Below are 131,019 nucleotides of genomic sequence, written 5' to 3' on the forward strand. Positions count from 1 at the left end.
TTCATTTATTGAGCATCTAATGAGTGTTTACCGTCTGCAAGGCCTATACAGAATGACAGTGGGGACTTGGAAATGTCCGATTAGCAGCTAAAATTGTGTCAGATGCCAGAACAAATGTTTGTTCTGGTCCGAGCCTGCATGCGGGGTCTCCTGCCACCAGCCGAGGAGTCGTGCATTACATTTCTCTGCCCCCGTCCAAAGCCAGTGACCTGTACGATGTGGGGTTTCCTAGGTAGCACCTTAGACTGTTGGCTGGATCCTCTTGTTTTCAAGAAATGCAACTTTAAATAGAAAAGACCAGGATTGAGGATTCCAGCATTTGCTTGATGTAAACAAATGTTGTAAAATATTAAAGAACTAGTGTATCTGGTTAAGGGTTAGGAGGGAGTTCTCTCAAGAATCATTCTTGCAACTTTTCCTTCTGTTGGAAAGTGTTTCAAAGACAAAAGTTGAAAGACTACAGAGGATTTCATCCTGTTGCTTGAGAACTAGGTGCTGCTTTTTTTTTTCCTTTCCTGTTTAGATTTGATGTTTTTCCTTGGCAGAGGGAGTACAAGTGTTAGAGTTAACATTTCAAGTCACAGTATAGCTCAGATTAAAAACCCTTGGATATAATTTTTCTGCCTTCTTAGGCCGATCAGTTTTCAAGAAAAACTTAAAAATTTTAAGTGGATGTGTGGCTTTTTCCTGTGGCTTTTGTAACAAAGTGCCACACACTGGTGGCAAACACAGCAGAAACACAACAGAAACATGTTCCCCCAGCAGGGGTCGTGGGGCTGTGCTCCCTCCGGGGGCTCTGGGAGAGGGTCCTGCCCTCCTCTTCAGCTCTTGTGGCCCAGGCACCTCTGGGCTGTAGCCACCCCACCTCTGCCTCCATCCCCCTCTGTATGTCTGTGTTCAGATTTCCCCTTTTTGTGACACACCCATCCCACTGGGTTATGACCTCATCTTAAGCTGGTTAAATCTACCAGGATCCTGTTTCCAAATAAGGTTGCATTCACAGGTACTGTCTTCTGGGGACACGATTCACCCCACAAAAGCAAGTAACTCTGTATCCATCTTCCACCTTTGCTGTGAGCTGTGACTGATGCAGAACATCAGAGCCCACCTCTCAGCCACACATGTGGTGTCATTTCTGAATTGTGGTCCTGGGATGTCATGGCGCTGGTCAGATGCCCTTTGTCCATGGCCTCACTGTCATGTCCTTCAGTGAGGTGAAGGTGGGACCTTCAGGCCCACCCAGGATCAAGAAGGTGCTGTCCGCTGCTACTTCTACCAGGAGCTAAGCTGGGACATTTAAACAGTATCTCTTGATTGACAGAGGGACCACGAGTGCTGTCATAGTAGGAGCCCCTGGAGGCTTCCAGGAGGAGGCAGCTTGTCAGCAGCTGGGGGGATTGCATCCATGGCAGGATATGCCTTTTTTTTTTTTTTTTTTTTTAGGATATGCCTTTTGATCCACCTGTTAAAAAGAGCACGTTTGTATTGTCCAGTGACTCATCACAGCCTAAGGGGGCTGGTCATGGAACAACAGACTGGTTCCAAATAGGAAAAGGAATATGGCAAGGCTGTATATTGTCACCCTGCTCATTTAACTTACATGCAGAGTACATCATGAGAAACGCTGGGCTGGAAGAAGCACAAGCTGGAATCAAGATTGCCGGGAGAAATATCAATAACCTCAGATATGCAGATAACACCACCCTTATGGCAGAAAGTGAAGAGGAACTAAAAAGCCTCTTGATGAAAGTGAAAGAGCAGAGTGAAAAAGTTGGCTTAAAGCTCAACATTCAGAAAACGAAGATCATGGCATCTGGTCCCATCACTTCGTGGGAAATAGATGGGGAAACAGTGGAAACAGTGTCAGACTTTATTTTTTTGGGCTCCAGGGTCACTGCAGATGGTGATTGCAGCCATGAAATTAAAAGATGCTTACTCCTTGGAAGAAAAGTTATGACCAACCTAGATAGCATATTCAAAAGCAGAGACATTACTTTGCCGACTAAGGTCCGTCTAGTCAAGGCTATGATTTTTCCTGTGGTCATGTATGGATGTGAGAGTTGGACTGCGAAGAAAGCTGAGCGCCGAAGAATTGATGCTTTTGAAGTGTGGTGTTGGAGAAGACTCTTGAGAGTCCCTTGGACTGCAAGGAGATCCAGCCAGTGCATCCTAAAGGAGATCAGCCCTGGGTGTTCTTTGGAAGGACTGATGCTAAAGCTGAAACTCCAATACTTTGGCCACCTCATGCGAAGAGTTGACTCATTGGAAAAGACTCTGATTCTGGAAGGGATTGTGGGCAGGAGGAAAAGGGGATGACAGAGGATGAGATGGCTGGATGGCATCATCGACTTGATGGACATAAGTTTGAGCGAACTCCAGGAGTTAGTGATGGACAGGGAGGCCTGGCGTGCTGCAATTCATAGGGTTGCAAAGGGTCGGATACGACTGAGCGACTGAACTGAACTGAACTGAAGGGAGCTGGTAGCTGTCCATTACAGTCGTGTGTGGTTTAGAGAGGAAAGGGCCACAGTGAGGGTCGAGTGTAGCAGGAGGTGCCTGGGGGCACGGGTAAAGCCGTAACCTCTTCCCCTTTCTCTCCCCAACCCCGCAAAGCAAATTTGTGGATCGGCTTCCCGCCAGCAGAAGCAACAGAGCTCTTGGGTGGATGCCTGGCTGGGGCCGTGATTCTGCTTCGGCTTTGTAGGAGGTCTCCCTGCCTGGTCTCTTCTTTTCTCTCCCTGCCCCTGCAATTGTTTCTGGGGCCCCAGGCACCCTACCAGTCAGGACATCTGGGACCCCTGGGGGGCTGCTCTCCCTTGGGAGCCTATGTCTCCCCTTGATATACTAGCCCCTGGCTTCCCCATCTTGGTGGCTGGTGCCCCAACCACCCTGAGGTCCGGGCCGGCACCACCCTGGGCTCCTAGTGGTTCTCTCACTGGCCCCGCCCCGTCTGTGTCCCACAAGCTCTCCCGTCAGAAGCCGAGGTGCTGTGTCTTCCCTGGGCTGCCTGTGTGCTGACCGTAGCTCAATGCCCTCGACCGTCCTGAAACACAGGCCTCTTAAGTCCCAAGGTGCTGGGCTGACTTCTGTGGTTCTTCTGTCCACGTGATGCCAGTTGGGCTGCAGTCCTCCAGGCTGGGCTGGTATGTCAGCGCGGGTGGCTCCTTGCCTTGGAACCTCGAGAGTCAGCCTCAGCCAGGTCTCTGGGGTGGCCATACCCAGGCCCCACTCACTCAGTCTTGCTGCTTGTGCCCCTACCTCAGACCCTCCCTGAGAGCCCTCATAGCACTTCTGTGCTGCTCTGGCTCTGGCCTGGGGGGGCGGGCCCGGTCTTCAGCTTGAGCCCAGTGCCCAGCACACCTCCAGGCTCCTGTTCACCCTCAGGGGCTGATATGGAATCGCACTGGGACTAAGTCTGGGCCACAGCTAAGACCTTGGAATTCTGTGGGTCATTCCACCTTGAGAGCCAGAGCAGGCAGGTGGGGACAGGGTGCTTCTGGCCCTGTGTGGTCAGGGTGTGTGCATCCTGAGAGGAAGTGACGTCTAGACAGGTAGGAGAGTCCAGGGAGGGGCGCAGAGGAGGCTCTTGGTCCCATTGAGGTGAGGGAACTGAAAGAGGCCGTGACAGGGAAGAGGGTGGTGGTGGGGTGGGGCTGGGCATGGGCCGGGGGCGGGGACCCACCCTGGCCCACAAGGGTTTGCATTCTGAGATCACCCTGGTCAACAGCACCCAAGGTTCAGGCTGTGAGTCACTGGAGAAACTTCAGGCAGAGCTGACCCCGCCGGGCACCTAAAGATGATTTCTGTTACTGAATGTGGCATATTTATTCCTAGTCAGGAGCTTAGTTTTAAATTTTAAAAGGCAACAAGGAACCCTGAGAAAACAATGAGTATAAAGTGTGGGTTAGTTTCCTGTTCTTAGTGTCTTGGATCTTGGGTATTTCAGAACCTTGGGATGTGGGACATGGTGTCCACACAGGGAGGGCCTGGGGCTGGCTGGGTTCTGCCCATGGGGAGAGGCCTTGGTGGGAAGAAGCCGAGCACTTCCCATATGAACTGTATCACCCACTGGTGTTGGTGGGTTCTTTGGTAGATAAGAGACATGTGTGTCCCGGGCTCCTAGCAGAACCCTGGGCTGAGTGTCTTAAATGCCAGAGATTTATCCCATCGAAGCCCTGGAGGGCAGAGGTCAGAGAACAAGGGCCACACCTCCTCTGAAGGTGCTGGGCGGGATGGAGGACCTGTCCCAGGCGTCCCTCCAGCTTCTGGTGCTTCCTTAGCCATGGCCTCATCTCTTCTGTCACACAGCTGTCTCCCCATGAAGGTCTGTGTCCCAAGGTCCCCTTCCCTAAGGACACCAGTCACGTTGGAGCAGGGCTCACCCTAGCGACCTTGTCTTAACCAGTTCCATCTACAGGGACCCCATTTCCAAATAAGGTCACGTGCAACAGGTGAGTCTGGGACATAGTTCAACCCACGGCAAATGGTGATGGGTACGCACTGGTTTGTAGTCAAGCAAGGATATTTCCATAAAAGTAGTTTTGTAGTCGACATTGTCATAATTCACGTACAACAAGCTACTCATTGGAAGAGGGTAAATGGGTGGGTTTGCACACAACGGTGTCTCTGTCTCTCGCTGTTCCCAGGCCAGGCAGCCCCTGTCCCTGCCCGTGTAGGTCTCTTTGCAGATTCCAGTTTCATGGAAGGGATTCCTGCACCGTCTCCTTTGTCCGGTTGCTTTCACGCAGTGTAATTATCTAGAGACTCACCTGTGTCCACCTGGAAGGGCTCGGCCGGCCAGGCAAGGGCAGAGATGGGGCTTCGTGGGGGCTCCAGGCAGCAGCCTGGCTTCTGCAGACCAGGAGTGGGTGTTCTGGTTCTAGCGCTAAAGGTACGTTGCTTCCACCTTAAAACAATATTCACCTGTTAGGTCATGTTTCCAGGAAAATTTCAAGAAAGTGTAAATGGAGCACAGTGGAAACACAGAGTGAGAAGAGCTGAAGTCGGGTTGGTGAGAAGGTTCCATGGGTGTTTGAGGTGCTCACCTCTTAGCGTTGGGCTTTTCTGTACTGGAACTAGGTGACCGACCCTGGGGAGGGATCAGTCGGCCAGGGCTCCCAATCCTTGCCCACACCTGGAGTTTCTTTGAGTGCAGCTGGATACAAAGTCCAAATGCATTCACTATTCTGTGTCCTTCTTATTAGAACCAATTGTCTTCAAGGTGGAGCTCTTTAGGGACCAGAAAAAAAGCATATGAATACCTGCTTCTGCTCCCAGAATTACTAATCTGAACCTACAGGGCAGCAAATGAAATAAACTCAGAGCAGTCTGCATGTTTCATGTTTCTTGTGATTTTCGAGACTTGGCAATTTATTTGGCTTTTACCAGCGGAGTATCCGTGGTCTCATGGGCAAGCTGGATGAATAAGAGATGGGCCTCCTGCTGGTAGTTTTTGAAGATGGTTCTTGGTTGCAGCCTCCTTACCTTCAGATGCTGTGGGGAGAAGATTCGTGAGGTGCCCTGGGGTTGGAGTGCTGCGGGCTCTGTACCCTGGAAGTGACAGATGGGAGTGCCCCTGACATCACATCTGCCCCTGATGCTCAGAGAGGAGGTTGGCACAGCAGGTCCGTGCTCATGTCTGAGTGCAACTTGTTTAGGGGAGACCTCAACCCCCCCGCCTTGACCCTAGGTCACTATACTGAAGAGTCGAGACTTGGGTCTCTTGGGTCATGGGAGCCGGCTCGGGACTGTGAGACTTGGGGCAGGGCAGGTCTGTGGCACCCAATATAAGCTTGGTGGCTCCACATGGCTAGACTCATGTTCCCTGCCAGGCAGCTTGGAGACCACCTCCACCTTTCCCAGAGGCGTCAGTATTAGAAATGGCTCTGGCAGCATCAGGCAAGATTCTCACCAGGCAGGATGAGGCCTCGGCTGCCCCTTCCGTCACTCGCCGTGCCATCACCTGCATGGTCCCTGTGTCCTGGGTTATGTCTGTTGAGGGTGGCTCCGAAATCTGCATGGTGCAGATCGGCACACTTTTGGAGTCTAGTCTGGAACTTGGATTCAACTTGTATTTGCACCAAGGTGCTCATAAGTGATTCTGTCTGAGGCTGAAGTGTCTTGAGATTAGCGAGCTATAAATAAAACAGGGAGTAGGGACCCCAGGAGGCATGAAACCTGTGTAGAGATGGAGTGGCTTCCAGGTGGCACATGGGTCACTTTAACAAAGTTGCAGGTGCTGGTGTGGCAGCAGATAACCCGTCTGCCCCCTTGTTCTCACCAGCTTGAGCTTCTCTTGACAGAGCGGCATCTGGGACCCTTCAGGGCCACAGGCTCTTCTTTAAGGGTCCCTTCCTCACAGGACTGCCCCTGTGGACCTTGAAATGCATGACAGTGCCCTGTGGTCCATGCAGCAGCACAGGTAATTCAGAATGACAGTCAGGTTATCTGTCCACAGGTGTGTGTGCTATGGGGCTTCCTAGCGGCACTAGTGGTAAAGAACATGCCTGCCAATGCAGGGGACATAAGAGACACAGTTTCAGTCCTGGCTCAGGAAGATCCCCTGGAGGAGGGCATGGCAACCCTCTCCAGTATTCTTGCCTGGAGAATCTGGACAGAGGAGCCTGGTGGGCTACAGTCCATAGCGGAGCAAAGAGTCGGACAGGGCTGAAGCAGCTTAGCATGTGTGTCCTATGAACAAGTGTGAATCCACTGGTGTGTGCTTCCTGAGCAGGTGTGTGTCCCATGGCCAGGTGCGTCTCCACTAGGCAGTACCCTTCTTTGGGGCAGGGCAGATGCTCTGCTGTCCTAGCCCTCAAAGAAAAACCTCTGTGAGCATGCTTTAGTGTGAGGCCTGCGTCTTTCTGGCCAGACTGCTGTGTGATGTGCCTACTAGGATGCTTCTGTTTTTAGGGTCATGCCCATTGGGCAGCAGCTCTTCTGCTGCGGTCAGGTGGGCAGGACCCCATGACCGTCTCACTGATGTTCAGACATGAGCAACTTTGTAATGCAAATTCAGTCATTCCCCTAAAGTTTCAGTAGGCTTGGATAAGTTATGGGTATGCTTAATGTTTCCATAGCAGACTAATCTGTTGTCTGTTTGTTTTCATCTGTACCATGAGGCCCTCGGGATTTTAATTCCCTGACCAGGGATTGAACCCATGCTCCCTGAAGTGGGAGGGTGGAGTCCTAACCACTGGCCCCTCCAGGGAAGACCCTGACTAATCTATTTTTGATTATCATTCCTTTAGATTCCTCTTCTTTTTAGCATACAGATAGTTTTTTTCCCTAATGAAAATTGTATTTTCTTACAACAGATTCTCTGTGAAATGCATATCTGATTTTTAAGCTGCTCTGATTGAATAATAATTTATTTTAGAACTTCCCGTATGAGTTGAAATTATTTTAGAAATGCAAACCCTGTGAGGTAGTTGCTTCTGTAAACGGCTCTGGCGTTTCCCCCTTTTTGGTTTTCTTCCTGATTCTTAAGAGGATCTGCTTCACTGGTGAATAAAGAGGTTTATTGTTCATACAGGAAGTCAGGTAATGAAACCTGCATCTTCCTAATTTGAATACAGGGTCCTTAGGTGCCTGAGTACCTTCTTCCAACCCCCCCTCCATCCCTTGTACATGCCCAGGAGCTCCTCGTGGACTCAGGCATGAAGCCGATGTTTTGCACTCGGACAGTTGATTTCCTGACTTGACACGTGTTCCAGTTCCTCCCTCAGTGTCTGGTTAACCTGAGTGTGATGCCAGCTGTGGGGTAAAGCCAACCTGGATGGCCTGTTCGTTGTCCTCCCCTCCTTGCATGCCCTGGAAGAAGAGCAGACTGGGGGATGACTGCCCTCGGGGGCCCCCATGCACCCGGGGTCGAACACCCCAGTATCAGCTGTGAGTTTGGGGGCTCCCCCATGGCCAGTTCTGACCACTCCCCCTCCTCCTCAGGGTCCATCCTTGGGGTCAAGTCCCACTGGTCTCACAATCGAAGTAGCCTGTTTACTTCTGCTCTTAGGGTAGGGTGGGGGCTGGCAGGGACAGTGCCCAGGGGACGGTCGAGAGATATGAGGGAGCGAAAGACTTGGACTCTCCCTGGCCTCGTTCTCCTGGCATGAGGACTGCAGCCATCTGCAGGTGAGCCCAGGTGACATTGGGAAATGTGTTGGAAGTCCAGGGAAAGCTGTTCCACCACGAGGTGTCCCGCACCCTCCCTCCCTTGCCTGCCCTCTGTCTGCTCCCCGTGGGAAAGGTGGACGATGTCCCCACCTCTGACCAGCTGCGAAAGGGTGAGTTTAAAAGGAAGATCTGTCTTCCTCGGGGGGTTTCACATGGTGATGATGGCCCCAGGATTCGTGTATTGAGGTCCTTGCCCCCAGCACCTCAGAACCTGACCTGGTTGGGCTGGGACTTGTACTGAAGCGGGAGGGGCTTCGTCCAATATGACCATGTCCTTGTGGGGGATGTCAGGACCAACATGCGCAGTGACGCTATACAGATTGGGGCATGGCACTGCACGGGCCAAGGACACCGAGGGCTGCTGGTCAGCAGCAAAGGCCAGGACACATCCCTGCACGGTTTTCAGAGGGAGCCCCGCCCACGTGGCCTCCTGACAGGGCAGCACTGAAGTGCCTTTATCTCGGCCACACAGTCCGGTGGCCCCAGAAACTTTGGGGGCAGCAGAGAGCTGGGAAACAGAACCAAGGGGAGCAGCACGGTGGAGCCCAACTTGAGAAACGATTCGGGTGCTCGGGATAACAAAGGGGGTTCTTGTCACCTTGGGTCCCTCCTCCACTGGACACCTTCCTGGGGAGCTGAGGTAGTCAGGGGCCTCCTCCCTCTGCAGCTGGGTTGGACTGGACTGTGGGCACCCAGCCTCGGCCCTTCCTGCCCCGCGGGCTGGACTGTGTAGGACGTTGCTGTCGTTTTGCCGTTAAAGACGCTTCTTCAAGGGTGGGGGTGAAGGCGCACCTGATGCTCTTCACCTAGACTTTCTGTTTTGGTAAAAAAAAGTCTCTTCAACTGCGGATGGGCCTTCACTTCCTTTCTGGAATATTTGCTTGGTTGGAGGGTCAGCTGCAGCATGTACAGCGCTGTGTGCAGGAGGACGGAGCTGGCTCAGGTGCCGTCCTCAGGTGCTCTGTGCCCAGCCGCCTCCCTCTGCGCATTCTTCAGCCCTTGGTGCATGTGTGACTGTGCGGGTAACCCTTCCGTTCTCACCCCACAGAGTCCATAGAGGAGGCCACCCCAGGATCCCAGATGAACAACCGGAAGGAAGATATGGAAATCGCGTCCCACTACCGACACCTGCTGCGCGAGCTGAATGAGCAGAGGCAGCACGGAGTGCTGTGTGACGTGTGTGTGGTGGTGGAGGGCAAGGTTTTCAAAGCCCACAAGAACGTCCTGCTCGGCAGCAGCCGCTACTTCAAGACGCTCTACTGCCAGGTGCAGAAGACTTCTGAGCAGGCCACGGTCACGCACCTGGACATCGTCACCGCCCAGGGCTTCAAGGCCATCATCGACTTCATGTACTCCGCCCACCTGGCCCTCACCAGCAGGAACGTCATTGAGGTGATGTCCGCGGCTAGCTTCCTGCAGATGACGGACATCGTGCAGGCCTGCCATGACTTCATCAAGGCAGCACTGGACATCAGCATCAAGCCAGATGCCTCGGATGAGCTCGAGGCATTTGAGGTGGGTGCCCCACCCGGTGGTGGTGCGGACGCCCTCATCTCCGCTGTGATGGCTGGGAGGAGCATCTCCCCTTGGCTGGCCCGGCGCACGAGCCCCGCCAATTCCTCCGGGGACTCAGCCATTGCCAGCTGTCACGAGGGCGGGAGCAGCTATGGGAAGGAGGATCAGGAGCCCAAGGCCGAGGGCCCTGACGACCTTGCCTCACAGCCACTGTGGCCTGGCGATGTGGGCTGCGGGTCCCTGCACGTCAAGGAGGAGCCGCTCTCACCGGCCCACTTCGGGGGCAGCGAGCCGCCTTCTGCCATGGATGGCACCATTCAGAACTCCTTCTCAGAGCAGACTTCCGGGGATGGCTGGCAGCCCACGGGCCGGAGGAAGAATCGGAAAAACAAAGACACAGTCCGACACATCACACAGCAGGTAGAGGAGGACAGCCGGGCCGGCTCCCCACTGCCATCTTTCCTCCCGTCGTCCGGGTGGCCATTCAGCAGCCGTGACTCAAGTAAGCCTTTCCTTTGTTACAGGCGGGGCTCAGGCACCCTGGGGCCATGGCAGCACAAAGACATGGCTTGTCGGTGACCCTGAGGCCACTCGTTTTGTCCACAAAGCGTCACCTTTCCAGGCTCACACAAGCAGCTTCCCTGATTATTGCAATAAATAGGTGTGAGAGCAAGAATGCAGCCGTGGTGACCTCCTGGTGTCCCCATCAGTGCTGTGCCTGGGCCACCTACACACAGAGGGAACTGGGGTGGGGCTTCTCTGAAGCAGGAGGTCTGGAGCTGGAGAAGTGGGGTGACGCCTAGGAGCCCAGTGTGGGGTATGGGGCCACTTCCCTCACACGGGGAGCCTCATAAGTAGTGGCTGGGATACCTTAATTTTTAAAGATGGAAATATTACAGCATTAAAGAGATGAAAAATTCCTCGAAGTGAAGTGGCCTAGGTGGAAGGAAAGGCCAGGCCAGGCTTGTGGGCTGTAACCCACGTGCAAGAGTTTTATGCTGGAGGATGTGACAGCTTGAGGCCACCAGCTCCCATCCCAACGAGGGGTATTTCCTCTTTGCTAACAAGTGTGGGCTTGGTGGTCCTCACTCAGAGCAGTGTGTGTGTGGGGGGGTCGGTACCACACTGGGGGTGGGGCTCTCCTGAACCCCAGTCCATCAGTGGTGAGGGCTCATAGCTTAGCTCCCTCACACTGTCCTCACCCTCTGGAGGGCGGTTTTATCTGTCTTCCAGGCTAGGTGTCTCCCACCTGCTTCCCAGGTGGTACTAGTGGTAAAGACCCTTCCTGCCAACGCAGGAGGCTTAAGAGACGTGGGTTCAATTCCTGGGTCATGAAGATCCACTGGAGGAGGGCATGGCAACCCAGTCCAGTATTCTTGCCTGGAGAATCCCATGGACAAAGGAGCCTGGCAGGGTAGAGTCCATGGGGTCACAAAGAATCAGACACGATTGAAGTGACTTAGCATGGCCAGGCTAGTAAACAAATTAAATGTTTACTAGATGCCCGATGCTCTTCCTGGTGTGGAGCTCATGATAACTATGGCTGCATCGAGCTTTCCCGAATGGTGCATTTGGCTGTGAGGGCTGTGTTCAGGGTGCGGAGAGGCCCTGGTAGGGCAGGGCAGGATGGAGGCTTCTCAACTGGGGAGGCCTCTCCAGGAAGGGACCTCATGACTGGACAGAGGTGGACTGAAGGCAGCAAAATGTGAACATAAGCCCTGAAAGATGTCACCGATGCTAGACCTATGCTGGGTGGGGTGGGCGTCCTGGGGGAAACAGCTGCTGCCACCCCAGCAGAAGGGCAACCCTTGGAGCTCCTGATACACTGGCTTTGTTATTGTGGTAAAACACATGTATCATAGATGTTACCCGTTTAACACTTTTGAGTGTATTGGCATTAAATACTAGTATCGTCTCCAGAACTTTCTCATCGCCCCTGGACACAGTGGCCTGTCTCCCTGGTTCTCATTCTCTTACAGCCCTGAGTGCTGGGCCAGGCATCTGCAGGTTCAGTCCGTTGCCACCTTGGAGGGATGGCTCCGTGAGAGGTGGGGTCCTGGGGTCTGTCGGATGCCAGCACTCCCCACCCCCTGGTTGTGTCTATGGTGGGCAGCCCTCCAGAACCACTGGAGTTTAACTGAACTAAATCAGAAGAAGGTTAAGTTTCTGAGCTGCTGGAAAGGCCACCTATCTCCCTGCTGGTGGTTGTGTCGGCTCCCTCAGTAACGAGTAATGTCCCTTAGCCTTGAGAAGAGTGTCCATGGGGACTGACTTAAGGAACCTTGTTGGGGTCAGAGCTGAAGAACTTTCCCCTCCTGTCCTACACTGGTGGGCAGCAGGGATGGAGGCCTCTAGATCGAAGAGTCCCTCAACAAGTTAAGAATGAGGGCACTCTATGAGCCTGTGGGTTTGATGTTTTAAAAGCAGTTGTCGAGCAGAAGGTGTTTTTGGAATCCAACAAGTGATTTCGGCTCATGTACTGTTGCTGCTGTCTGAAATCCCTCGGGTTACCAAGGCAACTGCCAGATTTCCCCCGAGTTGCTAAGACGAGGACCTGAGGTGTGGGCTGCGTGGGACGGTTCTGCCCATCACGGTGGCCATTTATTCCTCCACCCGCCCTGGGCTGGGGCTTGGAAGTATAAATCACGATCCCCGATGGAGGAGGGTTTGCTTTCATTAAAGATTTATTACATCTTAGAAGAGAGTATTTTTGTTTATTCTCACCCCGTTTATAGGAGAACAGGCCTTTTCCAAGGAACGTGTCAGGAGGTTCCTGCTGATCACTCAAGGCCCTTGGTGAAGATGCTTGGATGCCCAGCCCTGCAGCAGGGCCACCGCCTTGTCCTCTGTGTGTCCCCCTCGGCTTTGGGGACCCTGAGGCCTGTTAGCGTTTAAGAGTGATTTTCCTCAGCAGGCTTTGTAACCCAGCAGCTTCCAAGAAAACATCCATTGAAATGTGCCTCCGGGTCACAGCCTGTCTGTGTGATGGCTCGTGGGGAACAACATTTAAACGTGCCAGTACCATGTGTACAGGCCAGGCTCCTGCCTCATCCCTTTGTCCGCTATCCCCAGGCTGTAAGCCTTCAGCATGGTGGGTTTATAGCTGCTAGTTCAAAGGCTGTGCCAGGAGAGCCTGGCCAGCCCATCCCAACATCCCACACTGGTTCCCAAGAGGATCTGCAGATGCAAAGTTCTGAGCTGAAGTAAAGTGTGTGGGTCTTGTGAGGGACTCCTTCATGTCTGGACCTCGGTAAGGGTGGACCTGGCATCCCAGGATTGTGACGGGATCGTCGGAACTGCAGAGCAGGTTCAGGGGTACAGGTGGCCTCCTAAGGTTGTTGTGGCTGCTCTGAGCCCAGGGCTGCTGTCCAGCTCAGGGTGGGAGCAGACACTTGGGACCAGGGCCTGGCCTGCCCTGACCAGGTCAGAGGGGTCGCTTCTTAGCCCCTTAGAACTCCAAGCCAGTGGCTTCTCCCTTGGCTGGGCCCCCAGACGTTTTCCCTGCAGGAATGAGCAAAATTGCTTGGAATCCGTCTGCTCGACCTCAGAGCCGTGGATGGGGGCTGCCAGTGCCTGGACACCTCAGGAGTGGGCTTCGTCAGGTCATTCGGTTGGGAACGTGGGGGAAGACGTGCTGCTGAGAAGGGAGGTGGAGGACCCAGTGCTGACCCAACAGAGCGGGGGCACTGTGGAGGGGGCCTAAGGGGGGCAGGGCTCGGCCCTGAGACCCCTGGCCTGTGTCCCACTAGCTGGCTCACCCTGGCCCAAGGCCACACTTCTGAGTTACTACCTGGACTTAAGCCTTCATCACCATGGGCATGGTTTTACTGAGAGGCCAGCAGAGCTTTGTTTCTGCCAAAACGGCAGTTCCTGCACTTTGTAGAAGATTCAGTTCACGAAGATGGAGGCCCTGAGGCTTCTCATCTTTCCAAATGTGGAAGTGGAGGCTGGTCACCCTGGGGCCGCTGCCCTCGTGAAGAGCTGAGCTGCAGGGTCTGGATCTGGGTGGTCAGGACATGGCAGGGCCCCTGGGGGTGACAGGTGAGCAAGGCCAGTGGTCCCTCTCGGGACCCACAAGGTTCCACTCGGGACGGATGTGCGGGGGCTGGGCTGGGGACTACGGCCAGCGCTGGCTGGGAGCTTCCCAGGGCGCGTTTCCGCTCTCCCTTCTCTGAGGTCACCTCACCCTCGGGCAGCACCACTGCTGACCTGACCGGAAGGCCACCTGCCTTTTCTGCCACCTCGGTGAGTCCTGTTTTGATTTGAACTTGAGGCGTTTTGTCCTCTTAACCACGTGTGTGTTTTCTTCTGGTATTTGGACACTGTGATGGGGATGCCCCTAGGTGCCAACAAGGGTGGGGACTGAGCCCACTGCCTTCGCCCCGCCCCTGCCCGGAGACAAAGGGTTGTGTTGAAATACCCAGTGGTATATATGTGCATTTATATATATGCACTTAAAAGCACAGCTTGGAAGCTTACATTTAAATGAAGATTTTAAAAGGAGTTGTGTTATTTTTTTAACTGTTCATTTGAAAACTTTTCTTCTACTGCTTTTTTCAAATTTTTTTAAAAACAGAAGCAGAACATAGACATCAGAAAGGCCATATCACAGCTGTTCAGCTGGCAGAGGCCTGACTGCCCTCCAGACACCCCCACCCCCAGACACCCCCATACCCACCCCCAGAGACCCCCACACCTCTGCAGACAGTCCATACCACCCCCAGACACTCCTATACCACCCTGCAGACACCCCCCCACAGCCCTAGACACGCTCACACCCAGCCCGCAGACACCTCCACACTCACACCCAGACACTTCCACACCCCCTTAGACACCCTTACACCACCCCCCAGCTGCCAGTTTCCAAAGGCTCCTCGACCCTTGGCTCGGGGCCCCACATCCCTCAGATCTCCGCTCTGGTGCGGTGTCCCCTTCGCTAGCTCTGGCCCTCCCGCCTCCCCCTTCCTCTGAGATGGACACTTGTGTGGACAGGGAGGTTCAGGATGATCTCCCACCTCAAGGACCTGAAAAGTCCCTTTTGCCATATGAGGTGGCACATTCATGGTCTCGGAGGTGAGGCCCCGGTCACCACCCCTTTCCTACTGTTTCAGTGATGGTGTACATTCAGTGAGCTGTGCAGCTTCTAACTGTAAGGTTTGAGTAATTTATTGTCTCTATCCTGGCCATTTCACTGGGGAGACATTCACACTCAGAGAAAAGTTGAAAAAACGGACTGTGAGCCCACCTGCCACCTGAGATTCTCTGCCTGCTAATGTTTTGCTGTGTTTACATGTTTATCTGCCTGATCATCCAATCTCACCTCATTTGCGCATTTCAGAGGGAGCGCTCTCGGCCAGCTTCTCACCAGAGCCCGCATTTCTGAGGCTGGGACCCACACTTTTCATGTGCCTTTTGATGACAAAACATCCCCTCAGCCTCTGGACCCTTCCACTCATCTCATGTCAGCCTGGGAGCTCCAAGTGAGCATGTCACACAGTGACATGTTCACCGACCTGGTCCTGCTCAGTCACTGCCAGAGGACCCTGGGAGGCTTCCCTCCGCAGCCTAGGGAACCTCTGGTCTGTCCAGGTGGTTGCCAAGCTGCTCTCAGAGTTTGCTCCAGCCTCCATCAGAGTCCTCAGATCATTCTTTCACTGCCAAGCGGTGTTCTGTTCTCAGCTGTAACACAATTGCCAATGGACATGTAGTTGTTTGTGTGGTTTCCGGCTATAATGGTCAAGCTGCCTCGAACGTCCTAGGACGAGTCTTGGTGTGATTTGCCTTGATGCCTCCCGGACTGGGCTGTCAGGTGGTGTGTGTGCAAGGAACCAGGTGGTGGTATGAGGCACACTTGTGCCAGTGTCACGCAGACAGTGGTTTGGGTTCTTGTTTAAATCTTAGCCATTCTGGAGGGTGTGGGGGCGACTCCTCATGGTTTCATCTTCTCAGGGTGAGAAGTCTTCTCAGGGTTTACTAGCCTCTCCATCTGCCTTTGAGTGGTATCTGCTCAGGGCTGTGCCTGGTGGCAGGTCTGAGCGCTGGGCCATCCAGCACCCTGCACTCCAGGGATCCTGCTGGCTGCAGTCCCACCCCAAAGGTGAGCATCCGAGTTGACATCAGCCCCCCTCCTGGGGAAGCATTTTGGCTGAGCGGACTGTCCTCCAGGTGTCTGTTTGCTTGTCAGGCATGTGTTCTGAAAACATTCTCTCTCAGTCTCCAACTCCTGTTTCCCAGTAACAGTGTCTTTTGAAAAGCGTACATATTTGAAGAGAGGCTTCCCAGGTGGCGCTGGTGGTAAAGAACCTGCCTGCAAGGCAGGAGAACATAAGACTTGGGTTCGACCCCTGGGTCAGGAAGATCCCCTGGAGAAGGGAATGGCTACCCACTCTAGTATTCTTGCCTGGAGAATCCTGTGGACGGAGGAGCCTAGAAGGCCACAAGGTTTCAAGGTAGAACGTAACTTAGCAACTGAGCACACACACACATGTTTTAAATTTTGATGAAGTCTGGTGTGTGAATTTTTTTGGTCATTTTTTTGTGGTTCATGCTATTTGGGTCTAATCCAAGGAACCTCTGCCTCAGGTTGCAAAGATTTCTCCTGTGGTTTTCCCGGAGGATTGAGTGTGACCACTGGCCTGGGGCATGTTGGGTTAGCCTTCATGGTCACCTTCTCCATGTGGTGTCCAGCTGTTCTGATATCATCTGCCCATGGAACTACCTTGATGACTATATAGGGTTTTTCTTTTAATTAAAGAGAGTTTCTTTTATGAAGTGAAAACTTTTGGATAGTGATAGAAAATGAAGTAACTTGATTTTAACATGGATAAAAAGCATGATACTTAAGAAATAATACACCTTAGACACATAAAGTAAGAATGTAAATTTTGGACAAGGTGCATAATTAGTTTTTTGTACTTGATTTTTGCATTGTTTGTGAGATCTAGTGAGTGTTAGGACTGAGGTCTGGTTTGAGCTGTAAGTCGGGGGTGGAGTCTCCCAGGGCCTGGTCTCCACTCCGCGGTTTTCACTTGTCCTGAAGTTTCTGCCGCGTTGCTGTGTGCAGAGCCGCGGATGCAGGCGTCTGTTCCCTGGACAAGAGGTGGCAGGTTGGGCTGGGTGGGGCTGGGCATCTGCAGAAGGGCTGTGACAGGCAGCTGGGGAGCAGCTCTGAGAATCATGAAGCATACTGCTGCTGCTGCTAAGTCACGTCAGTCATGTCTGACTCTGTGCGACCCCATAGATGGCAGCCCACCAGGCTCCTTCGTCCCTGGGATTCTCCAGGCAAGAACACTGGAGTGGGTTGCCATTTCCTTCTCCAGTGCACGAAAGTGAAAAGTGAAAGTGAAGTCGCTCAGTCGGGTCCGACTCTTCGCGACCCCATGGACTGCAGCCTACCAGGCTCTGCTGCACACCGGCTGTGAAGCCTGGCCCCAGTGGCAGAGCGGCCCTGCCCCCACCCCAGGCCCTGGACACGTGCCCTCTGCTTCATCATTTTTTTTTTTTGAGAGGTACCTTTATTGCTATTATGTCCATACAGTTTCAGCACTGTCTTTCAAAAGATGTTTCTTATTTTCTAATTTAATGGAGTGATTCAAAAACCAAAAAGTATAAAAATGTATATCATGAGTATCTTCCTTGACATTCATCTGCCTGGATGCCAACCTATCAGATCAGAAATCACTGTTAGTTATTCTTGGGTTTTTCAAGAATTTGTGAATGAAGAAGAAACGAATATATTATTTTTTCCTGTTTATATTGGAAGTAGCATATTGTACACACATTGTACTTATTTTATTATTGCTAGATTTGTAGCATCAATGCACACAGACCTTCCTTATCTTTTTTTAAACAGGATACAGTATTCCATTATGTGGGAAGTTAAACCACACACCAATGAGAGGTAGTTGGTAGTGACAACACTTTACACATATGTATGTATATGTTTATATGTGTCTGTGTGTATAGATATATACGTAGAGGTCCTTTGCAGTTCATATTGCATCATCTAGTTTAATTGTCTAGCAATTCTGCTTCTTTTAATTATGATCTCTTTTCTGTTTCAGCTAAAAGTTGAGGGAAAATTTTCAACTCTTACAGTGTATCACTTATAGGAAGAAGGAACAACCCTGCCCCTGTCTTCTGCTCTTGAATCCATCTTTACTTTTAACACTTGGCCTTTTACAGTTAAATGTTGATATTTTCTGTCCTGGTTGCCTTGTTTATCAGAGAGAGCTTGGCTGGAGAAGAAGCCCTGAGTGGCTTGGCCCGAGGGTTGGCATGGGGACGTTTCCTGCCGTCACAGCTGTGTGAAAAGGCTGGACACACGCTGTCCCTCATCTGGGTGGCTGGTCTCCCTGTCCAGCTCTGGGCAGTGCTGCTGTGGGCTGCTGTGTCCGAGAACGGTGCTGCAGTGTCACCAGGCGGCCTGGACGGGCTCCACCGCCCACGACTAACAGCCAAGCCCAGACGGCCATTACGCACCTGGCTCCTGGCTTGTCAGTTTTTTAACGTCACCATTTAAGGCTTTTTTTTCTGAGTCACCAAGTCTAAGTTTGCCACAAAAGGCTCTTCAGAGGAGAAATGTGAGGTGAGGAGTTTCCAGGGTCATCACTTGGTGGATGAGCTCCAGCAGCTGAAGGAAGGACCCCCAGGGTCCTCAGGTCCTCCCTCAGTTGTCCCTGCCCGGAGGGCACTTGGGGACAATTCTGTCATGCATGGTGCCTGGTGGCTTGGGCTGGAGGCCTTCCCTGAAGCTCGGGTCCAAGCCTGGCACCCTAGCTCTCCCGGCTCCAGCTGGGATCCTCTCAGAGCAGCATGCAACGTGTTCTGAGTCTACCGGTGAATATCAAGTTACCACAGAAGCCGTGTTCCTCACAGGCCCCCAGCCTCCACCGCAGGGCACTGGGGATGATTTTAGCTTTTTGATAACAGTAAGAGCCTGCTTCAAGGGTTTAAGTGACATCAGACTCTTTATCTACGAAAGGATTTGTTGCAATGTAAACAATGCTTTCAACTTCCTGTTCTGTTTGTAGAATTTCATTTTGACCTCATCTTAAATCCCTTTTTTTTGAATTCCAGCTATGGTCTAGAAGGGCCTGGAAGGGGCTCTCCTCTCCCTCCTGGTGTCTGGCTCAGCCCTGCAGGCATAAGTGCGTTTCTTGGGCCTGAGCCTCCACCTCCGTCCCCCTGTCCCCTTGCCAGGCTCCTGGCCCATCTGCCCAGCAGAAGGCTCAGGACCTGGACCCAGGGTAGGCTTCACATGCTGCCTTCTCAGCACTTTGCTCTGCTTTCTCAATTGAACAATACATCCTAGGCTGTGGTGTCTGTGAGCCTCGACCATCGAGGTAATGTTGGTCAGTCAGGGACACTTAGTCCTCCCTGGTCTCCTTCATGACTCCTGTCTTCAAAATAGACAGACCCATTCCTTCCATGTTTCACTGAATGGTTCTTGCATGCATGCTAAGTTGCTCAGTCTTGTCCAATTCTTTATGACCCCATGGACTATAGCCCACAAGGCTCCTCTCTCCATGGGATTCTCCAGGCAAGAATACTGGAGTGGGTTGCCATGCCCTCCACCAGGGGATCTTCCCAAACCAGGGATCAAACCCATGTCTCTTAAGTCTAACCTGCATTGACAGGAGAGTTCTTTACCGCTAGCGCCACCTGGTCCTTATATTAGGAGATGTCCAAGGTAGGTGCCTGGCAGAAAGACTGGAGGACTTGGGAGGTAGGCATTTCTGCTAAACCTGTCACACTGCTGGGGGCTGTGGGCTCTTCAGTGTTCCTGCGAGGACTCTAGGTGAGGTCATCGAGCTGCCACAGGTGAGCTGACTACGTTCCTGGGCCGGTGGTGCCTTTTCTGAGTCTTTAGCATTCATGAGAGAAATCCTCCATTGACGACTTTAATCTCCTTCGCTGTGGCCCTACACCCTGTGGACCCTCACCGCTCACCATCAAGCATCCTAGGGTGGTCACCCTGGGGGTGTGTCTGGCTAGAGCTCGCCAGCCTCGCCCACCCTCCTGCCCCCCAACCACTGCACTGCAGCTGGAAGCCAGTTCACTGTTTGATTGCAGGTCTCACTTGCCAGACATCCTTCCCTGAAATCCAGACTTCAGCTTTTCACATGTGGCAGGAATCTCTCAGCTTATCTTGATTTCTTTTACAAGCTTTTGAACTTAAATTGTTAATATAATTTCAATAAATTTTGTTTTTGAAATCTGGTGTTTTTTTAGTTTTCAGCTTGTTGTGGGCTGAATGTTTCTGTCCCCAGAATCCATATCTTGAATCCTTATGTTTGGAGGTGGGACCAGCAAGCAAGTCCTTGGGGTAATCAGAGGCCCTCCACACACCGGCCGGGGCAAGAAGAGTGGGGAGGTGGCTGTCTGTAAGCTGGAAGCGGGCTCCCACCACCCTGTCAGTCCTGGATCCTGGCCCTTCCAGCCCCAGGAACAAGAACCACCTAAGTCTCTTCCAGGAGCCAGGCTAAGAGAGGCAAAGCCTTCATTTCAATTTATTTAATCTCTACAGTTAGTGGCTACCAGTGCAAAGTCAGTGCTGATATAAAATTGAAGAACTGGCAAAAAAATATAAAAAAGATTTATAGTTTGAAAAAAACAAAATATCCTTCAGAAATCTTTGTTGGCAGTAGCTGGAAGGGTCCCTGGACGGTGGCTCCAAGCATCTGGATCCCCAGGCTAGACCCGTCCAGGTGGAGGTCCCCCCTGGTGCAGCCTGGTGCCTGCTGCCCCCACTTCCCAAGTGCGTGAGGCCATGTCCATATCAGGGGCATGATGCTCAAGTTGGTCCAAGTCTCTGATTTCCACTCGGCCCCTGCTTCCCGGGTCTGAGGAGGGACCTGTCATTTCAGGGACCAGCTTGCGTGTCTGTCCCACGGCTTCACATTTGAGATGACCCAGTCTTCCTCCAGCGCCACCCCCCAGGACAGTTCACGGGTGGGAAAAGCTGGCCCATCCCTCCTCCCCTACTTACCTCTGTCTCAGGAAGGAGCTTGCTTTCCTGTTTCTGATTTCTCGAGTAGCCACTTGTTCCTGGGGAGCCCTGGCCAGGCAGCAGCTCTCCCTGGGGTCCCTCTGGCACTGGCCTGTCTTCGGGCACCTCCAGTCACCCCAAGATCCCCCCATCTCTGCCATCCCCTGGCAGCTCCCAGTCTCCATTCTCCATGGGTTTGCCTCTCTGAGTATTTCACGTGAGCAGAATCAGAGGACAGTGTTTGTTTCACTTTCACTGAATGTAACCTGTTGAGATTCATCCACTTTGTAACCTGTGCCAGAGCGTCATTCCTGTTTATGCTCAATCACGTTCCACTGCATGGATGGACCACGCCTGTTTGTCCTTCACCTTTAGGCAGGCACTCGGGCTGCTCTGCCTCTGACCCTGACGCGTGCTGTCGCTCTGAGCATGGATGTCCTTCTACCAATGGGAATGCTGGCCATGAGGCCACTCCTTTTTGAGGACCTGAGCTTCTGCACTGAGGCTACATCACTTTATATTCTTACAGCAGCCTGGCGGGCTCCAGGACCCCCCGAAGGCACTGGTAGGAGTGAGGGGCCTCCAGGTGCCGAGCTGTGTTTCCCTGATGACAAATGACATTGAGCACCCCCATTGGCCATTTATGCATTTTCTTTGGACAAGTATCTGTTCAAATATCTTTGAAACTGGGATGTCTGCCTTCTTACTGAGCTCTGAGGTTCCTGTGCAGTCTGGGTGGAATCTCATGTCAGGGCACAATTTGCAGGGATTTGCACCTGATCTGTCCTCATGCTTTGCTGGCGGTGTCCTTGGAGGCCTCCGAAGGTTTGGTGTTGACAAAGTCCAGTTTAATCTGTTTCAGTGCTCACCTTGGTGTCACCACTGAGACTGTGGCCCAGTCTGAGGCTGGAGCTTTCCTCAGGGTTGTGTCCTTTGGGCTCTTTGATCCATTTTGACGGTCGCCCCTTCTCTGAAAGATGAAATTACACAAATACTCAGAGCACACCCCTTATCCTGGGTGGGCTCCCTCCTTCCCCACCGGCCGTGTTCTGGGTTGAACCCCATCCGAAGTCTTGGCTGTGACATCACCGCTGTCCTGAGACCTCATAGCAGGACGGGATCAGGCTTGATGACAAACAGGTGGCGGCCGGGAAGCTCCTGGCTCCAGCTTCTCCTACGTTTGCCTGCTGGCTGTTCGGAAGGTCCTCGAATCGCCTGCAAGGTCTCTAACGTGTGTTTTCCTCCCCAGACGCGGACTTGACCATCGCTGAAGCGAGCAGCTCGGACAGCCGAGGGGAGAGGCCAGAGTTCCTCCCGCATGTGGATGAGGGGCTCCTGGGAGGAGAGGGCAGCTACCTAGGCGCGCCCCTCACCCCCGAGAAGGACGACGCGTTGCATCAGGCTACCGCTGTGGCCAACCTGCGGGCGGCGCTCATGAGTAAGAACAGCCTGCTGGCCCTGAAGGCGGACGTGCTCGGGGAAGACAGCTCCCTGCTGCTGGAGTACCTGCCCAAGGGCGCCCATTCCCTGTCCCGTAAGTGCCGCGGCGCCCAGAGTCGGCGGGAGTGACAAGCCTCAGTCCATGATGCGGTGCTGAGGGTGCTGTGCGAACGTGCGTGTCGCGATGGGTCGTGGGGCCAGTGATGGGGGGCTGTCGGGGGCACTGGGAGGGAAGCAGCCGTGTGCTTATACGAATGTTTCATACTTGAAGTCGAGGCGTGCGTGCGTGCTTGCTAAGTTGCTTCAGTCGTGTCCGACTCTTTGTGACCCCGTGGACCGTAGCCCGCCAGGCTCCTCTGTCCATGGGATTCTCCAGGCAAGGATACCGGAGTGAGTTGCCATGCCAGGGATTGAACCCGCATCTCTTATGTCTCCTGAGTTGGCAAGCGGGTTCTTTACCACTTGCGCCGCCTGGGAAGCCCTGAAATCAGGCATCTAACCCTAAACCCTGATCAGCTGACAAGTGCACCGCTGTGCCTGGCCTCGGACGGGGCCAGGGCGGCCTCCGGACTGCCGAACTCGGGCTCCCTCTGCTGGCCATGCCCCGCCGGCGCCGCCTCGTTCTGCCTGGGGCGTGGCCCCATGCAGATCTGCCCCCGCCTCAGATGTGGAAAGGATTTGGGTGTTGTGCTTACACCTTAAATGTCTCCTGCTGAATTCCAGTTGCTCGGAAGCAAATGACGGAGTGACCCAAGAAGCCCATAAGGTACAGCGGTGCTGGCTGAGCCCCCGAGGGGGAGGCCAACCTGGGCAGGAGCTGCTCCCGCTAGGCTCAGGTGCTCTAAACATCCCCTGTCCTGGGTGCACAGGGGACTGTGACTATGTCTCCAGCCACCCTGGCAGGTTGGTGTCCGTGAGAAAGAGCCAGGTGTGGCCCTGTTTCCCTTTTCGGGGCAGGACGACACACCCCAGAAAGGGCAGTGCTGAGTGCAGAGGGTGTGAGGAAAGGGCTGGTCCAGGGTCCTACAGTCCAAGTATATGTGGCTGGCGGGGCCATGCATGGTCCCTGAGTACCACTGAAGGAAGCAAAGGAAAAGCTGCAGTTGGTTTTGGGCATCTGTGAAGAGTGTCTTTAATTTTCACTCTAATTTTAAAAACAATATCTTCACAACTTTGCTTTCACGGGCACTAAAATATCGTGAGTGTCTGTGATGGAAATTGCTTGTGGCTAATTAAGACCGACGTGGAGGGCAGCGTGCCCGTTCTCATTGCTTCTCCTGCCAGAGTCCGAGGAAGGTTGCCGCTGGGGCTGTCGAAGAACCTGGCTGTGAAGTCAGACCCAGGGCTGAATCCCCCAAGGCTGATGAACACACTTTTGAAAACATGTTTAGGTCTCACTTCTTTGCATCTGAGAAATGGGAATAGTGTTGTTTATACAGCTGTTGTGAATATAAAACATGGACACATAAACCAAGTCAATCTGACAAACGCTCCCCAATATCAGTCCGTTTCCCCACTCAGATCAGACCCTGAATGTGTTGGCAAAAACCAGTAGCTGAGGAAGTGGTCCCAGGGTGTCTGCAGCATCTGGGGTTTAGAGTTGGCAAGTCCACAGGAGCTGAAGGGACAGCTGGCAGCTTTGTGGGTGTCGTGGCAGGAGCAGCTTGGGGTAGGGTGTGGGGAGGTGGGGCATCCCCTGCAGGGCAGAACGGTTGTTCTGGCTTTTTGGGGGTTCTCCTAGTTGGTGCGTGAGCCTTGCGTGTCAGAGGCCCCAGGAGGTGGGGGGAGCCCCTCTGTGCTGAACCATGTAGTCACAGGAAGGATGGGCCTATCCCCTGTCCAGATGGGAAGTCCCTCCAGGGTGCCACCCAGCACGGGCCTGAGCCCCCGGAGACCACCACCCTGGGCAGCATGGGATGGCGTGTGCACTGTGGACCTAAAAACACACTGGAAGGGAAGCATGGCTTCACGTTGGGCACCACTGATAGCAATGTAGAGACACACAGAGGCCACCACGCTTCTTCCAGGGAGGCCCAGAAGGAAGGTAGGGCCCTGTGTCACGGTGCTGGGAGTCCCTCATTCCTGGTCTGGTATGAGGGAGCCGTAGGGTCTCTTTTCCGCCTCTAACCCGTAGGCTCCTCGAGGTACTTGTTAACGAGATTTTTCTGGGCCTAAGCCTTCTGTGATGTTGGGAGATTTGTTGGGCTGACATCCCAGCAGCCGTAGCTCATGGCTGGAGCAGCCGGGGGAGGGCACGTCTTCATCATGGTGTCTGATGAGGGTGGCTCCATGGTGTGCGGTGTGCTGAGTGGGACTCCTGGGCCAGTCTCCAGAGGGAAGCCCTGTGGTCAGTGTGGCCTGCTGGGCACGCAGTGTTGCAGAAGGAAGGGGTGGTATCGGTACACGTTTAAATAAGAGAACCATCAGATCTGCAGGTGGTGCCTAGCAGTGACTGAAGGTCCTTTCTGGACAGTTCTGGAGCCTCCAAGAAAACCGAGTTCAGTTGTTCTCCCAGATCTGATCACATCTAGCTTGGCAGTTAAGCTCCACAGATGGTTTCGTTGGTGATTCTCCACTGGTTAACTAGTTTCTCCATGAGAGGACTTGTGTACTTTTCGTTTTGCTTCAGTTTAAATTGATTTTTTTTTCCCTTTTATTACATTTGCAGTAGGAGGCTGACATCCCATTGGTTAAAAGTCTCTGTTCACTGAATAGGAACCATGGCAAGCACCTCTGTGGTGCCAAACGTGCTGTTTCCCAAGCCGTTTGTGGGTGTGTGTTGATCTGGGAGGGACTTTGAAAAATGCCATGAGAACACAAGTAACCTTTATTTCTCTGGAACGAACTGGAGATGAAGCAGCTGCTCTGGTCACTGGAGGCCGAGGCCTGAGGGCGATGCGTCCCCAACCTCCTAGAAACCCCGACGTCCTGTGCATGTCGCTGTCGTGGCTCCTGGGAATGCACGAGGATCTATCTCCTTACAGCAGTGGCGGTGCTGTCCTGTCTCTATGGAAGGATGTGCTCCTACAGGAGAGAAAGCAGACCTGGGTTGGCAGCAGGTGGGGTCTGCCCTGGATGGGGCCGCCAGCCACAGGCGCCCCGCCCACATTTCTCCGTGCACTGCCCCCAGTGTCTGTCAGGGAAGCAGCTGGGTTTTGTTCTGACTGTGGTTTAAAGAATATTTCCTTCTGGTGTTTACATGAATTAAGGACCTTCACTTGAGTCTGGCTTAATATGGGACCTTAAACACTCTCCTATGTATGAAAGGACATTTGACTTAGGTATTACCACCCTTACAGGTAAATAGCTAGGTTGACACATCTAGAAGGACTTTCTAGACGAGCCTCCCTCCAGGCATGGTTGGGCATGTGCTGTATCCTTGCTGTGGGTTCTGACTTTCTGGATAGAATACCCCGTCGTAGCCAGACCACCCCCCAGGCAAGGCACCTGCGGAGAGCCAGATGCTTGGGAGTGGTGAGCAGATAGAAACCTCGTCCAGCGAGACCCAGGCCTCATGACATGGCAGCGTGCGGCTCACCGCAAGATGGCCAAGGACAACGCTCCCCGAACTCTCCACGGCCCACCAGCTGGTGTCTGTTCACATGGGTGAGACTCGTTTCCTGTGTCCCCAGGACCTGGCACCAGCCCAAGTCACCTCCCTCCGGCCCCTTCGCCCTCCTGCACTCAGAGCCCCGGATGCCCGCTCTGGTGACCGGCCAGACGGAGCCCAGGGAGCCGGCCACCTCCCCAGCCCAGGTAAGACGCGAGGGCTGCCGGCCAGATGCCTGTCCACTGGGCACATCCCCATGGGCCCAGTGCCCAGAACCCACATGCTCAGCATGTCCTGGGTGAGCCTGTGTGGTCGTGGCTGCTTTCCATCCACCCTCTGCCCCACAGTCCCCTCGGCCCCGTGTCGCTCAGGGTAATGCAGATGTCATCTTTGCAGTAATAGTTGCAACATCCGTGACATTATATCAGCTTTGATATTTAAATTACAATGCTTCTAAGGGGTGATTCTCCCCAGTGTACAGACTCCTACAGCAGTGGGTTAAAAGCCCTGAGCGGTGCTGGTTGGTCTCAAGCGGGTTTTGCTGTGGTGCTGGCTGCTGTGTGTTTGTTACCATGCATCTGAGACCCACTTCCTATGTCTCAGGTAGTTATTTAAAGATAGGTCTGTTAGGTTCCATTATTTCCCTGAAGAAACAATCTTCAAGGAGGGAGAGTTTGAGCACATGTTTTGTAATTTGAAATAAATCAAATGCTATTTCCGTGTGTTTGAAACCAGGATGTTTCAGTGGGAGGAGCTGGTGTGTGCTGATGTGGATTTTTCGCATGTCCGCTCAGGCTTCCTTTCTGGAAGTGTGACGGTCATCCTGTGGTGGCTGGTTGGGGACCCAGTGAGCAGGTACCTGCCTCTGTGCCACTGTCTCCCCAAGTCGGCCACGTCCTCATGGCCCATAACTCATCTGTCTCTCCTAGGTCAACACCCCCGGACCTAGAGGCCTGGGCTGAGGGACTGGCCCCTCTGGAGGTGACTCCAGCTGGGGCCTGAGGTTTCCACGGGCTCTACCAGCCTGGCCAGGGTGACAGGGGTGTCCTTTTGGCTCGTTGTATGGCCAGGAACACTTTCACGACCTGGGTGGACTTGCCTAGGACTCCACCCTGAAGTCAGATAAGGAGCCCCAAGAGATGGACACCTATGGACGATGGGTTTTGAGGCTGCCAGACTGGAACGGGCATTTGGTACATGGGGGTGGACCTGGGTATGGGCCTCTCTGATGCAGGCAGCCTGGCATTGGGTCCAGGTAGCCAGCGGTGATGGCAGAGCCACACATAGACACACATTCACACACACACACACAAACACACACAATCCTGGGGAGTCATCAGGGCAGGTGGGACTTGAAGGCTGCAGTCCTTGAGGGACAGAAAAATCTGTAGAAAAGAATCCAGTGAATCTGCTGGAACTGAAAATACAAAGTGTAAGGTTGAGTATGCACTGAGTAGTGTAGAGCAGTCAGGGTACCACCTGAGACAGGGCACAGGGACTGAAAGACAGTGATGGAGAGGATCCAGCTGAAACTTGGGGAGAAAGCCTGGGGAAAAGCAAAGACACACTGAGGAACAGTGAGAATGCCCAATGCATGTGCACTGGGGTCCAGAGGAGAGAAACTAGAGTGGAGCAGTGTCAGGAGAGACAACAAGAGAATGTTCTCAAACTGATGGAAGACATCCTTCCACAGATTCAGGAAGCTCAGTGAACCAAAGCAGAATGGCACCAAAATAAAACAACCACCAAACACCCAAACTGGGCACACTGCTGTCAAACTATTGAAAACCAAAGACAAAAATAGAAACCTTGGAAGCAACCCCGAGAAAAGAGACATTAAAAGGAACAATATCAAGATGGATGTCTGACTTTGCAACAGAAACAGTGCCACTAGTCTCTAGGGCGCTGCAGAAACTCCGAGACCAGAATCCTATAGCCAGCAGATGTACCCCTCACAGACCAGGGCCACATGAAGACAACGTCTGCCAGAGAAATAGAAAGGAGGGGCTGCACTGTCACCCAACAGGAAAGACTGGAAAACAGCCTCGGTAGAAAGACTGTGAGCATCTAAAGCAAAGTTCATGGCTCTTTATGGGGTTTTTGACTCAAGTAGCAGAGTAACACGTGGCACAAACAGCTCAAAGGGTGGGAGGGTGGGCAACTGTGGGCACTGAATAAGTCTCGCCTTCTCTAAGAAGTCACAACAAACAATGACAAAAATCATCGTGTACGGCTCAAAGACTTATGGAGAGAAAAGTGGAATGGTACTTGATTAATTTCAAAAAAGGCAAGCAGGGAAGGCTAAAGGAACAAAAAGCATAAAAGGACAAATAGAACATACGTAGCAAGATGCAGAGAGCACCCAGATATACCAATAGTCCTGTTATTACCAACATATTGAACACTACAGGAAAAAGAAAGGATTATCAGCCTGCTTTTCAAAGAAAATCTGTTGTTTGTAGAAAACATGTGTTATAGATAAGAACGCAGAAAGGTTTAAAGCAGAGAATTTAAAGAAGGCTGAGCACCGAAGAATTGATGCTTTCAAATTGTGATGCTGGATGAGACTCCTGAGGGTCCCTTGGACTGCAAGGAGATCAAACCTGTCAATCCTAAAGGAAATTAGTCTGAATATTCATTGGAAGAACTGATACTGAAGCTGAAGCTCCAATACGTAGGCCATCTGATGTGAAGAGCTGATTCATTGGAAAAGACCCTGATGCTGGAAAAGACTGAGGGCAGGAGGAGAAGAGGGAGACAGGATGAGATGGTTGAATGGCATCACCAACTCAATGGACATAAGTTTGAGCAAACTCCAGGAGATAGAGAGGACAGAGGAGCCTGGCTTGCTGCAGTCCCTGGCATCGCAAAGAGTTGAACACAACTGAGTGACTAAACGACAACAAAAAGATAAAAAAGAGAAACCAAGGAAACACCAGCCTAAAAAGGCTCATCGGTATCAGACAAAGTGAAATGCGGAAGGGTGTTGCTCCAGAGGCTGCTACCCAGGACAAGAGAGTCAGTTCAGAGGGAAATGCGAATACTGGATGCATAGGTTGGGGTTTTAGATATATGGAGTGAAAGCTGACAGCATTGAAAGAAGGAAGAAAGAAGTCCACAGTTAGAATTAGGGATTTTTAAGATTTCCTCGGTAATTGATAGATCAGCAGACAGAATATCAGCAAGGATGGAGAAGATTTGAACACAATTTTCAAATATTAACCTGGAATAAACCCACTGAGTCACAAGATGCTGCTCTTTTCCTGTATGTTGGACTCAGCTTGCTATTTTGTTCAGGAGTTTTGTATTTTTGTTCAGAGAAGTATTGGCTTGTAACAACATGGTCAACCAAGTCATACATCACACCAAACAAGTGCATAAACTTTCCAAGTGCACAGGAAACATTTACAAATAGACCAAGCAGGAATGTAACGGAGATCTAAGCAAATGTTAAACAGTGAACTCATACAGAGTGTGTGCTTTAATCTCAGTGAAGTTAAATTTTAAAAATCAGCAACAGAAAGATATTAGAAAAAGTCACAATGGAAATTACAAAATATTTTGAACTGAATGATAATGAAAATATGACACATTGAAACTTGTAGGTTATGTCTAAAGTCCTATTTAAGGGAAATTTATAGCTCTTGCACTTATTATAAAAGAAAGTAAGTTTAATTTGAGAAGTCAAGAAGGGAGAAAAGAATAGCAAATTAAACCCACAGAAAGCAGGGGGAGTGAAACAGAGAGCAGATGTCAATGAAATAAAAAGCAGATGGACAACAGAAAAATGAACAAAGCCAAACACCGATACATTGAAAGATTAGTAAAACAAACTCCTATCACAGTGATCAGTAAGAAGAGAGGAGAGGAAAGCTGATTGTCAATAATAGGTATAAAAAAATCATTACTAAGATACTATAGATGTTAGAATGATAATAAGGGAACATCATGAACAATTTTGTGCTAATACATTTGACCAGTTGGAGGAAATGGGCAAATTTTCTGAAAAACAAAAACAAAAAAAACACAGTATATCAAACGGAGCATTTTAGGATACCCCAGGGCTGTCGGTGGGTGGAGGGAGCAGGCTTAGACTGGCTGCTCTGAACCGAGTCGGCAATGCTGGGACACAGGGCCAGCCCTGGAGGGGCTGGAGGGGAACATGGAGGGGACCATGACCCAGAGGTGAGAGCTGGTAGAAGAGAACGGGGTGGCTCTGGGGTGGTCGGTATGAAAGCTGTGCTCATGGGCAGGTTATTTACCTTCTCTTGAAATCCCTCTCTCACGAGGAGGGCAGCCCCGGCCAAGTCACAGAGCCCCAGATGCTGCAGAATACAGAAACTGGGGGAGGGATTAACACAGACAGTGGAGATCAGAAGAGGAGAGAGCAGATGCCCAGCCTGGCAGCAGCCAAGAGGGCTAGGCAAGGAGGCTGTGGACGAGGGTCTGAGCAGACTGTGATGGTGAAGCTGAGGTGGGTGGAGTTCTCAATATGTGGTGCTGGGCACTTCCCTCGTTGTCCAGTGGTTAAGACTCTGCACTTCCAATGCAGGGGGCGTGAGTTCGATATCTGAAATGGTTCTGGAATGTTCCCTGGTCAGTGAGTTAACCGCAAGTCTGATTCTCTGCAGAGCTGGGTGGAAACCTGGCTTCCTCTAACACTGCTTCACTGAGAGGTACTCTTGTAGATACATTTCTGCAAAACTGTAGCCCCGTGTTATTGAACTTCATACTTTAGATAATCTGGTGCCAAGTTCTGACCTCGCTTACCCATTTTCAAGCTTGCCATTCGTCTTGTCCACTTAATTCCAGGCAAAAGGGCTCTGTTTTCAGGGTGGATTGGTAGAAAGAGTGTCTGTTTCTATTTGATGCTATCTGTGTTTTTTCATTTATTTCAATTACTTTTTCACTGTTTGCATTTTTAAGACTTTATTGGTATTTAAGAGAATCGAACTCCATGATGTATAAAGGTGTTCTAAGATATATAGACTGTAAACCACAAGTTATGGAAGTGTTAGCGTCTTTCCCGTACAAAGTTATTTTAATTACAGCAGTCAATGAAAATTTTTCTCAGCACTGTTCATGAAAGTAGTGGGTTGCATGGTGCCCCCAACAAAGACACATGCATGTCCTAATTCCTGGGATCTGTGAATGTGACCCTATTTGGGAAAAGGTCTTCAAGACCTAATTAAGGATCTTAAGATAAGCTCTCCGTGGAATATCCAGTTGGTCCTAAATCCAGTGACCAGTGTCCTTATAAGAGACAGATGAGACAGATACAGAGGAGCTGCTACAAGAAGATGGAGGCAGAGATGGGAGGGAGGTGCTGCAAGCCCAGGGAACTCCTGGAGCCCCAGAAGCTGGAAGAGGTAGGAAGGACCCCTCCCTGAAGCCTTGGGAAGGAGTGCAGCCCAGCGACACATTGACCTCAGGCGTCTGTCCTCCAAGATAGAGACAACAGGTGTCTGATGCTTTAAGATGCCCAAATTGTTGACATTTATATTATCAGGAAACTAATAGGTTCAGAGAAGGCAATGGCAACCCACTCCGGTACTCTTGCCTGGAAAATCCCATGGATGGAGGAGCCTTGTGGGCTGCAGTCCATGGGGTTGCTAAGAGTCGGACATGACTGAAGCGTATTAGTGGCAATAGGTTAAGAAAACACAAAATGCATCATTGTGGGTAGGTCAGTGTGCCTGGGGATGGGGGTCACACTTGCGTTTGTGCAACTAAATTGTTTTTCTAGGGGAAAAATACAGCACTTGTGTACGGAGATAAGTATTTTTTCTAATATGTAGGTCTGGATTGTTAAATGCAAGCCAGAATAAATAACTGAAGTTTTAATTTTTATGTTTATAGAAGCAGAATAGAAAGTCTAAAATAACTCAGAAAGGTTATTTGAAATAAACCAACCTAAAAGCTGTCTCCTCACACTCCTTTTCCATCTCAGAGCAGGTAGCACACTTGCTGTGTTCCGTGCGTTGTGAAAACTGGGTTGGTGCTGGGGGAATAGCCCGGAGGCCCGTGTGGGTGGCTGTGTTGCTACTGCCTCATCGAGGGGCAGATTAGGCTGGGCCTGGTGCTCAGATAGGAAAAGAGACATGGAGTGGGGGGTTTTCCTCCTTGGGAGCTGCCAGGTGTGGCCTGTCCAGATGTGCCAAGCTGGGTGCCCTCCTCTCTGTCCTGTCTTGGACCCTCACCTGGACCCACCTGTCCAATGGCCCTCCGTGAGGGGCTGGAGCCTTGCTCAAGAAGGGCTGCTTCCTCAAGGGTCCAAGAGCTGCCGAATGCTCTGGTTGTGCCTGCGTCTGAGACCCAGGCCTACAGCTTTGCAGGGAGCAGTACTGCTAACAGTGGTAACCACGGTCTGTGTCCCACTTACAGAGAGTAGCCTTGGCCCTGTGAGCCAGTATAGACCATGGCCTTGGCCCCTGGTGCATGCAGGGCCTGACAGCCGGCGCGGCCGCTTCTTAGGATTTCTCTCCAGGGGCAAAGGTTCTCTAGTAGGCATCTTATTGAGGCACTGTTTGCAAGGGTAAAAAAAATAGAAACAACTTCCATGTTTGTTGAATAAATAGTGATGTAGCTACACACTTAAGAACCTACAGTTAAGAATCATACTGTGAAAATGTAGTTCACAGATATTATTGTGGCCTCCTGTGTGAAGGGACAGTGAATGGTGACTGTTCACGCCTCTCACTGCCTGGTCTCACCCACTTCCCTCCCGGTGCCGTCCCACCCACCCTGGCTCCCAGCCAGACGCATGTCGGAAGTTTCTAGATGTGAGAAAATGGCTTACTTCTTAGCATGGGCTTGGATGCTGAGAGAGGCCTGGTGGCCATGCCGAGGTTTGGTGGGGATGTGGAGCCCCTCTACGTGTACAGACATGGGCAGGCGGCAGGCCCAGGGGTGGCATGGATTCTGAGCTGTGATGACGTCCACACAGCCCATCTTGGGGCTGTGATGGCCTCCCCTGGTGAAGCTGTCGGCCTGTGCGTGGACAGGGGTCATCCTGGGCAGTGTGTCTCTGGTGTCTGACTCCATGGGGTGCGGGAGATGACAGAGGGAGAGTGCGGGTCCATGAGGTCAGCCAGACTCCCGGCAGGCCCTGTGGACAGTCTCACCGACCATGTTCTGGGAAATAAAGGGATCTGGCCGCTTGATTATTTAGATGCCCTTTAAGATGTCTCAGGAGAAAACCTATGGCTTGATTTTTGTTATTGTTCAGTTGCTCAGTCGTGTCCGACTCTTTGCAACCCCATGGACTGCAGCACACCAGGCTTCCCTGTCCTTCACCATCTCCCAGAGCTTGTTCACACTCACGCCCATTGAATCGGCAATGCCATCCAACCATCTCATTCTCTGTCGTCCTCTTCTCCTCCTGCCTTCAACCTTTCCCTGCTACTGCTGCTAAGTCGCTTTAGTCGTGTCCGACTCTGTGCTACCCCATAGATGGCAGCCTACCAGGCTCCCCTGTCTCTGGGATTCTCCAGGCAAGAACACTGGAGTGGGTTGCCATTTCCTTCTCCAATGCATGAAAGTGAAAAGTGAAAGTGAAGGTGCTCAGTCGTGTCGACGCTGTGCGACCCCATAGACGGCAGCCCACCAGGCTCCCCCATGCATGGGATTTTCCAGGCAAGAGTACTGGAGTGGGGTGCCATTGCCTTCTCCAACCTTTCCCAGCATCAGGGTCTTTTCCAGTGAGTTGGCTCTTCACATCAGGTGGCCAAAGTATTGGAGCTTCAGCTTCAGCATCAGTCCTTCTAATGAATATTCAGGATTGATTTCCTTCAGGATTGACTGGTTTGGTCTCCTTGCTGTCCAAGGAACTCTCAAGAGTCTTCTCCAACACTACAGTTTGAAAGCATCAGTTCTTCTGTGCTCGGCCTTCTTTATGGTCCATCTCTCACATCCATACATGACTACTTGAAAAACCATAGCTTTGACTATACAGACCTTTGTCAGCAAAGTAACAGTTTGTTTAGGAAGCAAAATAAAATGTCCTGCTCCCTGTTGCCTGGTGTGTTTCAGGGCCAGAGGTGCAAAGTGAATACCCACTTCCCTATGCTCATGGAGACATAGGCATGTCCAGGGCCTCTGGACTTGGTGTTGCCATACTGCACTATCCCCTGGGCGTCATTTCTGTGGCGATTCACCTGGGGCTGGGGCCTGAGAAGCAGAATGGATGGGTGGCTTGGGGAAGCCCTCATGGAGATGGCAGCAAGGGCTCTGATCCATGTGATATGCTAGGTGGCCTGGGGTTGGGGAAACTGGGCTGGACAGAGCCGTCCGGTCACATGTCCAGCAGCCTGGCCGGCTCTCTTGGGCGAGAGAGGCCAGCTTCAGTCACGGTAGTTTCCCCAGCTTCTCCTCGCCCTGCTAGCTGTGTCATGCTGTGGCCACTGGTTTCTTGTCTGCTTCCCTCTGGTGCCTCCAGGGGCAGCCATGACCATGACTGGGCCGTGCTGGCTGCAGGTATTTGGCAGGGTCTGACAAGGGGTCCTGCTGCTGCTGGTATTCATTCCACCTGCCTGCCTTTGGCCTGATGGTCAGGACCCTCGGTCTGTCCCTGGGTGCTGGTGCTGGGGTGCAGTGGGCGAGTGTTGTGGGTGGCCTGAGGGCCAGGGGGCTGATTCCAGACACCTGATACTGATGTCCATCCTGGGCTCCCCTCCTGGGAGGAAGTGCCACCAAGCACTTGGGAGGGCCTCCCAGCAAGCCTGGTGAGCTTGCGTGACCAACCCAGGAGCCATGGGTCTGGGTACAGGGTGCCCCTTGGCTCAGGGAGGTGACTGTGGTGTCTGCGACTGCCCAGCACAGGGGGTGTCACTCAGGATGAGCTGCCCTAGTGCCCGGTGGGCCTCACACAGCGGGACTATCCCCCATGAGCTGCCCAGAATGTGGCCCCAGCCTGGGGCCCACAGTGTCACTCCCTGAAGCGTGGGGAGGGGCAGTGGGGCCAGCTGCTTGCTGTGTGTCGGGGGCTGGAGGCCTCTCACTAGGCTGCGTCCACCAGGCAGCACCCATATACCCTGTTGTGGCCATGTGGAGGTGTGGACCGTGTGGAAATGAGCCTGTTGATGCCGCGCGTGTGGACTCGTGTGTTTCAGGGCTGATGTAGGAGGTACTGGCTGATCTGAGAAGCACACTTTCTCAGAGCATGGGCACAGCCCCCTCTGGCCCGGGCCCAGGCCTGGCGGGCGGGCTGGGCGGGGCTTGGGGGCTGACCGGCAGCCGTCTGTCTTGTCTGTCTTGCAGTGAACGAGTTCACGGTCATCAGGAAGAAGTTCCGCTGCCCCTACTGCAGCTTCTCGGCCATGCACCAGTGCATCCTCAAGCGGCACATGCGCTCACACACTGGCGAGCGGCCCTACCCCTGCGAGATCTGCGGGAAGAAGTTCACTAGGCGGGAGCACATGAAGCGGCACACGCTGGTGAGCGGCGCTGGGGGCGGGGCCACGCCAGGGAGGCATGGGGTCATCACGGGGTCAGTGTGGGGTCAGCAGTGGTCGGTCCAGGGCACGCTTTGTCCAGGCAGGATGGGGATGTGGGGTGTCAGGGTGCCAAGGGAAGCCCTGAAGTGGGTCCACTCTGCGGTGGGAAAGACCAGGACAGCAGGGACCCCCACATCCCTCCTGACCGGCTCTGCCCCCAGCCCCAGATGCAGAAGGCAGATGGGCACATCGCCCCGGCCCCACCCCTCAGGTTTCCCCTGAGACCGCCTGTGCTCTAGCCCGGCTTCTGCAGGCGCCTCCTTCCCTGCCAGGACCCTGCCCCGCCCGGGGCTCCTGCCACGCAGCCACTTCCTCCGTGCCCCTCCCACTCCCGCCCAGCAGTCGCCAGGCGACCCCGCGGCCCCTGGAAGGTCTAGCGGTCTGGCTCGTAGCTCAGGAGCAGGTGCTGTGTGGATGTATTTGCTTGGCCAGGAAGTGATAGAGAAGGTCATGCTTGAAACCGCGAGGCAGAGTCACCAAAAAGCAGGCGAGGAACCCTTTGGGTGTGTGAGAAAACAGGGAGGTCAGGCGGCTGGGGGCAGGGGGGAGGAGAGAACGTTGGGTGGTGTGAGTGAAGGCACCTCAGGGCTGCATGGGCTGGCCAGCAGAGCAAGCCCCCAGGAGGCATAAAGGGGCCACATCTCTGCGGTGAGGGGCCCTGGTGCATCCTGGCACAGGGCTGATCATCCAGGGAGGCCAAGGTGAGATCTCAGGCATGACGAAGTAAGCCAAGTGAGGGAGTGAGTCCAAGCCCACCGCCATAGCACCCGCATCCTTCCTTGCCCATCCATGCATCCATTCAGACAAGTGCCTGGCCATCTGGTGCTGGTGGACAGGCTCCCACAACTCCCCAGGAGCTGCCCCCACTGCCCAACCCTGTTGTGACCAGACTGAAGTCTTAGCTCTCTGGTTGGGAGAGGGTTGCATAAGTCCTGGATTTAAAATGTAGCAAATGATAAGAAGCAGGAAGAGCCCCTGGACCTAATGATCTGAGGCTCTGTGCTGAAATCAGATTCTGTGAGGAGGCCCAGTTCCTCCTGACATCCATCTCAGGCTGCGTCCGGCCTCTCGCCTGCCCAGGCTAGCTGGCAGCAGTCCTCGGTCCTCGCAGTGAGGTTTAGTGTAAGGGCACAGCAGGGCAGATCTTCAAGGTGGTCTGGGGGACCCCTGAGCTGAGAAGTCCAGGGCACTCGGCCAGGCACATGAACTGGTCCCTCCATAGGCCTGTCCGTCGGAGAATTCAGAAAGGCTTCACTGTTACCCTCGGAGCCCCCAGCCCTGCCTGCCCTGTGGGTCAGCACTCAGCCCAGCTCTGGGCTGTCCTGACGGCTTCCCAGAAGTCAGGTGGTCGAGTCACCCCTGGTCACTGCTGTACCGAGACTCCCATCAACCATACCCCCATGCCCTAGCCACTGGGGGCCACCAGAGTCCCATCTGTCCCCTTGTGGGGCAAAAGCTGGGGTGTGGCGGAGGTGACTCCTTTGCCATTTTTGTTGGAAGGTGTGGGGAGCAGCACGACCTCCAGTGAGATCTGAGCCTGGGGCCAGTCCTGCTGGGGGACATGACCAGCCTGGTGCCCAGCACACCTCTGAATGGGAACAAGTTTTGGTGACACCTGCAACTCTGTATGTCCTGGCTTTGTGCCTCAACCCCTGGCCAAGGTTAGGGGTGTGAGCAGCCTAGAGGATTGAGCCTCCACCCCCCACCCAGACCTCACCCTCTGGACCCCCCAGTCATCCCGTCTCCCCCTGCACTGACTGCCAGCCCCCCCCAACTGACCACCATCCCCCCTCACTGACCTCTGTCCTCCCACACTGATTGTCATCCCCCGGCACTGACTGGCCCCCACACTGACAGCCATGCCCCCGCAGGTGCACAGCAAGGACAAGAAGTACGTGTGCAAGCTGTGCAGCCGTGTGTTCATGTCGGCCGCCAGCGTGGGCATCAAGCATGGCTCGCGGCGCCATGGCGTGTGTGCCGACTGCGCAGGTGGCGGCAGGGCCGGCTCCCTGGATGGTGGCGGTGCAGAGGGCTCCCCCGAGCTGTTCGCGGGTGACGGGCCATACCTGGAGGACCCCGAGGACCCACGCGGTGAGGGCGAGGAGGAGCTGGGCGAGGACGAGGATGACGTGGGCCTAGCCCCCGAGGATGCGCTGCTGGGGGACAAGGAGGACGACGACTCGCCACGGGGGCCCCACAGCCCCACCGGGGGCGTGGACAAGGACTTTGCCTGGATTTCCTAGGCCAGGCGAGCAATGGGCTGCGGCCGCCCTCACCTGTGTGTGCCCCAGGTCCCTTCCCCTGCTGCCCCCAACCCCTTGTGGACAGCAACCTGGGGCTCTGAGGCGGCCACCGCCCCAGCTAGCAGGGCTGGGGACACACACAGGGTGGAGGCGCAGAGTGGGTTGGAGCCTTGAGAGAGCCCGCAGCATCTCCCCCAGCTGGGGCACGTGGCAGGCCTCAGGGGAGCCCAGGAGGCCGGCGGCCAGGAAGGGGCAGCGCTGGCCAGGGCCTCCTCTGTGGCCCTGAGGCCCGGGTCTGGGGGCTGTTAGGAGAGTTCCATCGAGCCCGGCCATCCAGGGCTGAGTACCCACCCCCCGCCCCGCCCCTTGTCAGCAACAGAGGGACTGCTGGCGGCTTGAGGGCTGTACCTGCAATGGCAGCCTGTGGGATCCAGGTTGGGCGTCCACAAAGGCCTGCGGCCCTCCCACCTCTGGGCTTTGGTGCTCAACACACAGCAGCTGCCGACCTCGGCCAGGGCGCCCAGGTGCTATCTCCCCACGGAGGCAGCCAGGTGGGCAGGCCCAGGTGCTCCCACTGCGGGCGCCTCCTCTTTCTCCGTGTGCACTTCTCTGAGGGCCGGGCTGGCCTGCCCCTCAGCCCCGCCGTCCTGCTGCGCCTAGGCCACTCCTGCTGACCCTCCCAGGCGGCTTGCCTTCCTTGCTGCTAATGCCGGAGGGTGTCCCTGACGCCCATGCTGCTCACGCCGCCCGCGGGGGCCACCCCACTCCCTAGGTGCTCTGGGCCCCAGTTCCGTGAGTCGCTAAGGGAACTGAGGCCAGCACGTGAAATGGTTTTGTTCGGCATTATCTTCAGAGTTGTCTTTCCTTTGGCTTCTTCCCGAGCCTCACTGTCTTGTAAATGAACTCATCCACCCTTCTCTCTCTTTTCTGAGGGCCCGGGGTCCCACCTCATGCCGTGAGGACGCTGCCTGCTGCCCGTCCTCATCAAGCTGCCGGTCCAGCGCCAGCCTGTCTTCCTTAAGGCTCATGACACATGCATTCTGTCCCCTCCACCTGCCTCTCTTGGGAGCCCCCGTGGGACGCCGAGTCAGGGCCCTGAGGTGCTGAGCTGGGGCTGGAGGAGAGCTGGACTGGGTTTTCTCTCTTCCCTTAGCCTGCATCGAATGGCTTCCCTGTGTTCCTGCCGGGTTCCCGCTCCTCTTTCTAGATGGAGAAAGGCAAATTCCACCAACCCCTCCCAGGTGGCTGCTGTAGGGGTGGCGGGGGCAGTCAGGGCTGGCTGCAGGCACCTGGATGGTGCTGTCTTTGAATCCCTGCCCAGGGGAGAAGTCACAGCTTCATGTTTTGCTTTGTTTTAAACACCATCAGCCATGTTTTTCTCAGAAGAGGACTGTGCACCCATCCTCAGCTGTCGGCATCCTTGAGGGAAGGGCTGGCCGGCGGGGGCAGGAGCCCAGGGTGAGGGGGCTCCAGGGCCCACGCCCCCTTCTGCCTTTCATAGTGGGGCCTGTCTGAGCCACTCAGCGGGGTTCCCCATTGTGTACCTTTCCCCCACTTTCTAACCCCTTTTATAAACAAGACTTACTTTCTTATCAGATGCATTTGGAAACCAGACCTTTGCTACCAAGCATCTCTGGGTTTTGTACAGGGCCACCTCTGCGCCACTCTCAGGGCCTGCCCACTCCCGCTCTGAACCACCCTGGCTGACCCCTCCAGGGCCCTCGGTGCCACAGGGGCGTCTTCTCCCTCAAAACGATACTTCACTGGGAAATTCACCTCCCGCCCCTAAGCCCCCGTGTTAATTCTCGTATGAGCTGGATTTCAGAGATGGAGGCAAACATGAAGGGAAAGACATGTAATGATTTTTTTTTTTTAATCGTGGTCTTTTTTTCTTTTTCCAAAGCAATGTTTAAACTAATAAATATTTTTTTATGAAGTGGAAAGCGTGTAGATCACATCTCACATTTTTGTACCTTCCCATGTATGCGTCTGTGTTCGGCGTCTGCATCACCAACGTGGAAGGTGGGCCATCAGGCGGCTCGTTCTTTGGGGTAGGGGAGGGGAGGGGAACCAAGATTTTGTATCAAGCTCTGGATCCTGACGGGGTTGTATGTTTGGACTCTGGGTTTGGGAATAGTCACAACACTGCCAGGACTGGATAGGGACCTCGATTGAAAGGACACAGCTACTGCTTCCAACTTTGCACATCTTCCTTTTTAGAAAAGAGAACTCTTGAGAAAATGCAAAAACTGGAACTTTTTGCAATATTATATGAAAGATAATCTTATTTTCGCTCATTCTGTGACATGTGCAACTCTTAAGAAAGCCATACTTAATGGTGTTTTTATTTTTAGATCCTATATTGTGTTTTGTACCCAGCCCTTTTTAGAACTTGTAGTGAGGGCGCTGTGTGTGTGCTTTTCTTAAATATTTATTTTTTCAACATGCTTTCAACCTGTCAACAAAAACAAAACAGACAAAAAAGGGCAGTGTTTGAAGATTGTTGATTTTTTTTCTGGGGATAATCTATATTATATCAACTTTATATTAACGACTATAAACCTGTGTTTGTATTGGAAATGTGTTTCACATTTGTGGGGGGTCTTTTGTAATCTGTCGGTGGAACATCAGGGCTGTTGCCTGTTTCCCTGGAGCCATCGATGCCAACAGCACCTCCTCCCTAGTGGTCTTGAGATTCCTTACCTGCTGGGTGTGCTCTGGGACCCCTGTGGGTCTCATCTCTGTGATGGGATTAGTTAGATATTCTTGCAAAGCGATCACTTTCAATAAATTTGGGAAATTGCTGCTTGAGCCATCGCCTCGTGTGTGTTAGACAGCATCCCCTCCTTCGGCCTTGCCCTGGGTAGAGGTAGCCAGAGGACGCCCCCCCGCCCCCACAGCCCTTTGTGGCCTGGCTACTGGCCTCCTCTCTGCCCATCTGCTACCCCTGCCTGTGGCAGGGTCCCAGTGCCATGTCCCTTCCCTCCCAGGAGACAGACACAGCTTTTGGAAAAGTCCCGAGTCTTTAATTTTACTCCTCGCCTGGCTCAGCCCAGGCGTGAGACACCTGAGCAAACACGGCAGACGCGCGCCTGGGCCCTCAGTCAGGTGAAGTGCGGGCGGGGCGCCCCTCCCTGACACCCCTCAAAGTGCATCGAGGACGCCCTGTGTGGCCCTATCACACTCCTGACGAGGCCATGGCCGACTGGGGGCCGAGGGGACAGCGGTGAGGTTTGGCTTTAGTGCAAAAGGCCAAAGGCTGGTTTCTTCAGAGGCACTTCTGAGTGGTGGGGACCTCCTCCCCTCTTAAAAAGACCCTGCAGCTCGGAGAGGCCCTGGGCAGGTTCAGTCCAGGAAACGCTGGCAGGCCTTCTTCCAGCGGCAGGCCGTGCACCACAGGTCCCGGTGGTCCATGCCGTACACTTTTCGGCACTTCTTGGCATCACCCCGGGGCTTCCTGGGGGAACACACAGATACATGGGGTGCTATCGGGGCTGGGCCCCTCCCTGCCTGGCGCCCACCCTGGCCCCTCTACACACACGTACCTTGGGTTGGCACTGGGTTTGGCTGGCAGGGCTGGCACACAGGCCCTGACAGGGGTGGTCTGTGGCTCCAGGCGGACGGGTGCCAGGCAGCCCTGAGAGGAGGCACTGCTATGGCCTCGTGCTCCTTGGGAGCCGCCCGTGACCTCACCCACCTGGTGGGCATGGTCACTGGGGCACACCTGGGAGGGGGATGTGGTGCTCAGCACCGGGGGTAGGGGCAGGGCAGGCAGGCGCAGAAGGCTGGGCAGGGCTAGGGGCTCCGGTGGCTCCAAGCGGGGAAAGGCGGGTGGCAGCAAGGCCGTGGGGGACCCTGGGGTCAGGCCGGACAGCCCATCGGTCAGCGAGTCCATGCCACTATCCAGCTCTGTGTAGTAGAAGTCCTCCTCGCCATCACTCTGCTCCAGTTCAGCCTGCCTCCTGCAGGGTCGGGGGAGCAACGGGGTATGGAGGTGGGGTTAAAGCAGAAGCCTGCCTGGCACCCCTGCCCCTCCCCCCTTCCAGCCCCCGCCGCACCCCAGGTGCACCAGGCGGATGTGTCTCTGCATCCCCGACGCGGAGCTCAGCACCTTCCCGCAGCGCTTCCACAGGCACTGGAACAGCCCCTGCAGCGAGCTCTGGGCAACAGGGGGCGGTCAGGCTGGGTGCCCCCCACGTCTACCCCACCCCGAGGGCCACACCGGCTCACCTTCCTCTTCCTCAGCGTGGACTCCCCGAAGAGGAAGTGGGCTGCCTCAGGGGGCAGTGGCGGCGACGGTGTAGACGGAGAGGACTGATCACTGGCAGGGTCCCAGCTCCCGCCACTGCCCGGTGGCTGCACCGGGGCCTCCCTCCAGGGCTCTAGGCACGGTTCTGTGGACACACATGGGCTCCCGTGTGAGGATTTTGGGGCCTGGGCTATGCTGCAGGTGCTGCTGCCTATAAGTCCCTGAATGCAGAGCCTATGCCTGTTCACCTGTCCCCAGGTGAGCTTGAGGACAAAGAACCTCTTGAGGCAGCAGTGGCAGGGAGAAGGTAGCCAATACCGCCTGGTGACAGGGCTTTCCAGCACAGAGAAGGAAACGTGGAAGAGTCTGGGGTGGGGAGATGCCTGGCCTGCCGGGTGGAGGCAGACAGGTCCCAGGGCTGCAGGGAGGGGCAATGGGTGTCTTGATGTCCATTTCAGGACTCAGGAGATGCACTTGGAAGATGGTATTCCAGCTGGAGTCTGCCTGCCCCACCAGGCTTGACAGCTCGTAGGATCCTGAGCCCCACAACCATCCCCAGCCCAAGACAGGTCTCTCAGCTCACCTGTGCTGAAGGTCACACCTGGGGCCCCCAGCAGGAGGGGGCTGGTGGACAGGCTTGTGAGGGCTGTGGCAGCCATGACCTCGTCCAGTCGGGCTTTTCCTGGGGGGGTTCTGGAGGAGATGGGGGTAGGGGGCGAGTGGGGCCCAAGAAGTACTCCAGGCCTGCCCCCTGGCCCAACACACGTGCAGGCCTGGGCACGTGTGTGCACCCGGCTCCCTCACTCCAGGAGCCGGCTGGGCAAGATGCCCAGCCCCACCCCCAGCTAGAGTTGCTAAGTTCCAAATCCCCAGGAACCACCAGGAACAGGCTTGGGCTGGGGTCTTCCTCCCAAAGCCTGACTTCTCTGCAGCCTGGCCTTTGTTCTACTGTGGCTTCTTCAGACCCTGGTGCTGGACAGGGGTCTGAGGCCCCAGACCGGTGCCGCCAGGCCTGGTGAGGCCTGGCCAGGCCCAGCCCTCCTCCCAATCACACATTAACCAGGGTTGTGCAACAGCAGCTGTGGGCCTAGAGCCAGGCCTGGGAGGGCGGGAGCAGCCAGCAGCCAGCAGCAGCCAGCAGCCAGCAGCAGCCAAGGGAGACTGGGCTGTAAGAACAAGCGGGTCCTGGGGCCCCAGGGGGCCAGGCCAAAGCAGGCCCTTGCCTCCACAGCCAGACCAGGCGATCAGGCATCGGGGAGGGCTTCTCTGCGGACAGGGATGGGGAGATGGTCATTTGGGCCCAGGATTCCTGGACAGTCAATTCCACGCTGTTCTCACTGTCTCTTCTGCACAGACAGGGACATGCACCCCTCCACAGTCTGCGTTTTGAATCCCAGGGGTTTGGGGAGGGGGTGAAGAAAGCATGCTAATACATTGGTCATTTCTAATCAACTCCTCCAGGGCAGGGGAGCCAGGAGGTGGTGACAGAAACCCAGTTCAGGATGCTGACCTGCCCTCCATTGAGGCCCCCCTGCGGGGGTAAGGTCGAGAAGGCTCCTACCTGCGCCCATCCACTACCCCTGCACACAGGCGCACGTGTGCACACGGCCCTACTGGCCTGGCAATCGGGCCCTGTCTCACCTATGCGCTGGCACTGGGATGTGAGCTGACAGCGTCGGGGGCCCGGCCGCCCCCGCCCCTGGGGCTCCGAGGTCCGCGGCTCGCGGCTCCGGCTCCTGGGGCAGCGCGAACTCAACAGCAGGGCCCTGCGGACGCGGCCGGCTCAGAGCGGGGAGCGGCCAGGTCCCCACCCCCACCCCCACCGCCACCGCCACCGCCACCGCCACCGCCACCGCCACCGCCACCCAAATCCACTGGTGCCCGCCCCCAAACCGGCTGCGGCCGGTGTGGCCCCGCCCCGGCCCCGCCTCCGGCCGTCGCGGCGGGAAGCACTCCGGGCGCCAGCCCAGCCCCGCGGACCCACGGACACGCGCGGCGACGCGCCGCCCCCGCCCGCCCCACCCCGGGGCCCGAAGTTCGTGCAGCCCGACGCCATCTTCGCAGCGGGAACTTTGTCGGCGCCCCACGCCCGGTACCTGCGGCGGCGCGGGTACCGACACGGGCGCGGTCGCGGGGTCGCGGCCGGCGGTGCGGAGTGGGGGACGCCCGCAGCCCGAGCCAGACGCCGGAGGGCGCTCGGCCTCCATGGCCGGCCGGCCGGACACCGAGGCTGCAGCGGCTAGGGCGGACGCTCGGGACGCGGCCCCGGGCCGGGCCGGGCCGGGCTGGCCGGGGCGCCGACCCCCGCCCTGGATCGGCCGCCGCCCGCGCCGCGCCGCCCGGAGGCTGCCGACGGGCCCCGCCCCCTCCCCGCGGCCCAAGGTCCCGCCCCCACCCCGAGCCCATTGGCCCGCCCTGCAGTCACGCCCAGTCCCAGGCCGGCTGCTCCCGCGCTGGCCGCCTCCCGCGCCGGTCTAGGAGGGGTCCGGGCTAGCACCGCCCGCCCGCCGGGCTCCCGCCCCCGCGTCCGTGCGCCCGGGTCCCAGGGCTGGCCGGCTTCCTCGAGGGGAGCCTCTGCTCGTCTCTTTGGCGGGCCTCCCTGGAGCAGGTTATTCTTTAACGTACGACTGCCCACCTCCCCCTTCCCTTATGTAACTCCAGGGACCGTGGCGGAGCCTTCCCTGGCGATCAGCGGCCACCGTGCGGCCCAGCTCACTTCTCCGAGGAACTCTTCAGCCTGAGGACCGCCCCCCAGGGCTTGGTCCCCTTCCCACTAGCCCGACCAGAAGCAGCCCCAGCTGACCTGGCCCAAGTACCTGGCACGCCCAGCGGAACCAACCCCCACCCCCAAGGCTCTCAGGGTGAGGAAGAGCAGGCTGAGGTATAGGGATCTGGGGCTTTATTGAGACCCTGCCCTGCAGAGGACATGGCAGCCAGGATCCGGGGGACCCCACATGCTGGCAGCGCTGCTGTCTGGAATTTGTGTTGTCAGTTGCGTGTGGGGGAAAGGAGGGTTCGCAGCCCACTCTGGAGGAAGGATCATCTGTAATTGGGTGTTCAGGGTAGGGAGGCGATGAAGACCCCTCCCCAGGCTTAGACAGGAAGCAAAGTGTCTCTGTGCTCTGCACACGTCCTTTCCTGATAGGAGCTGGAGCTCGGATGTTCCAGAGGTGCTCCCATCTCCTGGATGCTCTCATACACGTTTTCCAGGAGGCTCTTGTCCATAGCCAGGCCCCCAAGAGGGAGGACCTCGTAGGCTGGGTCACTCCCCAGAGCCAAAATTGCTCCCCCACCTTTGGGGTCTGGCTGGTCTGTGGCAGGTCCTGGGTCCCTCCTTTTAGGTTTGTTGACCCTGGAATACAGGATGTCCACCTGGAGAAAGGAAGCCAGCCCAGGGAGGAGTCAGTGCCATCCACTCAGTGAAGGATCTGCCCAGTCCCACCCACCCTATCTGACATCCTTTGGGTTACCTGAGTGGGTGGGGTTGCCTCGACCTTCCCCTGCCCCAGGCCTTGGGGGCCCTTATCTGTTCCCCTGAACTTCTGGACACAAGCATACTCAGCTACCACAGGTCTGGCCTCAGGCCCAGGCCTGGCATAGCTGCTGGTCAGCCGTGCCCCTGCCCACACCCCAGAGCTAACTGCCAGCCTGGCCCTGGGGATTGTTGCCAGCCCCACGTTGGAATAGGTGGCCTCTGGGCCAGTGGAGGGCACAGCCAGGGGCAGCTCCTGGTGTGAGAAGGGTGCCGGGGGCCTGGTCATGCCTCTGGATGCCTCCAGCCACTGTGGACGTAGGAGATCCATGCTGGCAGGCCGTGGGGCTGTGGGTGGAGAGAGAGCGGAGGTTACTGGGGGTCTGGGGATGCCTGCCCACCTCCAGGCCCCAGCCCTCCCACCAGCTCACCTCTGCTACAGGGCCGGCTGCGGTGCAGTTCATGCAGCCTGGTGTCTGACTTGCTGAGGGAGCAGTGGTGGGGTCGTCTTAGCAGTGACTGGGGGCAAGGAAGGCTGGTCAGCCTCCAGATAGCCCCACCCTGGCCCCAGGAACAGTCTGGACCCAGGGACACTCTGGCACTCACCACTTCTGCTGGCATTGCACTGCCCTGCAGCCTGGACAGCTGCCTCCGTGCCTGCTTCCTGGGTGCCAGAGGATCATCAGCCCAGGGAGGCAGAGACATGGGTCAGAGATGTCAGCCTCCAGTCCAAGGCCCATCAGGAAGTATGTGTACAGAGCCATGCTGGGCCTGCCTGAGTCCCGCCCCCTCTGGCTGGAGAGCTGAGCCAGGCCCCACCCAGGCCAGGCAGGGATGGACATACCTGTTGCAGGCTGTGCACAACACCCACAGCCAGAGGAGCAGCGTGAGGCACCCTAGGACCCAGAGAGCAGGAGGGACTGAGGACCCCTGTAGCCTCATCCTGTGAAGATGTGGACGAGCCTGCAAGCTGAAGACTGGTGCTGGAGGCTGAGGGACTGGGAACCCACCTGATAGCCCCACTTCTGTGTCTCATGCTGCCAGGAGGTCCCTTTCCCGCTGTGCGCTGACTCAGCACACAGGAAACCCCCGTCCCGGTAGCTCCTCCCTCCTACGGAGGCCGAGGGGGCATGCCTTGGCGCCCACCTTCCCATCTCTGCCTGGGGCGTGCTGGTGTGAGGTGTGCTCTGCCTGGCCCCCACAAGGACCTGAGCTGGCAAGGATGACCCAACTGATGGCTAAGCATGGGGCCTGACCAAGGCCCTGCTGTGGTCAAAGGCTGAACCTGAGACCCAAGTCACACCCCAGGAAGGCAAGCCAGAGGCCACAGACTCACCTACAGCCACGTCCTGCCCAGGAATGGCTCCTATCCAGATGGTGCCTCCTGGCCGTCAACTACCTGGCCCCCCAGGGGCTGGGAAGCTGGGGGGTCAAGCAGGCTGGAGGGGCTACTCTGAACATGGACTCCCCTTCTCCCCAGGGCTCGCCACCCCTCCCCTCCCACTGCCGCTGCCATTGGATGTCCACTTCCTGGAGTCTTGGCAGAGCTGCTCGGGGGCAGACCAGAGCAAGTGTCCAGTCGCACAGAGCTACGGGGTGGGGAGTCTCTGGAGGTGAGGGCCAGTCCGCCCAGGCCCAGCAAGTGGGCTTTCCTCAAGAGAGGGCCCAATTCCCAATGCCCTGACCTAGTAGGGCCCAGTCCTCCCAGACTCCAGCGGTCAGCTGTCCTAGGAAGGCACTAAGGAGCTTGGGGCCCTGGCAGGCCAGAAGCAAGTGGGCACTCACTGAGGCCAGGACGTGGTGTGGGTCCTCCGTTCTGGAGGCCAGAGTAGCACTCACCGAGACCGGGGTGTAGTGCAGCTCCACCGTCTGTGGTGGCAGGCAGCTTGGGCACCTTGAAGCACAGTGCCTTTGTCGCCTGCAGCCCAGCTCCCCACTTCACTTCCTGTGTGCCTCATCTCATCTCCCCGCCACAGCAGCCGCCCCCACCTGCTGTGGCCCCGCCTGGGGTCTAGATGGTACTTGGTGGGACGAGTTGGCACTGCCTCCACCCATGAAGTGGCAGGTGCGCGGGTGAGGAGACATGCACAACACCCCCAGCTCGCTGGGTCCTCCTGCCCCCTTAACAGTGCTACCCCAGGCCCAGCATGGCCAAGGTCTCCTCCCACCACTGCAGCACCAGCTCCACTCATTTGTGGGTGTCAGGCACTGTGGGGGGGGGGCATCTGAGGCTGTGACCCACATCTGGGAGAGCAGCAAGGAGGTTCCTGGCTCTGGGTTTGGGCAGGGGCAGCAGGCTCACTCAGGACCCCTCCAGCCCAGCCCTGTGACCTGGCGCAAAGACCCCTACTCCCCAAGGACCCCACAGCCAGTCAAGCCTCCAATGAAATCAGACACTGTGACAAAGTCACTTTAATGTCTTTGCTCACGAGACGCCCCAGGACACTGGCAGGTGGACTCAGTGGGCAGGGAAGCATCAGGAAGGGGCCCCTGCAGCCTGTTTCTGCTCAGCAGTGTCCACGTGCCAGAGGCCAGCAAGAAGGCCCTTTGTGGAGTGTAGCCACAGAGCAGGCTGGCCCTTCTGGTGGCATCCCCGCTATCTGCCCGAGGGCAGCAGGAGCCGAGGCCCCTCAGTTCCATCCACAACACGTGCAGGGCTCTAGAACTCAGTCATCTTCTTGTGAGTGTCGGCCTTCCTCTGTTCCCGCTGCAAGCCTGCCTCCTGGGCCCGGAGCTGCCCCAGCTGCCGCTGGGCTCCTGCCAGCTTCTCCTGCAGCTGGGCCGTTGTCACACTGTGCCTGGAGAGGGGCCCACGTTCAGCACTGCCGTCCGCCTCCAGCCCCTCCTCAGACCCGGCCCGCCGCCCCCAAACTCTCTCAGGGGAAGCTGGGCAGGGGTGAGGTGCCTGGGGCAGGGCCACACATACCGGCCAGCGTTGCGGGCAAGGGCCTCCTGGATGCCCTGGATGGCTCGCTGGGTCTGCTCAATCTTCTCCTCGGTCTGGAGGAGCCGCAGGCTCAGGGCCCGTTTGGTACTCCTGCTGGCATGGTATACCTCCTTGCCACTCCTCCCGGGGGGCGCCGCCCCCACCTCTGGGGCCCCTGGAGCCCCGCCTTTCAGCTTCTCATTCAGGAAGTCGAACACACTGCGAGGAGGTGGGCGGCCCCCAGGTCCACTCCCTCTGCTCCGGCACTTTGGGGGCTTGCTGACACCAGCCTGGCCAGCCCGGGTTCTCTTCTGCAGGATTTCTGCACACTGGTCTAGTGACTTCCCACGTGGCAGCACCACAGCATGGACGGGCTCCACCCGGCCGTCTGCACGACGGCCCAGACCTAGGGCAACACCAGGCTGGCATTGCCACTGGACCCCTGGGCCATGATGTGGAGTCCCTCCTGTCCCCAGGCAGCACAAGTGCACTCACCCTTGCCAAACTCATAGCCCATCTTGGCGAGGAGTCTGGAGCCAATGCCCCGCGTGTGCACCTCCCAGCCGGCAAAAGCAGAGCTGCAGGTCCCGGGGTTGGCAGCACCAGGTTCCACCACTGCAGGTATCAGAGGGCAGTGGCTTAACCCAGCTAGATGCAGAGGAGCCTGGGCTCCAGCCAAGGCTAACCCAAGAGCTCAGCTCTGCACAGCTCTGCACAACCAGCCCCCAGCATCCGCAGAACCCTGCCCAGGGCATGCGGCACAAGCAGAAGGCAGAGCCTAGCCGTTTCCATGACCTGGTCACAGGATGGCCCCCTTCCACGCTCCCTGTTCCCTTGTGGAGAGCAGTCCTCCCCTCCATCAGTATGGACAATGCGGCTAACAGACCCCATGTGGGCACCCCCACCCCTGGGGGGAGCCCAGACACTGACAGCCGATCCTTCATCCAGCCAACAGGTCCCCGTGCCCTGCAGGAAGCTGTCCCTTCCTGTGCATCCCATCCCCTCCCGCGGCTTGCGTGGGACTATGGTTTCTGCGTCTGTGGGTCTCTGGACGTGCCCCAGGTCCATCACACACCCTCGTCTCCCCGGGAGTGTGTCCTTGTACTGACCACAGTGTGGGCCCTGCCAGCCGGGAGCCTCTTGGGGGTGGCAGCAGCCATACCTCGAGCATAGCTGGGGTCGTCTGCATCGCTGCCGTCTGAGTCAGAAGACCCTGCAGGATCTGTGCGCAGCGGGGGCAGGATGCTGTCCCCTTCTACCACAGCCTCTTTCAACAGCAGAGAGTCAAACTTGACTGTGTAGTAGCCGCTGTCTACATCTGGAGGGGCACAGAGGCAGCAGGGCAGCACACGGAAGTAGCCGCTCTGGAAGGTGGGAGCAGGGTGGGGCCAAAACCAAGGGGGCCTTGCTCTTCTCATGTGTGGGGTGGGACCCCAACACCCACCCAGAGGAGGAGTCACGCAGGACTAACACATGTGACACATGAAGAGGGCTTCCTGGGAAGGGCCTGTCAGGGAGGCCCCGGGGCAGCCTCACCAGTGATCCGTGCTGGGTACCACAGACCATCCTGCCGCTTGGCCAGACACGCAGAGCCAGCCTGCAGGGAGCTCAGGTCCGGGTCCTGGAAGGGGCGCAGCTCGTCCACTGAGACTACCTGCCCGTGCGAGAACCTGCAGAGAGGGCCGCATAACTCAGGTATGGCCACCAGGGTCCCACAAGCCCAGATAATCCAGTCTACCTGCCTGGACACCGTCCAATGGAGAGATGAATGGAGAGAGGGACACACAGGTCCACACAGACATCCACAGACACGCATATAATACACAATTATGCGCATCTACACTGAACACATGTATACACACGCAACATCCACACACACACGTACACATCCACACATATACACTCAACATGTATACACACACATCACACCCCCACACACATGTACACACACCTACACACATATACACTGAACACATGTATTCACATGCAATATACTCATGCACATATGTACACACACCCAGATGTATACACTGAACATGTGTATAAATATGTATGCACACCCATACCTATACATGCATATATATACACAGGCACACATATAAGTGCACTCATGCACACATGTATGTATACACATGCATGGACACAGAGGCACATACATTCACACATGCACCATACACAGGCATACACAGACTACACACAAGCACACAAATACATGTATGCACATGTGTGTACACATGCACACATATGGACACACACACTGTGCTTGTGCTCTCTCAGATGGACGTGGGTGCCCCAAGGACTAGAGGCTTCTGGTTACTCTCCAGCCTCCTGGGCTAGAGTCACGCACACACAGGCACACATGTGGCTGGGAGACACACTTGTGATAACAGTTCCCTGGCACCTCTCCGCTGGACACAACAGGTCATCAAGACAGGGGGTCTGCTTGCGTCACTCTCAGGACTGAGGCCTCCCCAGCCAACTAGGGGGACCTGGTTGTAATGGTGCTGCCTTGTCTGTCACTGAAACAGTGACACCAAAACGAAAACCAGGAGAGAGGAGGTGGGACAGGAAGTGTGGGAACAGAGGGCTGCAACTTTGAACTTGGCCAAATAAAGACATGAAGCCACCAGGCACACATCTCTTGCAGTGCCTCCATTTCAGGGAGGAAGCGTTCTAACCCACAAAAGCAAGCAAAAATAGGCCCTGGCTCCGACACACAACCAGCCTCGCGTGAAGAGACCGTGGGGAGACTGTGGGGAGAAAGGAGAGGCGAGAAGGCATTTCAGTCACCTTCCTGGGTGGAGTTCTGGGAGGTTCCTTCTCACCCCTGCCCGTCCATGGGCACCCAGGGTACTGCCACTGACCAGTGGCACCAGCAGATGCAAGACCAGTCCATGTGTCTTTTGGCAGGCACGGTGGTTGAAAAGTCCTGTTCAACCGAGGAAAGAGACCCAGACCCAAGGGGAATTTGGCCAAACTCCTCCTCAACACACCCAGACACCGCCAATAAACCTCCCTGCAAGAATCTTCAGTACTCTTAGAAGCCTTAAATTTGGTTGTCCTCCTTAAGCCAGCAAGTGTGTCTATGAAATGACCCTAGAAAAGTATGGTGGACTTTGCATATGGTGAACATATGCAAAGATTGAGCCAGAAGGGTATGAACCAAACATGTAAGACTCAGAAATAACTGAAGTTCCCAATCGTGGGAGTAGTTAACGGCATGTGCATGAAATCAACGTCAACTAAGAGCACAGGCAGCCTGACCAATGGAATGAAGGGGACCCAGGAAAAGCCTCTCACAGGACAAAATCCACGCAGGACAGGTGTTACTAAAGAGGCAGGAAAAGACAGACTACAATTTTCATAAGGAAAAAATTTAAAATGTTTCCCAAACTCAAACCCCCCGCAACACCCCTACTTAATCATCTACCTCACAACATTTATGAACAGTGCTTATGATTTATGAGTAGTTATAATTATTTGTGAATAATTATAATTATTTATGAATAACACCATCTAGAATAATAAGTAAACACATGAACGAGAAAACAAGCATTTAGAATAAGTACACATCATAACTGTGGTTTATCCCAGAAATGCAAGGGTGGTTCAACAGGTGAAAGCCATTCAATGAAAGGGGACATCAACAGAACACAAGCATATCAACTGATACAGAAAAGACACCTGGAAAAAACCCAACGACCTCGCTTGTTAAAAACACTCAACCTGATAAACAGCATCTACGGAAAATCCACAGTTCAGATCACACTCAAGGAGGGGAGGAGGGGTACTTTCCCCTAAGATCAGGAACCAGACAGGAAGTGCTCCTGCCACTTGCATTCAGTACAGTACTGGAAGTTCTAGGCGGGGCAGTTAAACAAGAAAAAGAAATAAAAGCCAGCCGAATTGGAAGAGAATAGGCGAAAGTATCTCTGTTTGTCAATGACGTAACTGTATATACGTGCTGTGCTCAGTCGTGTCTGATTCTTTGTGCCCCCAAGCACTGCAGACTGCCACGCTCCTCTGTCTATGGCATTTCCCAGGCAAGAATACTGGAGTGGGTTACCGTTTCCTCCTCAAGGGGATCTTCCCAATGCAGAGATCGAACTCGCATCTCCTGTGGCTCCTGCATTGGCAAGTAGATTCTATACCACTGAGCCACCTGGGAAGCCCCAGGAAATTGGATATCCACATGCAAACGAATGAAGTTGGATACTTACATCATACCATTAGAGCAGGTAATTTACAAGGGAAAAAAGAACTTTTTAACAATATTTTATGTCAAAATTGAGTAAGTTATATCAAATATTCAAGGAAAGCAACATGAACCAAGAATCATATACATGTTCATCAAAACTGCTGAATTGTGCCTTCATGAAAGACACAACCAGAGCCTAACAGACATGCTGCTGCTAAGTCGCTTCAGTCGTGTCCGACTCTGTGTGACCCCACAGACGGCAGCCCACCAGGCTCCCCCATCCCTGGGATTCTCCAGGCAAGAACACTAGAGCGGATTGCCAATTCCTTCTCCAATGCATGAAAGTGAAAAGTGAAAGTGAAGTCGCTCAGTCGTGTCCAACTCTTAGCGACTCCATGGACTGCAGCCCACCAGGCTCCTCTATCCATGGGATTTTACAGGGAAGAGCACTGGAGTGGGGTGCCATTGCCTTCTCTGAACAGACATGCTAGGTCTCTACAAATGTTATTCCTGTGAGCCCTTCCTAAAGAACCTACCAGAAAATGAGTCTCAGACAACCAACACGACTAAGAAGACCCTGACAGACGGGCAGATGGAAGCAGGAGACGCTAAGTTCCTTCCAGAACTAGCGCTGAGAGTGAAGGGAGACAATGGGCTGCGACAGCCATGAGAGCCAGCTGTGCAGGTCTAGTGCAGTCAGATGGCAGGGAGAGTGGGAGGTGCGCGTCAGAACACTAAACAGTCTTCAGTCGTCATGACTAAAGAATGAATGCTGTTCTGAGAGCGTCCTGTGTATGCAGAATGGGATAAAACAAGTTAATTACGGGATGTTGGTCCTTGAAGACCAGAATCCTGAGGGAGAGAAGGATATACAGATGCAATCCAGAAAAGATTAAGAAATCAGTATGAACTCACTAGGCACTCGTCCTTGAACATACAGATGCACTAACACAGACATCAGTGTGTGTCCACCTGCACTTCTAGCTCTGTCTGCTGAAGAGACCCAGCATTGAGCCCCCTGCAGTGAAGTGCACCCCAGGGCCTCCCTATGAGCCTTGAAATGGCATCTGCCACTAAAAGAAACCAGGGTTTCTCAGAGACTTGGCTGCTTTCAGGTCTGTGGCAGGAAGAGCACAGGTGAGGGTGGGGAATCCTGATTTCCGGGACCATGTCAAGAGGGCGAGGAGCCAACATGAAAAGGCTCCACCTGGCAAGGGTGGGACAGCTTGAGTTTCAGTAAAAATCAGCATTTCAGTGGGCTGAAATTCATCAAATGCATTTAAGTCCATCAGTCTACAAGGATATTAAATATTTTTTAAAATGAATTTATCACCTCAGGATCAAAGAGAACCAATTTGTTATCTTGGAAACCAAGCAAACGAAAGAGAAACCTCAGGCATTATCCTGCCTTTTCTATACAATCTGTCCTACTACCTAGCCGGCTCCTACAGGAGGAGAGGTGACTCTGAAACACCCTAGCTGGTAGATGAGCTGGTGGAGCTGAAAGCTCCTTGTTGCAGCACGCACCACACCACCAGATCCAGGCACTGAGCACCACGTGCTGCGAGAGGCAGCAGAGCACTGAGCTGTGCCCAGGCGGGGCCCCGAGAGTGAGCAGGTCCCAGGATCCAGCTGCCAGCCTTCTGGTCACTGCAAGAACGTGCTGGGCTGCACCAGGGCGGTGGGTGATGGTCAGCGTTAGAGGGTCTGCCCCTTCAACAGTGAAACTGGGAGGCCAGGAAAGGCAGGGGTGGGGGTACACAGTCAGATTCAGACAGCAGCCTTTAGACGTGAGCAAGATTAAACTGCAACATTTATACCTTAGCCATATCTGAGTGATATGCCACAAGGAACACAAGGAGGCGATTATCATAAAGGTCGGGGTGGTGATTCTTTTTGGAAGAGGGAGAAGGCTGTGTTTGGGCTGAGGCACAGAGGACCCCAGAGTAACCGGCAGCTTTGTAGTTTTCAGCTGAGTACTCGAGTGTTACAGTGATCCCTTGTGCTGTCTTTACTTTCTGGATTTGACCTTTTTCACAAGATAAAAATTTTAAGTCCACTGTGTCCTTATTCCATGTTAGGTACTGTTTTTTTATGCATATTAATGCATTCCAGCCTCTCAACAACTGCAAAAGACACGCTCCTCTCCTTTTTATGGAAAAGGATACTGAAACACAGAGCGATAAAGTTAGAACAACATATGAAAAAATGTGCAATCTTCCTAATAATTGAGGAAATACAAGTTCAATCAAGACCACCTCTTCACTTCAGTGGGTACGAATCCCCAAGTTAGAGAACGTGACCAAGAGTGACTAGGGTGACCACGACAGAGCAGACCAGGGGCTTAGAAGCAGACAGCGCGCAAGGAAAGAAAATGCTCATGCCATCCACACTGGGGACATTCCCAACAGAGACAAAAGATGTGTACTAGGATTTTCAGTGTGTTCTTTTTAGTAAATAAAAACTGGGAAACACCAGGAGACAAAATAAAATATGGCATATGAATGAGGAAAAATAATAGCAGTTAAAATGCACAAAACAGTCCTATAAATATCAATGTAAACTTCTCTCCCAGACACGCTCAGTGAGAAGCGCAAGTTGCAAAGCAAAGCAGGCTGTACAACATAGTTTAATTAGAAAATAAAGCACAAGAATATTCTGTTCACAGACACACGTGCCTGTAAAGGATTCACACGCTAGAGAGATGCTCATCATAGTTGTGGCAAGCCTCCCGGGAGGGGAGGATAGAAAGGCAGGTCCCAGGGTGCTTCAACACTACTTTATCTTTACAACAAAATTTTAAATAAGTAAATTTTAAACTAAAAATCCAAAGTAAAAGCAACAAAGTAACTGTTACACCTGGGTGGTGGTGGGGTGGGTGGGCTGCATGGGTCAGGCCTGAAGCCCACAGCAGGCAGCAGCATTTCAGAGCCGGACTGCCCCTCGGGGGTCCAGCAACCACAGCAGCTGTAGGGCCTCCTGGCAGGCTTGCTGCCAGGTGAGTGAATACACGTGAAACCCCTGGAACAGTGCTGCCCAGAGGAAGCAGCACATGAACACGTCAGTTCTCATCCCCACACGGGACGTGGCACAGGGACGGGGAGGAACCCTCCAGAGGGACCACGGCAGGAAGGATGGAGGGCTCCCTGCTCTGCTCCTTAACTCTCTGCTGGGGGACAAGGCAGCACCCACCCTGTGGAAGCTCAAGGAGGCTTATGACTGATTCATGCACTTTCCTGTATGTACACTACACTTTTCACAAAACTCATGAGGAAAAAGGAAAAAAAGGGGAACTGCAGCAAGTAAGACTGGGCCCAGCAAAAATCTGTAAAGAAATAAGATAACCAAACAACTGAAGATATTGAATAGTTACCCTGGACTACCGATTAAAGAAGAAAATCATCTACTAGAAATCTCAGGAAATATTCCTTGGAAAGGAAAAAGAAGCAAAATTAAACATAATGTACATAAGGAAAACACAACATCATTACATTCGTGATTAAATACGAACAAGGTCTTGCTGTTAAGTTGGTGAGGTGTGAGAGTGACACGGAGGTAATTTCTAACTTAACATCCTTGTCACTTAGGTTAAGCCGGCATCCTGAAGTACTTACAGGCAAAATGCCCAGTAAGTCCTACAACCTGCTTCAAAATACTCCAGGGGCAGGAACAGAGAATACAAGAGTAGCAAAACATTGACCTACCATGACAGTGTGAGCAGTCTCTATGCTACTCTCCCTAGTTACCTGGGTGTTTGACCACTTCTCTAATAAAATATCTAAAATATAAGTAAATTTTCTAAGTTTCACTTTGAAGCATAGGACAGGTCACGGTGAGGCGGCAGCGGTGGGGGGGGCTCCATTCTTTTCAACATAAACCCTTCTGTACTCCTGACATACCTGGGGAAAAGTCAAGAAAACCCCTAATGAAGGATACTGCTAGAAGAACCCCCTGGCCCTATAAAGTTCTCTTCTTCTCAGCATTTTGCTCGGCCAAGAAAAACAAAACTGCAAAGGTTCTGTCCGCAAGTCCCCGCGCCCCCACCCCCACCCCCCCACTGCTAGGGGCCTAGAGAACTCAAGCCTTACCTGCAGTTTTCCTGGAAGCGGCACTTCCCCTCCAGGAAGAACGGGCAGGGCTTCAGGGACTTGTGAGTGGGGTAGAGATAGAGCACGCGCACGCCCGGGGAGCCGTCGTCCGCCTCCTCGGTGCCCACTACCATGGCGTTGTGATACTCCAGGGTGCCCCAGGCACTGTAGTAGGGGGCGTTCACCTTTCTCCCACTCAGTGCTGCCCCGCCCTCCTCGTCCTCCCCGTCGTCCTCCTCCTGCCCAGGCTCCGTGGGTCCTGGCCCAGTCTCTCTCGAAGGAACAGTCTCCAGTTCTGCCCCGGGGGCTACTGGCACCTCCGCCGTCTCCACGATGGCATTTTGGAAAGCCAAAGGCTCAGCATCCTCCTGGACTGGGCGCTCTCCATCCAGCGCCGCCAGCAGCTTGCTCTTCCTGACCGACACCAGGCTGGCCTCAGTGAGCTCGATCAGCTCCTTCAGGTCCCCCTGCAGCTGGCGCAGGTCGGCCAGCTCCGAGGGATCCAGGCCAGCGCCCAGGGCCAGCTCCACCTGCTGCAGCTGCGCGTCGTAGGTCCGGAGGGCGGTCTGCAGGCTCTCCTCGTCCATCCTGGCTGGAGGGGCCGATTTCCCGCGCTTGCGGGGCTGGGTCCCTGGGTCCTCAGAGGGGAGGCGTGGGAGCCAGAGCTGCGGAGAAGAGAAGCCAGATGAGTCTGGGACAGACGGCCCCCGCAACGCCGGCACTGAGCGTTGGCCGACTGCAACCCTCGGTGGTCAGCCTGCGGAACCGTGAACAGCAGTCTCTTCGTTTGGACGTGGAGATATTTCAAGCTCCGAGAGGAGGAGCCAAAGCTGGCCCTTGGCCACTAGCCCCACGGCCTCGATTCCCTTCCCGGGAGCTGCCTTCAAGCTCTTCCGGGGTCTATGCGTCCAAGTCTTGTGTCCCCCGCCGGGCCCACCTCTGCGGCCTCGCGCCGCCCGTCTCCGCTCGGCAGGCAACCTCGGGCCAAGGCCCCGTTGCCCAGACCCCCTCGCCCCGGCCAGGCCCTCCTCCGCGCGGTTTCCCGGCCGCCGCCACAGACGGCCAGCCGGCCTCACCGGCCAAAGCCGTCCGGCGCCCGACTTCCGCCCTTGCAGCCCACAGGCGCTTCCTCCCAAGCGCCGGCGGCGGCGGAAGTGTCTGGCGCGGGGGCTGCCGGGAAGGCTCCGCCCCCTTCTCGGCCGACCAGCGCCCGTCCCGTCAGGCGCCGCGCGGGTTTAGCGCCGGGTCGGTGGGTCAGGCGCGAGGCGGTTCCCCTGCTCTGCGGCTTGGCGGTCCGGCCGGACGGTCGCAGGTACATCGAGGCGGGTGGGCGGAGCTGGGCCCAGGCTCGGCGACCGGTCCGCAGTCTGTCCGCGCCGCCCGCCCGCCTCACGACTGCTCTGGGAAGTCACCAGCCCTCAGACGCCCCGCCTCTGAGAGGCTTTCGCGGCGGGCCGCGAGCGAAGCGGGCGTTGGTTAAGGAGACCCGAGGGGAGCAAAGCCTGAAGGGAGCCCGGGCGGGGGAGCAGCGAGAAGCGGGGCGGGGCAGGCTGCCCTCTGCCTGCGAACAGAGCGCCCTGGCCGGGCCGGAGAGGGCGTGTGGGCACCTGGAGCGCCGGGGCGATTCTGTAGCAGTTGCGGAGGCGAAGGCGGGCGGAGGGGAAGGGAGGGGAGGCAGAGCCAGGAGGGCCCTGGGCTCCAGCTGTGAGCGGCCGTGCGGGCAGCGGGACCCTCTGTTCACGGTGCGGGCCGTCTCGTCCGTGACCGATCTCGGGTACCCAGGGCAGGATGTACACGCTGCTGTCGGGTCTATACAAGTACATGTTCCAGAAGGACGAGTACTGCGTCCTGATCCTGGGTCTGGACAACGCCGGGAAGACGGTGAGTGTGGCTCCGTGTCGGCGCCATCCCCCACCACCACAGTCCTTTCGGTGTTTTTTTTAGCTGCGTGTTCTCCACCCCGGCAGGCTCTGAACCCTGCTTAAGGTTATAAGATAGTTACCACCAGCCGCTTTAAAAGGCAAACGTTGTTCTCTTTTGCCTTGTTGTAAAGGAATAAGCCCCAGGAGGGGTGTTTGAAAACTATTGCAATTCTATCTCACGCCTCTTTCTCTCTGCCCTTAGACCTTCTTGGAGCAGTCAAAGACCCGATTCAACAAGAACTACAAGGGGATGAGTCTGTCCAAAATCACTACCACCGTGGGCCTAAACAGTAAGGGTCCTTTGGGCGTGTGGGTTGGGGGCAGAACGCTGAGGATGCTGCAGTGTGCAAAGGCCACAGGTGAGGCCTCTGTTCCGGCTACCGTTGGTTCCAGCATCGTGCAGCGCAGGTTCAGCCTGCTTCTCCCAGGAGAGCTGGGAGCTGGTGGGTCAGGGATCAAAACTGCAGCCTCACCTGTCTCTTCTCTGCAGTCGGCACTGTGGACGTGGGAAAGGCCCGCCTGATGTTCTGGGACTTGGGGGGGCAGGAGGAGCTGCAGTCTCTGTGGGACAAGGTAAGATGGGTGGGTGCCACGTTGGCTCCCTGGCACCACCTCTATCTGGGTGGTACCTTAGTCTCGTCCTTCCTTTTCTCAGAGGTGAAGTCGCTCAGTCGTGTCCGACTCTTGCGACCCCATGGACTGTAGCCTACCAGGCTCCTCCCTCCATGGGATTCTCCAGGCAAGAGTACTGGAGTGGGTTGCCATTGCCTTCTCCAGGGGATCTTCCCAACCCAGGGATCGAACCCGGGTCTCCCGCATTCCAGGTGGATGCTTTAACCCCTAAGCCACCAGGGAAGCCTAGGATTCTTCTTTCCTTACTCTTGGCAGCTTCTGTGACCCGTTTGGTTCCTGAGGCTCACTCCCATCCCAGTTCCTCAGTCACACCCCCAAGAGCAGGGACACACTGGTTCCTTTAGGTTTAGAGATTTTGTTGCTAATCAGCACAAGATGAGACAAAGGATGCCTGAGGAGCAGGGAAGACACAATGCTTCTTTGGCTCTCAGTTTCAGCCCCGGGGCCCGAGTCTCCCCCATGGGGTCCCTCCTACTGAGGGGAGGATGTCCTCTAAGGCTCACAGTAGCTGTCTCTTCTTTTGACCTTTTGAAGCATTTCTGAGACCTCAGAATCATAATTAGTCTTTCACTCAGCCTCTGCCAGGCACAGGGTCCAGCAGAGAGCAGGGTGGAATGAGCCTCTTCCCCTCCCCCACCCAGTGGATGCCGGAGGCACAGACAGGCTCACCCAGCTCTAGGGGCACAGATCACCCCAGTACTTGCTGATGTCTAATGCCCTAGTTTTGGTTTCTGGCTTGACCCCAGCAGGAGGTCCTTGGTCATTTTCCCCTCCTCCCCAAAGTGTCCTCCCTGTCCTGATCTCCAGCCAAGAAGACCCTGTCCATTCCATGGCCAGAAGGTCATTGACAGGCTCTCTGACCATTTAAGTTGGACCAAGCCAGGGGCTGTTTGTTCAAACCTCAGATCCACACGGGGATCTGACATTCTTTACAGGCCAGGGTCTCAGAATAGCAGGGGCAGTGTGTGTCAGAGTTTAGCAGCTGGCAAGTGTTGTGGGGGATGAAGATCTGGTCAGGGGCAGGGTCAGCTTGGGCGCTGCCCCATGTCAGGCCAAGCTGGCTGGGATCCCATCCCCTTGGCAGGTTACCATGGCGGGCAGCTATGACATGCTCGGGTAGCTCTGGTGGGTCAGAGTGGGTCCTGCAGGAGCTGACAAGGGGCCCTGTGCTGGACGCACTGCCCACCATGGCAGCCAGGACATAGCCAGTGAAGGTGCTCTGCTGCCCTTGCGCCTCTGGCTGGGGTCTGGCTCCTCCTGAGGGCAAGCCAGCTTGGTGGTTGGTGGTCGCCCCCAGCTTCCACTTCTGGTCATGCCATGGCCTTGCCACTGCCTCCTCACGAGGACTGAGCCTGCCATCTCGGCAGGATGGGCCCTGGGTTTCTCACATGCTCCCCGACTCTTGAGACGGAGTGGGTGCCCTACCTCCTGCTGATGGCATCAGATGCCCCTGCCAGGCCAGGGCTTTGCTGGCCTCTGGTGACTGGGTTGCACAGGGGTGCCATGTCACCAGGAGGGGTGTAAAGTGGGCCTCCTGCCCTCCCCTTGTTCTGAGACTATGTCCCGGGGCCTCTCCTTGCCCCCTTGTAGTCTGACAGCACCTGGTGGACCTTCACTCCCACCTTTACGGCCTTACCTCCACCCAGCATCTCTGCTCGCGCCGTGAGCTGGTACCTATATGTCTGTGCAGGTGCCAGCTGCAGACCATGTCTGTGGACCCAGTGGACCCTCTGGCACCCTGCCACAGGGAGGACTTGTGGCCTCTGTCTCTCCAGGCCACACCTGAGAGCCTCCAGAGTGTGGGCATTGGTGACAACTGTGCTCAGGATCTGGGTCTCGTGGGCACCATAGGTTCACAGCTACCGCTGCTTCCTGGTCATCCCCCGCCGGTGGACCCAGCCCTCATCTGCCAGGGCCCAGTCACACACCAGTTGAAGTTCTCTGCCACCACAGGGGTCCGGGGCCCAAGTAGTGATTCCCTTACTGACTTGCTGCAAACCCCGCAGTGGCCATGTCTGCCTAGGAGGCCTGCACTGTTGGGCTGCAGCTCCTGGGTCCCGTATCACCCAAGCAGGCCAGCCAGAGAGGTCTCAGGTTTGGGGTTCATGGTTGGTCTGTGGACCAGGAGGCCACCCATGTTGAGGGATGTGCGGGTGTTCCCAGTTCCTGAGTTCTTGCTGGGCAGGAGCTGGGGTGGAGACAAGGGGTAAGGATGTAGTCACCTGCTCCTGCGACATGGGTGTTTCTGTCCTTTTAACATCAGGACAGAAGGTGGATTCACCAGGCCTTGCTTCATGTGTCTGTTTCCCCAGGGATGCTGCTCTTCACTCCCCATAACTCTCCCTGTACCCTGGGCTCTGGTGCTTGTGTGTGTGTAGGGGGGCTCTCTTGTGTGGATGCTGCTGCAAGAACCCAGGGCTGGCTGGCCTGCTGGTGCCAGCCTGCTGTGAAGTCACTTCAGTCGTGTCCTACTCTGTGCGACCCCAGAGACAGGGCTCCCCCGTTCCTGGGATTCTCCAGGCAAGAACACTGGAGTGGGTTGCCATTTCCTTCTCCAATGCATGAAAGTGAAAAGTGAAAGTGAAGTTGCTCAGTTGTGTCTGACTCCTAGCGACCCCATGGACTGCAGCCTACCAGGCTCCTCCGCCCATGGGATTTTCCAGGCAAGAGTACTGGAGTGGGTTGCCATTGCCTTCCTACAGAGCTCCAAACTCCCTGGGATGGCTCTGTCATTGGCCGTGTTGTCCCATGTGGGGGTCAGAGCTGCCTTGAACGTGTAGGCCTTCCCTGGCTCCCTATTGGTATACCTACTGCCTTGCTGTCTGCACTGGGTCCCCCTACCCAGGTGTACAGAGACCCGGAGCCCCATCCTTTGTCCTCTGGCCACTCTCCTCAGGCCAGGGGGTGTGGGTGGGTCTCAGCAATGGATCCTGAAGTGGGGTTCAGAGCACAGCACCTGGGAAGTGGCTGAGGAAGGTGGCCACCCTGTCCCAGCAGGTCTGGGGTGTATCTGCACTCTGCCCCACCTCCAGGAAGCACCCTAGCAGGGTCTCCCAGCTAGGGGCTGCCCTGAGGTGGCTGAGTGCCCGAGGCTCAGCACCTGGTTTTCCTCCTGCCCAGTACTATGCAGAGTGTCATGGCGTCATCTATGTCATCGACTCCACAGATGAGGAGCGGCTGTCTGAGTCCAAACAGGCGTTTGGTGGGTACAGCCATCTAGGCTGGGGATGCGGGGAGTAGAGTGGGAGGGTTCTGTCTGCAGAGTCCCCATTCCAGAGCTGGGCTGGGGGTTGGTTGGGCCACGCCGGGACAGGAGGGCGCCAGCCAAGTGCATCCATGTGGGGTCGGCAGGGATGTGGGGACCTGTGTGGAGGCGGATGAAGGGCGCTCACTGCCGCCTCTCTGCCCGCCCCAGAGAAGATGGTCACAAGCGAGGCGCTGGACGGTGTCCCCATCCTGGTGCTGGCCAATAAGCAGGATGTTGAGGTGAGCCCCTAGGCCAAATGGGCTCCTGCTCCCACCAGATGGGGACCTCTCCCAGGGGAGGGCCACTGCCTTCTTCAGTTACCCTGAGTGTGGCTGCCCCAGGCGAACAGAGCACCCCCACCCCCTGGTTACTTCCTGCTGTGCTGGCACCTCTGCACCAGAGGTAGCAGTCCCCCATTCCTCTGCAGCCAGGGGCCTCCTGCTGGGCAGACCCAGGTGAAGGTCTGGAAAGAGGGCAGAAGCACCTCAGGGTGGGAGTCAGTGCTGACACCAACCTGTCTGCTGCCCTTGAGCACAGTAGCTGTGCTGGCCCCACTCCATGAACCACTGGTGAGAGGTGGCATCATGGCAGCCATTCGCATGGAGGGGGCCCTGAACAGACAGGTGGCATGTTCCTGTAGCATCTGGGTTGTGCTGCCAGGGTGTGTCTTCGTGAGGCTGCTAACCAGGCAGGTACCCTCCTGGACAGTAGCCAGGAGGCACCTCCTGGAAGGTGCCATGAAGCTTCCCACTTGCCCTCTACCCCCACTGCTCTGGGGGTAGAGGGTGGGCAGGGTGGCAGGCCTACCCCTTATGGCCTCACCTCCCCCAGACTTGCCTCTCCATCCCTGACATCAAGACTGCGTTCAGCGACTGTGCCTCCAAGATCGGCAGGCGGGACTGCCTGACCCAGGCCTGCTCGGCCCTCACAGGGTGAGTGGGGTTCACCCTGGGCACCGGGGGTCACAGCCAGCCCTGCCTCATGCCCATTGTCTCCACAGCAAGGGGGTGCGTGAGGGCATCGAGTGGATGGTGAAGTGCGTCGTGCGGAATGTGCACCGGCCGCCACGGCAACGGGACATCACGTAGGCACACCTGCCTGTGTGCCCACCTCTTGTCCTGAAGAGTTCCTGCCCGCTCCACACCACCAATCCTGGGGGCTGGGTCGGCTTTGCCTTTTGGTTGTCCCATTTGCTTTGTTTCTTCTCTAAGACAAATTTTTCTGTGTCCGGAAAAGCGGAGGCTTCTGCTAGGGGTGCTGGGGCCTTAGGGATGCCAGCTGACCGCCAGCAGAACTTATGGCCATAGCAGGCCTAGACCTGCCCGAGTCCCAGTCTGGGGCCCCCGCGGGCCACCTCTCCTTTCGGAGCTGCTGCCCCAGCAGGCCTGCCGGTTTGGCCCTGCATGGGGCCTTGATGGGGAGCTGCTTGGAAATAGGTGTTTCAGAGCTGTGGGGCCCTCCATAGTGCTCAAGGCTGCTCTGTGCGTCATGCCCATGGAGGCAGCTATGACTGTCCTTGGCCTCTGTCCCCTCTGATCTTGGACTCAGGTGGGGGGGGGTTAGTGTCACCTGAAGGAGACCTGGGCTTGTTGCTGTCCCTGTCCTGAGCAGCTTCAGGAGGAGGCAGGGAGACCTGCCTGGGAGGCTGTGAGCCCCACCCACTGACCCAGCCACCTTGTTTTGATCTCCAGGGAAAATGGGAAAGCTAGGTGGTTGTGCTGGGAGTGGGCATCTGTTCCCCCCCACCCCCAGCCTGCCTGCCACCCACCCAGAATAACCTAGAGATGAGCTTGGGGTGTGAGGAAGGCCAGCAGGGTCCCAAGGAGCCCAGGCTAGTAGTGTGCTGGGCCTGTGCTAGCTGGGGGTGAAGGCCGGGGTTGCTCTCAGGTCTGGGCCCTTTCCAGTCCTGTGTCCAGGAGCAGAGGCCCTCCAGGCAAGGCTGGTCCTCAGGACCCTCCCACATGGCCCTTGTGGAAGCCGGTGACACCCCATGAGCCTAGCCATGGGCAAAATAAAGAGTCGGAGTGGCTCCCATCCATCATTCTCCAGAGGCCTGGTGGCTTTGTGTGAGGGTCAGGTTCCCCAGGCAGCTGGGGAGGAGATGCTGGGAAAAGGATGAGTCAGGGCTGGGGGTGGGCACCAGCTGCAGGTGAGGTGACTCATTGAGGGGGTGCTTTGATCCTGCCTCTCCCTGGGGCCCTTCCTGGAGGTCAGGCAGGAGCCTCCAGGGCTGGTGGGGGCTGCCGGGACTGGGAGTCCTAGGTTGATGAGTCAAGGCCTCATCTGAACCTGCCCCAGAACGGAAAAGCATCGTTTCCCAGAAAATGAGTGGGACACACTATCCTACCCAGAGGTCTTGGCTAGTCCCTTGCTGGGAAATCCCCTGCCACTTTGAGGAGGGTGGAGCCTCAAAGAGGGGCAGCTTGAAGGTGACACTTCATGGCACTTCAGGGCACAGACTGGCACTAACCACTCTGACTTGCCTATTCCACAATGGAGCCCTTGAATTCAGTGACTCGCCCTCCCTCCACACCCCTAACCGCTCAGCAAAACTTTGACAGAGGGGTGTAACCCGCTGTCCTCTCCCATGACCTACCACCTGAGAGGGTCAGTCCCAGTAGGAGGGAAGGCAGCGGACAGGGCACTGATGCTAGGCAGCACGCCCAGGTGTGTCCCTCCCTGGGGTGCAGAGCACGCACTGGCAGACTGGACACTCGTTTACCAATCTGCTTTATGAAAAATAACCTTAGCGCCGAAGGGGCCGGTTTCGAGGCCTCCTTTGGTGCAGCACGAGGAGCTCGGACTGGAGTGAATAAATACCAGGAAGGGTGCTCACTGCGCCGGAAGGAAGTGTTCGCGGATGCTGCGCTCCAGCCCAGGCAGTCTGGCCGCGCGCAGTGCCTGCAGCAGCCGTACCCCCAGCGCCCCAGGCCGCGCTTCGCGGAGCTCCATGAGCTGCTGCCACAGCCTCCGCTGCAGCGCCGCGCGGCCCTCCCTCAGCGGCGGCGGCGGTCTCTGCGTCCCGGGATCCACTAGCGCCTGCTGCAGCCGCTGCAGTCTCTTGAGGGAGATGTCCTGGAAAGCCACGAAGTCGACCACGGCGTGCTCACACTCCTCGGTCCCTGCGGGAAGGCGGTGTGAGGGGGTGCCTAGTCAGGTGCCAGCGCCCCGGGAGGACAGGACAGTGGAGGGGGTCTCTGCACGCTCATGAAGGCCAAGGCGAGAGCCGTGCCGGAGGGTCTGGGGTGACCGCGGGAAACGGCGAGCAAGGAGTGCGGCTCGTGGGCTGAAGCTGAGAATGGGATGCGACGCGAAGGAGGCTCGCCACTCTCGCTGCTGTGCCCTCCCGCGAACCGTTAAGCCCTCGAAGCCTGTTTCCCAATGCCGGCGGGAAATGGCATCACCCACCAGTGCTGAAACCCTCAGCCAAATAGTCTCCTGGTCCGCCCCCACCGCGCTTCCGGAAGCCTTTCCCAGGAACCAGCTAATAAGCGCTGAGCACCCCCACCCCACCCCCTGCTCACCCGGCGCCCCTGGCTCCAGCAGGCCGAGCTGGAAGCTCGTGCAGTTGGTGCACAGGGCGTCGTGGAACGGGGAGCCAGGCACATTGACGACCAGGCCCAGGGCCGTGCAGTTGCGGTGTGGCTGGCACCGCTCCGAGCTCGAGCTGCTGGCGGAGAAGGTGCCCGGGGGGCACGGCTGGCACTGCGTGTTCTGGCTGGGGGTACCTAGGGATGAGACAAGGAGGCCGCAGTCAGGAGAGTCGAGTGGTCCCTGTTCGGCGGAGGGTCGCCCCGCCCCTCCCCTCACCCACCGGGAGCGGCCACGCCGGCGCCGGGCGGGCAGGACGCGTGCTCCAGGCAGAAGCTGGCGTGCTCGAAGAAACCGGACCGACAGCGGCAGGCGCGGTTGTGGGTGGCCCCGCACGGCCGCGCCTCCTCCTCGCGCTCCCCGCAGATGACGTTGCAGTAGCGGCAGCGCTCCAGGTAGTTCCAAAATTGTGTGTAGTGGCGCGGCGGGCAGGCACCGCACGTCGTGGGGCTGTCCCGGCCGCAAGGCCGCTGCACAAAGGTGCCCGGGGGGCACTGGTCACACACCAGCCACTCCCCCGTCTCTGCGTCCCTCCACGGGTAGGTGGGCACGCTTGCTGCCGCCCCGCGCGCCGCAAGCGCCAGCAGCAGGGCAGTCACCGGCCACGGCGGAGCTCTCATGGTCTCTATGGAGCTGCAGCGGCCTCCGGCCGCGTCCTATAAGGGTCGGTCTGGCCCCGCCCCGGGGAGCCCCGCCCGCCGAGGAGGAGGGGTCGGCGACCTAGGGACCTAGGCTTTGACTCCTCCCTCCAAATCCAGTGCCAGGGTGGTCCTGTGACGGCCCCCAGCACAAATGGCAAAGGGCAGGGCCTGACGCCGTTACCAGGCCTGGCAACTGCGGGGTGGAAGGGGCAACGGCTTCCCCTTTGGACAAAACATGTGAAAGGGAGACTGTCTAGATACCCCCATCCTCCCTGGCACCCTCACCCCTCCAATCAGCCCAGGACATGCAGACACGTCCAGCAGTACCAGCAGCTTTATTATATTTCTGTCCCTTAGTGAACAGCGGGTCCGCCAAGGGCAGCCCCCAGGAGGGGCAGGGCTCCCTTCCTATGGGGGCTCTGACCAGAGGCTGGCAGCCATTCAAGCTCTGGGCAAGCACCTTCCAGTGGACCCACCCCAGACCCCAAGGTGACCTCAAGGCCTCTCACAGGGACCAGGATCCCACTGCCATCTCAGGGGCATCACACAGACACTGGACTGGCCTCCCTGTCAGGCAGGCTCTTTGGCCCACTCCCAGCCAACAGGCAAGTGTCCAGGCAGTGCCCCAGGAGGGGCAGCCTCAGTGTCCACAGAGTGCCCAGAGGGGCTCCATTGGGGCTTCACTGGGGCTCTGGCCAGAAGACCTGTGCAAGGGTCTGCTTTCTGGTGGCAGCACGGCAGCCAGGGCACTTCCTAGAGACCTGTGGAGATGAAGGGCTGGACACACTGCCAGGAACCCCCTACCACCCACCCTTCAGCCCCACTATGGGGGACAACCCCTGCTGGCTGTGTCCACAGGGTCACCACCGTGTCCACGGGGACTGGCTACCAACCTGGAGGTGCTGTCGCCAGCAGGCCTGGCAGCGGAGGAAGTCACAGGAGGGGCACTTGAAGAAGACCACATCCTCCGCCCTGCAGCCTGCACACGCCACTCCCGCTGCAAGGGGTCTGATGTGAATGCCGTGGGCCTGCTGCATCCCGGCCCCCACTCCCAACAGTCCCTGTAGCTCCTCCCAGGAGACCTACCCCACTCCAACTGCGCCTGCCCGCGGGGAAAACTGAGGGGCGAACCAGGAGCCTCTGTGTCCTCAGCCGTCCTCTGCATAAAGAAGGACGAAATCTTGCTCTGGGTCTTCCTGGGGCCTAGAGACAGGATGAGGCAGGTCTGAGGGTGCCTGGCGCTTCCCTGCTGCCCACCTGCCCACCCTGCGAGGGTTGAGGGGGATTGGATGACAGGGCAGCAGGAGCACCAGACAGGTGGCCCTACCTGGACTGGGAGCCTCACGGACAGGGTCAGAAGGCATGGCAGGGCCCCCCTCCTGGGGTCCTGGAGCCTGGGTGCCTGGGCCACTTAGGTCCACACACATCTGTCGGAAGCGCTGTTTGTGGTGTGGCCGCACGAACATGCCGAACCCTGCAGAGAGCATGGCTCAGGCTGGTTCTGCTGCCAGCCCTGCTGCCTACCCCTTCCCACCCCTACTCTAGGCACTTGCTCTGTAGCAGGGGCAGGTCCTCAGGCTTCTCGGTGGTGAGTGCAGCCACCACAGCCACCACCTTCTCAAAGTCATCATCCTGCTTATACGTGGTCAGTGCTGTCAGAAGCTGGCTGTAACCAGCAGCCCCCAGGGTGCGGCGGGCATCAGCAAGGTAGGCACTCACAGCAGACGGGTGCTGCTTCTCAGCTCCAGGGGCTCTAGATCCCTTGTGCAGTGGGCAGCTGGGGTCTCCTGATGGGACAGTGACGTGTTTCAGTCCAGCAGTTTCCTAGGAACTCACACCAACCTGCCCTGCTCTGGAGATCAGAGCCATAGTGGCCCCTGGCAACTCCTCCCCAGGGTCTTCCTGCTGCTCCTGACTCTAACCTGAGACCTCTTCAGATCAGTACCTGCGGGGAGTGGCCCAGAGGCCAGGTGGGGCCAGCCCTGGTTCAGCTGCTCGCAAGAGTCCAGTTGCCTGGTTGCACCCTGGGACACAGTCAGCTTGGGGTCAGACTCCTTCCTTCCTGAAGAAATGAGAGAGACAAGCAGCCGTCCCATTGGTCCCTGAGGGTTCAGGGGTGCCCCAGGATGGACAAGGTCTTTTCAAGGGGAGACCTGGCCTCAAACTCTTCTCAGGTCACTAGAACAGCCGGGAAGGGTGGGGCTTCTTTCTTGGGGGGAAGGCACAGGGCGGGGTGTGCAGAAGGTGACTCAGGCTGGAATCTTCGATCCCAGGGCCCCGTGACGACTATCCTGGGGGAAATCTTGTCCAGAGGTGGGCACTTCCTTACATGGGGAGAGCAGCTCCCAGGCTCTGGATGTGCAGGGCCCCTCCAGGTAGAGACAGGGAAGGCGGGTCTCCAGGACTCCCCAGACCCAGGCTCCATGAGGCCTGTGCCATGTGTGCTCCAAGGGCCCATGGCCCCTGAAGTGGGGTCACCTGTCTGGACTTCAGGAACAGGGAGGCTGGGCCAAGTGAGGACCCAGCTCAAGAGCCAGGCACCAACTCTCCTCTAGGACCTGAGTCTGAGGGTCCCACCCAGGCAGAGGACAGCTCACCACTGGAGTCCAGGGCCGGTTGTGCCCCCTGCCTCTGAGAATGGCCGTGCTTGTGCGGGGAGCTGCAGCCTTGACCCGTCAATTGGAGGCAGACCTCCTCAAACTGCTGCTTGTGGTGGGGCCGCACGAACTGATAGAAGCCTGTGGGGAGGGGAGGGGTGGGGCTCTGGGCCTGCGGGTCCCCAGAGCTGCAGCCACCACTGGGGGGCCACCTGCATCTCTTCCAGGGAGCAGGTCAACCGCAGACCCTGGTGGCCCCCACCCCATAGCTTCAGCACAACCTCCAGGGCAGGACCCTCAGTGGGCAGCCTGTGCAGGCCAAGGCACCTTGGAGCAGGCTGTGCTTCTTGGGGTCCTCAGCAAAGAGGGGGCTGAGGCGAGCAACCAGGGCCTCAAGGTCATCGGAGCTCTTGTAGTCCCGCAGAGCCTGGGTGAAGGTGTCGAAGCTGGCCTGGCTCAGTGCCTGCTTCACAGCCACCATGAACAGCTTGGCCCTGCCCGTGTCCGTGCTGGCTGCCGGGACCTCCTGCGCACAAATGCCCAGCACCTGTCAGGTGGTGCAGACCCTTCCCATCCACAGGGACAGCGAGCTGCTGTTGGGGCTGCCAGGGAGGATGCCTGGCTGGCCTGGCCCAGCTGGGATCACCAAAGGTAGCCAGGAGGGGCCAGCAAGTAAGGCTGGCTTCAGCCGAGGTGGTCAGGCCTGCCGAGCACAGCGGAGGGACAACACAGGCTCGCCCTCTTGGCTGGCAGCCCCTGCTCCTCTGCCGAGCTCCCAGCACCCACAGCAGGGGCCACTGCAGTGGGCACTCCTGGCTTGGACCATCCACTCACAGCAAGGGACACTTCTCGATGTGCCAGACGTCCAACATTCCTGTGCCCCACTTCCGCCACACACCCCAGTACTGACCCCAGACCCTCAGCCAGGACCATCTAGGCTCCCAGGCTGTCCCCTAGCTCTGCCTGCAGAGTCCCAGGCTCCTGGCACCCAGGCCACCCCCTCAGTGTCAGTCCCCTGGGCACCGCCCGGCTCTTCCCAGAATCAAGGAAAATGGACAGAGGCAGTGGCATCTGGGGCTTTCCGGAGCTTCTGGGACTTAACTCAGCTGTTCTTAACTGCTTTTATCCGAGGCTGGGAACACCACACTCCTCACACGCAGGCACGTCAGCCTGCACGCTCGTGCCCAGCCCAGCCCAGCCCAGCCCAGGGGAGACAGCCCAATTATAGGTGCCACCTCAAACCTGCCAAAGGGCCAGGCCTGGCTCCTGCCCAGCGGGGAAGATGGAACCTTCTGGGAAGAAAGGAGCCCATGGGCCTGTGTGGACTTCACCACACTACCCAAAACAAATGCAAAATGAAAAGCCTGAATCTGACAAGTCTGCAGGACTCCAAAGTGTGGTGGGAGTGTCCTGAGTGGAGGGGTGGGGGGTTGCCCAGGGACCCTGGGAGGAGACATGAAACTGGCAGTGAAGGGCACACAGGCCTCTGAGCTGCTTCAGAGAGCTGAGTGGAGATTGAGATGTTCTCACAGAAGAATTGGGATGGGGTCAGAGCAGGTGGGATAGGAGGTGAGTGCAGTGCACGCCACGGGTCTGTCGCCCCCATGCACCCCTGCACCCAACCTCAGGCCTGCCCAGCTTCCTTCCCTGGGCCCCAGCCATTCCAGAGCCCGCCCCCCAGCAAGGACAGACAAGTCAGGCCAGTGCACCATTTGCACCATTCAGAGCCACACAGCCAGAGGCTCCCTCCAGAACCCCGCGTCTGCCAAAGGGTCACATACCGGACTGCCGACAAGCCTGACTTTCCTCCTCCTGCCACGCTGCTCCTCCGCTGGCCTCTTCTCACGAGGGCCCAACAGGGTGGAGCAGCTACAGGCCTGAGGGCGACACAGCTGTGTCCGACCCAGGTCTCAGGGCCCCAGAGCACTGACATTGCTCTGAGCAGCAGGGCACCCTCAGCCCCCCTGCACAGAACCAGGGGCCAAGTCATCCATGTCCTCTCCAGAGCGCCCAGCCCCTCACCTCCTCCTCTGCAGGGAGGGCCTCGTTGCCAGGCCCCTCAGCCAGCTGCTCATTGTGTTCCAGGGCAGCCAGCAGCCCCGCAGGCCTCCGCTGGGAACAGATGGGCTCCTGCTCGTACTCCACACACAGGCTGCCCTCAGTATCCTTGGTGACTGGCGAGCCTGCAGGATCGCACGTGGGCAGCCAAGTCCACCAATGCCCACCAGGCACTCGGGTCATCAGTCCCAGCATGTCACCCGTCTGCTGGAGGCGGCCCGCCCTCCACCCTGTGGGCCCCACCCGGCTGTGCCACCCCGTTACACACACCCATGTGTCGCTGCCTCAGACTGGGGACATGCACGTCCAGACTTGTGGCCTTCCTGGTGGGGAGGGGGCCTGGTGACACGGACACTGAGACAATGCCTTCTCCTTCGCCCAGACCTGGGGCAGCAGCCCGAGGGGCCGGCTCAGGCATCTAGACAGTCACAGGTGGTCAGGGGTCACACCCGGCCCATCCCCCGGGTGGGCATGAGGGCACATCCAACTGGTGCTGGGGACTCACAGTCTTCTGGGCCACACGGAAGAACTGGGCCACGTCTCGGATGACATGGCCAAAGCTATCATACACCTTGACGTGGGGGCGCACCCAGGAGGGCAGCTGGGCTCTGGTGTCCGCATGGGCAAACCTGCAGGGTGGTGGGGCCTCAGTCTAGGAACCCCACATCCCCACCGCCCACCCCTCTGGCAGACTCGCCAGAGGGAAGAGCTGGTGTCAGGGGTGGGGGCTCTGGCCCCGAAGCTTGGTGGGAGGGGCTGCACCTGTGGTCACAGAGAAAGACGGCCCCATAGTCGTGGCGATGCCGGATCACCCGCCCGATGGCCTGGTTCACAGCCCTGGATGCCTGCTGCCGGTACCAGTCGTGCCCAGAGAGGAACTGATGGGGGGCGGGGAGGGGCTCCGTCATGTCAGCTGGAGCACTACCAGCCCACTCCCAACCCCACCCCTCACATGGTCCCCAGCCCCACCCAGCTCCACCTCTCACCTGGCCCCCAGCCCCGCTCTGGGCCTTCATCTCATCCAGGAACTGCATCTTAAGGAGAACCCTGGGGTCCATGCGGGGTGGGTACGGGAGGCCTGTGACGATCACTCCACGGCCATTCATGTCTGCGAAGTCCAGTCCCTCACTAGCCTGGAGGGCAGCAGGTACTTTTTGCCCCTGTCTGTCTCCATCAAGCCCAGGACCTTCCCTAAGAGTCCCCCTGTGCCTGAACCCTCATGGCCACAGGCCTCCGGCATGAGCAGGGTGAAGAACCCTCCAACCTTGAACCAGGCTGGATCTGGAGTCCCAGGACCCCATGACCATGTCCTCATTCCCAGAACCTCGTATGTCCTTCCTACCCACTCCAGGACCCCAGGGCCCACCCCCTAGGACCAAAAGGACCACAGCTTCCCATATCTGCTGGACCTGGGGCCTGAGGGAAGTGACCAGCCTTTCCTGCCCATGGTGCAGCCCCAGGTCAAGAGCCCTCAGTCCCCTTGGCACAGGGTTAAGGTGGGGAGGAAGGGCAGGAGTGTGGGACCCAGTCCTCTGAGGCCTCACCTTCCCCCGGCACACAGCCAGGAAGATGGCCCCACTGGACTCGGGGGCAGCAACTCTGGCATAGAAAGCCTCCATCACCTGGAAGGGGAGACTGGTCAGCCCAGCCCGGCCCCTGACCCCTCCACCTCCTTGAGCAAGCCCCAGGAATCACCCTCTGAGACAAAGCACCCAAGCCTGGAGGCAGGCCAGCAGGCCCAAGCAGCTCCTTCACGGCACAGCTTCCAGGCCAACCTGGACTGGAACCCAGCACCTGCTCACCGTTCCTAGAAAATACACGGTCTGGGGCTAGAGCAAGAGGGGTGGGGTGGGGTCTGCTGCTGTCATCCCTGAGCCCAAACTTCCTAAAAGGCAAGCAGGACCTCAGCCACGCAGGGCCTGAGGGTGGCCTGAGCCCAGGGCAGCCGGGGGTGGGAGGCCTGGGACCCGGACCTCCGAGAAGCCTCCTTTGCTCCTTGGTTCCACGAACAGGGGCTTCCGGACCTCCAGCTTCCTGGTGAAGTCATGGGCCTACGGGAGGAGACTTCTCAGATAAGGTGTGCACCTGGCCCTCCTACAGACTCTTGGCCGTTTGGGCTTTCCCTCCACACCCGTCCCAGAGAACACTGGAGGGGGGACGCACCCGCCAGAACTCCAGGCTTTTCTCCATGACCGGGTAGGAAGGGAAGAAGACCAGGAGCCCGTGCGGGACCACGCGGGAGATATTGCCTGCAAGTGCCATGGCCTGGGTCAGCGGGACAGGTGTTGAGAGAGCCCCTCCACCCACCACCCCCAGAAGACCAGGCAGGACAAGGAGTTGGGGGGGCACCCATGCACTCACTCAGCACCTTCCCCAGGGAGGACAGGCACTCATCAGAAAACCTGCAGAGAACCAGGGGGCTGCTGCCATGAGGGGCCGGTACTCACTGCCCCCTTGCCCAGCTGGTCCACCAGGTCCCCTACCGTCTGTCGAAGGCAGAGCTCAGCTGGGCTCCATCGGGGCCTTTGGGGATGACCCCCACCCAGATCTGGTGCTGGTTGATGACGTGGGGGTTCTCCAGGCAGACTGGGAAAGGGCTGGAGGGAGGCAGGGGGTGGCCCCTGTGAAATCCTGAACCCCAGCACCCTGCAGCCCAGGGCAGGGGACTGGCTTCAGGATGGCCACCCCCACCCCTGGGGGACACAAGGACCTGCCCTTACATCTGCATCTCCAGGCTGAAGGAGGCCATGGGGGCCAGCGTGCCACTGGTGAGGATGAGGGTGCGGACACCCTGGCGGACCAGCTCACGCATGCTGTGCCCAGGGCTGAAGCACCAGTAGCTCAGCACCTTCCCTGCAGGGGACGCACATGAGGCCCGGCTGCCAGCCACACAGTGACCAGCCTCCCCAACATGTGGCGCTGGGCCCTGAGACCCGGGTGTGCAAGTCTGCCCAGGGCCCTGCCTGAGTCAGGAGCTGGGCCTGGGGCTGAGTGCTTCCTCGGGAGCCCAGGAACAGCAAGCACACTGGAGAAGCTCCTCAGCACCCCGGGGTCAGAGGAGGGCGCTGAGGTCACTTCCAAAGAGATCAGCCCACTCCAACCCCAGAGGTCCCTGTGGCTCGGGGCATGAAGAGCCAGTCCCCTCCCTACACCAGGTGGGACTGCAGAAGAAGGAGGGGCTTGGGCCCACAGCCCCCAGAGGCAGGAAGCCAGTACAGACGCCTGTGGGACAGACATGCCTGCCTGCCCTCTGTGCTCCACAGACCGAGATGGGAACAGCAAACGCGGATGCTGGCACTGCGACTCTGGGATCACAGCCACATCACAGGCCAGCAGTGACACTTCCAGAAGTGAACCAGAGAAGGCTCTTCCAACCTTTAGGATGGGACCTGCCCTCAGTGGAGAGGGTGGAAGCGGACCAGGGCCCATACTGTCCCAGGCCAGCCTGCCCCAGCTATGACAGGAGTGACCATGGAGGATGCTGGGGACCAGGAGCCCAGCCTTGGGGCACCCTGGCTTCTCTATTCAGACTCTCAGAAGACAGGTGGGTGGCTGGACTGACAGGCGGCCGGGAGCCCACAGCTGGACAAGGCGCCACCCCAGTTCAGGGGGAGCATGTCCCTGCCCACGAGGAACCGTACCTGGCTTTCTGGCTGCCATGGTGTTCCAGACATCTGACCGCTGAGCTGTCCTCCGGTGACCCGCATCCAGGTGGATGTGCACCTGGAGGGGTGGAGTGGACAGGTGTCCCAGGAGTGCATGTGTGTCCCAGGCCCCGCTCAGGAGCCCATCCTGGAGGCAGCCCCACCTGGTAGGACTGAGATCCCACCCAGGAGCCCCACCCTGGAGGCAGCCCCACCTTGTAGGACTGAGACGCCAGCCCCACCATGGGAACAGGGTCACCTTCGGCAGAGTCCACGCTGAACACAATCTGGAAGGCAGAGATGAGGGATGAGGTGAGCAGGACACACCTGAGACTGCCTCTCCTGACATGCTGCTCCCATGCAGGACAGACAGGCACTCAGGGCATGGTGGTCACCTGCCACTGCCTCCAAGCCAAGAGGCTGAGGGGAGAGAGCTGCCCCGTGCGATACAGCAGTCCTGCTGGCCCCTCCTCGGCCGCCAGTCCGCACCTCTCATGGGCACCAGGCCCGGGTCAGCAGCTCGCCTCCCCTCCCCACCAGGGCTGGCTCAGGGCCAGGGCAAAGGACCTCAGTTTACTCAAGAACTAAAAGGATGAAATTAAGCCCTAAGTAAAACAAGCGGAATTATACTCTTGGTGAACGCAACAAGCCAAGAAAAAACAACAGCAGGGATAAATACTGGGGCAAAAAGTACAGAACACTAAACATTACAAACAACATGACTGTCCACTTAGAAAACCCAGGAAACAGAATAACAAACATTTTGAATGAAAAGAAAACTTAGTGAGACAGCTTCACACAAGACCAACAGATACAAGTCAATAGGTTTCCACACACAAGCACCGGTGCATTAAAACGATCCCTTTCTCAACAGCAACAAAAGTATTTAACATTGGAAATATGTAAGACACAGATGTCACTTTCTCCAGAACAGACGGTACAGCCGCCCTGGAGAGCAGAGACTGAGCCTCAGGCAGCCCTCTGGACATCACAGAGCCCCGGCTTGCCCCCAGACAGCCCGAAGGTCCAAGAGTCATGGCCAAGGCTCAAGAGGCTCTTACAGAAAAGGAAGAAGCCGACAGACACTTGGCCAGTAGAGACAAGGCCAAGACACATGTAGAAGGGACAGTGTGTTCCACAGCCTCGCACCCCCAGGGGCCTCACGCTGGGCTGGACACTGACCACAGAACCTCGACTTCTACCTGGTACCTATGAGAACAGGAGGCCAGCACCACCAGCGGCTGGAGGCAGAAGCTTTATCCACCACACCTTCCCACAAATGGGTCAGCACCCTGTTTGCGGCAAACTCCTGCAGGGCCCAGGAGACGTGGGCACAGGGCCAGGAGGAGCAGCAGGCACCCTTCGGCCCTGTGTGAGACCCCAGGAGCACGGCTCGTGGGCACAGTGCAGCCTATGAGGAGTAAGCACCAAGGGCAAGAGGAGCTTTAAGAAGCTTTTCCATCGTCCAGATGGCAAAACACCTGGCCTAGTAATTTACCCAAGTATCTCCCTGCAAGGACAGGTCCACACACATGACTCCATCCCAGAGCGGAGGCCACGGTGGCAGGTAAGGCCATTTTGGGGCCATGGCTTCCTTTGCAAACCCATGCCGTGGCCCCAGAGCAGCTCCCACACTTCAAGGGATGGGAGAAGTTTCAGACCCCACTGCGGTCGCCCTGTGCTGAGTGACGTAGACACAGGTCGGGGGGAGGGCCAAGTGTGGCTCCCCCATGGCTGGGCTCCAGCACCAGCCCGCTGGCAGCTCGGCACTCCACCCTGGGGGCTCTGTCCTGTCTGTGAGGCAAGAATGGGGCTGGAAAGGCAACCAGGCTCACAGAGAAGGACACTCTAGAGTGTGGTCCTTCAGGCCTGGGCTCTGCCTGCTTCCTCGTGGCACTTCCGTGGCAGGGTAGCAGGTGTCCAAGGCCTCCACCATCTGTGTGGTGACCCATCATGCCTGCTGGGTCTCCAGGAGTCCCAAGTCCTGACTGCAGGGCCGTGGCCCTGCCCTTCCAAGCAGATCCTCCTTCGTGGCACGCTCTGCCCATCCCTCCTGCCCCTCCTCACAGGGCCCTGGGTTCCAGGCCTGTGCAGCCCCACCCCTCCCCGGATACCCTTTTATGGAGTGGGTTCCTCCCTGCCCCAGACTCTCTGGAGCCCAAACACCACTAAGCCCATGGCTTTGGAATCTCCTTTGGCAGCTGCTCTAAGTGGCCCCCGCGAGTGACTCAGCGTCCTCCGCTGCCTGAACTGCCTGTAGGCCATTCTCTTTCGCTGGCATGTCCTGTCCCCTCCAGCTGGAGGAAGTGTGACCCAGCAGTTACTCATCTCACATCCCAATATGACGAGCACCTGTGGGTGCGGCCAGGAGCCCCACGGATGCCACCCATGCAGTAGAGTGGAAGAGGGCATGTGGCCTTGGAAACACAGCAAGGGCTGGGGAGAGGGACAAGGTGGGGTGACAGTGACAGGCGCTGCCGGGCAGGTGACCCAGGGCCTCAAGCCCACTGAGCCCATTCGCAGCTAGGGACCCCCTCACCGTGAGCCCTTGCGGCATGGGCAGCCACACACACGCCACACAGGGCCTCTGGTGCCCATGTCCCAAGGAGCAGTGGCCATGGAGGGGCCTCTGCTGAAAGGCCCAGAGAGGAGGAACAAAGGCCCTGAGCCACCCAGCTAACAGAAGACAGGCCCTAGCTTGCCCACTTGAGTGGAGGAAGTGCCTCAGCTGAGCCTGAGGAAGATGGCACGTCAGGGGCAGGAGGTGGGGACACCAGCGGCCCTGAAGCATGTGATAGCCTAGGGAAGGTGGGGTCTCCACGGGGCCAAGAGGGCCTCGGCTGCCCCACCTCCAAGAAGATCCCAAAGCCCAGAGTGAGGCTGGCCTGGCCCAGGGATGTGCAACCCACCACTGATCCCAACACCAGCCCTAAGCCCCACCAATGCTCACAGGCGTCACCTGGACACACTCACCCCATCCATGACTGGACACCCTCTGGGTGAGGCTGGCCCAGCAATAACAGGGCACAGGGCACAGAGTGCCCCTCATCCCCCCCTACTCTGGGATCCACTTATCATTAACTTTCCCCTGAAGAGCTGTGTCAGCAAGAAATGAGAAGAGCCGACAGCTGGCCAGGCCTGTCCGAAAATCCGGGGGACCCACTGCCCGCCTGGTCCCATCCTCAAGGCCTGAAGCAGGTGCCCAGAGTGAGAGGAACCCCACATTGTGGGGCTGACCTGAAGCATGTGCTGGGGCAGCTGGCCCTGCCGCCAGTCTAGCATCACCAGCAGCCCACAGATGGAAGCCCCCACCTTCCATCGGGGAGAAGAGGCGCCACCTACTGGCGGTAGTCAGTCCCTACCTGGATGATGTCTGCCAGCTTCTGCAGGCCCGCCGTGTTGGTGAACAGCCCGGCACCTGTGGGGGCAGCGGAGTCGGTGAGGGGCGTACCCTCAGAAGACAGTTCTCCCCTCTTCCCAGGGGGTCTCCTTTGGGTCAGCAGGACAAGCACAGAGGCTTCTGGGGTTGCCCAGGGCCCAAGAGCATGGCAAGGCTGGGTGCCCCCAGGGAGACCAATGGGGAGTGGTCCTGGGGAACCCTCTGGGTGGAAACAGCACAGAGGTTTGGAGAAGAGAGTGGTGGGGCCCACAGTTCATTGGCCACCCAGCCCCTCAATGCTCCTTCCTAAAAGGGGCTGACCAGGAAGACTGATCTTTATGGGACACATGCCATCAGACACGCTACGGACTCAGCCTCCCAATCAGAAAGCAGTCAGTGGGCCAGAGGAAGGGGCGGCCCCAGTGTGTGGCCGGGACTCACGTCCTGCCAGGTGTTGGATGAGCTGGTCCAGGGAGTCAAGGATGCAGCCCTTGGTCTGAAACGTGATCTGGGCCTCAGCAAACAGCTCAAAGATGTAGCTACAAGAAAGAGATGGCTTGGCTGCACTTTGGGAACCTGACAGCCATTAAGGCATTTTAAGTTTCCTTCACCTGCAAACAAGCTCTGAGCCTCCAGGGAGGCCCAAAGCTGGAGGGGAGTGGCCTCTCCCCTCAAAAGCCCCCAAGGGGAGGAAAGCAGTCTGCTTGAGACCTGCATACCCAGAGAAAGACCTGGGCTTGGGGCTCATGTCTCAGATGTAGGCCTCTCTGGAGTGGAGGCTCTGGGCAGGGCATCCAGGGAACAGTTCTGGAAAAAGTCGGGAGGAGGTGGGTAGTGGAAACTGCTGAGGAAACCTGTGAATGTGCGAGCCTAGGAGACACCTGGGCCATGTGGGGAGCAACTGGGCCCTTAGAGGGTCTGAGCAGGCGGGGCTCAGGGCCCGCATCCTGAGCTGGCACAGCTGGCAGCATGCCAGGAGTTACACCTGCTCTTCCTCACAACAGAAGGCGGCGCTTCATTCTAAAAGGCAACTGCAGACAGAGGGCTGGACCAGAGGAGCGAGTGGTCCCAACTTTCTCAAGGACCAAACGAGATGCTGGCAGCCACTCCAGGGCCTCCAGGATGGGGAGACTCCCTGTATTGTGACCCAAGACATTCCCCGCACACCTGCCTACTCCGGCCCTCACCTCCCAGGCTTGGTGACACCGCTGTTGCCTCCAGGCAGCTCCACAGCATCGATGGCCCCCTCCAGGCGAAGCAGAATCACTGTGGCAGGAAGGGGCTATCAGGTTGGGGCTGTGGGGGTCCAGGGCACAGGCAGGAGAAGAGGGGCACTTACTCTTCAGCTTGGCGAGGTCTTCCAGCTCCAAGTTCAGCCCTGGGGAGGGAAAAGTGCACATCCACAAATCTACCTACCTCCAGTTCCACCGGCTGCCCTCAGGAGCCAGGATGCTGGCGTGGAGGGCAGAATGCCACAGAAGAGAGCTGGCCCTGAAACCCGCGCTGTCCCAGTTGGACAAGCAGCAGCAGCCTGAGCTGCGTGGGGGCAGGGGGCCACCTTCGGAGGGACCCAGAGACACACAACAATCATGGTTCTGATCTGCATTTCCCTGACGACCAATGGGCTCCATTTTTCGTGAGCATATGGACCATCTGTGTCTGTTTATATCTTCTGCCCATTTTAAAACTGGGTTGGGTGGTCTTTTTGTTAAAGAGTTTCTTCTATACTTTAGATACAAACACCTCATCAGATATATTATTTGCAAAAAATTCCTCCTGTTCATGAAATATCTTTGGTTTCTTTTTTATTTATTTTTGTGCTGTGCTGTGTCTTTGTTGCTTGCGGGTTTTTTCTAGTTGTCGCGAGCAGGGGCTACTCTTCATTGACTAAGTCAGCTCTGTGGCAAAGGGACTTGGAGGCGCCATGATGCTAAGACCTGGAGATGGGGAGATCACCCTGGATTGTCTGGGGACCCTAAGCAGGATGGAAGGTCGTCAAAGGGTCAGAGAAGATGGGGCACTGCCCTGAGAAGCTGGGAAAGGCCAGGAGACAGAGCTTCCTCCACAGCCTCCAGTGGAGCCGGTGCTGAAGACCTTCCCTGGCTTCTGGGGGCCATGAAAGAACACATGTGCTGCTTCAAGCCACATCTGGGTATTTCCTTTAGCAGCACTGGGAAATGAACACAGCTGTGACGTGTGCTATCACGTTACAAGATTCAATTACTTTATATTAAAAAAGGCTATTTAAGTTAACATGTTCTGGATTGAACTGTGCCCTCCAAAAAGTTATGTTCAAATCCTAAACCCTGATCCCTGTGAACGTGACCTTATCTGCCGACACAGTCAGTTAAGATGAGGTCCTAGTGGACTGGGCTGGGCCTTCACCTGGTGACTGATGTCCCAAGGAGGGAGGACACGGTGTGAAGATGGAGCCAGACTGTAGTGATGCGTCTACAAGCCCAGGTCTGCCAGCAGCTACCAGAGCCGGGGCGCTTGCTCCAGGAATCGCAGAAGGAGCCGCCCGGCTGACACCTGACCCCAGCACTGCCTGGGTATAGCACTTAGTTAGGGCAGGCCTGGGAAACTGACACAAAACATGGAGTAACACAGAATAGTTTGTTACTTAGTTTCTTAGTTTCCACCTCTAACACAATTAACTATCTGTAGATGTAACTTATGAAAACAAAGCTTAGTAAATTTCCAGAACTGAAAATTTAAGAACCTAAAGGGTCCTGAAGCTGACATGTCTGAGAACTTCTGTGTTAAACACACAAAGCCGTTTACAAACCCACTATCCCCCCAACACAACCTGTGAGCACAAGAGAGAATCCGAGACCCTCATGGGCAGAAGCAGGCAGCCTGGTGGGAGAAGGGGCCTCTGCTCCCTCTGGAGTCTGTCCACGTGTCCCAGTCCCTGCAAGGGACTGGGAAGCGAGGGCTATTAATACCCTGCTGCAGCTTGTGTGAGGACACAGTGGGATGTGGAAAATGCCCACAGGGCAGGTGTGAATGCCACAAACCCACCACAACTCAACAGTGAAACCCTTGCTACCAAGTGGTCCGGGTGAGCAAAACGTGGATTACTAACTACCAAAGGTTGTGCAGAATCCATGCACACACTAACCACACACGCGCTAACCGCGTCCACCAAGACCTCTACGCACACCCTGATCAGACAGAAAAAGGGGATGAGGACTCCAAGAAGAGAACATTTCACGCACACAATGCTCGCAGGTTGTTACTGAACATCCCTACAGCTAACACCCCTGGTTTTCATGTCTACCCAGAAGTAGACCCACGCCCCAGGAAGATGGTAGAAAGGACTTGAGAAAGTGCTGACTTGTTGGGCTACCCAGCCCCCTAGTCTGTGAGGCTGAGAAGCTACTTACACAGACTGACAAACTGATGTTTCCAGAAGCCGAATGGAAAGAAGGGTGCTGGGCAGACTGGCCCCCGTCCCGCCTGTGGTCCCCACTGTGAGCTCACCTGACCCGGCGGAGTCTGCACTGAACTCCGGGTGGAGCTCGGCCTGCTGCGCCACCTTGGTCTGCTCCTCCAACACCTGGTCAATCACGTCCAGCCCCGAGGCCACGTCATGGGGCGTCAAGTCGAAGGACGCGGCCTCCTCACACATCTTCTCCTGTGAGCCCAAGTCCACCTGTCATGGGGCTCCAGGAGGCAGACGTGGGGCGGGGGGCAAAAGGAAGAGGAAGTGAGAGCCCCCCAAGCCCCACCCTGTGATCTCAAGGCCAGCTCTCAAACTGGCCCAGAGGTGACGTCTGGTCCAGACAGTGTTGAAAACCTATTTTGTTCGAGTTGCCATTATTAATAAATTTCCCATTAAACTCTGGCTTCTAGCTACTCTAGAGTCAAAACCAGCCCACTGGGCCCACTGTCCCCATGGCAACAACTGCCTGGAATCAAGTGGGACTGAGGGTGACCACCTCTGTCCCAGGATGCCAGGCTCCCCAAGTGGTCTTCCTCCAGCACCCCGGTCAGGAACCACCACTCCTGGAGACACGGTCCCTGGGCCCCGGCAGAGGCCGCAGAACAGGTGGGGTGGAGCAAGCAGGTGACGGAGGCAGCCAACAGGGACAAAGGGAAGAGAAGGATAAGATGGCAGGAGGAGTCTGGGGTCTTGTGTGGAAATAGCGGGCACAGGCTGGAAGCCCGCCTTGCTCGTTTGCTTGGTCCTGATAGTGGGGCACAGGGGTCTGGACAGGACGGCCCAGCTGTTCTGTGTGAGGAAGGGGATGTCGGGAGGCCCGCAGACACTTACCACATTGTGAGCTTCATCGAAGATCACGACCGTCCCCTTCAGGTCGATGCTGTGTGCACGACGACTCTACAGCAAGAGTGGGACGTTGGGTTGGGGCTGATATGCCGGGGCTGCCCTGTGGTGTCCAGCAGGAGGACACCAATCCCGGGCAGCCCCTCACTCCCGCCACCCCCCAAGCTGTGCTGATGAGGGAGGCTGGTCCCCTGGTGCCAGCCTACAGCTCCCAGCAAGGGTCTAATACTGGAACCAGGACCAGTAAGGACTCCTTCGCTGGCACCTCTGAGCCTGGGACCTTCTTGCCATCAGGCACTGTCAGCTGCACAGGCTGAGGCCTCACCTTGGCATCCAACAGGTAGTTGTAGGGCATGAAGATTATGTCTGCCTGCTGCTTCAGGTTCCGAGACAGGTAGTAGGGGCACAGCCTGGAAGGGAGGAGGTGCTGGGGCACTGCACGGGCAGCGAGGCTTGCCACCCCTCATACATCCGTCCTCAACCGTGTGAGTGGACCACTCACTTGTGTAAAATCTACAAAAGCCCCAGGCCCACTCCTGGGCAGGTGGAGGAGGCGGGAGGAAAGGGGACAGCCAGGCCTGTGCCCCTACAACCAGAGCCCTGAATCCATGAAGTTGCAGCAGATGTCGGGGGTGGGGGCACACCAAGTGGAAGATAAGCTCAATGCCTGGGGAGTAGAGAGGGGCTGGGGGCCAGGAAGAAGGGTCTTACTTCTTACTTCACAGTCCTCACAACTGCCACGTACTTTCATACCGAACAACGTTAGTTTCATGATTTCAAAAGGAAAAGAATGGGTGTGTCTCTGCACATGGAGGGAGCCCAGCCTGGGGCGGCCAAGAGGGGAGCTTACTTGTGCTTGGTCCCGCTCCTAACCAAATCCTCGATGTCCAGGATGGGGGTGGCCAGCTCCTGCTCCAGGCTCTTCTCTGGGGACACGGTGGGAGTGAACACAGGCTCTCAGGTCCACTGAGTCCCCCTGGACCACAGGGGTCACCCGAGATGGAATGACTCCAGGCAGCCCCCGGGGAGGGCACCAAGCTTCAAGCAAGTCCTGAGGGAGCCCTGCTCTGTGCTTTAGAAGGCAGCCACAGGCTGAGGCTGAGCACCAATGGGAGACCCAGGGGAGAAGGCTGAGGGCAGTGGAGGGTCTGCAGCCCAGGGACCAGCAGGCACCAGCTCCGAGGGTACCTCCTCTGTAGGCCAAAAGCTCCCCCCAGCTCCCCACCCCACCCTGGCCTCCTGGGCCCTCCCTCCTCAAGGTCCCTCCAGATGAGGTGAGGGACGCTGCAGGTGAGGGCTGGTCCAGCAGAGGGAACAAGCTGACCCACAAGCTGCTGTGGAAGGTGGCTGAGACCCCAAGAGAAATGCTCTCGAGACCCAGTACCTAACCTGTCCTGGGGGCTGCTCACACTGGCATGCCTACCTGACAGGCACCTCAATTCCAGACTCCTAGAAGGGACAGTTTAGGCCCAGGGAACCTCCCCTACTGGGCATGGCAGGGACCCTCCCGAAAACCCCAGTCCCTCAGCCCGTGTGAGCGCCTTCGCCAATGTCATGAAACAGAGCCCAGGCGCCCCCGCATATAGGAGGCCACCGAGCTCGACCCTCGGAGGCACCCACATTCCATGCCCCGCAGCATGCTCACTGAGGGGCGGAGGAGCCGCCATGAGCCCCCTCACCTTCCACGTTGTTGTAGAAGTGACAGGAACGACTTGCTACCTTCCTGCGGCACAAGTGGACCTGGGGGGACACGAGGTCTGGGCTCGTGTGACAACTGCACCCTGCCCTCCCCTTGCCACCAGTCAGGCACCCCACCAGTTCTTCACCCTGCTCCCCTACCCCATCTCCCAGGGGCACAGCTGAGGCCCTAAAGCCTGGGCAGCTCTCACAAAGCAGCAGCAACAGAACCCCAGCAGACAGGCAGGGACGGGAACGCACCTGCATGTGGTTACTCTCCTGCTTTTTCACCTCAGGGTGGATACACAGCTGCTCCCGGGAGCCCAGCACACACACGCGGGGCCTGGCAAAAGAGAGGGCGGGGGCCCCAGTGCCATCCAGTGACAAGAGCCATGAGTTATACTGGGAAGCTTGGCTCACTCACCCAGATAACCAGAGAGGGCAGGCAGGGCGGAAATCTGGCCCGGGACTGAGAGGGGCTTTCCCTGCAGCTTAGCCCAGCCTGAGTCAGGGTCCAGGGTGAGTGAGGAGGCGAGGCTGAGAAATGACGGCAGGCCTCTGGAAGGCCCCTCCACCTCCACGCTCCTCTCATGGGACACTGGAAGAAGGGGACACAGCCCTCTTGCAGAAGCACTGGGAGCTCCGACATAGAGCAGAGCCCCACCTCTGCTGCCCCACCCACACCTACAGCTGACATCCTGATGGCCACAAGGAGCTCAGGGTTCTAGCCCAGTAAGGGTGTCCCAGGGTGGAATCCTGGCAGACCACCCCCCGACCCACCGGTAGGAAGTGTTTCGGAGCTCGCTGATGACCTGCGTGAGCTGTGAGTGAGTTCTGGAAGCATAGATGATCTTTGGGATGTCCATGTAGCAGGCTGCCCAGCACAAGGAAGGACAAGTCACGGCTACAGGCACTCAGCTAAGTCTACCCACAGACAGCTAAGCATCAGGTGCCTGAACTCGTGACCAGGAAGCAGAGCAGTGGCTCTGCAGAGTCCTCATTTGTTTGTAAGGCTATGACCCTAGGTTTACAGCTAGGACAATGAGAAATGGCGCGGCAGCTACACACCCCCCAGGAGGCCAGGAGTGGGGCAGAGGGAGCATCACCTGGGACATCTCCTTCCGGGATGGCGTTCCCCCAGGACGACAAGGTGCGGTCGGGGAAGAGCTCCCCTGACGCCCTCTCAGCGATCCTGCGGGCAGAGACCGCGTCTCGGAGGTGCTCTCGCCAGGCCAGTGTGCTGCAGAGAAGGCACAGTGTCTTCCCTGTGCCTGTGGGGCTCTCCAGAATGCCGTTCACTTTCTGAATGGGGTGGGGAACAAGGGTCAGGGAGGAGCAGGAGGCAGGCACCGCAGGCCACACAGCCCACCTGAGACCAGCCCAGCAGCCAGCAGAGGGCATAAAATTCCACAGGACCTTTCCACTCCCAAACCAAAAGCTGGAGGTTAGGTCAGTACACGTTAGCAAACAATTTGCAAAGCATTACCCAAAACACCACAGTATCTTCTAACATGCTATAAATAGAAAGATGACTAATTAGGTATCAAGCCTCAAAATAGGAATTCCATTCTACAATTCTGGATCCAAGCATTTACACAATCTTGATGAGATCTGATGGCCTACATAGCTCTCAGCTGGGAGCCTGAGTGGGGAGCCTGGGCAGACACAATGTGCCCAGCTGCAGATGCAGCCCTTGGGGGCTGGGGGCTTGGGCAGAGACAAGAGGGCATGCCCAGAAACCCAGCAAGACACTAGCTGCACCCCATGAGGTTTAATGATCTCCCCAGGTGAGGGCTGGGTACCAGCTGCCCCTCTGTGTGGAAATACGTCCTTCAGATCCTCAGATGGCTGGCTGCTTCTCATCGCTGGGCCTCAGCTCACACACCACCTTCTCAGTGAGGTTCCCCCAGGTGCTCTTAAGCCTACCACCTTATGCCTTTCTTTATAGCACTCATCACCATCTAGAATTACCTTTTTTTGATTTATTTGTTCAGCATCTCTCCTACCCCACCTAAAACATGAGCCCTATTTATGGCTAAGGCCCACATCCATAAGGGCAGCATTACCAGTAGGACCTGGCCGGAGTTAACAGGAAGGTGTAGGTACTGATACGTTAGGTCTTTGCAGAGGCTCTACCAACGCTGACCCATCCCCAGGTACAAGCCCCTCAGTCTGCAGCCTCACCTTCTGCAGACACTCCAAAACTTTGCTCATGTACTCCTCTTGGCATTTGTACGGCTGGAAAGGGAAGTCCACTGTCACACCTTTCAGGGTTATCTTGGGCATACTGGTCTACTCTTGGGGTCACACAGAGGTTGGCTGAAGTGCAGGCTGTGTGAGTCTGCGAGACAAAACCTCCTCTGAACATCTCAGAGTCTCAGCGGCTTCAGGCAAGTGATGCCAGCCTGCACTGCGGGGACATGAAGCCTCTCTCCACGCGAGATCCTACAGCAGAGACGGAAATGACAAGCCTGTGTCTAGTGAGCTTTTCCCGAGTGCCAGGCCACTTCATCAGTTCCCGCAGGCAGTGCCTCCCGCGGACAGGTCCGAAGGTGAGCCTGTGACATCCCATCACAAGGGGCTCGCAGAGGTGTCCTCCCTGCCCTGTTCTCCCGCCCCACACAGCTCCACCGAGCTCCTGGAGAAGCAACAGAAGAGATGGAGGTGCAGTTCCACGTGCTCCACCCGCAACAACACTGCATTGACCTCCGCCACAGCAGAGGAGCCAGTTCCCAGCAGCGCCACCTCCGCACCAACCCCCCCTCCTCCACCCCCAGCCCGGGCGGCTCGGAACCTCCCACCCCTGAGGCTCCCACCCTCGGTTCTCTGGGCCATCTCCATCCCTCCCAGGCGGGCAGCGAAAGAACACGTGTGCTGCTCTGACCTGGGACGCGAATCCGTGCGGCGCCCCGCAAACCAACCCGCCTCCCGAGGCCTGGTTTCGCCTAGACACTGGAACTAACTGCCCGCGCTCCAAAACCCCGCCCGTCCGCCCTTCCCGCTGGCCCGGCCCACTCCGCGAGCCGAGAGCTGGGCACTACGCGCCCCACAATGCAGCGCGGCAGAATCGCCAGCGCGCGACCTGAGGGTGGCGCGGGGCCTGCCGGGAGTTGCAGTGACGGAAGGCGCTGCTGGAGTACAGGTTCCAGTGCCCGGGTCTCTGAGGAGAGCCGTACACGAGCGGGGTCCCCAGGACTTCGCCTCAGTTCGGCCCACACACCACCATCGTGTCCGCAGCCGGCAGCCAGTCTGAGTATGCGGGCTTAGGCGCGCCGTCTTTCCGGAACTCTCTGCACTTCCGCCGCCATTCCCAGTCCCTTGCTCAATGCTCCGGCCGGAAACTGCTCCCCTGAGGGTGCACGCGCTAGTCGCGCGCTGCGGTCCAGGTCCCACCAGGCCCTTCCGTTGACCCTGAGCCCAGGGCCCGCCCCTTCTCGCCCGGGGGCACGAACCTAGGATCCCGACCGGCTCCCTCCTCAAAGTCATCCCCACCGGGGTCTCCGTTCCACTTCCCGCCTGGCCTGGGCCACGTCCTCTCAGACAACTGCCCAGACAACTGTACAAACGTTCTGACAGGTTCCCTGTGGTTTCCACCTTTTCTTGAAACGCCCAGAGGTCTTTTAAAGACTTGACTGAGCTGATCACTCTCAGATATCGCAGATGGCTGCCCCTTGCCCGTGACTTGGCTCCTGAGAACGTCATCTGTTCCTCTGCTTACTGTCCTCTGGGTCCAGCCGCTTTTTCGGTCAATGTCTCCAACTAGTCAGGGCAGGCCCTCTGAATCCCCAGCTCCCAGCACCAGCTGGCAGTCAACAAGGAAGTTTCAGGGGTCTACACAGCTTTCCGTGGTTAGAAATGTTTTTCTAGGTGACCCCAGTATGCCCCAGAAAGCGCCAGGAAGAAACTGACGGTGCGGTGGCAGCCGCAGTCCTCTGGCCAGGCTGATTTTAGAGGGTCCCGTGGGCTGATTAATGTCCAGAGGTTTTCCTGCTGGTAGCACGTTAATGCCACGTATGTGTTTAGGCTCTTGGTCTGAAGTCATGCTTGGGAAGCCCTTGGCACACGCTGGTATCCACCCATGCCCACCTGTTCCAGTAAGGGAATGGCAGAGTGTCTATCTCCGCAGGGAGTTTGGAGAAAAGAAGTTTGGAGATGTGTTGGCACACACTTGCTGGATGTTTACCTGGCACACTTTGCAGTGCCATCTATGCAGGCATTAACATGTTTGTCCATCCAGCAAACCATCCCTGAGATGAGTGCATCTATGACCCACTCCTTACAGGTGAGGAAAAGAAGCACATTGTTGGCAGCAGTTAGTAGATTTCCCAAAGTGAAAGTGTTAGTTGCTCAGTCGTGTCCAACTCTTTGTGACCCCATGGACTGTAGCCTGCCAAGTTCCTCTGTCCAGGCAAGAATACTGGAGTGGGTAGCCATTCCCTTCTCCAGGAGATCTTCCCAACTCAGGAATCAAACCCAGGTCTCCTGCATTGCTGACAGATTCTTTACTGTCTAAGCCACCAGGTGAAAAGATGGCAGCAAGTCCCAGAGCCGGGAGTCCTACCCTTACCCTCCACACCCCACACTCTCTAAGAGTAGTGGCATTTTCTCCCACAGAAGTCCAAGGAAGGGAAGCGCAGGACCCAGAGATTCAGCAAACCCTGGGCCAGAACTGGAGCTGAGGACCCTGGTCACACATTGTGCATCAGGACCTCCTGCCCAAGCCTCCTAAAATTATAACATGTAAGTGCTGTGGTCCTACACCCTGAGAGATGAGCAGAAAGGGACATGGCCACATAGCAAGCCCCAGAAGGCCGGCACAGAGATCTCAATCAAGTCAGTGAACTTGAACTTGCACTGAGTGTCTGCTCTGGTAGGCTTTGTGGGACTCCCATGGTAGACCAGCCCCAGTGTGGACCCATTATGCTCATTGAGTGTGCACATTAAGGTTCTTGGCTCTCCTCGTCTCTGCATGTTCCAGGTTTCCCCAGAGTTCTAATTCTGGCTCCAGGACGCCGTTTCTTGTGGAGTCAGCCCTTCTCTTGGCCTAGTGGCTCTGTCCCTAAAATGGGAACATCACTCCATCTGCCTGACTTCCCATCCCCAAAGAGGTGATGCTTACTCTGGGAAAGGCCCTCCCTTTGAGGGTATCAACCAGAATTCTGAGTCTGGGGAGGAAGCAGGCAGGACACTCACCAAGTGTGCACACTTCTCCTATACCACTGGGGATTAACACCATTATCTCATCTCACAACTGAGAAATGGAGGCCCAGAGAGGTCAGAAACTTGCCCTCAATCACACAGCAAGTAGATGTCAGAGCGGGGATTGGATCCTGTCTCTGTCTTCGTCCAAAGCTTTGTTCTGGGCCTTTGCACATTGATTTACCCTCTTCTCTGCCTCGAGTCGCTCATCCTCTGGGAGGCCCATGGAGGCCTTCCAGACCAGCCCCCACCCACACCATCTATGATTTGCTTTCCCTCAGCACAAGCCTGGGCACAAAAAAGGCACCTCCCAGCCTTCACTGGCCTCAGAGAAGCTCTGCAACCCCACCCTGACGTTGAGGCCTGCCCCCTGCTCGTGCACAGCCCCTGGGGAATTGGGTGCTGTCTCCACCAGCCCCCTGAGAGTGTACAAAGCCAAGTTGGGGCAGCGGGTCCTAACAGTGAGCGGTGGGAGGATGGGCCTCTGGCTGCGGCGCAGAGCTCTGCATCCCAGGCAGATCTCAGCCCCTCCCATTGTCCGCTCCCCTCACCCCCTCCCTCCGACGGCTGCAGCCCAAGCCACAGCCAGGCGCTTTCTCTCTCTCTCTCTCTCTCTCTCTCTCTCTTTCTCTTTCTCTCTCCCTCCCTCTCCCCTGCCCTCCCGCCTCCCGCCCTCCCTAGCTCCCTCCCCTCCCCGACACTGCAGCATTCGCCGACTGCAGCTCCAGCCGCCGCCCGCGCCTCTCCCGCCTCCCGCAACCCCGCCGCCGCCAGCACCATGGCCAGCACCATCTCCGGTAGGCACCCGGGCCTCCGGTGTCCTGGGGCAGCGGGTCTGAGCACCAGACTATTGTCTGGCCTCGCCTACTGCTGGGCGGGATGTGGAGTGTTTTCCCATCTCGGATCCTGCGCCCTGAAAGGCGGGCAAGCTCCGGGTGGAACCCCCAGGAGACATGGTTGAGGGCTAGGGGATTGGGAGACCCGATGCCCATAGAGCAGGGATTGAGGTGCCAGCCTAGCAGGCTTGGGCCGCGGGGTAGGGACCATGCTCGGGGTGGGGGCGTCGGCCTGGGGGTGCCGTTGCCCCTTCGTGCGCCGCTGTGCCAGGCCGGGCGTGACTGCCGTGCCACAGGGTGGCTCCGAGAATCTGGGTGGGCGCGCTCGAGGGGTGCAGGCATGGTCCTGGGAGGCGTCCGGCCACCGCAGACCCTGGTGGAACTACGCCTTCACGGGGGTCGGAGGGAGGAGCACAGGACCCTTTGCGGGAGTCCCAGCCCGGGGCCGGCGTGGCCTGGACCCTCCCTGCGCCAATGGATCGGCCGAGGGACTGGAGAGGGCGCTGGGAGAAGACGGGGGAAGGAAACCTGAGCAAAGCTGCGCCCGCATTTCGCTTCGCCGCCCCCTCCCCTCGCCGCTGCGGGTTCGGGACCACCCTCTGTGACAAGGTGCCACCCACCCCGGTCGAAAAAGCCACCGCCCTTTACACTGCGGGTTCCGGTGAGGATGGACGTCTGCCCCTCCTTCCCTCCCCTGCCGCCCCGCCTCCCCAGCTGCAGACCCACCGCCCTCAAGGGCAACGACCCCCCTCCTCCCCCGCCTGCAGCAGGCCCGAGGATCTCGCGGAGGAGCGGGCACCGGACAAGGCGGGAAAGGCGTAGCAAATACTGGACGCGAGGGTGCTGCCCGGCAACCCCCGGCGCAAGGACGCGAGGGTCGCTTTCCCTAGAAACGTTCTGCCCAGTCTAGTCTCCCCAAAACCAGTTTAATCTTTGCACGCGGTGCCGGAGATGGCTGGGTGGGCGGCCTCCCACTTCCACCCGGTCACCCTGCCCATTCTTCCCTCTCCCCTGGGGACCAGTCTCTGCAATCTCCCCCTCCCCAGCTAACTAGACTCTCGGGAGCACCCACTTAGGCCGGAAGCGCCAGAGCTCCGCCCACCCACGTGTGCACCGCGCTGACCCCGCCTCTCAGGGCAGGTGGTTCTGGCCCCTGGTGACTTCTGCAGGAGCGTGGGAGGAGACCACGGGCGTCATTGACTACACCCCTCCCCAACCTCCTTGGTCTTGTCCATCTGGACTTCATCCACCCCCTGCCCTCTCCCTGTCATCCCCAGAGACACTGGGCAAATGAAGGTGGCCAGTGTTGCCCCAGTCCCACCCTGGGGTGGAGCTGAGTGGCCTCACTCACCACCTGTGCTGAGCTGGGGGACATGGGCAACCATTCCTGGGGAGCATTTATCAGCTTTTCACCCTGTTGGTAAAAACACTGCTCAACAGGCCTCCTTCTCATCCTTCAGACTTGAGCAGAGTTAGGTTAGGTGGGGGAGGGACGAAGAGGAAGCCTAACCCTCGATGGCCATCAGGGCTGGGTCCAGACCCTCCAACCTCAGACCCTATGGCACCACATCCTCTTCTTGGCCAGTCTTTGGGGCACTGCTCACCCACACTCGTTCCCAGGATTTTTCTGGGTGTCCGAGTTATCACTGGTGTCCAGGAGACCATGGGTACAATTGGTCAGTTTTGTCCAGCTTGGCCATCGCTTCAAAGATGTGGTGCGGTGCCCACTTGAGAAGTGCCCCTGGCTAACATCACACAGGGCCGGGCCTTTCCTGTCATCAGCTCTGCCCTCTGTAGAGTGTGGGCCACGTGTACAGGTGCCTGTGCTCACCACAGCTTCTCCCAGCAAAGTTTGGTAGGAGGGAGGTCTGGCCCAGAAGTGGCTACATGACACTACCAATAACTGTGGCCAGAGTAAACCAGCTATGGAGTCTTTCTGAAAACATATCTCTGACTAGAGCAGGCTTCGATGCCTCAGTGGCCTTGCAGGGTCACCTTCACCCTGGCCTGTGCCTCCTGGGGGCTGCACTCTGAGGACACCACCTCTTGGTGTCCTTCCCTAGTGCTCAGCTCTTCAGGCACATTTGCAGAGTCGTTCATATTCATCCCCTTATGCAACTCTGGCAAGCTATGAGGATTTGCACCTGCTACCTAGCCTTTCAGAGGCTCAATTTCCCCATCTGGCTGGCAGTAATAGTGCCAGCACCTCCCCTAGGCTTGTTCTGAGGGTTGAATGAGCTATTTTGGGAAACAGTGCTTGGGCTTGGGCCTGCCAGGAGGTGAGTGCCCAGTCCATGCCAGGCAATGTGACTGTTGTAGCCACATTTCCCAGAAAAAGGTGAATGCTGCTGGCAATTCCTGCCATATTGGACTCCCAACTCTGACTAGTAAGAGAGGGACAGACTGGGTACAACCTGCCATGTTGGGCTCCCAATTCTGACTAGCAAGAGAGGGACAGTCAGAGTGGCAACAAGCTCCATCTGTCAAGAGTCAGCAAGCAGCAGCCTCCAAGGCCCTTCTAGGGGTGAGTGAGAATCTATGATGGGCTCACTTCCCTCCTAGTTCTGGAAGACCTTCTTACCCACCATGAGGCTCCCAACAAGAAAGTTCAGAGGCTTGGGCTCCTGACAGGCTCCCATCTTGGAATGCTGTGTGACTCTGGGAGGGCCACTTGCCCCCTCTGAGCCTTCTTCACCTCTGTAGAAATGAGGTTGATGAGGGTGTCTGCCTGTGGTGGCTGGTCTTGAGAGTCAGTTGGGAGGAAGGGTGTGGCATGCCCACCCCTGGCCCCTTGGACGACTATTACTGTTATCACGCTGCTGCTATATGCTGACCCAGTGCCTTCTAACTCTTGCTTGTCTGGGATATCATTATCAAAAAGGCCAATATGCATTTTTGCATGTTTAACATTTAATATGGGTGGGGGGGGCGGCTGAAAGCAATCCAGTTCATAGTAGAGACTTTTTTAATGACCTTCTGAAGTCAATGATAGGGAAGGAAGAGAGGGTCTTGTGAAGAGAGAAAAGGAAGAGTGTTCCTGCTGCAGGGGTTTCCTGGTTGGAGCTACATCTGTGGAGAGGCCTGGCCCTCCGTCCACTCTCCCCTCCGTAGTGAGAGGAACTTGAAACCTCTCTCCCATCTTGCACATGACTAGGCTCAGTCCTGATCTCCAGCCTGGGTGCAGGCTTCCCCCTGCTGGTATTCTCTCCAAATTTACCCGTTCCCCAACTGCCATGCAGTCCCCACCACCACCAGCAGCCAAACACACAAGTCCTCTCCTGGGGAGCATCCCTCCCACTGGGATGTTACTTTTCAACTTTTTATTTGTTTATTTATGGCTTTCTGGGTCTCTGTTGCTGTGTGCAGTCTTTCTCTAGTTGCAGCGGGTGGGGGCTACTCTCTAGCTGCAGTGCACAGACTTCTCACTGTGGTGGCCTCTCTTGTTGCAGAGCACATGCTCAAGGCGCACAGGCTTAGTTGCTCTGAGGCATGTGGACTCATCCCAGACCAGGGATCAAACCAGCGTTCCCCGCACTGGCAGGCAGATTCTTATTCACTGTACCACCAGGGAAGTCTTAAAGTTAACTTTTAATGACATAAGTAATACAAAACTAGATTCTGTTTCTGAAAAAGCAAAATTGATGTCAGGCCAAAATCCCCTTTGAGGTCTGCCTCTACCTGGCCCTCCTTCTCAGCCTCCTGAGCCAATGACCAACTCACGTGTCTCTGCCATTTCCCCTCTGAGACCCCAAAGGCCCTCCTTGCTGCTTGCCCAGGATTCCTTTGTGCTTCTTTCAAGGCTCCCTGGGCTCTCTCCAGAAGGGTCTGGGTCATCAGGATGTTTCGATCCAATACCATCATTCTGTGCACTGGCTGGTGGAAAACCCTGGTCACAGCATACTGCTCCCTGAGACAGGGGTGGGTCACTTCTGTCCTGAGTCCTATTTCTATGCCAACGCTTTCCTAAATTTTATGTTAATTCAATTTTAAAATACTATCTTGTATGAAATTTGATCAGAAAGTTTTCTGTCCAAACTGTTTGCCGCATAAAAGTATGCTGTGGGTAACAATGCATGCTCTTTCTCTCTTGTGAGCCAGAGTACTTCTCCTTGGAATGTCTCTTTAGAGACCACTAATGGCTTCTCCAGCCAGGGAGGAAAGCCTGGGGGGTCTGAGGCCCCTAGTCTTTGGGACCTAGTGTGGAGGTGGAAAGAACACAGACTATCTGGGTTGACATGGAGGAGCTCTGAACAAATCACCCCAGCTACCTGGGCCCCCTTTTGACTGAGTGGAGGCGGGGTGACAGTATGGCTTACAGGATTGTTGAGAACCAGTGGGTGAGGCATCAAACCCATGTGTCTACTTTGGGGCCTGGTTTGTGTGAAGAGACCACGAACAGCAGAGTTATTTTCACTCTGAGAGTGGGCATCTCCCCTTCCCTGACAGGGCCCAGGGCCTGAGCAGGCTTACCTCCTTTTCTGGTTGGGTACTGTGGACATTGGCTGGGGGCATTCACCCTGCAAGGGTAGAGGGAGGGGTGTGGTGCTGAACGGACAGCTCCCTTCACTCTGGCTTTTGAGAGGTACTGGTGCGTGTCTAGTGAGAACCAGGTTTCATCCCATGGTGGCGGCACTACAGGGCAGGTGCGGGGACAGGAGGGTCTGAGGGCCTCACCTAAATGCATAGCCCAAGAAAATGCTGCCTGCAGAAGCTCTACATCTGTGCTAGCCCAGTCATGAGTGTGGTGGTCAACCTCTCTACCGACTGGGCAAGTATTCATGAGAGGGAAAGGGGAGGAAGGAGGAAGTCCAGGGAGGGGCAGAAGGAGGTGAGAGTCAGGAAGATACACAATGACAAAGAATCAGCGAGATGCAAAGATAACAGCGAGAGGTGGGGACAGATGGACAGCCAAAAAGACAGAAGGAAGCAGAGATACAGATAGACAGAGGCGGGGGAGATAGACAGAAATGCCAAGAAAGAGAAAAGGAGGGAGAGGGAGACAAAGACATGGGGATCGAGGTGCAGAGGCTCAGAGAGAGAACAATGCAGGGCACCCATAAGGAGGCGTGCAGAGGGGAAGACAACTAACATCCAGGAGGGAGGAAGGGATTCACAGTCAGAGATGTGGGACACAAAAGAGCACTATCCATCGGTTCCCAGAGAGGAACATTAAGGGAGTGATGGGGGCAGAGCCGGGGGGAGGCCTGGGCTGCCAGGGAGGTGGGGCCAGAGGAGCGATGGGCTGGCACCTGCTCAGCCTGGCCTCATGTCCACAGCATACAAGGAGAAGATGAAGGAGCTGTCGGTGCTGTCGCTCATCTGTTCCTGCTTCTACTCACAGCCGCACCCCAAAACTGTCTACCAGTATGGGGGTGAGTGCCTGGCCCTTGACCTCACACTGCCTGCCGCCAGCTGACCTCACTGACCCCATCCCATGACGTCTGTGAACGCTTCTGGTTGATTGGCTTCTGGAGAAGGGTCCCTGGGGGAGGGGCCGGTCCTGGGGGCCCAGTCCTGGAGTCCTCTTCACCTCTTGACTTGGATGTCTCACCTCTTAGCTTGGATGTGCTCAGCCTCCCCCCTCCTCGCCCAGCCCTCCTGAAGCCCCCACCTGCTCTTGCCCTGCAGACATGGAAGTGAAACAGCTGGACAAGAGGGCCTCCGGCCAGAGCTTTGAGGTCATCCTCAAGTCCCCTTCCGACCTGTCCCCGGAGAGTCCCGTGCTCTCCTCCCCGCCCAAGAGGAAGGACACCTCCCTGGAAGAGCTGCAGAAGCGGCTGGAGGCAGCTGAGGAGCGGAGGAAGGTCAGGAGCCACCCCTCTGGGTCCTGATGAAGATGGTCAGGAGGACTTGTAGCCACAGACAGAGTTCCCAAGGTGCAGGGTTCTCCAAGCATCTGCTGGGCTTTGGGCCTGTAGCAGAGAGAGTCTCACATCCCTGGACTACCCTCTGAGCCATCAGAATGAGACAGGGGAGGGAGGAAGGATTCCTGGGTGGCAGCCACTGGAGGGGTGCCATTGTTGAGAGGGGTGCCCTTGGCCATACTGGCCAGATGGGAAGATCAGGAGGTAGCCCCAGGCGGGGTGCTGTGAGAGGAGGCTGGGTAGGCAGACTCCTGAGCGGGGGAGCTCAGGGGTGCCCCTGGTAGAAGCAGGCCCCTCCTCTCCTTCTCACACCAGACTCTCTCAGACTGAAACACACAGAAAACCCTATGCTCTCAGGAGTACTGTCCTGATGCTCAAGCCCGCTGGGCAGGGGCAGCAGCTCTATCCACCCCCTTACAGCAGGGCCGGTGAGACCTGGGGGCCCAGGCTTCTCAGGGTTACCCAGTAGTGACCAGCTCCTGGGTGGCGCCCGGCAGCCTTCTGAAGGAAGCTGAGGGAGGCTGTTACCTCTGGGGCTCTTGGGTCTCCCCCTGGGACCTCCAGCAGCATCACTCTTCTCATTCTGACTCTTCCCTTCCCCAGCGGCCCTGAGGGCCCCTCCACCGCGCCCTCAGCCCCTCAGGGAGCTCAGAACCTGGTGTGTATTAAGCACCTACTTTGTGCTCAGCGGGCAGACCTTTGAAGAAGAGACAGGGAAAAGCTCAGTAACAGTCCACAAACTTAGAGCTTCTTCCGCTCCTCCAATATTCCTTAGGGCAGCCCGGACTCTGGAGTGGGATGGAGAGGGGGCGCCCGGAGTCCAGCGGGGAAGGGGCAGCTCTGCAGCCGAGGGTGGACAGGAAGGGCTTGTCTGGGGATGAGATGGTCACCCTAGCCGACGGCAGGACAGTGTAGGCCTGAGCTCTCACTGAGGACGAGTCCGGTGGGCTCGGGCTGGGCGGCGGGTCCCTGACAGCAGCGCGGAGGGCTGGGGGGTGTGCCTGGAGGGGTGGGCCCGGCCGCCCCTCACGCTCGCCCGCCCGGCACCACCCCCTCCTTGCCGCGCAGACGCAGGAGGCGCAGGTGCTGAAGCAGCTGGCGGAGCGGCGCGAGCACGAACGTGAGGTGTTGCACAAGGCGCTGGAGGAGAACAACAACTTCAGCCGTCTGGCCGAGGAGAAGCTCAACTACAAGATGGAGCTCAGCAAGGAGATCCGCGAGGCGCACTTGGCGGCGCTGCGTGAGCGGCTGCGCGAGAAGGTGCGCGCCCGGGCCAGGCCCGAGCAGGGGGCGGGGCGAAAGGCGGGTGGATCCGAGTAGGGGGCGGGGCCCGAAGCAGGGGTCCCCAGATGCTCCTTCTTTTGGCGGTGCGTACCCACTGCACCGCCAGCACTCCCACAGTCCGGCCTCTCCATGACTCCAGGTCCTGCTGGAGCCGGCTAGGGTCGGGGAACCCCTGCCCAGGCCGGAGCCCCCTCCCTGAGAGTGGGACTGGGTTAGTACCAGGGAGCTCCGCAGCCTGCACACCCGGGAAATCCCTTGAGCCACAACCCCCTGGTCTGGACACAAGCCCAGACTCACTGAGGGCCAGCCCCCACCCTCAAGCCACACTTTCAGTCGGTTTTTCAGGCCTCTCCCTGCCCTCTGTTGCTCCTGGTCGCTAAAGCGTGTCCTCATTGGTCGCATCGGCAGCACCTCGGACCGAACCAATCTAGGGAGGAAAGGACCCTAGGGTCCCCAAGCCGGGAGCAGGGTGGAGGGCAGGACACGCAGAGCCCAGGAGGACTGGGAGGGGCAAGACCCAGTCCCTCCCGGCTGCAGAGCCCCGCCCACCCCGCCTGTCCTGGCAGGAGCTGCACGCGGCCGAGGTGCGCAGGAACAAGGAGCAGCGCGAGGAGATGTCCGGCTAAGGGGCCTTCTGGACTCCGCGACGCCTGGATCCCGAGATGAGACAGAAACACATCTGGGTTTCGGTTTTGTTTTGTTCGACTTTGTCTAGATGCAACTTTTGCTCCCGCTCCTCCCTCCTCTCCTGCCCTCCCAGCTTCAGCTTCTCTTTCCGCGCTCCGAGCTGTCTGGTCCTTGTGGCAAGGCTTTGACCACAGGCTCTCTCTGGAGGAGCCCCCAGGGAGTGGCACACGATCCCTCAGTTCAGGCCCAAGCTGGGCGGTGGCTGGGTCCCCTCTTGGCAACCCTCTTAGCAGACGTGGTGTCGACCTCAATAAAGCCAGCGATGGTGGCAGGAACACTCGGGTCCTTATGAGCACCTTATCACTTAGGGCACGTCCTCTGAGCCAGCTCCGCCGGCAGGTAGAGGCACCACAACCTGCACGTCCTCCTCCCCTGGAAGAAGGGCTGGGCACGCGGGAGGGGGCAAAGGAAGAAAGACTTGAACAGAGAAGGACTGTGGGCAGTGAGGGCCAGGTATCCAGTCACTGGCCAGCCTTGGGAGCTGCGTGTGCAGCGGTGCTTTCTGGAACTGGTGGGTAGGAGCTGCAGCGTGCCGTAATGTGGTGGCACAGGGGTCCCCAGAGACCCCTTGGCCTGAGGTTGGCACCCTCGGCTGCCCTGGGAGCCTTCAGTCATTGCGCTTGGCTGGAGAGGTCATGGGGTGTGGTTTGGCCAGCGTCTTTAGGAGAGTGGGCCATCTCCACTGGGACGGTGAGCAAACTGCTGTGGTCTAGAGGGCTGTGGGCAGCATGGCCATCCCCGCCGGCCCCTCCTCCCAGAAGGGCCTTCTCTCTGGCACAGCACCTCTGTGGGGACAGCCGGCTTCCCGCTGTCCCTCCTCTCCAAGCTTTGGAGGACCTGTCTGTAGAGCCCTTTGGAGTCCTGGCTCCCTCCTGTGTGCCCTCTTCGTTTAAAAGATGCCCCTATCTGTTTCTAGCCATGGGGCTTTCAGGTGGCCAGGTGTGGGAGGGTGGCAGCCCCAAGTGCCCCTCTGGGAGCCCTAAGTAGATATTAGGGGATAGAGGACCAGTGCCTGAAAGTTCAGATGTTGGACGGCAAGGGTCAGGGTTCCTCAAGCTGCCTCCCCACCTGCCCCATCCTTCCATTTCTGGCTGGTGGCCCCCTCTGGCTAGCCTGCAGATTGGAGGCCTGACTCTAGGCCTCTCCTGCCAAGACCCTCCTTGGCTGGGTTCCTCCCCCTCCCTCAGCCTGGGGGGAACTCCAGACCCCCCGGTGCTGGCCTTTGACGACATGGCAGCAGCCTCCCCTTCTCCACGCAGCCCCAGCCCCACGGTTGGATGCTTGAGGGCCAAGTCCCTGCTGGCCAACCACTTGGTGGAAAGTATGAGGGGTTTCTCACAGGAAGGGCCCAGAGCTGGTGCCACAGAGACCAGATGGCAGCCCTCAGTGCCCCTGGCTTTCATTCCACAGAAACCTACAGTGTCACTGCTGGTGGCCTCCCAGAGCCAAGCCAGAGAGCACAGGCAGGTAGTGACCCCTGCAGTGGGCTTTAGGGAAGTTGGGACCTGTGCTCACCTCTCTGTCCACACCAAGACAGCTCTGGAGGGAGTGACAAGCAGGGTTGGAATCCGCCAGGTTGGGACCCACTGCTGCCCACAGGCGGCTTCTGTGGACTCAGAAAGGGGAGCGGAAAGAGGACCGAGGGTGGGATTTCTCTGAGCCACAGCAGCTCTCTCGTAGCAGAAGCCCTAGTGTCATACCCATTTCATCCAAGTAGTGAAAGTGAACTTAAAAATGAACAATTAAAAAAAAACCTGTATGTTTAAGAAATGGATGCGCTGTCCCAGTGTGTCCTGCAGCTGTGGAGTTGCTCGCTGCCTGTGCATCAGTGAGAAAGCCAGCTCTCCTCCTGGAAACCCCAGCCTTGAGTATTATCACAACTGTGAGTCGTTCTTCTGACAATGGCAATTTTAAGAAAGAAGCACAGAAACAGCACACAAGCCCACTTTCACCTCTGGAGACCCAGGAGTTGGTGGAGGCAGAGGGAGGAGGCTGCCCTGGCTCCCCCAGGGCTGAGTCTTCCTGCGGGCCAGGCTCTCAGGTTGCCGGTGTGGGGTCTGAGTTGTCTTCTCACCATGGCTGTGGGTCCTGCTCGGGTGGGGAGGGTGCTCCTGGAATCCCAGGGTGTGCCCCGTGGCTCTGTGGGCCCTGCTGGGCAACTTATGGTTCAGACACGTATCCGGCCCTCACGTGGGGACTTGGAGTGGCACAAAGGGACCAAGTAGACATCCTCACACTGGTTGATATGAGTGTCTTCCGGAACCTGAACTGCCACACGGGGTGCCTGGCAGGGACTCTTCAGAATTCTGAGGCGATGGCATGTTTGGTAGATGTCCACACTGGACCAAAGACACAGACTCTGGAGAGAGGCCTGCTCCCTGGAACCCAGAGAAACCCATTCACCTCCCCCCACACCCACGGCCCTCTCCTGGGGCAGTCCTGGCTACTTCCCCAGGCTCCAAGGAACTCGCACCATTTCCCCTCCATCCCCTGCCCAGGGAGAGGTGGGGAAGTCGGAATCCAGGACACAGCCTCCTGCAAAGTGGAGACATCAGAAATCTTCAGGAGCGGAAAGAAATACGTTGAAAATACCTTTAGAAGGCATGAGTTGTGCGCGCCTGTCATCTGGGTTCACAGGCACATGCTTGCCACACAGAAGCACACAGCCCTGGAATTCTCAGAGAAGTAGCTGATCACAGGTCAGGGCTTCTTACCCCTTTGGGGGCTCTGGTAAGGCATTGAGGGGCAGTCACCACATGGAACCTCTGACATGAGGATATGATGGGAAAGCCTTCCCAGAAGAGCGATCACACTTTTTAAATTTTTAATTGGAGGATAGTCACTTCACAGTATTATGTTGGTTTCTGCCACACATCAACAGCAATCAGCTATAGGTATGCATATATCCCCTCCCTCTTGAACCTCCCTCCCACTTCCCACCACACCCCACCCTTCTAGATTGTCACAGAGCTCAAGTTTGAGTTCCCTGAGCGATAACACTTCTTAACAGAGAAGCATAGGTGGGACTCATTCTGGGGAGGAGTTAGAGCTGTACTCAGTACCTATTGCTGTGAAACAAATAAATCCAAGCAGTGGCAGAGGACAAGAAACCTCGCCTCAGTTTCTGTTGAGTCAGGAATTCAGGAGCTGGGTCATTCTGATGTGGTGCCTCTCAGGAGGCTGTAGTCAGGACAATGGTGGAGGCCCTGGCTGTCTGGAGGCTGCCTGCAGCAGGAAGCCACCCACTTCCGTGTTGGCTGGCTCACATGGGTGTTGGCGGGAGGCTGCCTCACCTCACCAAGACTGTCCACCGGCTTGCCTGAGCATCCTCATGACTTGGCAGCGGGTGCCTGGGGCAGCTGCATGAACTAGCTGTGGAAGCTGAAGTGAGTCACTAAGAACAGCCCACCCTGAGGTGGGGGTTGGGGTTAGGCTCCCCTTTGGGAAGTGGGACAGGTTCTAAACCACCTGACACTCTGCCTCCAGGACCCTGTGCGTTCTGGACACAGCGGGGGCTGTCTGGTGCCTGGGGGAGGCAATGGAACAGGGTGTGCAGCAGGCCACGTGGGCTGGAAGTGCAGAGGCCGTCCCCAGTGGGCCTCCCTCCAGCCCCCGACACATCCTACCAGCCCAGCAAGCTGCGTGGGACAGAGTGCGGGGTCGGCACCTACCTGCTGCTTCTCTTCCTGCTGAGGAGAAGTGACTGTGCTCTTTGGCAGCTGCATTAGTTTTCTAGGATGCTGTTCAGTGTGCCACAACCAGAGCCTTGAAGCCTCAGAAGTGTCTTTCAGTAGGTAGTCAGGTGTTGCCCAGCAGGGAGGGGAGGGAAAGCGAGGACAGGGCCACCCTCCAGCTCCCAGACTTGGCTGTTGGGAAAGGCAGTCTCTCCAACCCGCGCAGGGCTACTGAAGAACAGGCGTGGGCCTGGACCACTTGTCATCAGATGGGGGCCCACAGAGCCTGTGTGGGGGCCCCTCCTGCTGTGAGATGGTTGTGTCCCCAGCACTCAGCATGTTGGGAAGGGGACAGGTCCACAAGGGGTGCATGCAGGCCAGTGGGCGGGCAGGACCCAGCTTGCGGATGACCCCCCCAGCACAGCTGGTCTGGTCTCTTCTTTACTAAGTGAAGCCCAGCTGCCTTGAGCTCTCCTTGGTGACTTGGACTCTGGGAAGGAAGTGTTTGGATTTCCACTCCCAGGGAGCGGCTGGCGCTCTGATGAGCCAGGGATTCCCTAGGGATAGGGAGCCTGAGCTAGGGCTCTGCTGGACCCTGCGTCCTCGGCTTGTGGATACTTCACTCGGGTCTTTGCCTCTCCCTGGTGTCTGTCTGTCAGGACATCACTGTCTGAATTAGGGGCCCCCACTCCAAGACGGAGGCTTGCCTGGTGGCTCAGATGGTAAACAATCTGCCTGCTAATGCAGGAGACCCGGGCTTGATCCCTGGGTCATGAAGATCCCCTGGAGAAGGGCATGGCAACCCACTCCAGTATTCTTGCCTAGAGAATCCCATGGATGGAGGAGCCTGGCAGGCTACAGTCCATGGAGTCGCAAAGAGTCAAACACAACTAAGATACGAACACACACACAAACTTCAACATGACCTCATTATTTAACTAATTACACTTGCAACAACCCTAGTTTCAAATGAGGTCACATTCTGAGGGCCTGAGACCTGGGATGTCAACACATCTGTAGAGGACACAATTCAACTGGACAGCAGTTGTAATTATGTAACTGGTAACTTTAAAACATCCATGCACTTATTTGTATATTCAACAGGAGTTAAGTGCATGTTTATTACATATCTGACTCCAGAACAGTGATGGATTTGAAGACCCAGCCCCTGCCCTGTGACAACCTACATGTTATTCAATAAAACCTTACATACAGGTGGTAATTTATGATTTTGCAAAGCATGTTTTTAATCTTCACAAAGTCCACTTTGGGGAAAATAAGAGTAGACATTATCTTATGACAATGTTTTTTTCTGGTTACAAACATAATGTTCCCTGTATCACTGCAAAGTATAAAGACACAAATCTTGATCCCCTAAACTCCTTACCCTGGAGAGGACTCCCCCCAGCGGTGCTGAAGGGAGTCCCAGCTCAGACCTCTGAGACATGCCCACAGTGACGTTTGTACTTTTCCTGTCCTCATACGCATCACTTCAAGTGCCAGACAATCATCTATTTCATGGATGTACTAGGAATTTTGAGAAAACTTCCTCAACTTTTTGGCTTCAGGGAACTCTTATAACCTTACAAATTTAGAGGACCCCTCCACCACAAAGAGCTGTTTACGTGAGCTTTATGAGTCAGTGGGGACCACACTGAGAATTAAAACCGAGAAATTTAAAAAACAGTAATTAATTTAGAAACTATACAGATGAGATGGTTGGATGGCATCACCAACTCAATGGACATGGGTTTGGGTAGACTCTGGCAGTTAGTGATAGACAGGGAGGCCTGTCGTGCTGTGGTTCATGGGGTTGCAAAGAGTCAGACGTGACTGAGCAACTGAACTGAACTGATACACCTGTCACACATTAACATCTTAAAATGAAAAACAAAAAAATAAAATGAAAAACAATGACAGTTTCCTAAAACAAAGAAGAATCAGTGAGAATGGTTGAAGCACATGATAAAACCTAGCCTCACATAGACACACGGTTGGAAAAAGAAAGTACATTTTAATATCTTGGTCTTTAATACTAAGTGAGGGATAGTTTCTTAAAAGTTGGCTGCAGAGTGAATCTGAAACCATATCAATAAACTTCATACTCTTACATTGGATAGAGGGGTGTGTACTGAGCTTGAATACAACTTCCACCCACGCACAGTTCTGTAACACCCAGTGCATGTGCTCCCTACCCTAGGCAGGAGGTGTTGGACCCTGGGGCTGGCAGAGTGGAGGAGGGAGGGGACAGGCCTTGGTGGGTTAGCCGGCCCGTCATGTCCTGCTTTCCATGGTCAAGGGCTGTGTGTGGTGGAGCTGAAGTAAAGCACGGGGCTTGGCAAACCCACAGCATTCTTGGGCCTGCTGATCACTCTTTCATAGGTTTATTCTCCTCTGCAGGGAACCAAGAGTGGAAGCTCCCATCCCCATGGGAGCCCAGGGGAGAAAGCACCACCTCAGCCCCTAGCCAGGAGGAACTAATCCATCCCTCCAGCCAAGCGGAGCCCAGCACTTCCGTTCAAATGTCAGACGTCAGGTTCGGTAGCAGACATACACCAAGGCCCTGCAAACTCAGACTGGAGAGTTTAGGATGCCCACAGACTCCAGGGCTCACCTGGCCACGCAGCAGCAGGACCTGGCCTGGTCCCTGCCCTCTGCATCTTCTGAACCCCTCCCTCTGATTTAATTAGCAGCCACTTCAGAAACGTGAGGACAGGGAAACTCAAATTATGAACACAGATTCAGAGCTCAGTCCTAAAGAAGGCGTTTGTTTTCAGACTTCTAGGCCTTCTGAGAGGGAGCACCCAGGGACCCAGCAGGCTTCCATCTAGGGTTTGAGTCATGGGCAGCTGTCAGCGAGCAGAGCAGGGACACAACACGAGAGAAGAGTTGGGACCTGCCTGAACTTGTCTGAGAACAGCCAGCCTCGGCCACCCTCTGGGTCCCACAACTGCCGGGCACACAGGCAGGTGTGGGAACAGCCAATCCCACCGCTGCCCTGCTTCCTCTAGGAGTCCTGTTGCTGACCGGGATGCCTCACACGTGCCTCGGCCCTGGGCAGGGCAGGTGAACCCCACTTGCCATCCCCTGGGCCCCCACTGCACCTTTCAAGCAAACATTAAGGCCTGGTTGTGCTGGCTCCCAAGTCAAAGGAACCCATGAAAGCTGAGTGTTGAGTGCTGCTAAACCGTCTCATGTTCTGGAAAATCTAGGGTCTTTATACTCCAGCCAGTTACTGTAATTTTAAGTTTTCACAGCGATCCTAACCCTACTTCAGGGTGTCCTTCGTGGCTCTGTGATAGCGGAGGAACTGGATTTTAACTTCAGTTAACGCAAATTAAGATGAGCAAACACGGTCAGTGATTACAGCATAGGACAGACAGCGCGGTTGGGGGTCGACACAGGAACACTGGGGGCTGTCTTTATGGCTTACTATAATACAAAAATAAAACATGATAATCGCAGGATTCGGACTGCACGACCGCCACGACAGCCCTCTCACCTGCCTGCCTCTGGGGAGACCCTTTCACACACGGGCAGGTCACTCACATTTCTCGCCAACCCTAAACGAGTCTTCCTACGCATCCTTTCCCGGGTCTTGTTTCCTCCGTGCCAGGCAGGTGAGCCAGCGGGCGGAGGGGGCGGGGGGGCAGCGTGACCCGCAGCCCTGGGAAAGGGCAGGACATCCACCTCCGGCCCAACCCACACCCACGCGCACGCGCGCCCGGCCTCGCCGGGCCTTATTTCTCTGCACCGCCCGCTTCCACGCCGAGCGCCAAATAAATCCCCGGGCTCGCCCTTGCCCGTGCGTGCGCGGCCCCGCCGTCTGCGTCACTAGGAAGCGCGCGCCCGGGCCGCCGCCGCCGCCGCCGCCGCCGAATCCCCAACAAGGAGCGGAGCCCGAGGCCGCCGCCGCCGCCCGCCTGCCGCCGCCGCCCGCTACCCCTGCCCGCCCATTGGCGCCCGCGCAGGCCCGGCCGCGGCTCAGGTAAGCGCCCGCCGCCCCCCCGCGGCGAGGCCTCTCGCTCCGCCGCGCGCCGCCGTCCAGTCAGGGGTCCCTGCGGAGCGTCAGGACGTTACGGCGGGGGGAGGGGAGCGGGGGAGGGGCGGCGGCGCGCGGCGGGCGTCACGGGCGTCACGGGTCCGCGTCAGGCGCGTCGGCGGCGGCGCGGCCTCCATCTTGCCGGAAGGCGGCGGGCGGCGGGCGCTAGGGAGGGCTTTGGGTGGGGGCCGTGTGGATCGCCCCGTTTCCGTGGGAGCCTCGTGGATACTCCCCTTGCTGTGGGGCTCGCGGGGATGCCCCCTCATCCCTTGGGGGCCGCGGGGATATCCCTCTCTCTCCTGGGGGCCGCGGGGATAATCCCCGCTTCCCATGAGGGCCTCATGGTAACCCTCTACCCTTAGGGCCACGTTGATACGCCCCTTTCTGTGGGGGCCTTATGCCTGCCGAACCCTTGGTGAGAACCAGAGCCACGTGAACCTCTTCGTAGGGGTCCATTGCCAGTAATGACCTGTTACATACTTGCCTAACTTTGTTATTTACTTAGTTTTCTTCCAGACAGCCAAGGTTATCTTTCTTTGCTAACACTTCAAATACAAATTTTAGTTACATCAGTCTTTTTTTCATTAAAAAAAAAAAAAAACTGCATAACAACTATACAACTTTATGAGTTTCATGTACGCCTGTGAAACTACGATCTGTGCCATTAAATTGTCAATCAGCAAAAATTTCCTGCTTTCATTATTACTTTGTGGTAGGAATGCTTATCTAGCAAAAATTTAAGTATACAGTGTTGTTAACTAGGCACTATGCAGTATCTCAGGACTTATAAAGCGTCTGCCTACAATGTGGGAGACCCGGGTTCAGTCCCTGGGTGGGGAAGATCTCCTGGAGAAGGAAACGGCAACCCACTCCAGCATTCTTGCCTGGAAAATCCCATGGACGGAGGAGTCTGGTAGGTTACAGTCCATTGGGTCGCAAAGAGTTGGACACGACTGAGCGACTTCACTTCATGCAGTATCTCAGACCTCCAGGATTTACTCATTCTGCATATCTGAAGCTTTGTACTCTGTCCTGGTCCCTCTTCGCCAAATGCTTGCAACCATCATTCCACACTCTGCTTCTCTAAGTTTGACTGTTTAGACTCCTCATGTAAGTGGTGATTGTTTAGTTACTAAGTTGTGTTGGATTCTTTTGTGACCCCATGGACTGAGCACTCCAGGCTCCTCTGTCTATGGGATTTTCCAGGAAGTGGTATCATGCAGTATTTTGTCCTGTGTCTGGCTTATTTCACAGAATAATGTCCTCCACATTCATCCATGTCACAAATGGCAGAATTTCTTTTTTTTTTTTAAGGCTAAGTTATATTCCATTGTGTGTGTATATCAAACTTTTATCCATTCATCTGTCAATGGACATTGAGGTTACTCCTGTATCTTGACTGCTGTAAATAATGCTTTAGTGAACAAGGGGTGCAGGTGTCTCTTGGAGATCCTGATTTGTGTTCTTTCATATATACACCCAGAAGTGGGGTTGCTGATCATATGACAGTTCTATTTTTAGTCTTTTGAGGAACCTGGTACTGTTTTCATAATGGCTGCACAATTTACATTCCCACCAACCATGCACTACCGAGTACAACAGTGTGCACCAGTCTGTTTAGGATAAAACCAAGTGGATTAAATAAATCCCCAGTGTAACAAACATTAAGCAGACTGGTCAGAAGTTACTTCTTTGTAGGAAGTATCTTAAGACTTTGGGAAGACATACTGGACAGGGGAGAAACTTACACATACAGGTTGCTCACTTAAGAGCCTGATGCGGCCTGGCCAGGGTAACGAAGGGTGTGGTCAAGACTGGACAGCTAGTGCTTGTGCCCCCCTCACCCCCTAGGAAGGCGGGGCGAGGAAGCCCAGATTCTCAAGGAAAAGCAGGGCTAGAGGGCCACCTCCAGGAATGGCTACTTCTGACATTCTTCAAGAGACACTGGAAATCTGGATTTCTAAAATGTGAAGCCTGTAATCTTTGAAAAAGTTGCAGCTAATTAAATATTTTGAAACAAGGTGAGGATCAAAGAAACTGTGTCTGTGGGCCATTGCTGTGTGACCTAGGCCCTCTGCTGTTTCTGGTCATATTTTTATCAAAGGAAAATAATTGATTTTTTTGAAGACATGGAAAGCTAGATCTGAATCTGATGTACTAACTGTGCACTCACACATTTTTAATCTGTTTTTATATATTTATGCCCCAAAATGCTGTTTTAGAAATATTTTGTCATGTTTTCTTTACTTCAAAATTAATTGGGAAAGAGGAATTTTGAGAACTTAATATAGTTGCCATTGGAGAGGCAGAAATTCCACTTTGTGGGTTTTCACTGTTTAGTGCTCCATACAGTTTTGAGGTGTGGGTGTGGACAGCTGCTCGTTGAGGGTGGGCTCTTGCCTTTCTGCAGCTTTGGGGTCAAGTGTGGCTTTTTGGGCTTCTCAGAGCCTACCTGGTGAAAGCAGAGGTGCCTCCATGAAAGCCAAGTACCACAGAACAACATTACTTTCAGGGCAATTTTTTAAAAAACTTTATTGGGCTATAGCCGATTAACAAACAAGGTTTTGTTAGTTTCAGGTGATAAGGGCGATTTTAAAGTGATTTTTTTTTTTCCTTTTAAACCTCGTGACATGAGGACCTTAATTCCCTGACCAGGGATTAAGACCAGGGATCAAACTCATGCTGCCTGCAGTGGAAGTGGAGTCCTAACCAGTGGGACCGCCAAGGAAGTCCCTGTACGTGTGACTTCCTGAGGAACTACCAGGCTGCTTTCCACAAGGGCGTCACCATTTTGTTGGTCTGCCACCAGTGCAGGATGGTTCCAGTCTCTCCATATCCTGACCACACTTACTTTCCGTTTGTTTTAATAACCATCCTGATGGGTATGAAGTGGTATCTCCTTGTGGTTTTCGTGTGCATTTCCCCAATGATTAAGGGTGTTGAGCATCTGTTGCATGGCTGACAGGCTGTTTGCAGATTTCCTTTAGAGAAATGTCTCCTTCAAATGATACTTGGCCCATGGTTCCAGTCGTTTTGTTGTCGTTGAGTTGCATCCTGGGTGTGAATCCCTTGGTGGACGTGTGCTGCGCAGACACTGCCTTCCAGTGTGTGGGTCGCCTTTTCAGTCTTCCAGGAGTGTCCTTTGGTGCACAATAGTTTTTAATTTCAGTGGAGGCTAATTAACCTGTTTTTTGTTCCTTGTGCTTTTGGTGTCATATTGCTAGGGAATCCCCTGGCAGTCCAGTGGGCAGGACTCTGCTGTCACTGCCGAGTGCCTGGGTTCAGTCTCTGGGAAGTAAAATCCCACAAACTGTACCACTGTAACCAGAAAGTAAAAACAAAGAAAGAAAGATGTCATTACAAAATTTTGTCAGGAGGACTTTCCCCTCTGCTTTCTTCTGAGGGTTTTACAGTATAAGCTCTTATGTTTGGATCTTTGATCCGTCTTGTGTTAATTTTTGTCTGTGGTGTAAGTGAAGGTCCAGCCTCATTTTGTTGCCTGCAGAGGTCTGGTTTTCCCAGCTCCGTGCTTCAAAGAGACCGTCCCTGTTCCCCATGGAACGTCTTCCTATGTCCATCTATTGAAGGTCATTTGAGTTCTTTCCAGTTTCTGACAGTCATGAATAAAGCTGTCGTAACATTGTGTGTACAAGTTTTCGTTTCTCTGGAGCAGATACTTAGGAGTGGGTTTGCTGGGTCATGTAGGAGGAATGTATTTAACTTTATGGAAATGTCCAGACCCTTCTTAGTGTGGCTGCACCACACAACTGTGTGTGAGAATTCCGGTTGCTTCACATCCTCCCAGTCTTTGTATCATCAGCTTTTCGTTGGTGCTTTTTAAGCTGTTCTAATAGGTGTGCAATAGTATTCTTATGGTTTTAGTTTGCATTTTCCTTTGGGTTAATGACGTCGAGCAGCTTTCTGTGTGCTCATTTGGACTTCTCTTTTGCTGAAGTGTCTGTTCACATATTCTGCCTACTTTTAAATTGTGATGTTGAGTTCTTTCAGTATTCTGCAGGCAAGTTCTTTGTCGGATGTGATTTGCAAGTATTTTCTTCCACCTGTAGCTTGTTATTTTCATTTTCTACTGTCCTCTCTATTCATTCTGTTGTAATGTACATACCTCATTTTGGGGCAGGTTTATGTTCACAGCACAATTGAACAGGAACCTCCGGAGTTCCCATATAGCCACTCCCCAGCCTCCATCCCTGCCAGCATCCTCACCAGAGCGGTACGTTTGTTGCAGTCCACAAAGCCCAGGTGACTCATCATCAAGCAGAGTCTGTAGTTTACATTGGGGTCACTTTTGGTGTTGTGTTTTATATTTTTAAACTAAGACTTAATTTTGGGGACTCCCCTGGTGGTCTAGTAGTTAAGAATCCATCTTGCAATGCAAGCAACAGATTCAGTCCCTGGTTGGGGAACTAAGATCCCAGCTGCCTCTGGGCAACTAAACCTGCATGCTACAACTAGAGAGTCTGTGCGTGGCAATGAAAGATCGTGCATGCCACAGCTGAGACCTGACACAGCTAAATACATAAGTAAAAAGAACTGAAGGGGAAAACTGTTTATTGAGTTTTACCAGATATTTACCACACGGGTTGCCTTCCTCCATTCCTGAAGCTTCAGGCCTCCCTCTGCTGTGATCTCCGTCTGTCTGAAGGACCCTGTTAACACTGCTTTTAGAGCAGATCTGCTTGTGGCCAGTTGTCTTAAGTTTCCTTAATCTGAAAGTGTCTCTATTGTGCCTTCGTTTCTGAAGGATCCTCTGCCTGCCACAGAATGCGGGCCTGAGGCTCTTTCCTTTCAGCATGTTAAGGAAGTCCCTGCCTCTGGTTCTGTGGTTCTGGGGAGAGTCCCGAAGGCCTTCAGGTTGCTGTTCTCATCTGGGAAATACGTACCTTTTTATCTGCTGTTTTTGTAACATTCTTACTTTGTCATCCGTTTTCAGCAATTTGATTATGCGCTCGGCATAGATTTCTTTGAGTTTATTCTGCTTTAAGTTTGTTGGACTTCTTGAGTGTGTAAGTTTATATTTTTCACTACCCTTGGGAAGTGTTCAGCTGTTATTTCTTCCGAGTTGTTTTTCAGCTCGGCACAGTCTTCTTTCCTCTGGGACTCTGGTGATACAGATGGCCACCTTCTTTTGTTTTGCGTTCCCAGAAGCTCCGTTCATTTTGTTTTCCATCTTCTTTCTGTTGTTCACATTAGATCTTTTGTACTGCTCTATATTTTCATTGCTGTGTCTCTTTCCTCTCTCACTTCCATTCTGATATTGAGCCCACAAGGTGGGTTTCTATTTGTTATTATATTTTTTTATTTTCAAATTTCCACTTGGCTGTGACCTTGGTTCCTGTGCTGACCCGGTCAGGACAGCAGGCTCCACTCATGGAGTAGGAGTGCTCGCAGCTCAGGCCACTGGGGGTTCCAGTGGTCACCTCAGACTGGGCGTTTTCGTATTATTTTTGCCCTAATTTTGGTCAGACTTTCCTGCTTCTTTGGTAGATAATTCTGGATCGTCGTCTGGATCCTTTGAGTATTGTGAGATCCTGCGGAGAATGGAGCATTTTGTTCTAGCAAGAAGCAGACCTGCGCTGCAGGTCTGAGCCCCTCCTGTGGGCAGACGCTGTCTTGGGTCAGCTAAGCCTTCAGCCTGTGCCGGGGCCACTGTCCCTCAGGTGCCGTCCGAGGCTGGTCTGATACCTGGGCAGTGGGTGACCCTCGAGGTCAGTCCTCGAAAGCTTTGGCTGACCATTTCGGGCCAGGTCTGCACACAGACAGGTGAGGAGTGACCGGAGCCTTCACACATGGCTGGGGTCAGGCCCTCTCCACCTCTCCACTCTCCGCAGTCTCTTGCACACTCCACCCCCCAGAGCTGCCTTTCTTCCCCTATTCTGTGACACCTCAGTACCTGGCCTGCCCTGAGCCAAGCATCAGAGGGTAGAGAGCAGTGGAGCAGTGAGTTGCCTCCAGGCCCCCGGAGTTTTCAGTGCCTGCCTGACCGCGACCATCACAGAAATTAGAGGGCTGAGGCTCACTGGAGGGCAGAGGCAAAGACAAAGTAACACCAGGGAGGGTCTCCCAGACCAGAGACAGGGGGTTCCCAAGGGCCTTCTGTGCGAAGCCCTGGATTCCGACAGGACCCGCCTCCAGAGGCATCCACCTGCATCCTGGCTCCTCCCCAGCGCCCAAGTGTAACCGTGGGGCTTTTGGGCCTGGTGCAGCTCCACAGTTCTGCCAGGGCTTCCGCCCTGTGCTCACTCCACCATCAGAAGGTAGCAAGGTCCCCATGCAGACCCTGTCCCTGCTCTGTTGCCCTGCAGGCCCGGGGCCCTGGCGTCTCCTGTCCGCTGAGCCATGGCCACCCCCGATGTGAGTGTCCACATGGAGGAGGTGGTGGTGGTGACGACGCCTGACACAGTGGCGGATGGCAGTGGTGTGGAAGAGGTGAAGACTGTGCTGGTCACCACCAACCTTGCCCCGCACGGGTGAGGATAGGCTTGGGGGGGCGGTGGCGGAGAGGCTCAGGTGAGCTGAGGGCTGTGTCTCTTCTCCCGCTGCCGAGGCTTCGTGTCCCCAAATGCTCGGTAACTTCTCCTCTTAAGGGTCAGGCCAGTTGGGAACCAGGTTTTCTAGGTGAAGTAAGGAGAGACGTGTGGGGTCAGCGGTGCCATGACCTCTGGCTAGACTGGAAAGCGAGGCAGAAATGGTAGTGGAGCAAGGGGCTGGCTGTTGCAGAGGTGCTGATGTCCCCTCTATCTCCTTCCCTTTTTTCCCCAGCGGTGACCTGACGGAGGACAACATGGAGACGGAAAATGCCGCGGCGGCTGCTGCAGCCGCGTTCACGGCATCCTCGCAACTCAAAGAGGCCGTGTTAGGTAGGGAGCCTGCCTTCTGGCAGTGGCGCCCGCAGGCCGCTCCAGAAGTGGTTTTGCCTGAGGGGACTGTCCTCCCTTGAGTAAGGGAGCAAAGGTTCCCGAGGCCCTCCTGGGGCGTCTCTCCAGAGGTGGGCCTGAGGCGTCACGGAGGCCCTGGCTCCAGGGTCCCCTGGTGTGGTGCTGGCCTGTGGCTAGCAGGGAGAGCTCGGTTTGCAGTCCTGGTTAGTGTAGCTGTCTGTGATCAGCAATGCAGACTCTTACCGCCTTTGGCCTTTTTCTGTAGCCTAACATTAAAGGCCTCACAGCTCTTCCAAATATTACAAATAGGTTTCTCTGTAAGTGTTTGGGTGAAGTTTTATTTCCATCAGTTGGTCTTTACTTTGGGCTGAGGAGAAATGCCCTCTGCCCACCTTTGTCTTGTTTCAGTCTCTCCTGGATTCTGATTTCTCTTTCAAGGTAGTTAACCTTGTACTTTTGCAGGAAATGCTTTGGAGAAGTTGTAACTGATTTTCTGTGTTGCCCCTTTCCCTGTCAACACACCTGGTGAGAAGTGAAGATGGCTGAAGAGGAGGAGAGCCTGGAGGCAGAGATCGTTTACCCCATCACCTGCGGGGACAGCAGGGCCAACCTGATCTGGAGGAAGTTTGTGTGCCCCGGCATCAATGTGAAGTGTGTGCAGGTGAGAGTTCCCATGCAGCCAGGTTTCAGGGAGGGGCTCCCAGGGCTGCAGCTACGAAGCAGACAAAAGGAGACCCCAGTGGCAGGGGTGTGACCTTGGTGGGGCGTTCAGGAGGCAGAAATCCCATGTTTGGGAGAACAGAGGACAAGGAGGCTTCAGGGACAAACAGGCTATCACCAGGGCATGAGAAAGCCTCAGGGCAGTGAGTTCCGTTCCTGGAGTGACTCTGTTGGGCAGTTAAACAAGGGAGCTGCTTTGGAGAGACTCATTAGCACTCATAGGTAAGGTGGACAGGAGAGAGGTCTGCTTTTCCTGCAGCATGGTAGCTTAGGTACCCACTCACCTTGTGCTGAAAGAGCTAAAAATGCCACTTAAGGCATCTAGAAGATGCCTCCTTAAGCTGGCAAAAGAGGAGGAAGTAGGCCCGGGGCCTGAGTAAAGGTGGATTGTAGAGGGCAGCTAACTTTTGCCTGACACTGGTTTCTCAGCCTTGTGGTCTGGAGATGAGGAGCCAAAGCTCAGGGCTCCCAGTTGGGGTGTGTTGTTGGGGTAGGGATTGTCCCTGTGATGCTGCTACTTCCAGAGGTCTCCACCTTCAATTTTGAGGGTTAGAAAACATGCTGATCACATCCTCCCAGCCCCCCTACCTCTAGGACAAGGAAAACGCCCCTCCCACATCAGCACTAGGTGGAGTAGGGACCCTCCTGAGGAGTCACATGTGGCCTGTACAGTGTGAATACCTTTAGCTAAGAGTTTAGTTGTCGAATGGTTCCTGGCTCAGAGCTCCCCCAGGAATCTGACAAAAACAAATGAGAAATCCTTTTTCAAAGAACTCACCTTTATCTCAGGTTTCAAGTAACTTTGGTAGACAAAGTTCCAAAAAAAGGAGCAGCTCACAGTAATGCAGAACATAACCCTGAGCACACAAGGAAACAAAGCACCTGAGTGAGTGCACACAGAAATCACAGCAAAGTAAGGCCCACAAATGCTACAGGTTGGAATTCTGAGACACAAAATAGAAAATAATTATGTTTAGTTACTTCAAGAAATAAAAAAGAGACTCAAACGTGAATAAACCATAAGCAGATATGAAAAAAACTAGAAATGAAAAACAATTAAAATCGAACACTAAGTGGGTGGATTTACAGCTGATTAGACACAGTTGAAAAGGACATCTTTTTTGGGTGTTAGTTTAAAAGGTCTTGTAGGTCTTCATAGAACCGTTCAGCTTCTTCAACATTACTGGTTGGGGCATAAACTTGGATTACTGTGATATTGAATGGTTTGCCTTGGAAACAAACAGAGATCATTCTGTTGTTTTTGAGATTGCATCCAAGTACTGCATTTCGGACTCTTTTGTTGACCATGATGGCTACTCCATTTCTTCTGAGGGATTCCTGCCCGCAGTAGTAGATATAATGGTCATCTGAGTTAAATTCACCCATTCCAGTCCATTTTAGTTCGCTGATTCCTAGAATGTAGCCGTTCACTCTTGCCATCTCTTGTTTGACCACTGCCAATTTGCCTTGATTCATGGACCTGACATTCCAGGTTCCTATACAATATTGCTCTTTATAGCATCGGACCTTGCTTCTATCACCAGTCACATCCACAACTGGGTATTGTTTTTGCTTTGGCTCCATCCCTTCATTCTTTCTGGAGTTATTTCTCCACTGATCTCCAGTAGCGTGTATGCAGGTCAGGAAGCAACAGTTAGAACTGGACATGGAACAACAGACTAGTTTCATATAGGAAAAGGAGTACATCAAGGCTGTATATTGTCACCCTGCTTATTTAACTTATATGCAGAGTACATCATGAGAAACGCTGGGCTGGAAGAAACACAAGCTGGAATCAAGATTGCCGGGAGAAATATCAATCACCTCAGATATGCAGATAACACCACCCTTATGGCAGAAAGTGAAGAGGAACTAAAAAGCCTCTTGATGAAAGTGAAAGAGGAGAGTGAAAAAGTTGGCTTAAAGCTCAACATTCAGAAAATGAAGATCATGGCATCTGGTCCCATCACTTCATGGGAAATAGATGGGGAAACAGTGGAAACAATGTCAGACTTTATTTTTTTGGGCTCCAAAATCACTGCAGATGGTGACTGCAGCCATGAAATTAAAAGATGCTTACTCCTTGGAAGAAAAGTTATGACCAACCTAGATAGCATATTCAAAAGCAGAGACATTACTTTGCCGACTAAGGTCCGTCTAGTCAAGGCTATGATTTTTCCTGTGGTCATGTATGGATGTGAGAGTTGAACTGTGAAGAAGGCTGAGCGCCAAAGAATTGATGCTTTTGAACTGTGGTGTTGGAGAAGACTCTTGAGAGTCCCTTGGACTGCAAGGAGATCCAACCAGTCCATTCTGAAGGAGATCAGCCCTGGGATTTCTTTGGAAGGAATGATGCTGAAGCTGAAACTCCAGTACTTTGGCCACCTCATGCGAAGAGTTGACTCATTGGAAAAGACTCTGATGTTGGGAGGGATTGGGGGCAGGAGGAGAAGTGGACGACAGAGGATGAGATGGTTGGATGGCATCACTGACTCGATGGACGTGAGTCTTGAGTGAACTCCGGCAGCTGGTGATGGACAGGGAGGCCTGGCATGCTGCGATTCATGGGGTCGCAAAGAGTCGGACACGACTGAGCGACTGAACTGAACTGAACTGAGACACAGTTGAAGAGATAATTAGTGAACTAGAAGACAGAAGAAGTTATCGAGACAACTACCTAGCGAAATGTCTCAAGGGAAAATGGAAGCACAGGAAAGTCTAACCTATCTATGTGACTTCTGAGAGGAGAGAGGGTCTGAGAACTTTCATAACCCAGGAAAGAAAGCCACCCGCAGTTTAAGAAACTTAATACATCCCAAACTGAACAAATACATTCAAAATTTCACATTTTAAAATCTACACTAGGTGCCAGGGCAAAGGACCCTCCACTGGCTCTGGGACATTTTAGCATCAAAATAATGAATGATGGTCATGGATTATAATTCAAGTAAAAATAAGAATCTATCTGCCCATATTTGTTGCAGTATATTTCATGTCATTTATTTACATTGAACAAGAAAGAGCTAAAACTCTTAGGCCAACTAGCAAACATAGATGGGGTGCCGGAGCCAGAGTGCCGTGAGAAGGTGTTGCATCTAGTCAGGGGAAGCTGGTCTCCAAGTACCTCCATCACTAAGGTGCTGCTTACAGAGGGTGAAGCCTGCAGATCACCTGCTAAATGAGTGGTGATGTTTGGGTGTCAGTGTTGGGCCAGTCTCTGCCACAGCCTCCTGATGGAATGGGCAGGGGTTCTGTGGCATTTCCTGACACAAACGCACAACCTGGTTCCGCTCAGGAAGATATCAGACAGACACAAACTGAGGGACGCTTTCTTTGTCTGCAGAAACACAGACCTGCATGCTTCACGAATGTTGAGGTCAGGAAGGCATGGTCAATCTGAGATGCTCCTCTAGGTTAGGGAGAGGAGAGACAGGACAGTCAGTACAGTCAAACAGGTGGGAGTGGGACCAGTTAGCCCACCCTGAGTGTGGAGCACACCTGCCCCACCAGTAGAGGAGAACCTGGTTCCTCAGAGGGAGGCGGGACAGAAAGGGGTGGCAGGATGTAAGGGAGAGGCAGGCCATCAGGTGGTGCTACAATGTCAGGTGGGGGCAGGGTCAGAAAAGGCATCACATAGTTGGGGGGCACTTTGGGTCCACCATGGACTTCCTGTGCCTGGGGACTGGCCAGAGAGGGTGCTGACTATCCCTGCCTTCCTGGGCTCAGAGGCAGCTCCCAACCAACCAAGGCAAGGGATAGAATGGCTTCCTGGCTTGGAGGGACAGTGTTTAGGCTCAGGAAATCAGGACAGTTGCTTCCATCAAGAGGGCTTCCCAGGCTGGTCGCAGGCAGCCTTGGAGAAGGCCACCTTGCAATAGAGAGTCACACACATTTTTTGTTTTCCCTGCACATATAAAAAGTATATTTACACTGAATCATGCTCTGTTAGTGGTGTCATAACATTATGTCTAAAACCAATGTTCATGTCTTTAGCTTTATTGCTAAAAATGGTAACCATCATCCGAGCTCTCAGAGTCGTGGTAGTAGCACTGAAGATCACTGATCACAGATCACTGTAACTAATAAAAAAGTTTGGAATATTAGGAGAATTACCAGAATGTGACACAGAGACCTGAATTGAGCAACTGCTATTGAAAAACAGCACCAGTAGCCTTGCTTGAAACAGGGTGTTTGCGAGCCTTCAATTTGTAGAGTATGTACACTTTGTGGAGCGTGACAGAGCAGGTGTGGCTTGTACGTGAGCTGAGGCAGTTTTGCTCCCGTGGCAGGGTAACCTGGGCCCGACCCGACACAGACTGCAGGGCCCCTCAGGGCAGCTGCCCTGGGAGGGGAGGCCCTGGGGAGGGGAGGCCCCGGGGCATCCAGCACCCTGGTCAGGTCCAGCCATGTGTCCAGGCCACGTTGGAGCTTTTGTTTCTGCCTCTGATGCTGCTGTGACACATCCATCCCCCCTGCTTGTGCGCTAAGTAAATGCAGTTGTGTGTTGGTTCTTTGGTTTCAGGGCATGCTTGTTCTACAAGACTGAGTCGGATACTTCACCTTCTCAGGCCACATTTGGGTGAAACTAGCAGACGCGCAAGGAGGGAGGGCAGTTCCCTGACTTGAATCGGGCATGTGCTTTTGTTCCATGAAGGGTGCTGTTAGGGCTGGGCCAGGTGGGCTGAAGGGGTATTCACAGCTGACCCTGTGACTGTGTCTCTTGTTACTTGATCGGCTGTATGTGAATGTTATTTGTGGAATAAGTTATGTACAGGAAAGTTCGCTGCTTGCTGTCCGGAGGGAGAGAGCGCCCTGTGTTTCAGAGTGGGGTGGGCTCCCTGGGTCCCAGGCACTGGGTATGTGGTTGAGGAGATCACCAAGCACCCAGCTCCCTCCCTGCTAGGGGCAGCACCTGACCATCCACTGGAGCAGGATAGGGCCAGCACCTCACTCAGGCCTTGCAGCTCAAGGATCAGGCGTGGCTCACCTGGGTGGTTCTTCCTCCCACCTCAGTCAAGATTGCCAGTGGCTAAATCCTGAATGTGCCTCCACAGTGGCTGCCCTGCCATCCATCCTCTTTCCTAGGCTGGCCCTGGACAGAGGGTCAGACAAGAGAGAGGGCATCGGGGAGGCTCCATCTTGACCCTGCTCTGCTCTTCTGTCCACAGTACGATGAACATGTCATCAGCCCCAAGGAGTTTGTGCACCTGGCCGGCAAGTCCACCCTGAAGGACTGGAAGCGAGCCATCCGAATGAACGGCATCATGCTTAGGTGGATGGGGCAGGGTTAGGGTGGGGTGGAGGGAGTGGGGCCTACACAGGACTGTCGAGGGGCCCTCCATCAGGGAGTACTGTGGCCACTCTCTCAAAGAGGGCCAGCCCTCAGTGCTGACTGAAGTCTCCGGGATAGCTGCCTCCCTCTGGGTACCAGCCGCTGTGGTCGTACTCCTCATGGACAGAGCCACACACAGGCATCCCCATGCTGCTGAGAGAATGGTGCTGGGGTGGAGCACAGGCAAGCCCTGAGCCTCCGCAGCCTTGTCACCCTGTGTGACGTCCGTCCTCTTCCGTGCAGGAAGATCATGGACTCCGGGGAGCTGGACTTCTACCAGCATGACAGGGTCTGCTCCAACACCTGCCGCAGCACCAAGATTGACCTCTCTGGGGCGCGCGCATCCCTGGGCAGCCCCACTCCCACTGAGTACATCCCGCTCACGCCAGCCACCGCTGACGGTAGGTACCACGTGTTGGGCTCCCTCCACTGCTGGTTGCTTGCATGGGGCCTCCAGTCAACTTGGCTGTCCCTTCTGGGCCCCAGTGGTTTGCGCCCACCTCCTCCTTCCTCACCGAGGAAATCTAGCTGCATTGTTGTTCTACCCACAGGGAAGACTGAAGGACTTTATTTTCTTAAGCCATTCTTATTATAAAATACAATGATTCATAGGTGGAGAAGAGCATGAAGATTAACAGGGCCAGTGTCCAGTGCCCACCTCCAGCTTTGCCCGTTTGGGGAACATCCTCTGCCCTTGCCCTGGAGCCTCTCCCCTCAGCACTGGTCTGGGCTTGTGTGTGCTCCCTGCCACTTGAGTTGCTGATGTGTTTATAGTAGATAAGCTGATGTGTTTAACTGGTAGAAGGCCTTCGTGTTCCCTGGGATTATTTCCAGATGTTTGAGCACAGAGATTCTTTTTAAAACAAGTTGGAATGAAATCAGGTCCCAGTTTCCCTGTTCATGTTGCCCACTGATGACTTGGTGGTGCCACCTTTCCCAAGATGGGAATTGGATTGCCCCTCAGCTGTTCCTCCACTGGTCACTCTGGGCCTGCTGCCATGTGGCCAGGGACTGTCCTCACGGCTGACCAGACAGTGGTTGGTCGAGGGGCCTTGTCCTGTACTTGGGAAGCTGGAGGGGAGGCTCGGGGGCAAAGAGAGCTCCTAGAGTTCACCCTGAATAAGTCGCTGCACCCTACCTGCCCATACTGGCAGCCGGCTCAGTTGGGGAGTCCTCTGGGAGATCCAGGAACGTGCAGGCTGCCAGCAGTTGGGGCTGGCCCTTGTCAACTCTTTCCTCATCCAGTGGTCACTGTTTGCAGTTATTGGGTGGTGGCCTGGCCCTGGGACAGCACTTCTCTGCCTTGTAAAAGGCAGCCGCAGTGGCTGGTCTCCAAGAAGCCTCTGAACACTGAGTCTCCAGTCAGTGCCATGCCCGGTAAAGGCCACATGGGGTTTGGGGTTCAGCTCTGAGAATTCCGTTGTCTCTAGATGGTTTGGACAGTCTGTCGCTTTACTTAAACTTACCTCCGTGGTGGTTTCTTCATTCAGAGTCCTCAGACCACCAGAGTCACCTATTGTGTAGTTAAAGGTTCTGTGTCAGTCCAGACTATGAAAAAGCTATTTCAAACATCTGACATTCCCCAGCCGATGTCTTTGTTGGATGTGGAAAAGGCTGGCATGAGGTCAGAAAACTCACCCAGAAGTTAGGATGCTGGTCTTGTTCCTAAGCCCCAAATGGCCAGATCCATACCGTGTCCAGGACTCTGAAGATACTGGAGACAGAGGTGAACCAGCCTGGGTGGCTTACACCTCTCAAAGTTCCACCTCTTCTGATTTACAAGAAGGAAACGTGGTAGCTGTTGAGACAGACGATAGTGTCAATGAGACAGAGACTTGAGGGGCTGCTGAGAACAGGCCAGGCGGGAAGGCTGGCCTGTGGCCCCTGGCCGGCAGGCATGAAGCAGAGACAGCAGAGTATTGAGGACTTGGGGACAGCTCTGAGGAGACGTTTTCTAGCTCCTTCTTTGTCCATATTTAGCAGTGGGTGTGTAATGTGTGGATCCTCTGTTGTGCTTATACACATTAATTAATTTTTTGAAAACAGGGGGTATGAGGGGGGTACTCTGGTGGGTGGAGTGCTGGCCTATTGCCAGCAAGGCTCACCAGGCTCATCTTGGTTGCAGTGAATGGGGCTCCTGCGACTATCACCATCGAGACCTGTGAGGACCCAGGGGACTGGACCACAGCCGTTGGAGGTGCGGGCCTCCCTGGGCTTCTCGCTGCGGGGTGGGGCTCCCACCTGCTGCTGGCTTTGCCCGGGGGACTTGTGGGCTGCCGGGCATTGTCTTGGTGGATGCACAGGGCTGACCCACTGGACTCCCACTTGTGGTTGGGCGGGGGACACTCAGACGGCTCCCCCAGAGCTGTGTCCTCCTGGCAGTTCTTTACTCCTCCCTGTGATAGAACCAGAGGGGCTGTCTGTGCAGGACTCCCCATCTCTGAGCCCCTCCTTCCATCTCAGATGATACGTTCGCCTTCTGGCGGGGGCTGAAGGACGCAGGCCTGCTGGACGAGGTCATACAGGAGTTCCACCAAGAGCTGGTGGAGACCATGAGGGGCCTACAGCAGCGGGTGCAGGACCCGCCCCTGCAGCTCCGAGGTGAGCCGTCCGTTTGCCCTGGTCCATGGGCCCCAAGGCCTCTTCTGGTTCGGCGTGGTGGGGGTGGCCTCAGGATGCCGGTGAGTGTAGCCTGCTTCTTCCAGCTCCGAGCTGGCCCAGCAGCATCGGCGGGGTGGGCAGTTAGCTTGCTCCCTCTGGATCCCTCCTTGGTGCTGGGAGGAAGCCAGGCCCTAGGATCAGGACCTGCTGCACCTGGTCCCACACCTCAGCAGGTGGCATGGAGTGCCCCAGACCTGCTATGGGCCGGCCCATTCTCATTGTTTGCCTGCCCTGCCCGTGTAGATGCCGTCCTCCTCAATAACATCGTCCAAAACTTCGGCATGCTGGACCTGGTGAAGAAGGTGCTGGCCAGCCACAAGTGTCAGATGGATCGTTCTCGGGAGCAGTATGCCCGCGACCTGGCAGGTACACTGGCCTCAGCTGTGCCCACAGGTGCTTGGGTGTGCGGAGGCAGGCATGGGGTGCGTGACACTGGGACAGCCCCAGCTAGACCTCCCCGCAATTCACCAATTCACCCTCCCCACCCACCTGTGAGGTGGCGCCTTCCTGGGAGGTGCCTGTGGGTGTATGTGAGGCAGGCTGGTTCTGTAACCAGGCAGTTTGCCTGCAAACGTTAGCGTGAGCAGAGCATGTGACAGAACAGGGAAGGCTGACCCAGTCAGGCAGCTCGAGCCAGCTGCTCTCTGCTGCTTCCTCAGAGTAGCGAGTCCCCTGCAGAGAAGGCCCTGCAGACAGCGTCCCCACGCGCGTGCAAGGTCAGGCCCCAGGCCAGTGCAGGTCCTTGTCTGGTGGCGGGTGGTCTGATGCCCTGTGCCTGCCCCGCAGCCCTGGAGCAGCAGTGTGACGAGCACCGCCGGCGGGCCAAGGAGCTCAAGCACAAGTCACAACACCTCAGCAACGTGCTCATGACTCTCACTCCGGTCTCCCTGCCGCCCCCTGTGAAGCGACCGCGGCTCGCAAGGGCCACATCTGGGCCAGCCGCCATCGCCTCACAGGTGCTAGCCCAATCTGCCCAGATCGCCCTGACCCCCGGCGTGCCCGTCTCCCAGCTTACCAGTGTGCCGCTGGGCAAAGTGGTGTCCACCCTGCCCTCCCCCGTGCTGGGCAAGGCTGCGCCCCAGGTCGCTCCGGCCAGCTCCCCCGCCTCGCCACTGCTAGGCGGCTACACGGTGCTGGCTTCCTCTGGCACCACCTTCCCCAACACGGTGGAAATCCACCCGGACGCGTCCAGCCTCACGGTCCTGAGCACAGCCGCCATGCAGGACGGCAGCACTGTGGTCAAGGTGGTGAGCCCACTGCAGCTGCTCACCCTGCCCGGCCTGGGCCCCACCCTGCAGAACGTGGCCCAGGTATCGCCCGGGGGCAGCACCATCGTGACGGTGCCCACGGGGACTGTCGAGAGTGCCGTGGCTGCCCCGGGACCTGAGGAGCACACGGCCACCATCGAGGTGGCTGCCATGGCGGAAGGCCATGAGCACAAGTAGCAGCCAATGGAAGGTGAGGCCCCACGTGGGCACTGGGCTGGCCACCTCTCCTCAGGCTGTGGGGGCACAGCGCCGGTGCCCGTGGGCCACGTGGGGCTGCTGAACCAAAGAGAGGAAACGCCAAAACAGACGGAGAAGAGAGGAGAGGCGAGGGATGTGGCAGCAGCCTGGGATGTGGGGCTCTGAGCTCTGAGCCTCCTCCCCTGTTTTCTTGGGAAATATATTTTTCCATCTGTTGCTTATTAATACTGTTTACACGTGGGGCCTTGGTGAGGAGCCAGGTTGGGGGCCAGGGGCCCAGTGCAGCTGGCGGCAGAGGCAGGGCAGGGGCAGGGCCTCGGCCCGTAGCTGGGGAGCCCGTTACTAACACGTGTCTTGGGAACTGTCCCCAAGTGTGGAAACCCATGGATCCTATGGATTTGGTTTCTTCCCACAGTTTTCTGTAGGTTTAGTGTGGCCAGCACTCTGCTCTCCCATCTCTGGCATAAGCATCAGTGGTGCTTCAGGCCTGCACGTGGCTCAGGGGCCTCCAGGGCACCCGGGGGTCAGGGTTCAGGCCCTGGGACACCTGCCTGGCCAGAGGGACCCAGGGGCCCAAGCAGCACAGGCCAGAACGCCTCCCACCCCTGCCCGCAGATGCTCAGGGGCCGTTGCACATGCTCTGTGGGTGTTCCTAAGTGAACCCCTTAGTAGGCTCCAACAAAGAGTCAGGTTTATCGTGTTTTCAACCTAAACGAGGCAGAGTGCCTGGGGTCCCTGATCTGCTCTGGGTTCAAGAGTGTCTTGTACACAGGGACAGTTGGGACAGCCCTGGGGGCAAGAGGCGGGTGTGCCCTGTGGCTTTTCCTGGGGAGAACACAGAGAGAACGACCAGGGCCTGTAGAGGGGTCACTCCATGTCCAGTGGGGACACACCTCGGGTTGGGGCTCATGGTCTGGTGTTCAACTCCGGACTCAGCTCCATGCTAGTGGGGCCCCCCTAGAGGTGGGCTGCGCTCCACTGGCTGACACTGGTGCCGCAAGGCGTCTGGGACCAGCATGGGTGAGGTGGCACCCAGGTGCTCGTGGGGAGGGTGCCTGTGGGCTGGCCGGCCCTCTGCTTTTCTGGTCTTGGACTTGGAAAGACCAGGGAGGGGCTGCTCTGCAGGCCTTGAGCCACTGCAGTGGGGGATACCACGGCCACCCTGGGCCTCCTGTCCATCTGACACCTGCGGAGACCCAGAGAGAAGCCTCTGCCTGCCTCGCACTTTGAAGGGAACTGGGCTCCGTCCATCCGTCCGTCCGTCCGTCAGGTCCCCTTGACCCACCTCAGCGCCCTCACTGAGGCTGTTTTGTTTCTGTCATGTCTGGTCGGCTGCCGTTTCGGGCGTGCTGGTTTCAGCACGGTGTCACTTCCTTGTTAGACGCTCCTCTTCCAGGCGCATCTCTGATACACACAGTTGAGCCTGTGGACGGGACACCCCAGCCAGTCCTGCGTCCAGCTCAGATCATATCAGAACATGTTGCTAGTGAAACTGGGCATCTTGTGCTTGGAACCTTGAGCATTCAGACCTGCTACGCCCTGGAAAGCTGCCTCTGCCTGCCGGTCACGGAGCACTGGGTGGAAAGTTCGTTTCAGAGCCATATAGACAGAACCGTGACGCCTGCTTCCAGACACGGTGCCTGGGGGCCTAGCTCCAGGTGGGGGAAGGGGCCCACTGTCCTCCAGGAACCCTCAGCCCGGTGTGGGGATCGGGCCATCTCGCTGTCAGCGCCCCACCCTTCCCCCAACCAGGCATGCGGGGCCTGTCCCAGGCTCGGGCTCTAGGAGGCAGAATTGGATCTGGGGGGCTCGGAGGCAGCCTGGGCAAGGGACACCTCTGAGTTCTACTTTGTACGGTGTTTTGCAAGTATCTGCTTGGTACTTTGATTTCAAATAAAAAACATTTTTCATAACCTGTGTCTCTGTCTTCTGATGAAGGGCTGTGAGTGGATGGATTTCCAGCAGGGGCTCCTGCACCCAGCACCGGGACCAGGTGAGGACCCTGACTCAGGGCGCCTACGGCTTCTTTCTTTACAGTTCCAGACTGATAGTGGATCTCAATTCCCCAACCAGGGGCAAAGTCAGTGCCCACTGCAGGGGAAGCACGGAGTCAACCACTGGGCTGCCAGAGAGGTCCCAAGTTACTGAATTTTAAGATTAAGAAACTACAATTCCTCAGATTTGTGTACTTCGAATACTTTCTTTCAGTCAACACCTTGCCTTTTCTTTATTTTCACTGACATCTGTTGAAGAGCAGGCATTTTGGATATTTATGAAATCCAGTTTATTGACTTTTTTAGGGCTTTTCATGTTCTTAAAGAAACATTTGCCTACCCCAAGGCTGTGAAGATTTCATGTGTTTTGTAGAAAATATAGTTTAGCTTTGACATTGAGATGATCCTCTTGAGTTAATTTTTGAGAGGGTGAGTCAGGGACTTTGTTTATCTGTCCGAGGACCCTCAGTTGGGAAGGTTGCCCTTTCTGTGTCTTGGCGCCCTTTTAAGACGAGTTGACTGCAGGTGCAGGGGTGGTCATCCTGGGACCCCTGTCATCCACCCAGCACCTCTCCTGATGCTGGCAGAGGCTGTGTCCAGTGCTCTACATGTTCTTTAGACAGGAACATCTCCCCAGCAGCCCAGCATCCACCACACGGGAAACGTTCTGTCAGAGACCAATCCCCTCCTAACGCTGTAGGTCCTGCGGACACCTATTGAGCCACGTGGCCAGGAGTGGACCTCCCCTGGTAGGTGGCAGGCAAGTTGCAGGCAGAGATTCGAGGCCCAGAGGCCAGGAGTGTGGACATGAACCTCTGGTCTCAGGAGTGAGCCTCCCTGTGTGTCCAGGAAGGACATGGGCTCTGGCCATGAGGCCCCAACTGGAACCCCAGTCTCAGCAGACGGTGTGCAGGGGCTTTGGTCTCCAGTCTGCATGGTCAGGAGGGATGTGCAGCTGGATTGAGGCACAGCCCATCTGACAGGGTCCACGGGCATCAAGCCTGGCGTGGTAGGGCTCGGTCAATTGGGGCTGCAGCCCCTCCAGATCACTGAGGCATGGAGCCAAGCCCTCCTCAGCCTGGAATCAGGGAGGGCTTCCAGTAGGAAGAGGCATTGCATCCCCGAGGACCGCAGTTCCGCAGTCAGGCAACTGCTTGCAGAGGTGGTGTGAGACAGGGTCATGGGCAGAGAGTGGACAGTAGGCCTCACCATGGTGAGGGCTGCGCTTCCACCCAGGCTCAGTTTGAAGCCTGGGGTTGTGAGTTCAGGGCAGTGAACGGATCTAGAGGAGAGAGAAGCTGGTGAGGCAGAAAGCCACAGGCACGAGGGGCGGGGCAGGCACAGACCTGTGCCGTTACCTCCAGGGTTGCACTGGGAGGGTGCTGTGGATCACTTACAACCTGGCACCTGCACTGGCACCATGAGGAAGGTGCTAGGAGGGGCCATGGGAAGGAGGCATGGACCCTGGAAGGCCCCCAGTTGTGCCAGGACTCAGAACCCATGCATTGCTCCCTTAGCGAGCTCTCACCCCAGTGTGCTGGGCTCTGGATCAGTATGACCAGCATAAACCCCCATCTCTGGTCCCCTGGCTGGCCCCTGCTCCTCTACCCTCTGGGCTTCTCATCCCCATACCCCACCCTCCACTGCTCTGGATCCCTGGAAGCCTTGGGGTGACTCCATCTGCAGGGCACCCAGGAGGGAGTTCCCCTCCCCCTGACATAGCCACATGATGCCACAGACCACGTGACAGTCTAGCTGAACCCTTGGCTGGCACGCGGCAGCAAGCAGGCGCCTGGAGAGATCTGGGAGGGGAGCCCTAGGTGAAGACACCCCAACCCTGCAGAAGACACTGTCCATACCTGGGAAGGGAGGGTGGTGCTGGGCCCTCTTACCCAGCTGAGGTCCCCTCTCTCACCAAACTGCTTTTCAGTGGGGCAGGGGCTCTGTTTCTGACCCCCTTGCCCTGGCTACACCATATCCTTCCAGAGGCCTGAAGTCCTAGTGGCTGCTCTGGTGTGAACGGTGGGCGACAGAAGGCTGGTTGGCCATGTACTGGGGGCGGCTCTGGGCCTTTTGCTGTGAACAGTCTTCTTCAGCCATAGCCAGGGTACACGATGCCGTCCCTCCTGGACCTGAGCAGGGCCAAGTTGCCAGAGCAGGTAGCCGCCAGCATCCTCCTCACCTTCCCGAAGTGGGTATGTGCACAGGCAGCAAGCAAGCTGCTGGCCGAGCTGACCACTGGCAGGCAAGGGCAGACTCTCTCAGTTGCCCACTGGCCTGGATCTGGGCAGGGTACCCTGCCAGTCTCCCTTGTTAGGATCCTCATCCACCTAAGGATGGGGCTGCAGATGAACTTCAGCTTCTTTTGGGGAGAATACAATACTTTTCATTAAAAACAAAATAAAATGTGCTCCTGTTGGGCCCCCGGCCTTGACAGGTGAGATAGTAATGGGGCCATGACTGCCTCCAATGAGGTTTGGGCAGGACTTGGGGGTATCCACCCACCTTGGGAAACCCCAGCCTAGGAGGCAAGAAAGGTGGCCAGAGCCTGTTCCCAGGTCACATGGCTGCTCACTGTGATAGGAAGGAGCTGGGGGCACATGGGAGGGGCTGGGGCGGAGGTGCCAGAGCCTTGGAGCCGTTCTCACCGCTGATGGTGGCAGCCATGTGCCAGGCAAGCTGAGGGTTCTTGTTACAGGGGTCAGTGTCCTGCAAAGGCCAGCCTGGGGCTCCCCGCCGGAAAAGAGAGCAGGAGCTGGAGGGGGCAGGACTCATGGGTGGGCTGTGCTGAGTCAGGAAGAAAGACTCATGTGGCTGCCACCACCTCTAAAACGTAAGTAAGTCTGTTTCTTTAATTGTGTATGTGTATTTATACTCCTCTTTATTAGTGGATAAATACTAGAAAATCATCTCTCAGAAGGTGCGATCAGGGATGGGCCCAGCTTGCCCAGCCTACTGGGGGTGGGCCCTTCAGGGGTCCCTGGTCGGGTGTGCAGGGTGAGGCTGTCCCTCCAGGGCTCATACACCAGCGTGTAGCTCTCCGCCCTCTTGACAGTGAATTTGTAGGCACGGTTGGGCAACAGGTTTCGGATGTCAAAGGCGCAGGCGGCCACGGGGATAATGCCACACTGCATGCACTCCTGCTGTGTCCGTGGGTCCAGCAGCTTGTAGCGCAGCTCAAACTGCTCTGGCACAGCCTGCTGGATGGTGACAAACCAGCGCAGGCTGACCCAGTCCTGGTGGGCCACCGACTCCTTGCGGTCAAACATGACGGGCATCTTGGTGCTCAGCATGAGCCGGATGTGGGGAATCTTGGTGGCGCCAATGTCAGACACTAGGCGGTGCTTGACGTGTAGGCGCCCCGGCACCATCATGGCCAGGAAGCTGTCCATGACAGCCGACAGGTCCGCCAGACGCTGCTCCACAAGCCCCCAGCCTGCCAGGAAGGGCCGAGGGTCTGGCGACTCGAGCAGGGCATCCAGCTCGGAGCGGCCATGGTCCAGCTGCTCCAGCAGGTCCCCAAGCAGCAGGAGCTGGATCTTGGTCTGGGCGGCGCCCACCTTCTTCATGCGCTGGAACTTCCATGGGTCAATGAGCTGGAACATGGTGGTGGGCAGCACCAGTGGGTTCTGGTCGCCCAGAGCCAGGTGCTTGGGGAGGATCTCAATGTAGTAGGAGCACTTCTTCAGGAGCTCCATGCGGGCGTGGTGGCGCTTGAGCAAGTGGGGGCTCAGGTCTGAGGTCAGGAACTCTTGCAGAGTGTTGCGGCGCTCCACATAGGTTCGCCAAGCCTCGGGCTCCAGCAGCTGCCCATCCTCGGCCTCCTCTACCTCCTCCTGGTCCAGGAAGGACTGGGGACTGTCCAGCTTCATTTTGTCCAGGCCCAGGCCTGTCACCTGGAAGTTCATGGTCTAGGAGCAGGGGGCGGAGGGCAGGGCGTGAACAGAATGCTCAGACTGGCCTCTGCCGCCCACCCGTGGCCCACTCAGGGCAGTGTTTGTGTGTGACTTCAGTCCCACTGGCCCCCATGCTGGGCTCTCTGGCCTCCGGGGATGGGGGTGGGAGCGGGAGGAGGCTTGTGAGGAGGGCTCATCTCTCTGGACAGAGGCTGCTTGGAGGGCCAGGTGGGCAGGCTGCATATCTGGATAAAAGTGGACATTGTAGGGCCGACACTCTACTGACGGTCTTTTGTGATGACACAGGGAAGGGCTGAGACAGGGGCACTGGGCCTGTGCTTTGGAAAATCCAGCCACTGCCTAGCTGTGTAGCCCCATCTGGAATGGGGTTACACTGCTCCTCTGGAGCTGTCGACAGGATTCAGAGTGATCCTGTCTGAGCATCACCAGACCCCAGCTGGGGACCCCACTGTCCTGCAGACTGTCCACACCCCACTGCAGGTGCAGGGCAGAGGCCCAGGGCCACCCCAGAAGGCAAGGTGGCCACAGCTCTGAGGAGTAATCATGCCAGTTCCTCATTACGGAGCCCTGCTGTATCTTGGGGCCTTAGGATGTTCCTGAGCCCATAAGAAAAGCCCCTGAACGGTGCCCCTGCTCACAGATGGGGTGCCTGAGCCCAGAACACTTGGTAGCTTGCTCTCAATCCAGGCTTTGAGCCCAGTGTAGACCCCAGAGTCTATCTCCTTCTGCACCCCTCCTCCACCCAGGTTCTCCTCTGTAGGAGGGTCCAGAGCGCCCCAGAGCTGGGCATAGCTGTGCTCCCAAGCCTGGCAGGTCCTGACCACAAGGCTGGGGCTCCTTGGAGAAAGGGGGTCAGCATTCCTGGCTGCTGCCCCAGGTCCCAGCCACCCCCAAGGACAGTGAGACAGACCCCGTGGTTTCACTGGAAGGTCTGAGGTTGTCCAGCACCCAGAAAGTTGGATGAGTTACAAACGGGAGCTGAGAGGCTGAGTGAGAGGCCCAAGGGGCAGAGTGAGGTTGGGACACAAGTCGGTCTCCCTCCCCAGATGCCAGGACCTTCCTGGGACAGAGGCGGCAGACCCAACCCTGGGCACAGCGGCACCAGTGTCTGCCCTGAGGTGCAACAGACCAGGACTAGGATTGCTGGCCTGCGTCCTTCAGTGGCCCAGTAGCCCAAGGTTGGGACAGATTCAAGCCGCCTCCGCGGGGAGCTTTAGCTCCAGGTAGGACTACAGGTCAGAGGTGCTTCCAGACGGCCCCAGTTTCTCCATTGAAAAAGCCAGGAGAGGTTGCTGTTAAACTCAGGAAAAGAAGCTGCCTGCCCTGGCCCTCTACCCAGACCTACACCCTCCTCCGCCTCCGGGACCCCCTACAGTCCCCTGGCCCTGGGCCCACTTCCCCTCAACCGACCCCCACCAGACCCCGCCTGCCCACCTCCGCCACACCCCCCTCGTCCTTCACCCCTCTAGCCCGCCTCCCGGCGCGCCCACTTGCCCTGCCTCCCGGAGCAGCGCTGCCTACTGTGCACGGAACCAGGGGCGCCTAGCCTCGCACCGCGGCGTCCCGCGGGTTGCCATGGGGACCGCAGGTCTTTGTGACGCTCTGCTCAGAGGGCGGGGTGGGCGGAGAGCCCATAGTGTGGGGATCGGGCCCCCTCGACTTGGGAAGATTGCCAGGGCGCGTTCCCCGGTCACGACCTGGAAGCCTCCTGAAGTCAAGGGAGGGCCCTTACCTCCACCCCCTTGTAGGTCAATGGTGGGTACCTTCCAGCATAGGATGTCTGTCTCTGAATTCCCCTCCCCTGGCAGAGCCTCCCTTTCCACGGTGCCCCTCCCCCGCCCCTCCTAGTGACCTTACTCATGGGAGGAGGGTTTGCCGGGCTAAGCGCCCATCACCGTGTTGGGGGTGGGGGGTGCCCTGGGCGCTTAGTCTGTAAGTTGTAGCTGTTGTTATGTCGTTATTTAGGGGTCTGAGAAGCAAGAGTTGAATTATTTGGAAAGGGGATGCTGTCTCAAAGTTGAGGGAGAGGCGGGGAGCTGGAAAGTGGGGAAGGGAATGAAAAGCAGTGAGAGAAAGACCGTCCACCCGTGCGGCCCACTCACAGAGAGAATGTGGGGGACAGGGCAGTCTACCCTCCTCTTCTGGGTCAGGCAGGTCCTCACCTCTGCCATCTCTGACTTCATCTTTTTTTTTTAAATTTCTCATTCTCAGCTATTTTCTTAAAATTAAACTTTCAATTTTGAGATTCAGCAGCAAGAAATAACACAGAGATCCCAAGTATCCTCTGCCCGTTTCCTGAGGGGACCAGCTTGCAGAACTGTCCTACAAGATCACACTATGAGAGTGACCTTGACCGTCAAAATGCAGACTGCCCCTTCCCCACAGGGACCTCCCCAAGCTACACCGTTCACGGCCCATGAGACCCCGCCC

The 131,019-nt window shown here is 56.3% G+C and overlaps 10 protein-coding genes across 15 annotated transcripts; 4 read left to right on the forward strand and 6 right to left on the reverse strand.

Moving 5' to 3' along the window:
- The first annotated feature begins 7,880 nt into the window (after positions 1–7,880).
- Positions 7,881–39,405, forward strand: ZBTB46 (zinc finger and BTB domain containing 46). The gene is made up of 5 exons (XM_068987276.1): positions 7,881–7,890; positions 9,221–10,189; positions 21,927–22,211; positions 34,926–35,101; positions 37,033–39,405. Exons 2-5 carry the CDS (start codon positions 9,253–9,255, stop codon positions 37,402–37,404), a joined length of 1,770 nt encoding a protein of 589 aa, XP_068843377.1. The 5' UTR covers positions 7,881–7,890; positions 9,221–9,252; the 3' UTR covers positions 37,405–39,405.
- Positions 39,406–40,436: 1,031 nt separating this feature from the next.
- Positions 40,437–43,860, reverse strand: SLC2A4RG (SLC2A4 regulator). The gene is made up of 6 exons (XM_068986781.1): positions 43,295–43,860; positions 42,237–42,346; positions 41,635–41,798; positions 41,463–41,563; positions 40,950–41,366; positions 40,437–40,861 (listed from the first exon to the last, which is right to left on the reverse strand). The coding sequence occupies exons 1-6, from the start codon at positions 43,858–43,860 to the stop codon at positions 40,750–40,752; spliced, it is 1,470 nt and encodes a 489-aa protein (XP_068842882.1). The 3' UTR covers positions 40,437–40,749.
- Positions 43,861–44,746: 886 nt separating this feature from the next.
- On the reverse strand, positions 44,747–46,067 carry LIME1 (Lck interacting transmembrane adaptor 1). The gene is made up of 6 exons (XM_068986783.1): positions 45,971–46,067; positions 45,732–45,814; positions 45,557–45,644; positions 45,295–45,473; positions 45,124–45,231; positions 44,747–45,025 (listed from the first exon to the last, which is right to left on the reverse strand). The coding sequence occupies exons 1-6, from the start codon at positions 46,065–46,067 to the stop codon at positions 44,747–44,749; spliced, it is 834 nt and encodes a 277-aa protein (XP_068842884.1).
- Positions 46,068–47,371: 1,304 nt separating this feature from the next.
- Positions 47,372–57,371, reverse strand: ZGPAT (zinc finger CCCH-type and G-patch domain containing). 2 transcript variants are annotated; one of them, XM_068987281.1, is made up of 6 exons: positions 56,338–57,371; positions 49,588–49,721; positions 49,247–49,369; positions 48,547–48,666; positions 48,052–48,457; positions 47,372–47,923 (listed from the first exon to the last, which is right to left on the reverse strand). In XM_068987281.1, exons 1-6 carry the CDS (start codon positions 56,922–56,924, stop codon positions 47,785–47,787), a joined length of 1,509 nt encoding a protein of 502 aa, XP_068843382.1. In that variant the 5' UTR covers positions 56,925–57,371; the 3' UTR covers positions 47,372–47,784. The 2 variants fall into 2 exon arrangements, with proteins under 2 accessions (XP_068843382.1, XP_068843381.1); XM_068987280.1 differs by having other exon boundaries at positions 49,214–49,369.
- Positions 57,372–57,550: 179 nt separating this feature from the next.
- Positions 57,551–64,153, forward strand: ARFRP1 (ARF related protein 1). Of its 2 annotated transcripts, XM_068987189.1 has the most exons (8): positions 57,551–57,649; positions 58,120–58,218; positions 58,462–58,549; positions 58,750–58,832; positions 62,013–62,094; positions 62,308–62,378; positions 62,971–63,071; positions 63,140–64,153. In XM_068987189.1, exons 2-8 carry the CDS (start codon positions 58,126–58,128, stop codon positions 63,225–63,227), a joined length of 606 nt encoding a protein of 201 aa, XP_068843290.1. In that variant the 5' UTR covers positions 57,551–57,649; positions 58,120–58,125; the 3' UTR covers positions 63,228–64,153. The 2 variants fall into 2 exon arrangements, with proteins under 2 accessions (XP_068843290.1, XP_068843289.1); XM_068987188.1 differs by lacking the exon at positions 57,551–57,649 and having other exon boundaries at positions 57,936–58,218; positions 58,462–58,618.
- A 796-nt stretch (positions 64,154–64,949) lies between these two features.
- Positions 64,950–66,350, reverse strand: TNFRSF6B (TNF receptor superfamily member 6b). Its single transcript, XM_068987713.1, has 3 exons — positions 65,954–66,350; positions 65,664–65,867; positions 64,950–65,261 (listed from the first exon to the last, which is right to left on the reverse strand). The coding sequence occupies exons 1-3, from the start codon at positions 66,348–66,350 to the stop codon at positions 64,972–64,974; spliced, it is 891 nt and encodes a 296-aa protein (XP_068843814.1). The 3' UTR covers positions 64,950–64,971.
- Positions 66,351–66,841: 491 nt separating this feature from the next.
- RTEL1 (regulator of telomere elongation helicase 1) lies at positions 66,842–86,954 on the reverse strand. 4 transcript variants are annotated; one of them, XM_068987845.1, is made up of 36 exons: positions 86,902–86,954; positions 86,202–86,462; positions 85,124–85,319; positions 84,798–84,891; positions 84,279–84,360; positions 84,020–84,080; positions 83,191–83,266; positions 82,666–82,750; positions 82,329–82,394; positions 81,536–81,689; positions 79,389–79,427; positions 79,237–79,315; positions 78,491–78,588; positions 78,033–78,088; positions 74,886–74,957; positions 74,668–74,749; positions 73,747–73,879; positions 73,510–73,623; positions 73,388–73,428; positions 73,190–73,275; positions 73,000–73,077; positions 72,571–72,648; positions 72,013–72,159; positions 71,789–71,904; positions 71,532–71,655; positions 71,297–71,444; positions 70,991–71,151; positions 70,750–70,845; positions 69,296–69,494; positions 68,969–69,109; positions 68,317–68,433; positions 67,925–68,158; positions 67,699–67,845; positions 67,458–67,574; positions 67,265–67,368; positions 66,842–67,132 (listed from the first exon to the last, which is right to left on the reverse strand). In XM_068987845.1, exons 2-36 carry the CDS (start codon positions 86,301–86,303, stop codon positions 67,052–67,054), a joined length of 3,804 nt encoding a protein of 1,267 aa, XP_068843946.1. In that variant the 5' UTR covers positions 86,304–86,462; positions 86,902–86,954; the 3' UTR covers positions 66,842–67,051. The 4 variants fall into 4 exon arrangements, 3 of the variants coding, with proteins under 3 accessions (XP_068843946.1, XP_068843947.1, XP_068843949.1); XM_068987846.1 differs by lacking the exon at positions 67,925–68,158; XR_011145943.1 differs by lacking the exons at positions 66,842–67,132; positions 67,265–67,368 and having other exon boundaries at positions 68,091–68,158.
- A 3,040-nt stretch (positions 86,955–89,994) lies between these two features.
- STMN3 (stathmin 3) lies at positions 89,995–97,826 on the forward strand. Its single transcript, XM_068987481.1, has 5 exons — positions 89,995–90,013; positions 95,329–95,424; positions 95,681–95,856; positions 96,985–97,176; positions 97,767–97,826. The coding sequence occupies exons 1-5, from the start codon at positions 89,995–89,997 to the stop codon at positions 97,824–97,826; spliced, it is 543 nt and encodes a 180-aa protein (XP_068843582.1).
- A 14,134-nt stretch (positions 97,827–111,960) lies between these two features.
- GMEB2 (glucocorticoid modulatory element binding protein 2) lies at positions 111,961–124,493 on the forward strand. Its single transcript, XM_068987221.1, has 9 exons — positions 111,961–112,091; positions 112,384–112,481; positions 113,033–113,160; positions 118,388–118,491; positions 118,795–118,952; positions 120,677–120,748; positions 121,015–121,152; positions 121,456–121,578; positions 121,999–124,493. Exons 1-9 carry the CDS (start codon positions 111,961–111,963, stop codon positions 122,655–122,657), a joined length of 1,611 nt encoding a protein of 536 aa, XP_068843322.1. The 3' UTR covers positions 122,658–124,493.
- Positions 124,494–127,578: 3,085 nt separating this feature from the next.
- FNDC11 (fibronectin type III domain containing 11) lies at positions 127,579–128,580 on the reverse strand. The gene has a single exon (XM_068986742.1). It carries the CDS (start codon positions 128,578–128,580, stop codon positions 127,579–127,581), a length of 1,002 nt encoding a protein of 333 aa, XP_068842843.1.
- Between the last annotated feature and the right edge of the window lie 2,439 nt (positions 128,581–131,019).

Source organism: Capricornis sumatraensis, chromosome 15, assembly GCF_032405125.1.
Source record: "Capricornis sumatraensis isolate serow.1 chromosome 15, serow.2, whole genome shotgun sequence".
NCBI classification, from domain to species: domain Eukaryota; kingdom Metazoa; phylum Chordata; class Mammalia; order Artiodactyla; family Bovidae; genus Capricornis; species Capricornis sumatraensis.

Excerpts from the sequence above, each read along its gene's own strand:
- ARFRP1 (XM_068987188.1), top strand. The coding sequence starts at position 58,126 with ATGTACACGCTGCTGTCGGGTCTATACAAGTACATGTTCCAGAAGGAC. Across the intron at positions 58,619-58,749 it reads GCAGTGTGCAAAGGCCACAG|TCGGCACTGTGGACGTGGGA; the intron begins GTGAGGCCTCTG and ends TCTTCTCTGCAG. Across the intron at positions 62,095-62,307 it reads TGAGTCCAAACAGGCGTTTG|AGAAGATGGTCACAAGCGAG; the intron begins GTGGGTACAGCC and ends TGCCCGCCCCAG.
- STMN3 (XM_068987481.1), top strand. Across the intron at positions 95,425-95,680 it reads AACTGTCTACCAGTATGGGG|ACATGGAAGTGAAACAGCTG; the intron begins GTGAGTGCCTGG and ends CTTGCCCTGCAG. Across the intron at positions 97,177-97,766 it reads GTGAGCGGCTGCGCGAGAAG|GAGCTGCACGCGGCCGAGGT; the intron begins GTGCGCGCCCGG and ends CTGTCCTGGCAG.
- FNDC11 (XM_068986742.1), bottom strand. The coding sequence starts at position 128,580 with ATGAACTTCCAGGTGACAGGCCTGGGCCTGGACAAAATGAAGCTGGAC.
- ZBTB46 (XM_068987276.1), top strand. The coding sequence starts at position 9,253 with ATGAACAACCGGAAGGAAGATATGGAAATCGCGTCCCACTACCGACAC. Across the intron at positions 22,212-34,925 it reads GGGCGCCCATTCCCTGTCCC|TGAACGAGTTCACGGTCATC; the intron begins GTAAGTGCCGCG and ends TCTGTCTTGCAG. Across the intron at positions 35,102-37,032 it reads ACATGAAGCGGCACACGCTG|GTGCACAGCAAGGACAAGAA; the intron begins GTGAGCGGCGCT and ends ATGCCCCCGCAG.
- SLC2A4RG (XM_068986781.1), bottom strand. The coding sequence starts at position 43,860 with ATGGAGGCCGAGCGCCCTCCGGCGTCTGGCTCGGGCTGCGGGCGTCCC. Across the intron at positions 42,347-43,294 it reads ATCCCAGTGCCAGCGCATAG|AACCCCCCCAGGAAAAGCCC; the intron begins GTGAGACAGGGC and ends CATCTCCTCCAG. Across the intron at positions 40,862-40,949 it reads AAACCCAGTGCCAACCCAAG|GAAGCCCCGGGGTGATGCCA; the intron begins GTACGTGTGTGT and ends GTGTTCCCCCAG.
- RTEL1 (XM_068987845.1), bottom strand. The coding sequence starts at position 86,303 with ATGCCCAAGATAACCCTGAAAGGTGTGACAGTGGACTTCCCTTTCCAG. Across the intron at positions 84,361-84,797 it reads CTCCGAAACACTTCCTACCG|GCCCCGCGTGTGTGTGCTGG; the intron begins GTGGGTCGGGGG and ends CTCTTTTGCCAG. Across the intron at positions 71,445-71,531 it reads TCCGTGTGGCCCAGAAGACT|ATGCCTGAGCCGGCCCCTCG; the intron begins GTGAGTCCCCAG and ends GTGACTGTCTAG.
- TNFRSF6B (XM_068987713.1), bottom strand. The coding sequence starts at position 66,350 with ATGAGAGCTCCGCCGTGGCCGGTGACTGCCCTGCTGCTGGCGCTTGCG. Across the intron at positions 65,868-65,953 it reads CGCCGGCGTGGCCGCTCCCG|GTACCCCCAGCCAGAACACG; the intron begins GTGGGTGAGGGG and ends TCTCATCCCTAG. Across the intron at positions 65,262-65,663 it reads GCTGGAGCCAGGGGCGCCGG|GGACCGAGGAGTGTGAGCAC; the intron begins GTGAGCAGGGGG and ends GCCTTCCCGCAG.
- ZGPAT (XM_068987280.1), bottom strand. The coding sequence starts at position 56,924 with ATGGACGAGGAGAGCCTGCAGACCGCCCTCCGGACCTACGACGCGCAG. Across the intron at positions 49,722-56,337 it reads CGCTTCCAGGAAAACTGCAG|GTTCTCGCACGGGCAGGTAG; the intron begins GTAAGGCTTGAG and ends CCCTCTCTGCAG. Across the intron at positions 49,370-49,587 it reads GTACCCAGCACGGATCACTG|ATGTAGACAGCGGCTACTAC; the intron begins GTGAGGCTGCCC and ends GTGCCCCTCCAG.
- GMEB2 (XM_068987221.1), top strand. The coding sequence starts at position 111,961 with ATGGCCACCCCCGATGTGAGTGTCCACATGGAGGAGGTGGTGGTGGTG. Across the intron at positions 112,092-112,383 it reads ACCAACCTTGCCCCGCACGG|CGGTGACCTGACGGAGGACA; the intron begins GTGAGGATAGGC and ends TTTTTTCCCCAG. Across the intron at positions 121,153-121,455 it reads CCCGCCCCTGCAGCTCCGAG|ATGCCGTCCTCCTCAATAAC; the intron begins GTGAGCCGTCCG and ends CTGCCCGTGTAG.
- LIME1 (XM_068986783.1), bottom strand. The coding sequence starts at position 46,067 with ATGAGGCTACAGGGGTCCTCAGTCCCTCCTGCTCTCTGGGTCCTAGGG. Across the intron at positions 45,815-45,970 it reads GTTGTGCACAGCCTGCAACA|GGGCTGATGATCCTCTGGCA; the intron begins GGTATGTCCATC and ends CTCTGCCTCCCT. Across the intron at positions 45,026-45,123 it reads AGGCAACCCCACCCACTCAG|GTGGACATCCTGTATTCCAG; the intron begins GTAACCCAAAGG and ends TCCTTTCTCCAG.